This window comes from Populus trichocarpa, chromosome 9 (assembly GCF_000002775.5).
Source record: "Populus trichocarpa isolate Nisqually-1 chromosome 9, P.trichocarpa_v4.1, whole genome shotgun sequence".
NCBI classification, from domain to species: Eukaryota; Viridiplantae; Streptophyta; class Magnoliopsida; order Malpighiales; family Salicaceae; genus Populus; species Populus trichocarpa.
In genome coordinates, this window is record NC_037293.2 from 5683509 (window position 1) to 5817194 (window position 133686).

General features: G+C 34.4%; 19 protein-coding genes, 1 non-coding gene and 1 pseudogene across 38 annotated transcripts; 8 read left to right on the forward strand and 13 right to left on the reverse strand.

The window, feature by feature from the left end:
* Positions 1-5424: 5424 nt before the first annotated feature.
* On the reverse strand, positions 5425-7530 carry LOC7482329 (phospholipase A1-Igamma3, chloroplastic-like). Its single transcript, XM_024608292.2, is given in 3 exon segments — positions 5425-6221; positions 6335-6390; positions 6392-7530. Coding segments are annotated over 3 exon segments (1413 nt in total). The 5' UTR covers positions 7367-7530; the 3' UTR covers positions 5425-5839.
* Positions 7531-13108: 5578 nt separating this feature from the next.
* On the forward strand, positions 13109-19335 carry LOC7482328 (phenylacetaldehyde reductase). The gene is made up of 6 exons (XM_002314043.4): positions 13109-13424; positions 14389-14558; positions 16237-16428; positions 17501-17663; positions 18033-18219; positions 18973-19335. The coding sequence occupies exons 1-6, from the start codon at positions 13304-13306 to the stop codon at positions 19115-19117; spliced, it is 978 nt and encodes a 325-aa protein (XP_002314079.1). The 5' UTR covers positions 13109-13303; the 3' UTR covers positions 19118-19335.
* A 1866-nt stretch (positions 19336-21201) lies between these two features.
* LOC7482327 (NAC transcription factor 25) lies at positions 21202-23145 on the forward strand. Its single transcript, XM_002314042.3, has 3 exons — positions 21202-21715; positions 21895-22178; positions 22283-23145. The coding sequence occupies exons 1-3, from the start codon at positions 21253-21255 to the stop codon at positions 23075-23077; spliced, it is 1542 nt and encodes a 513-aa protein (XP_002314078.1). The 5' UTR covers positions 21202-21252; the 3' UTR covers positions 23078-23145.
* Positions 23146-24594: 1449 nt separating this feature from the next.
* Positions 24595-26364, forward strand: LOC7467373 (NAC transcription factor 32). 2 transcript variants are annotated; one of them, XM_052455631.1, is made up of 4 exons: positions 24595-25022; positions 25236-25519; positions 25628-25766; positions 25852-26064. In XM_052455631.1, the coding sequence occupies exons 1-4, from the start codon at positions 24635-24637 to the stop codon at positions 25914-25916; spliced, it is 876 nt and encodes a 291-aa protein (XP_052311591.1). In that variant the 5' UTR covers positions 24595-24634; the 3' UTR covers positions 25917-26064. The 2 variants fall into 2 exon arrangements, with proteins under 2 accessions (XP_052311591.1, XP_002314077.2); XM_002314041.4 differs by having other exon boundaries at positions 25628-26364.
* A 657-nt stretch (positions 26365-27021) lies between these two features.
* Positions 27022-31236, reverse strand: LOC7482326 (uncharacterized). Of its 2 annotated transcripts, none has more exons than XM_024608442.2 (5): positions 29945-31236; positions 29247-29543; positions 28666-28848; positions 28117-28320; positions 27022-27645 (listed from the first exon to the last, which is right to left on the reverse strand). In XM_024608442.2, exons 1-5 carry the CDS (start codon positions 30404-30406, stop codon positions 27241-27243), a joined length of 1551 nt encoding a protein of 516 aa, XP_024464210.1. In that variant the 5' UTR covers positions 30407-31236; the 3' UTR covers positions 27022-27240. The 2 variants fall into 2 exon arrangements, with proteins under 2 accessions (XP_024464210.1, XP_024464209.1); XM_024608441.2 differs by having other exon boundaries at positions 28666-28851; positions 29945-31234.
* Positions 31237-32974: 1738 nt separating this feature from the next.
* LOC7467372 (photosystem II 5 kDa protein, chloroplastic) lies at positions 32975-33532 on the forward strand. Its single transcript, XM_024608475.2, has one exon. The coding sequence runs from the start codon at positions 33103-33105 to the stop codon at positions 33418-33420; it is 318 nt and encodes a 105-aa protein (XP_024464243.1). The 5' UTR covers positions 32975-33102; the 3' UTR covers positions 33421-33532.
* Positions 33533-33954: 422 nt separating this feature from the next.
* Positions 33955-39230, reverse strand: LOC7467371 (sulfite reductase [ferredoxin], chloroplastic). The gene is made up of 9 exons (XM_002313307.4): positions 38896-39230; positions 37469-38245; positions 37079-37375; positions 36726-36923; positions 35685-35819; positions 35446-35562; positions 35179-35337; positions 34780-35035; positions 33955-34524 (listed from the first exon to the last, which is right to left on the reverse strand). Exons 1-8 carry the CDS (start codon positions 39076-39078, stop codon positions 34829-34831), a joined length of 2073 nt encoding a protein of 690 aa, XP_002313343.4. The 5' UTR covers positions 39079-39230; the 3' UTR covers positions 33955-34524; positions 34780-34828.
* Positions 39231-39868: 638 nt separating this feature from the next.
* Positions 39869-45698, reverse strand: LOC7482325 (calcium-dependent protein kinase 8). Of its 3 annotated transcripts, XR_008060174.1 has the most exons (11): positions 45337-45698; positions 44332-44899; positions 43518-43641; positions 43230-43373; positions 42826-42978; positions 42620-42735; positions 42259-42426; positions 41894-42124; positions 41178-41325; positions 40541-40670; positions 39869-40446 (listed from the first exon to the last, which is right to left on the reverse strand). XR_008060174.1 is itself a non-coding variant. In XM_052455980.1 (10 exons), exons 2-9 carry the CDS (start codon positions 44848-44850, stop codon positions 41179-41181), a joined length of 1602 nt encoding a protein of 533 aa, XP_052311940.1. In that variant the 5' UTR covers positions 44851-44899; positions 45337-45698; the 3' UTR covers positions 39869-40670; position 41178. The 3 variants fall into 3 exon arrangements, 2 of the variants coding, with proteins under 2 accessions (XP_052311940.1, XP_052311939.1); XM_052455980.1 differs by having other exon boundaries at positions 39869-40670; XM_052455979.1 differs by lacking the exons at positions 39869-40446; positions 40541-40670 and adding an exon at positions 40741-41074.
* Positions 45699-48715: 3017 nt separating this feature from the next.
* LOC7467370 (uncharacterized) lies at positions 48716-53921 on the forward strand. The gene is made up of 5 exons (XM_002314039.4): positions 48716-48927; positions 50038-50352; positions 51005-51206; positions 52828-53056; positions 53423-53921. The coding sequence occupies exons 1-5, from the start codon at positions 48826-48828 to the stop codon at positions 53688-53690; spliced, it is 1116 nt and encodes a 371-aa protein (XP_002314075.3). The 5' UTR covers positions 48716-48825; the 3' UTR covers positions 53691-53921.
* Positions 53922-54430: 509 nt separating this feature from the next.
* On the reverse strand, positions 54431-59377 carry LOC7467369 (nuclear transcription factor Y subunit A-1). 9 transcript variants are annotated; one of them, XM_024608338.2, is made up of 7 exons: positions 59164-59376; positions 58938-59026; positions 57950-58205; positions 57377-57483; positions 57154-57222; positions 55850-56014; positions 54431-55285 (listed from the first exon to the last, which is right to left on the reverse strand). In XM_024608338.2, exons 3-7 carry the CDS (start codon positions 58101-58103, stop codon positions 54845-54847), a joined length of 936 nt encoding a protein of 311 aa, XP_024464106.1. In that variant the 5' UTR covers positions 58104-58205; positions 58938-59026; positions 59164-59376; the 3' UTR covers positions 54431-54844. The 9 variants fall into 9 exon arrangements, with proteins under 9 accessions (XP_024464106.1, XP_024464101.1, XP_024464103.1 ...); XM_024608333.2 differs by having other exon boundaries at positions 57950-58213; XM_024608335.2 differs by having other exon boundaries at positions 57950-58213; positions 58913-59026.
* A 14272-nt stretch (positions 59378-73649) lies between these two features.
* LOC7467368 (cyclin-dependent protein kinase inhibitor SMR9) lies at positions 73650-74030 on the reverse strand. Its single transcript, XM_002313304.4, has one exon. The coding sequence runs from the start codon at positions 74028-74030 to the stop codon at positions 73650-73652; it is 381 nt and encodes a 126-aa protein (XP_002313340.3).
* A 4256-nt stretch (positions 74031-78286) lies between these two features.
* On the reverse strand, positions 78287-80562 carry LOC7482324 (uncharacterized). Its single transcript, XM_002313303.4, has 2 exons — positions 80323-80562; positions 78287-79207 (listed from the first exon to the last, which is right to left on the reverse strand). The coding sequence occupies exons 1-2, from the start codon at positions 80334-80336 to the stop codon at positions 78460-78462; spliced, it is 762 nt and encodes a 253-aa protein (XP_002313339.1). The 5' UTR covers positions 80337-80562; the 3' UTR covers positions 78287-78459.
* Positions 80563-81327: 765 nt separating this feature from the next.
* Positions 81328-84379, forward strand: LOC7467367 (chaperonin-like RbcX protein 2, chloroplastic). Its single transcript, XM_002314038.4, has 5 exons — positions 81328-82225; positions 83093-83184; positions 83569-83626; positions 83857-83922; positions 84008-84379. Exons 1-5 carry the CDS (start codon positions 81902-81904, stop codon positions 84128-84130), a joined length of 663 nt encoding a protein of 220 aa, XP_002314074.1. The 5' UTR covers positions 81328-81901; the 3' UTR covers positions 84131-84379.
* Positions 84225-90296, reverse strand: LOC7482323 (uncharacterized). Its single transcript, XM_024608435.2, has 9 exons — positions 89789-90296; positions 88460-89290; positions 87400-87495; positions 87242-87325; positions 86666-86900; positions 86435-86592; positions 85142-85420; positions 84870-85058; positions 84225-84557 (listed from the first exon to the last, which is right to left on the reverse strand). Exons 1-8 carry the CDS (start codon positions 90158-90160, stop codon positions 85002-85004), a joined length of 2112 nt encoding a protein of 703 aa, XP_024464203.2. The 5' UTR covers positions 90161-90296; the 3' UTR covers positions 84225-84557; positions 84870-85001.
* A 2687-nt stretch (positions 90297-92983) lies between these two features.
* On the forward strand, positions 92984-95930 carry LOC7467366 (zinc finger CCCH domain-containing protein 56). Its single transcript, XM_002314037.4, has one exon. The coding sequence runs from the start codon at positions 93424-93426 to the stop codon at positions 95308-95310; it is 1887 nt and encodes a 628-aa protein (XP_002314073.3). The 5' UTR covers positions 92984-93423; the 3' UTR covers positions 95311-95930.
* A 2927-nt stretch (positions 95931-98857) lies between these two features.
* On the reverse strand, positions 98858-101993 carry LOC112328692 (pentatricopeptide repeat-containing protein At4g35130, chloroplastic-like; annotated as a pseudogene).
* A 142-nt stretch (positions 101994-102135) lies between these two features.
* On the reverse strand, positions 102136-108448 carry LOC7467364 (protein DETOXIFICATION 42). Of its 7 annotated transcripts, none has more exons than XM_024609019.2 (15): positions 108169-108448; positions 107146-107292; positions 106603-106724; positions 105933-106142; positions 105636-105826; positions 105360-105495; positions 105123-105219; positions 104925-105025; positions 104558-104721; positions 103662-103733; positions 103465-103581; positions 103268-103363; positions 102799-102920; positions 102507-102623; positions 102136-102421 (listed from the first exon to the last, which is right to left on the reverse strand). In XM_024609019.2, the coding sequence occupies exons 2-14, from the start codon at positions 107220-107222 to the stop codon at positions 102578-102580; spliced, it is 1551 nt and encodes a 516-aa protein (XP_024464787.1). In that variant the 5' UTR covers positions 107223-107292; positions 108169-108448; the 3' UTR covers positions 102136-102421; positions 102507-102577. The 7 variants fall into 7 exon arrangements, with proteins under 7 accessions (XP_024464787.1, XP_024464786.1, XP_024464784.1 ...); XM_024609018.2 differs by having other exon boundaries at positions 107146-107361; XM_024609016.2 differs by having other exon boundaries at positions 107876-108448.
* Positions 108449-110022: 1574 nt separating this feature from the next.
* LOC18102033 (dicarboxylate transporter 1, chloroplastic) lies at positions 110023-115209 on the reverse strand. Its single transcript, XM_006379011.3, has 3 exons — positions 113708-115209; positions 110938-111159; positions 110023-110688 (listed from the first exon to the last, which is right to left on the reverse strand). The coding sequence occupies exons 1-3, from the start codon at positions 114818-114820 to the stop codon at positions 110326-110328; spliced, it is 1698 nt and encodes a 565-aa protein (XP_006379073.3). The 5' UTR covers positions 114821-115209; the 3' UTR covers positions 110023-110325.
* A 1587-nt stretch (positions 115210-116796) lies between these two features.
* TRNAS-GCU (transfer RNA serine (anticodon GCU)) lies at positions 116797-116878 on the forward strand. Its single transcript has one exon. It is a non-coding gene; the product is annotated as a tRNA-Ser (tRNA).
* A 1576-nt stretch (positions 116879-118454) lies between these two features.
* LOC7467362 (transcription factor MYB46) lies at positions 118455-121250 on the reverse strand. The gene is made up of 2 exons (XM_024608290.2): positions 120761-121250; positions 118455-119446 (listed from the first exon to the last, which is right to left on the reverse strand). Exons 1-2 carry the CDS (start codon positions 121039-121041, stop codon positions 118729-118731), a joined length of 999 nt encoding a protein of 332 aa, XP_024464058.1. The 5' UTR covers positions 121042-121250; the 3' UTR covers positions 118455-118728.
* Positions 121251-126105: 4855 nt separating this feature from the next.
* LOC7482322 (nucleolar GTP-binding protein 1) lies at positions 126106-129208 on the reverse strand. The gene is made up of 3 exons (XM_006379012.3): positions 129067-129208; positions 126806-128857; positions 126106-126434 (listed from the first exon to the last, which is right to left on the reverse strand). The coding sequence occupies exon 2, from the start codon at positions 128837-128839 to the stop codon at positions 126815-126817; it is 2025 nt and encodes a 674-aa protein (XP_006379074.3). The 5' UTR covers positions 128840-128857; positions 129067-129208; the 3' UTR covers positions 126106-126434; positions 126806-126814.
* Between the last annotated feature and the right edge of the window lie 4478 nt (positions 129209-133686).

Below are 133686 nucleotides of genomic sequence, written 5' to 3' on the forward strand. Positions count from 1 at the left end.
CTTTTGGCGGGGCTTAACCGAAGGAGAAGACAGGGCTTCGCCACTTTTGACTTGTTAGGGAAGCTTTCTCCCCGGCAAGCAAGTCTCGGATCGATCCCCTTGAAGGGTAAGACCTCTCAAATATTTTAGAAAATACTTCGTAACAAATCTTTCGAACCAAGCAAGAAGGAATGAAGTCAGGGAAAACCCTTTCTTTTCACCAAGCAAGGAGCTGCTAACTCGCAAAGTAGGTATCCTCTGAAGTCAGGTGCTGTTAGATTTTTTTTTTTAATTTAACGTGGGTGTCCGGGCCAGCTTGCGCACACCTCGACTAATCCCACGGATCCTGAAGTTAACGACCATGTAAACCTCCAGTGGCCATCATATGAGCAACCACAGGGTTCGAACCTGAGACCACAGAGGAAGCAAACCTCTTGGTCCCAAGCTCTTACCACTGGGCCACCACCTAGATGGTTTAACATTTGTGGGATCTGCAAAGCATTGCTATTACCTTTGTGAAGTTCTATTTTCCATTTTCTTTAATTTCCTTCTATCTATAATAAAGTTGTCCGCTAATATATTAAGCAATCGTAACAAATAAACTAATTAAATATTGTCCATATACTAACAATGCACTATCGACTGGAGCATTGCTGTTATTTTTCTTTTTCTTCCTTTTTTGGTACCTTAACTTTTGTTTTCATCAATTGAGTCATTTAATTGCAAAGTTAATGGCTAATTGATTTGTATTTGTTGGCTAGGGATAAAATTGAAAGAAAGAGGACCAACATAAAAAAAGGCACTAAAAATAAGTGGTGTGTTTAAAGGTGGTGAAAAAAGTACAATTTCATCCTCTAATTTTAACAATTAGAATTGTTTGGTCACTTGTGTTTTTCTAAATTCATTTTTTGTACAAAAATTTATTTTTAATATTTTCAAGTTCCTGGTTTGTGAAGGGGAGAGTTTCGCTAGATTCCGACGTAAAAAAAAGTCATCGTTTTTGCATATTCTAACCATCAAGTTGGTTTATTTTGGTGTCCACAGGTTCCATTTGAAAAAATTAGTTTGATGATGGTTATTTAAAACCTCAATATTACCTAAAAAACATATCGAAGTCGAGGAATAAAAATCTAACCTGGTTTGATTTCGTGTTTTAGGACCATTTTCGAGGTTTCTTGGGTTGAAAAATTGATTTATAGGTGTTTTGAGGGTTTTTTTAGGTGTTGTTTGGTTAAAATGAGTTTTAAAAAATGAGTTTTTAATGAAAAACGATTTTGTCCTGATTTTCCAGCCACCATAGTCGGATAGAATCTAGGCAGAGAGACAATACATCATTTGAATATTTTTTTTCTTAAATAGGGGTTAGAAAAACAAAAAATTATAAGGCCCGTGCCTGAGTGCTTGGGCTCTTTATTGGTGGCCCAAAAGAGTCGGGCCAACAGGCCCAAGAATCCATGCTCTTTTTAGGGCTTTTTTTTTATTTTTATATTCTTTATTTTGATGTGTAATAAATTTAAAAAAAAAATTATTAGACCCGGTTTGGTATTTAGCTTGGATCAAAATTTTAACAGGTCAATATACAACATCCGAGGCTTTTTTCTTTTTTTGTTGTTTAAGGCAATTTAACCTTTTGTTATCATTATTTTTTTATTCAATTTAAAATAAAAGAAAAAAAGTTTGTTCATTTTTTATCATTTAGTTTTAAAAAATTATGCCAAATTGTGATCATGTTCATAGCCTAGGTTGTAAGTTTTGTCGGTTAATACAAATTGACTAGAGTTGATATAATATATATGAAATGTTTTTTAAATTTCATCTATAATTTTTTGATAATTCTTTAATTAACTTCCAGATTTAATCTAATACGTGAATAATTAAAACCAAATCAAAGCCTAGCCAAGAAGAGAATAATGAAAAGAGATACATTATCTAATATAATGATTGTTTATTACCCGAGTTTTATTTCACACATTAACTTGATTCAATATAATATATCATCTTTTCATTTAACTCTCTTAATTATTTTTATTTAATCATTTGATATTTCATTGTTTCATTTTTTAACTAGGATTAAGTAAGCTTAAAACAACAGTTGTGTGTATGTTTTTTTAATCGGATGGTTATTTAAACGGGGTGATCAATTTGCTTTTGATTTGCTAGATCGAAGAAGTCATATGAATTTTTTTTTATTAACATTTATGGTAGTCCATTAATTTTATTCAATATACTTGTTAATTTTTATCCTTGTTTCAAATATTTTATTGTATACAAACAAAAATAACAGCATCCATAATTTTTTATACAATTATTAGTTTCTTAATTAGTCTACCCACAACGAAGCGTGTGCCTAAAGGCTAATGACTCATGACACCGGATGCTTAATTTCATTATTTTACATCAACCAAGGGAAAGGAAACAGATTAAAAATATTATAAAGGTATTCAAAGCTTGATTAATTTTAGAATTAGACTGGCTGACAAAAGAGAGTTGGAAAGTGTAATAATGATTTTTTTTAAAGTGTTTTTTATTTATAAATATATTAAAATAATATTTTTTATTTTTAAAAATTATTTTTGATATCAATATATAAAATAATAATAAGATTTTAAATAAAAAATTCAATTTTAATAAAACACTGTTTGAGCAACGGCACAAAATAGCTCCTAAATAATTGAAGGTAGTACTGCTGTGCATTTGCCAAGCAGGAAATGACAATACTTGAAGAAAGGCAAGGCATCACAGGAAGAATGATCGTGCTTAAAAAACGAAGAAAGATTTTTAGACATTGATGAAGGCGGGAAAGATCAAGGTAGTTTAAGAGCTAAGTTTATATTTTGGATAATTGATTGATTATTTGATTTGATTAATCTAATTTATTATTATTTTTTTTAGTTTAACGTGGGTGTTCGGGCCAGCTTGCGCGCACCTCGACTAATCCCACGGGCCCTGAAGTTAACGACCATGTAAGCCTCCAGTGGCCATCATATGAGCAACCACAAGGCTCGAACCTGAGATCACAGAGGGAGCAAACCTCTTGGTCCCAAGCTCTTATCACTGGGCCACCACCTAGATGGTTAATCTAATTTATTTTTATTAATTGTAATGGTTGGTGGCTCATGTGTCTGCATTTAACAAGCCAAGGCAACCTGTACTTATAAAAGATAATTTTTTTCATGTATTTAAAGATTCTTTAATGTATAAATAAAAGTAAGTATCTATTTAAGATTAAAAAACCCTTGATATTTTCTTAAAAAACTTGAAGTAAATATGTCATTTTTTATGAAGATTGAGAACACGTATTTTTAAGAATTTAGTAGATTTTTGTAGATTTTTATAATTCAATAGGTTTTTATAATCCATCATCCTTACATCTTGGTAAAGATGATAACTAAAAAGTCATTTTATTTTTATAGCATTAAAACATCCTTTATGTGCTAAATATAAAAAATATTTCTGACTCATTAGAATCTCATGATCCAATATAAAATCTAATAAGATCACTAAAGTTATGTTTGTTTCCCGAAATTCACTTTCCCGGAAATCACTTTCTAAACTTTCGTGTGTTTGTTTATCATTAGAAAAATTGGCAACGGAAAACACTTTCCAGTCAAAGAAAAATTTAGCTTGATTTCCAGGAAAGTGTTTTCCTGGAAAATTTGGGCGGAAAACATTTTCCGGAAGTTGTGAAAAATTTAGAAATGTTATATTATTTGCTGATTATATCAAATTTGGTCCTCAAACTTTTGATTGCTATATATATTTTGTTTTGAATATTTATTTTTCAATTTCATCTCTTAAAATTTAATTTTTATATTAACTTTGGTCCTCATTTTTATAATTGTTATTTGCTTTTCCCTTATTATTTTTTTATTAAAATTTTTTATCTATCAAATTTGGTCATCATTCTTTTGATTGTTACTTATTTTATTTGAAATAATTTATCAAATGTTAATTATTATTATTTTAATTTCTTCATCTTTCATTTTTTTTTTATTTTTTAGATTTGATCTCTATTATTTTGATTATTATTTATTTTATTTGAGATAATTTATGAAATTATATTTTTTTTTCAATTTCATTCTCTTCAACTTTTTAATTTGTAAGATTTGTTCCTCATTATTTTAATAAATTTGAGAAAAATAAAACATTAATAAGTTATTTTTCGGCTCATTTTTCATGACATAACCAAACACTGGAAAGTGTTTTCCAACTTATTTTCCATTACATTACCAAATATCAGAAAATAATTCACTTTCTTGAAATTTATTTTCCAAAAGAAAACTACTTTCCAGCAAACAAACGGGGCCTAAAATTACTTGTATCTGGGCTTAGCGCTTGATTTGAGCCTAAGAGTGATGAGTTCGACAACTCAACAAACTCATATATACATGGACTTGATGCTTGGCTGAGTCTAATAATATTAAATTTGATAGCTTGCTAGACTCGTATATATTTGGGTTCAGCCAAAGATTTATAGGTCTGTCAACGCTTGATGAAACCTAAAATATTAAAGTATTGCCCTGCCTCTAGTTACTAAAAAAAAAAAAAAAAGTATCCAAATAAAAATAAAACATGCCATCAGATATGAATGCAAATACCTAAAATGATTTAAACTTTTGGTTTCATATCAAACCCTACTTTTTCTTGGTGGACTGTACCCATTTGAAATGATTTATGTTTGTTCACATAACTGGTGCCATATGATTTCTCTTTTGACAAACTGGTCTCTTTCTTTCTGTAGTTAGTGGTGAAACATTTATTATTTTTTAAAGTTAATTATAACTTACTACTTCTAGCTTACGAAAACTAATTAATTAGTCCTAGTAATTTTAAAAATTATATATTTAATCCCTTCATTTTTAATTCATTTTTATTTTTTTTTCATATTTGTTTTCAATTTATTTTGTTTTTATAAGAAATAGAAAAGGAAAAAAAAGAGTGGATGATGTAAAAAAACGATAAAAAAGAAAATATTTCAAAAATTTGAATGAGAAATATATTGAAAAATTAGATACTATACAAGGATATTATAGACACAATTAAAAATATAAGAATAAATTAGAAACTTACCCGAGTATATAAGAATATAGATTCAACTATTTATCCTAAAATAATTGCGAAACCTACCGTGTTATGAATACTTCTCCCTTTATCTATTTTTTGCTCTATTGTGCATATTCTAAGAAATATCCATATTTTGGAAAATGTGTACTAGTCTATGTATTTTGAAATAGATTTGCACTCCAATAATTAATTTGAAGATAAGAAAAAAAATTATTTTTTTCATATAGTTAAATGTATATAGATTTAAATATGAGATGGAGGGAGCAGCTGATATGGACTCAACATGTAACATAAATTGTTGATAAACTTGTAATTAACTACTAATGATGTTTTCATCCGGAAAAAAAAAGAGTTTATACCTCATCTTTGTAAAAAGAAAAAAATAATAATAATCATTTCCGACCATTTTCGATTTTTTTTTTATCACCAACGGGCATATTTTCTCAATTTCTTCATGGGGTGATTTATATTAACACATAAAGATTACATTCACTAATATCTCAAAAATCAAAGAAAATGAATTATTACAATATTCACTAAAAGCGCCTAGAGCTGGGATTATTTCGGGCGATATAATACAATAAGATTTAAGGTGATGTGATTTGTCACGCGTGACGCAGAAAAGGCAGCAAAATTTATCCTCGGGTTTTGATCTTGAACCCTGCAAATTAAACACCATGGCCCTTAATGGACCTGATAGGATATTATAGGACATGGATACAGTACTTCATGATAGCACAATAAAATGAAGATGACAAGCAAGCACATTCAATTTAGTCACTATTATCATCAATACTTATAGAGCCTCCATCTGAGAAGAACCAGCGATATTCTTGAGCACTTGTTCAACGTGATGTGCCGTATCTGCTGGATGAGCGTCCGCTCTGGGCCTCTCTGGCAAAACCCACCGGCCGTCAGCATTTCTCACCATCCCTTTGTTCTCATCTTGCCGCCAATACGGTGGCACCCCGTACTCCCTCCTCAAGAAGTCGCAACTTTTGTTAACAAGGGCGATATCCCTTTTTGTCGCCAAGCAAAATCGCTGGCCTTTGCCATGGTAGCCATCCACCAAGTGTAAATGAGCTTCAAGATTATGTGCGCAACCGAGATCTTTAGTAGGCTTTAGAAATGGGCTATGGGTGTGATCCAATGCAAGTTCCACCCCAACATGCGCGTAGCTCCAAGGAAATGACATATTGTCTTCTATGTATTTTTGGAATTGTAATTTCTCATTAGCAATGATCCCTGGCACGGTTGGTACCTTATCATGCACGTTGATCACCCTCAGCACCTTAACCCCGAGCTCATCGCACCGTTCCTTGAATTTAAGATTTCCCACACGAGGACCCGAGAAAGAGTAGACCGTGATAGGAATTCTAGTCCTATACTCTCCATCATCCATGTAATTAAGTCTCATCTCTGCAATATCATAAGCACTTAAAGTAGCCAAAGCTGCCCCGAGGCTGTGCCCCGTGATGGTAATACTAATTTCTTCACCTCTATAGTAATCAAGAAGCCGCTTAATCTCAGCCAAAACTTGTTCGCGAGCTGAGAATGTGCAGTACTTGCAAGAATTCTCTTTCTTGGTATACAAATCATAAAAACCCAACTCAATCTTGATGGATGGATCATTTGTGAAATTGGCCACGCAAAGGATATCTTTGAGATCATAAATCCATTCTAGATATGTGACTGTGCCTCTCCATGCAACGACTATGTCGCGCCTCCCTAGCCGTTTGATCTCTTCTTCATTTGTCGTGACAGCAACGTACCCCATCCAGTTCGCATATGTGCTCCAAACTCTGCTTAGCTTAGATTTTTGAAAGAAATTTGGCAGGTTAATATTTGAGGTTGCATAGAGGTATCTGCTTATTTGGTAATTAACATGGCCTGGCATATCCAACTTTTCAAAGAACTGAGCTCCTCGGTATTTGCATGAGCCACAATACTTAGAGTGAGGATCAAAATCGAAAGAATCGTAGGATGCTTGTGCAAATTCTCCATAACGAATGATTTCTTTGCGGAGATGGGAATTCATTGGGTCCAGTAGTCCTTCCCAGTCATTGCAGCCTTGAATTTCCTTCCAAATTTCGCTAAGAGGCCTCTCGTCTTCTTGATTAACTAGGGTTTCGTTTAGTTGTGGAGTTAAAGCACTTGATACAGATGAGCCTTTGATCTTGAGAGTTGTAGAATTTGGTGAAAAGGGTTTGTTCAGAAGAGAGAGGGATTTAGGTTTGTTGAGGTTGTATCTTGGCAAGAGACCTTTAGAGAGAGGTGGTGGAGTTCTTTTCTGGGTGTTGAAAGCCAAAAGCAGTGAAGCCATGAAAACCTCTTTTTTAATAGAGTTTTTAAGAAAGAGAGGAGGGAATGGAGGAATTTTTGCTTATAAGAGATTAAAAGCAGCACTATAACTATATATGGAAGAACTTGGTGGTGGTGGTTGGGGGTGGTGTGGAGGGATTTGGGCAAGCCAAAGTGCAGCACTAGTTCTGAAACGTGATTTTCTTTCTTCAGGACCCACCCGCTTCATTAATGTAGCTACTAAACGTGTGTTAAATATTGTTTTTCAATTAAAAACCGTATGAAAAAAATATTTTTATTATTTTTAATTTCTAACATCAATATATTAAAATAATAAAAAATATTAAACAATATTAATTCAAAGCTTTTTTTAAAATAAAAAATTTAAAAATACAATTATACTGCAGTACAAAATACCAAACAGTGTCGAAATAAATTTAAAGGTTTAATGGTTGGTGAGAGAAATTTGTTTTATTTATTAATTTTTTCGTTTAAATTTCGGACCAGTATTAAAGAAATTTTATCACGTTGATGTAGAGTATGTTATTAAAATCACAGGGTAAAAAATTAGTTTTGATTAATTATTAATGTATAAATTGATTTAAAAAAATTAATATATAAAAAAATAATTAATGAGAAATAGAAATGAAATAGCAAAAACGATGGGTTGAAAAGTTGATTGGACTTGTGAGATCGAGGCTTTAAATTAGTTTGATAAAGTGAGAGAATATTTACTGTTCGTAATCATTCGTACAATTTATGTTGGCGCGTGTAAGTAAGATTCGTCATTTGATTTTTTTCCATTGATTATTGATTAAATATCCACTGGTTAGTTGCCCCAGCCGGCAACCGTGAGAGCTTTTTTACGCTGTATTTGTTTTCCTGAAAACGCAGAGAAACTGTATTTTTTTAAAAAATATTTATTTTATTTAAAATTAATTTTTTATTTTTATATTATTTTGATATCAAAAATAATTTTTAAAAATAAAAAATATTATTTTAATATATTTCTGAATAAAAAAAATTAAAAAAATAATCAATACCACATTTTCAAATACCCCTCGAGATTGGGGTGTGGTTAAATATAAAAAAACAAAAAATATATACTTTTAGTTTTTAAAAATGATTATATCTATAAAAAAATTTTAATATTGTTTAACAACACCTCAACCCCAAACACACATTAAACTTGATTTCTTGCCATGTTGGATTCCAAACTAAATTGCATTGAGGTTAATTTAATTTGAACCCACTGCTGAGAGGCACATCCAAAACTTAATCATCCCAATTGAAATCCTATTTGACTTTTTAAAAAAAATTCCTAATCGACATTGATTTAATTTTTTTTATAAAAAAAACTAAAATAATATTTTCAATTGACATGAGTTAATTTATCAAAAAAACTTAAATCATGATCTAAACAGGTTTAATAACTTTAATTTTTTAATTAATTATAAAATAATAAAAATAAGCATTCATATAAGAGTTTCGAATAAAATTACAAAAGAGAAAAGTATTTTTCATAATTTTCTTTTCCGATGATTTTTTTTTGACAACAAAACTGCATTTTTATTAGCATCATGGTCCTTTGAATAAAAAGAAAAAGCAATAAAAAAATATTAAAATATAATTTGAACCAAAAAGGAAAAAAAAAAAAAAAACACACACACACACACATACATACATATATATATATATATATATATTTTAAAAACATCTAGTGTTTTTATTCATGCATTTTTTTTTACTACAATATTTTTTTTAATGAAAAGCATTGTTTTTTTAAGGAAAAAACTTAGTATGATTGTGAGAGAAAGCTTTAATTAAAAAACATTATGAATCGATTATTTTTACAAATTTATATGAAAAAAAATGAGAATGATAAATTAGAGAAAAATATAGAACAATTTAAAAATTTTAAAAATAGATATTTTAATTTAATTAAATGTTAATGATAGATTATTTTAAAAATTCTAATTATCTATAAACTAATTGATAATATAATTATAAAAAATCATGATATTCTTTAAAACAACGACACAATATTTTATTAGCAGTATGTTTTTTTAATAAAAATGACATGGCAACTAAAATAAAGGTTTCTCAAAATTATCAATCATTTTAAATGAGAAAATATACATCTCTCTGATTTAAACTCCATTACTTTATTAAGGCATTGATTTATTGTTTCAATAAAAATATTATTTTAATCAAATACACTTTTTAAAAATAAAAACTCATGATCTCAAAAGCAAGTTTCAATAACAAATATTTAAATAATGTATCAATATTCTACACATGATTGAGGAAAAAAAATTAAAATGATAAAAACATGTCAAAATCACGGAACCCAATTCATAAATTTACTAAACAAAAATATACAACCAAAAAAGACTGCAGTTCAAAAAAAAAAAAATTAAACTTCACACGATAAGACTTACCTAGTTGCACTTTGATTTTCACATACTTGCCTTGTTACCCTAAAGTTTGCCTCATCGCACTAGAATTTTCTCTTATAATCATTTTTGTAAAATAATTAGTTTCTAAAATTTATAAAAATATTAATAAAACAAGTATTGATTATATATGTACTAAGCTTAACCCCGCATCAATCCTCCACTACGAGCATTCATTCAAGATGCTTTTTAAACTGACTCTACTGAAACAAAAAAACTTTCATCGACGATTTCATCATTAATGTTATCGTTTGTGCCATTTCATATTTGTGAACATGAAAATCAATTAATTGATGATTTACTATATAAACACGTAATCATTAATTTAATGGTATGTTTGAATTAAACAGAATCTCTACATGCTTAAATTTGACTTTCAATCAGCTATTACTTGTCAAAATATAAGGTCTATGGTAGATGGAATGCTAGATTTATGACCCGTTATCAATTTCATGCTTGTGTTATTAGAATGAGCTTCAAATGTCTCTTCATGATCAGCACCTAAAATCATTATAGGCTTAGGAACACTCCTGCTTGAAAATGTATAGCCGCTTCGTTTTGACCCTAAACTTTTTCTCAGCATCTAAACAATATAACTAAATAATTAAGAATATTCAATTAAATTATCAATCTATGGTTTATGATTTTTTATTTTATTGCATTTATCCATCTAAAAACATTTTTGATAGCACTTCTCTTATACAAAACCCTACCTAAACTTAAAAAAAAATACAAAAAATCAAATACATCGCAAACAAATCATCACCCACAAGCCAAACACACACTTACTATGTATACTTTTTTAGAACAAGGTTTAGAGGTTATGAGCTATAAAAACAATGATATTATTGCATTTGATTTAATAAAGTAAACCAAAAAAGATCTAATTCTTATATACTACAAGATAAGAAAAATAACCACCTTACAATAAGTTTTTATTAAAAAAATACCTTAGACAATGACTAAAAACCCAACCACAAAGAGAAAATAACAAAAGGAAAAGAACTTCATTTACAAAAACTAAAGAGGAAAAAACTTCATTGCATGAGCTTCTAGACCATCCACCACAGAGCTTTCCGAGTTCATGAGTCTTCAGCACCGAGGCTTGTGGCTCAGCGGCAGAGGCAAGGTTTCCTTTCCTCTATCACATGGGTTCGAGCCTCAGCGTGTACGCCTGTCACCCCCGCGGTGTTTTACCTATCTACTGGGCTTGCAGGGTGTTCAGTGGGTCCGGGGATTAGTTGTGGTGCGCGTAAGCTGGCCCGGACACCCCGGGTTACCAAAAAAAAAAAGAAAGTTCATGAGTCTTCACTAATATTGATCATGATCGAACCACTGTGATTAGTCATGTTCCTTTTTGTTAATAATTCAATTGTCAATTATCAATTGGATACTTTATTAATAATGTATCTTGTGCTTATTTTTATATAGACAACTTTTTTTTTTATGTTAATGGTTTGTAAGTCACTTAAAAATCAAAATCATATCTAAAATTTAATAAATAAAATTATCAAGAAATTCATTTTATAGTCTATTTAGATCATAAATTCATTTAAAATAAAAAAATAGAATAAATCCTAACTTCCTTTGAATTGATGATTCTTCAATTTCAAACACAAATAAGTGGTAAAAAACAATTAGAATTGAAGAACAATCTATAACAAAATGATAGGCAACACGTAAGAAGGAGAAAAATGAAAAAAAAAAAGGATAATACATAGCATGTCAACAATAGAGTCCAAAAGCTTAAAAGAAATCAAATCTTAATAAGAGAAAAACCACCGCTTGAAAAAAAGATAACGTTGATGACTATTACTTATGTAGAGAGAGAGAGGATTTAGAGGGAGGAGAAGAAATAGAGGGAGCGCTAGGCATTGCCTCAATATATTTAGGTTTAAAATCATGGATAAAAAAATTTGTTGGTTCTTTCATCGATAATAATCCAAGTTAGCACATCACTGATGGAGTTACCAATGAAAATTTTGATACCATCAATGACTCCATCGATGAATCCATCCATCATTTAAAAAATTTAGAAATCTTTTGAGAACTACCAAATTCACTGTCAAGTTTTCATAAATTGGTATATCCGTCAATGAATCCAATCATTTATATTTTTCAGTAAACTCTTTGTATTTCTTCGATGATTTTATATTCCAATGGTAAAATCATCGAAGAATAAAAATTCCTTAATTCTTCTATGTAATTCTACCATGATATTGTTGTCTGTAAGTGATTGTATCAATATTTAATATCACCAATAGAAAATAGTCCGTCAGAGAATCTATCTGTTGGTTTACACTCTTAAATTCTTTCATAAACTTGTTGTAGTTCTCTAATGATTTTATATTCCGTTGGTGATCATGTCGGTAAATTTATAGTAATTTTTTATTTATTTATTGAATATTATTCCTACCAAACCTAATTCTGCAACAACAACAGGTGCATTCAGAACACATTACAATCAAAATCACATTAATAAACGTTTGATAAAAGTACAAAGTTGAAATACACTATACAATGAGAATAAACATTTAAATTTTATAATGATGTTTAACTTCTAAAATCATTTCAGATCAACTATTTAATTTAAATCCTCATCATCTTCACGTTTATATTCATCATCTTCTTTATTGACATGAAGTTGTTTGATCCTTTCATCTTCATTATCTTCTATATTTCCACTAATATTCAATATCAATATGAACATTAATATTTTATGCGGTATGGAAATTTGAATCTTCTTCTAACTCAATAAATAAAACAACGTGATATGGATCAACTAACTTATTTAGTTGAAATACATTTTCTTTCTCAATTACTTAATCGTTACTATTATGAACAACTTAAAAACAATTTCTAGGTATGATTTTCATAATGATAACCAATCAATTTTATTATATTCATTTCTAAATGACATTGTCTAGCTAATACGAAAAAATCATTGTTGTTGCTAAATTTTTTTTTTTTATTGATTTCATTCAAATTACTATGATGATCTACCCTAATTTCTTTATCGATAGTATAACAATAACATTTGAATAAAAATATTATATTATATTTTTTAAATATTTTTTTTTTTTATGTTTTCAATATATATATAAAAAATAAAACAAATATTAAAAAAAAAACTTAATTTTTTTAAAATACTTTCCAACCATAAAAATAACCACAGAAATAAGTACTCGATAAAATTTGACGAACGCAGAGGGGATCGGCTCCAAAACTAGTAGGGCCCAATCAATGAAAGAGGACAGAGACAGAGGACATGGGCTACAATACACAACACTCACATGTGTTTGTTTTTGCCTTAAGAAACAGTTTGTTTTTAAAAAAGAAATTAATATTTTTATATTTTAAATATTTTTTAATGTATTAATATTTAAAATAAATTTTAAAAAATAAAAAATATATTTTATTATTAAAAAAATACATTAAAAAATAACAACTACTATAATTCCAAAAACTACTTGATAAAAAAATCAAAAAACGAGAGATTGAAAATGAGCAGTGGAGCCGGAAAGATCGTGTGCGTGACTGGAGCTTCGGGTTACATAGCATCATGGCTTGTGAAGCTCCTCCTCTCGCGTGGTTACACTGTCAAGGCCTCTGTTCGTGACCCAAGTCAGAGTCACTCACTCTCACATGCGCTGTTTCTTTCTTGTTTACTGCTATTTTTTTCTTATATATATAAATAGCATATGAATTATGATGTTTTTTAATTGCAAAATTAAGATGAAAGCGATGATGGGTTTTGAGAGACCAGATTATATTATTTTTTTCTTTTCTGTTTTAGGTGATCGAAATTTTTGCAAAGAAAATGGGTCATATTATATATATAAGAGGGTGGATTTTGTTGGAAGTAGAAATTGTTGTTGATTGAGAATTACAGATAGTGATTTGAAAGTTCTTATCGTTCTTAGTAAAGATCAAAATCATGAAGCGATGATGATCATGTATTCTGACATTACCTGAAAACATGAATTGTTTAGCAATGAGAAAAAAATTGCTTCTTATCGATTTCATGTTATGAGAAATTCAAAGGTGATTAAATTGTCGTTGCAAATGTCAGATTGGTTTGGCATTTAAGCCCATGATCTCCCCTCCCTGTTTAGTAATTGTCCAGCAATGTTTTTGGCATGTATCTTTTGTGGATGTTATTTATTTATTTATTTTTATCCAATTTGAACCATCATTCGACATATATTGAATAACTTGTCATGTGATTCCTGAAGTCTCTCATGTTTATTATTCCATCTTGTTTTGTTTTCCCTTAAATACGAACATGCAAATCCATATGCAAAATGCTCATCACTAAAACACAAAGCTTCCTCGTCATACGTTAAATCACACCCAACACTGAAAGTAATCTATTATAGTGTACCTTGGAGAAATTTAAAGCGATTCACTTCTAGTCTGGGCATATACTCCGTTGATCATGACAGAGTGGCCCAGCTTATGTTTTTTTTTTTTCTGTGAAGATGACTTGGGTGAAATAGTGTACTTGTTGTCCATCACAATTGATCTTTACCAAAAATAGCTTGCTATTTCAGTTATTTACTAACTGCTTTCAATTTATATTCTGTAGATGATCCCAAAAAGACAGAACACTTACGTGCACTTAATGGAGCTCAGGAGAGACTTCAGCTGTTCAAAGCAAATTTACTGGAAGAAGGTTCCTTTGATTCTATTGTAGAAGGGTGTGAAGGTGTTTTCCACACTGCATCTCCGTTTTATCATGATGTGAAGGACCCACAGGTTAATACTGCATACTTAATAACCGTCATTTTTCTTATCTACTTAAGACTTTATTATTCACGAGACTCAGGAAAATCTTAAACGGTTCCACAATATAGCATGTACCATCTATCCCCTTTTCTTTTTTTTTAGGTGATGATTCAAGTTTGCTGCGATGTTTTTTTATTTTTTGAGCCTCTAATTTACTGTCACAAGCATTCAATAGTGATATGAAATAGGTTACTTGGTAGCTTCTATATTAAATGAACTTTTCTTCACTGAAACAGAACCCTAATTTGATATGCCAGATTGCAACATCCATTGGCCATATGGAAAGTAATTTAACAATGCATCTGGTTTTCCTTCTAGAAAGCATCAGTACTCCCTGGATTCTACCTAAATGCCAACACTTTGAAATATTTATTATGAACACTGAAATGGCTTTAAAAAAAAAAAATATGGCTCAATATCCCATAGTGTACTTGAATTCAACAATAACAGCAGTACATGGTGGTTTCATATTGATTCACTTTCATGATCAGATTGACATTATGAACAAAATTATTTCTTGCTAATAAGATGCTGTCGCAAGTGCTTATGACAACGAGTAGGATGTTGTTTTATCCAGCACTGAGCAGTACACTTTTTCTTAGGAAGGTATCCAGTAACGAGCATTATACTTTTCGAAATAATCTTAATATTTTGTGGCTCTAATCGAGAATAGGTTTCTTTTAATAGAAGGAAAAAAGTTCAGAATGAGAAGGGGTAAGTAATCTAGATTTTTCACTTTTCAAAGTATATCTTACACAATTGCTTCTAGGTCATTTGTATTGGCATGTGACTTGAAGCTTACTTGGAAAGAGGAAAAAAGGTCTGGCTTATATAAATGCTTATTTTCCTTCTCAAATTCTCAAGGGTTATTTGGCTTATATAAATGCCTGTTTTCCTTCTCCTATTCTTGAACTATGCTATTAGAGTGCAATATGGGAACTTGTTCCTTTTAGCTGAAGTTGATTTAGTGTGTGTTTGGCATTGTGGTAGTTTTTGCAGTTGTAATTTAAAAAAAAGTAGGTTAAAGAAAAATACCTTTTACTTGTGATTTTAAAAAAGTAGGTTTAAACATGTTTAGTTAAAATTGCTAAGAGATGAATTATTGCATGTAAGATAAATGAAAAACACATCTTCATGAATGAAAAAAAAATTATTTTAGCTTCTACAAAATCAAGGTTTGATACGCAATTATGTGCTGGGGCCATTGCAAAAAGCAAAGGCTATTTGGCTAACTAAACGTTTTTTTTCTCTATGGTTGAGTGAAAAGTAGAAGCTACCACAATACCAAACAGTCTTTAGTGTGTATTTGGTAATGTGATGCATGTGCTTTTCAATTAAAAATGCATGAAATTGATGTTCTTTTATATGTTTTTCATTGGTTTTGATATCTTCACATCAAAACCATTTAAAAACACTTTGTAAAGCATGATTTTGATGCTTTCACGGTCCAAACGCATTTTAAAAAGCACTTTCAAATGCACCGAAGCCACATTACCAAAGGGGGCCTTCCTGTTGGCAACAATAACTTCTGTCTTTTGTTCTTAGGTTCAAGACTTTTAGAAAAATTTTGGATATTGAGGTTTGAATTTGTTTGCCTTTTTTATTTGTTTTCTTTAAATGGTTATGATCAATTTCCTTCTCAATTCAGGTAGAATTGCTGGATCCTGCAGTGAAAGGAACACTCAATGTTCTTGGCTCATGTGCAAAACACCCGTCAATCAGACGAGTTGTTTTAACATCTTCTGTTGCTGCAGTTGCTTACAATGGGAAACCTCGAACCCCAGATGTAGTAGTGGATGAAACTTGGTTTTCTGATCCAAACTTGTGCAGAGAATCTAAGGTGTGTACACGCCAATATTTTCTGAATCTTGAGAAAAATTCTCACTTATGAAATTATATTTTTCAAATGTGTCGAGTTGTTTATTCTTCACAGATTTGGAAATGGAAATCAAATCACACAGTTCATTTTGTAACTTTTAATAATTCCATTCTAAGATTTCTGTGTTCTCTGGAATATGGTTTTGCTGATTGAACCAGATGGTGGTGGTACAATTGCTTTGTGAAATTTGTCATTTTATGTTAGGTTTAACTTCTGCTCATGATGTGCCTTTCTTTGTTTTGAAGTTTATTTGGATATTTCTCTAAGAAAGTTGGAGGTTAGCAGAATAGTAAAGTATAATTTGTAGAAATACAGAGAAAATAGCTATGGAAAGATGCAAGGACATAATTTTCTTTCTGCTAGTAATTTGGAGCTTTTGTACTGTATGATACTGCTTCTACACTTCTAGTTAAGCGGCTGAATGAAATTTCATTTTCTCCTACTGTTAGAGAATAATAAAAATCATATCTTGAAATCTCACATAACAACTTATGTTTTGGGTTGAGATGGTTCTGATATGGTATCAGAGCCTTGTTGACCAAGTAGTTACGAGTTCAAATCTTACCGCCCTCATCTAATTAATAGCACAAGGTAGTGTGAGTCTGTGCAAATTTCAAGCCCAGAGATCTTTCACTTGAGGGGGTGTGTTAAAGAATAATATAAATCATATCTTGGAACCTCACTTAATAACTTAAGATTGGGTTGAGTTGGTTTTTTAACACCTATCAAATCATTAATGTAAATATTAAATGAACAAAGAGACCCTATAGCCATCCTTGTGATGTAGTTCTAGAGAATTTTACATTAGTAAGTTATTTTCTCATGACCAATTTGATATTAAATCTCTTTTAAGTTATATTCAATGAGTGGTTTCTCTCATCCTAGGCCATTCCATTAACGCAGTTTTCTAACTGCTGCCTTTTGATGCGTAAGTAACGATAATGAAATGTTTCTACCATGTTCATTCGGCAATGATCTGTGCTAAGATACGCAGTATGTTTTCTCTAATACCTTCGCTCCTGTCTGCTTTTAGGTTTGGTATGTGCTCTCAAAGACTTTGGCCGAGGATGCTGCATGGAAATTTGCAAAAGAAAAGGATATGGACATGGTTGCAATAAATCCAGCAATGGTAATTGGTCCTCTCTTGCAGCCAACACTAAATACAAGTGCTGCGGCAATTTTAAGCCTAATTAAAGGTACTTCTTTATACTAACAAGACTAATCTTTTCATCCTGTATGCAAGCAGTAGCATATATTTCACCTCAACAAGTCACTCTTCGTGAAGAACAAATCAAAAGCAGATAAAATTCTTTAGAGAACTGGCATAAGTGATGTGAATTGCAATTCAAAAGCATTAGTTTTCTGTTTATTTGTTATAATTGTTGCATCTTCCATGCTAACGGAGTTCAATGCTGGCTGGCTATCTGTTAAACTCTTTTTACCAAGTTAAAATACTGTTTTGAAGAGGAGAAACCCGAATATTAGTAGTTGTTACTCTATTAAGGTAGACCATTTTCTTTTCCATAAAGCTTGTAGCTATTTTCTTGGCTCTCTGTTGATTCCAGGAGCACAAACTTTCCCCAATGCATCTTTTGGATGGATAAATGTTAAAGATGTTGCCAATGCACACATTCAAGCATTTGAGCTGTCATCAGCTAGTGGGAGATATTGTTTGGTTGAGAGAGTGGCACACTACTCAGAAGTAGTGAAGATTCTGCATGAGCTTTACCCCGATCTCCAACTCCCAGAAAAGTAAGTCCTTCCCCCCTATAATTTACCTTTTCTATTAGTTGTTTTGTGCTGATGATTTAGGCTCTTAGTCACCTTACTCGTGTTCTTTCCTCTCCTGATTTTACCTTACCGTGTTGACAACATGTACCTTCTTGTCACCTTATTTTGTGTGGTTTTCATGGCATCATACACGTATTTGGTAAGCAAAAAGATTTTAGCAAGGTGGCAGCGTGCCTATCCTTTCTTGTGATGCTTATTACCGAACACATTGGTGTGCCAGTTGAAAAGCACATAAAAGGTTTGTTCACTAGCCTGCATTCTATTGCAAAACATGCATTAAAAACCAGATTACAACACCATGCCAGGATAATAGTGGTTCGCATATCACGTGTTGTGGGATATGAAGGTGGGTGAAGCAAACAAAAATGAAAGAATTGACGACAATCAAAGGATTCTAATCATGTATCTCTTTTGGAAGGTGTTTCATCTTGGAGTATAAATAAACACGATGAGAGTCAAATGGTATAATCATCAGTTCCTTTTGATAATTTCATCATGTTGTAGCTGCTTCTAGTTAATTTGTTTTGTCATTATGGAGTACCAACGATCATTTGTTTTCATTCTAGGCCACTTTTTTTCAGGAACTTGAGTGTTTGAAGATGCTTTATTGAACAGCTTAGATTGTTTCGTCTGTGAGAATTTTCTGTTATCATCTGCAATTTATTTTTATCAAAAAATCTATTCATTCTTTTTTATTGTGAAATCCCTTGGCAGGTGTGCCGATGATAAGCCATATGTACCAATCTATCAAGTTTCCAAGGAAAAAGCAAAAAGCTTGGGTGTTGAATTCATTCCTTTGGAAGCAAGCGTTAAGGAAACAGTTGAAAGCTTGAAGGAGAAAGGATTTGTCAGTTTTTAAGTGTCTTTTGCATGCAAGAATTTTCTTAAATGAATTAAATAAGTAACTGGTGGAGGATATAGTATCCCCCCCCCCCCCCCCCTCAAGAATTTAGAGCTTGATGATGATTACTTGCTTTTCATATGAACTAAATATAAGAAGAGAAGTGGTGACCATACCTCTTTCGGTTCAGCTTAATATGTATTAGCAATAAATGGAGAAGAGAATGTTCCGACCAATCACAACAAGTTTTTTTTTTTAATTTTATTTTTTTATTTTTATTTCTAGCTGATGCTTATGCAAATGTCAACACGTCCAAGACCTTTTCATTTTTAATTCCTCCCATTGTCTTTCTCAACCCTCAAGCTCAACAACATCAAACCCTCAATTGGATTTTTGTCCAAACGATATCAGCATGTTATTAACACAAACTTGAGGAGAGAAATCCACTATTACCCTTCTCACAAAGCTGTTTTCTTTCTTTTTTTAAGGTTTTTTTTTTAATTTATTCTTTAATATTGAGTATGTCTATTCTGATTTTATCATCCAGATAATGAATTTGAAGAGTTAGTTTTAGTTTTTTTATGTTATGTTTTAATTGATTTTTTATTTTCAATTTTTTTATTTAATATTTGATTGATTTGGAATTAATCTTTATATATTGTTTTCCTTTTGCTTTCTATAAAGTTATCAATTTTATTATTTGGATCACGAGTTTGACAAGTTAATCTAGGTTAAATATTTTTTTTTAATTGATTTTTTATTCTCAATTTTATTATTTATTATTTGATTGATTTGGAATTAATCTTCATAATTTTTTTTCCTTTTGCTTTCTATAAAGTTATCAATTTTGTTATTTGGATCATGAGTTTGACAAGTTAATCTAAGTTGAATAATTTTTTTTTTTAAAAAATTCATCTCTCAACAATGAGTTTGCCTATCCGGTTTCATGACCCGAATCGCGAGTTAACTCAGGTTTTTTTTTGTTTTTTTAGTTGATTTTTTTTTTCAATATCATTCTTCAATATTTGATTGGTTTAAAATTAGGCTTTATAATTTTTTTGTTTGCTTTTTATGAGGTTATCCCTGTCTCACTACTTGGATCATGAGTTTGATGGGTTAACTCAGGTCGTTTTTTTATCTTTTTTAATTAATTTTTTTTTTCTATTTCATCTTTCAATATTGGATTGATTGAGAATTATGTTTTATAATTTGTTTCGATTTGTTTTCTATGAGGTTATATCAGTCACTTGACCTGGGTTGCGACTTTGATAGGTTAACCTGAGTTGACTCGAGTTATTTATTTTTTTATTTGTGTTTAATTGATTTTTTTTCAATTTCATCCTTTAATATTGGTTTGATAAAGAATTAGATATTATAATTTGTTTTAATTTGCTTTCTTTGGGGTTTTCTCGGTCTCATGATTTATATTGCGGATTTAGCAGATTAACCCGAATTAACCTGGGTCAATTCAATATGTTTTTATCTCAATATTTTTTTTAAATGTCATCTTAATTTTATTTTAGTGAAATTGTATTTTTTAACAGTATACGAGTTATCTTTAAACTTGTTTATATTAATCAGGTTATATCATATTAACTTCTATACAATTTAAATTTTTTAATTAAAAAATACATTTGTAAAATCTATTTTTTTTTTCTCCAGAAAATTGATTTGGCATGCAACTAGCGCGAGAAATAATATAGTATATACATGGAGGTGTGAAAGACGCAATTTTTGTTTTCTAGCCATGTGGGCCATTTATATCTCCACTTTTGGAAAAAACAAAAACCCTAGTTAATTTGAAAATATTTTAATTTTAATTAGAGGCTATACTTTTTTTTTCTTTAGTAGTTGATTTTAACTTGAATTACATCATACAAAATTCCATACACACACGGTATTTCTCCTAGAACAGAATTTTAAATAGACAAGGAATATAGTAAACAAATTCAGTTAGGATATATATATAAGATAAAATCCATATAAAGATAGGGTTTATCAAGTTGCTAAGATTGCGGAGTATTAATTTTCAAATATATCTCTAATATATATATATATATATATATATATATATAGTTTTGTTTCCCTTTGCAACTACAAAACATAACAAAATCGATTTTAAGAGTTAATATTAACGTCTTAGCTAGAGAATAATGTCGTCTTTAGAAGAAAATTCTTCAGAGAGTCCTACAATGGAGTTTACCGAGGAATCAATGCCGAACGTAGAGCATTCTCTTACCACTCCAATAACACCAAACATCACTTCAAATTCCTCTGTATCACCGCCCCAAATCCTGATCAATTCAACCTCATTGCCTCCTCCACCAGCACCAGTACCAGTACCGCAGCCACCTTCTGCCACTGCTTCACCATCACTAGTACTACAGTCACCTTCTACGTTTACATTAGCAGCAGCAGCACCACCACGACCCAGATTCGCTAATGACCGTGATGACGATCATTATTTCAATAGTTTCCCACCTGGATATAGGTTTTGCCCGCATGATCATGAGCTGGTGATACATTACTTGACCAATAAGGTTAAAGGTTTGCCATTGCCTCGGAACAAAATTGTAGATGTTATTCTCTACCAATACGATCCCGAGTATCTTGCAGGTTTTTGATACAAACCCTTTTCTTGTCTTTTGGTTAAGATTTTTGATACAAACCCTTTTGCTGAGATATTGATGTTGTCATTTCTTTTGATTATTCGTTTTACTTTATTTGTTAACACATAGCATTCGAGTAAACAATACTTGCATGATCATATAAATTTTGTGTTTATTTGTCAACAGATAGATACCAGAAATTTGGGGAAAAAGAATGGTACTTCTTCACCCCTCGGGACAGAAAGTACAAGAATGGAAGTAGACCAAATCGAGCTGCCAATGGTGGATACTGGAAAGCCACTGGAGCTGATAAGAACATCACACATGATGAAGCTGTTGTTGGATATAGAAAGGCACTCGTTTATTATACCGGGAAGGCTCCAAAGGGTGACAAAACCAACTGGATAATGCACGAGTTTAGAGTGAATGAACCAATTCCTCAAGTCAGAAATCATAGAGATGACATGAGGGTACAATATGATTATTCATCAATTTCTCTCCAATTGGTATAACAGCTTTGTTTTAATTCAATTCTTAACATGAGTAGTAACCAAATTTGATTGTTTTGTTGCAGCTGGATGAATGGGTTCTGTGCAGGATTTACAAGAAACAGGAGAAGCGTAATAATGTCAGAAATGAACAAAGGAATGAAGAACGTACTAATGTCATAAATGAACAAAGGAATGAGGAACATTCTTCAGGGTCAATGGATGATATTGAGGAAGATTATCTCCATGATCATAATTCAAATGATCTGGCTGCTATGGGCGCTGACTATGCTGGGGAGATTTACGACATGGGTACTGGTTCTTTAGAGAATGCATTCCCAGTATTTAATGAGTTAAGTCAACAACCGACTGCTCTGAGAGGATACTCAGATGGTATTAACTTTTTTCCAGCTCCTGCTCACCATAGCAGGACGTTGCAAGATACACAGGTCCCCAATTTGGCTGAGACATTTGGAAATCCTGCCCCAGTTTTCCCCGTTGACAACTGGCCATACAGGCAAAGGGGATACCAAGACGAGTTTCTGAATCATACGAACTGGTCTCAGGTTAACATTCCCGGCCAATCTCTTGACCGCTATTCTGTCAAGCCAACTTATCTTCCAGGAAATCCTGCTCCTCTTGTCAACCTTCGTCCCACAAATACTGCTCGTCCTCCTCACGGCCTTCCTTACATGAATACCGCTCCGCCAGCTGGCAGCCTTCCTCCTAGAAATACTGCTCGTCCTACTGGCTGCCTTCCTCCCACAAATACTCCTTTTCTTACCAGGCGCCATCCTCCCACAAATCCTGCAAATAGTCAGCCAACGAAACTGACGGATGTTGATGCCAAACTTCCCAGACGGCCTCCTCAGCACTTATGATAATTAGTGTTCGGAGTTGGGTTTCTAGTGGATTTCAAGAATGACTGTCATCAGCTGTCATATAGACAGCGTATTAGCTTTTCTTTTATAATCGCGTATGTACTAGCTTTGCTTATGGATCTTCTAGGATCTTAGAATTTAGTGAATAGACAATATTCTAGCTAATAGTTAAGATATATATTATATTTGTTTACAGATTTTCTAGTTTTAGAAATTTAGTGACATGGTTTTGGCGCATTGTTAACAAGATCATTACTTTCTATTTTCTCCTTTCTAGTAATTTAGTGGCATGGTTTTGCAGCATCATTTAATATTTCACTATATATTTTGAGTGCTTACCTTCAGGATTAACGGAGAACGTTCTGCGATGATCGTGTTTGCGAGTTAGTGATCTACTTGTGCATGTTCACCGTATGATTATCACAATCAAGTCTTGCATGAAGTTTTGCGATGTTTGTTCTTTAAATGATTATCCCTGCAGTACGTGTAATATATATGTGTTTTGAACTAGAACCCAGGAATACAAGTTTTTCTTGTCCTGTCTTCTTCGAGCTTTGGCTTAATAATATGAATATATTGAGCAATTGTTGGTTCTAGGGTTTATACCATGTGGGTACAGACTCATGTCTTAATACTTGAAATTCAGTATGTGGAAAATATGAGTCCAAAATGATGAGTTGTAAAGCTCACCCGACTCGTATAGAACTCGCATCCGTCTAGTTTTTTATTTGAGCTTGGATATATTATGTGGCTCGATGCTCTTATAAACCAGAGGCCATTGATTTAGACCTCTAAAAACGTTGATGGTCTAACAATTCAAAGCCACCATCTGTATCACAGCATAGCTCACACGAAAAATGTCAAAATGTCAAAATTTGTTTGCTTTAAATAAAAAGAAAATATATATTTTCTATTTTTCTTTGTAAATATAAAATATTTATCAATAGTAAATTCAACTCTATTTCTACTTGAGAAAGAGACTAAAATATTAATATAATTCCTAAAACAAAGGATAATATTAGAAGAGTAAAATTCTAAGAATAGATATTATTATTATTATTATTATTATCACTGGATTATGAGTTTTCTTTTTTATATTTTTTTTAAATAATCCCCAATAACTAACAGAGATCATAAAAATTTCTCGATTAACTTCAAATGTCTTTGAAATTATCAAGAAGAGTTGAATTCAAATCTGATTTCAAATCTCAGATAGAGTAAATTTTAAAATGTTCATTTACGATTTGTTCGTGAGATCGATTTTACTTAAATCTCAGCTTGATTTTTTTTTCATCAAACGAAAAAAAAAATCTTTCCGAAATATATCTTATATATTTTGAAAAGCATAGAGATAGGTATTGAAAAACAAGATAAATTTCATTTAAAAGATAATTACGTATTAGATAGATATTAAAAATAAAGATAAGATTTTAGTAAATTAGTTATAAAAAAACTAAAGATAATTTTATTTAAAAGATTAAATTATTAAGTATGTGTATAGTTAAGATATTAAATTTCAAATATATCTGCAGCTCATATTCTTAACTCTTGAGTCGAATGTCCTGCCAAGGAGACATTGCTTTCGAGTGTCCTACTATGGAGTTTACTGAGGAATCAAAGCCGAACGTACAGGTTTCTGCTACCACTTCAGGGGTTTCAAACAGTCTTTCAGAGCCTTTCAAGCCATCACCAAGCTCACCATCTTCTGTGAATTCTTCACAACCATCACCAAGAATTTCTGGTCATGATCATGTGATAAATCCAGATAATAATGATGATGATGGTGACAGCTATTTCAATAATTTTCCAGCCGGTTATAGGTTTTGCCCTCATAACCATGAGCTGGTTTTGCATTACTTGAAGAATAAGGTCAGTGGGCTGCCATTGCCTAGGAACAGGATTGCTGATGTTTCACTTTATCAACATAATCCCGAGGAGCTTGCAGGTTCTTTTCTTCTAATTTTGATAAGATATTGTTTCATTGAATTTGATATGATTTATGACCATCTTGTTAGTTTCAGATTACAAGTTTTCTTTTTGTTAATTTAGAGTATATAAATGAGATTTCTTTTTAATCAACTTTGTTCTTATAGTTTTATGTATAAGCATTAATGGATTTATGACTACAAATTAAGTTTGTTGTTTTTATCGATGATAGAGCAATTTAAGCACTATGGAGAAAGGGAATGGTATTTTTTTACACCAAGGGACAAGAAGTACAGAAATGGAACTAGGCCGAATCGAGCAGCAGGCGGCGGATACTGGAAAGCCACTGGAGCTGATAAGAAAATCGTACACGATAAGGCTATTGTTGGATATAGGAAGTCACTGGTTTATTATAATGGAAAGGCCCCTAAGGGTGATAAAACCAACTGGATGATGCATGAATTTAGAATGGAAGCTGCAGCTCCTCCAATCAGAAATAACATAAATGACATGAGGGTATATGGATATTCAAAATCCAGCTCTAATTATTAATTGATCAACAGCTAGCATTTGCTTTTAATTCTTTCTTAACATGATTAGTAACCAAGTTTTTTCTTGGTGCAGCTTGATGAATGGGTTTTGTGTAGGATTTACAAGAAAATTCAGAAGCCTGTCAAATATCGAGAGCAATTTTCTTCACAGAAACACCAGCTCCTTATTGGTCCAAATGATCTGGCTGCTATGGATGGTGACCGCAACAGTGGTAATGATTCATGGGAAAATCCATGGCAGCAACAGGCTACTCCTCCTTTAGCTGGATTTGATGACTTATTTTTCTTCTGCAACAGTTATTCTGCAGCCCAGGTCCCATTTTTACCAGAGACTTATGAAGATCCTGTCCCCATGCTTCTGAGTTCCGACTTTTCAAAAGGGTTACCAGAAGAAATATGGAATCCTCCCATCCTTCAATTTGATCTAGCTGAAACATTTAATTTGTATGGTAGCACGGAAGATAATCCTGAGACCATCACTAATCTCCCAGCTGAGAATCTCCGAATCAATCCTTCTCCTGCAAGCACCGGTCGATCTGTCAACATCAGAAACGACTGTTGAGACCAAAGTCCCCAAACTTCCCCAGCAGCTACCTTAGTGTGTTTTACGTTTAGGTAGAATCTCATCAGCCTTTTCTCCTAACTAACATCTGTTCAGGTTTGCTGATGAATTTTCTAGTTTTAGGGATTCAGTGAAGACTCCTTAGAAGCTAGCGATATTTGTGGTGATGGATTTTCAAGTTTTAGGAATTTTATGACATTGTTCACTAATATTTTTCTCTATTTTTCTTATTGGTATGTGTTTCAACATTCAGAAGTATATGAATAAACATGTGGCGCATGATCAGATGTATAATTTAGCTTTGTTCTGTTTGAACCACAGCCAAACCTTTCGTTTTTTTATCTTCCCACACAATTCCATATTATTATGACTCTAAGGGCCCAACATTCTGCAGCAACCATTTAAGCATATATATATTTTGCTTGTTTCCGTTCTCCTCTATATGAACGGGATCATAAGTTTTTGGCAATCAACGTAAGGCCATGCCATGAAGAGGATCTCTTTTGAAGTTGATATAAGAACGGGTATAGAAAACATAAGAACAGGATAGTAGTCCCAACAGAGGGGAAACTCAAAATCTGTTTACAACTGGCTCGCTCTATCCCGGCCTCAGTCTTCTTAACCCGTCTCTATCTAAACGATTTTCCAGTGAGTTACGATTATCTAGTCTATCATGGATCACCTGTTGTGCAAAAATCAATGAGAAGGATTAGTGCATTTGAAATGTTTGATCAGTGATGCATCTCCGTTTCTTTCTTGTAACAGTGTTTAATGCATCTCATGCCACGAATTCTTCACATAGTTTTTTCGACCGATGTTGATGAAACGCTCCTGATTCTTGCTTGTCTTCTTGTCATTTGCAATGGCATCCTAGAGCTATTAGAATCCTGTATTGTCTGTCTCGTTAAAAGCTTCTACTTCTGTTTTTGTTTCACAAGTACACAGGTTGATGCACATTCCGTAAGGTAGAGAACTTGTGTCAAGAGCTAAAAGAACTGCAATGGTAATTCTTGGATCCCCCGCAAACTAAACATGGACTTGTTCTCTAGTGCGACACATTTGAAGTTTGGCTCTCTTACAGTCAATGTATTTAGATGGGGGAAAGGGGGAAATTTGATGAATTTTCAGAATTTGAAGTTTTCCTGCACAGGGTAGTGCAAAGGGAAAACTGCTCTACTATTTTGTCTCGCCAAGGGAGATGAATTTCCAATATCTCTAAAAAGTGACCGTTTTGGAGCATCAAGTCCACCGGCGCAGGCGTGTGGCTTTCTGCTGCCATCACTAAAGGCCTTCTTCTGGCGACAATCATCATTAGTATTACGGTTTTCCTTCAAACGACAAACTAATACTCGCTTCTCAGTCTCATTTGGAGCCTCCAAAGAAATTGATGGTAAGTTTTTAGACCTTGATGTCTCTTTAACTCTTTCCTTCCTCAACCTCTCGAGCTCCTCTTGAAGCACAGCTACCTGATTTTGTAGCTCATTTGCCTTGGCTTCAGAAGAGAGGGCTTTCTGTCTCCATTCTTGCACCTGTAGAAAGCCACATCATTAATTTTGTATAAATGCAAAATGTATTGACAAGCTTAGGATCAAATGTTGCTGTATCAGTCTTTTACCCTTAACTTGAGTGCCTAAAGTCCCATTCTATTCATCCCTCAGACAAATCGATTCATAAGCCATCAGCATTTGCAGATAAAACTAAGGAGGCTATTATTCAAGACTGTCCACGTTTACTTTTTGTAATCCAAAAATTGATAGCTGGAATCTTTCTCAATGTTGGGTGTTGCAGAAATGCGAACTTTGAGGGGGAAAGGTGTTTTCTAATACATTTAGAAATAGTTTTCACTGCCAAAATCATTTCGACATTTTAACTTTCTTGAACTTCATTGAGCTATTTAGTATGTTCCATGGTATTTTGAGTAATACACTTCCACCGGGTAGATTCAATGCCTCGGAGATGAAGAAAGAAATAGATAGACGACATAGAGCTTGGTTTCTTACAGCAGAATTCAGGGATTGAATTTGACAATCAGAATCAAGTGCTCGATCTTCCCAAAAATCTCTAGAAGCCTGCAACTCTTCCATCTCATTCCTGACTTGCCCAAGCATCTCTTGCATTTGGGACCATTGCTCTGTCTCAGCCTGAACTTGCTCTATGACGCTCCGCACTATGATCTTGCAGCACCCAGAGCATGTTTTCTCCTCCTGTAGAAGAACTTTCGTCATCATTCAGGCAACAACGTTACAGCAATTATGGATACCTATTGTATGACATCCATAGAACATTTGATATTAAAATCCTACAAAGCCAATAAGCTGACTAAGTTTTTTCTGGTCATTTAAAAAATTCACTGCACTGTTTAACATATGTTTCACAGACCTCGCTGAAATTGATTAGGACTTAAGGAGTGTCACCAAATCTATACCCTTAAACCACGCTTGGTTTGCTCAACAGTAACTCCAATCATTAAGATGTCCCCTCTTCCTAAAGTCATTTGAATAATTGATGTTTACAGTCAAAACTAACAGATAATAACAGTGGATTTTTACCTTGCATGGTTGTCTTGTTGAAGATGAAGGCTTATCAGGAAATTCTATTATTCTCTTGGAAGAGGAGGCATAATTGGCAGCAGAACTGCTGGCTGTAGAGTGCATTGAACCATACTCATCTTCCATTCTCTCCAACAAGCTTCTATTCGACAATCCCTCCATTTTCCTTCTCAGTATCTCCATCTGCTGCACATTGTTCTCTTCTAGAAATTAGCCATATGCAAAGTTAACTCTGACATAATAATGGAAACTATAGATGTATTTCTTTGCTAAATAAATGGAGAGGACAGTAATTGACATGTAAACCTCTGAAAATCATCGAAAATAATAACAGGCATATATATGCTAATCTGTTTGCTTTAGGAAAAACGTTTAAAAGAAAACCAAAACCACATTGATTACAGTGACAATTCACCTTATAAATGCACTAAAATTGAAATTGTTCGACTTCATAGAAGTGAACTGTTCGTTCAGAAATCTAAAAACTACAAGAACAGTCGGATTCATCTATCTAGTTTTCTTAAAACAAAGAAGATAATGCAACTGAAAAAATTCTTAAGCAAGGAGAGATTAAACATTACATTGCAACTGCGATTTGAAGCAAAAGTCTCATGGACACTGCAGTTTGTTTTTATGGACATGCTTGCTTCCGCCACCTCTTGGATCTCCTTAACGCATTTCTCGTCCGATTCTCCTCCAAAGTTCTTTAGCCCTCTTTGAAGAAGAGATACTTGTCTATCTAAATTACTACACTTTCGACCTTCTAAATCCTTAACCCCTGATCTTCTTTGCAACTTCTCTAGCTTCTCTACCAATTCTTGAATCTCTTCATCCAATACCATGCTCGCATCCTTGCCATCACAAATCCCTTTTCTCCCCTGCAAACAAATCACAAAACTAAATTCAAAAGAAAGAATAAAGAGGTATGGTAAATTTAAAATTAGGATCAAAATCATATCCTTTAGAAAGCTCTGTTTGATTGCAGAGAGGCTATCACAAAACTATACAAACTAGATAGATAGGGCCTAGTTAATAATAATCAAGAACCTGACACGTTAAGAGAGAATAAAAAAGTAGACTGGTAGCTGTGTCAGGCTTGCTTGAGTTGAGCCATGGCTATCTCAAGTCCCATGCCTAAAAAGTAAATTATTTTCTTTTTCTAAAATTTACCAAGAATCAAAATTATGAACTCTCAAGAACCGATCACACATCACTGAAAATGTTAAAACCCAAATGAAAACAGCAACTAAAATTAAGAAAATGTAAGAGAAATACTAACAGAAAGCAGAGTTTCAACAGCAGATCTCAGAATCCTCTCCATTTGAACTCTTCTTCTCTCCATCTTCTTGACAGCAATCTCTCTCTCCATCCGCAACAAATTACACTCTGCCCTCAACATCTCAGCTTGAAACCTCCACTTCTCCTCCTCCATCACCACACTCTCCCTCTCCTCCACTCTCTCCCTCCTCTCCTCCTCAAAGCACTGATAACCCCTGCTACCGCTAGCCATCATAATTGGCACAACCCCTCTTGCAAACCCTCTTTCTTGATCAAACAAAGCCTCTAACTTTCCTTTCTCGTCTCTTTGTGAACTTGGCTTTGTGGCATTGGCCTTTGGCACTTGTGGTTTCCTGCGAGGCCTTCGAGGTAAATGGAGGATTCTTGGAGTTGGTTGGGCTGGTGGGTATTGCCATTTTGGTCTCCTTGTTGTCAATGTTGTTATTGTCGATACTTTATCCATTCAAGAACAACAGCTACTTCAGTTTTTTCTTCCTTTTTTCTTCTTGGTTTTGAGATACACTTTGGTTTCTTGTCAAAGAAAGGAAAAGAGTTTCAAGATCAAGATTTGAACACAGATAGTTCACAACAACTTCATTTTATATTGGTGGATACAGTGTAGGAGAGAGAGTTTGGAGTTTTGAACACAAATTTTTGGCACAAACAACTTTCCTTTTTGATTTGAAAAATTACAGGTTGGTTGTTTGTTTTATTATGTAGGAATTGGCCTGCCGAGAAGCGGGTTCTAGTTGAAGTAACAGTTTGGAGCTACAGAGAGAAGTCAGAGTTCGGACTCTTGTGACAGATTATAGTACTTCTACTAAACTTTAGTTTTTGAAAGTACTTCGATAATAGTTTATGCTTATATTGTTTTTAGAGTGAAATAATAATAATAATAATAATTGAACCCAAAATGTACCATTTTGGATTTGAAAAGAGAGGTTACTTAGAGCAGCCAAGCAAGAGTCCAGTACCCAAAATATACCATCAATTTTGAACCCAAAATTGATGAAAGCTGAGAGAGAGAGAGAGAGAGAGGGAGGAGCGGGAGAAGTTAAGGCTACAGGCGTGCAACCTCGTTATGTGGAAGGAACAGAGATTTCAAATGAAAGCTGTGCTGTGAGTGTTTCTTTCTCATGTGCTGCTGCTGCTGCATAAATTTCGTGTACTTGGACCTTGTTTTCTCATGGAAAACTGAGAAGGATGTGTAGTTACTGTTGCATCAACACTAACCTGAAACAGAAAAAAAAGTTTCTTTCATTTCTTACTGCTTTTGCTCTTCGCTTTTTATTTAGCTAATGGACCAAAAAAAGAGAAACTTTAAGGTCATGGATTGCTGTTTGAATAGCAATGCTCAAAATTCTTTTATTTAGAGATTGAAAGCAGATTAAACGAGTCATTTATATTCTTACCAAACAAAAAAAATATTTAGAACAATAACCATCAAACAGTCTTCTCGCATCAAAGATTTAAAGATATAATTACACATATACTAAAAGTAAATCATCTTTTACAGCATAAATGACACAATTAAAATTTTCTTTAATTTTGTTATTTTAGCGGGTATTGTAGCAGGGATAAGTCTGTAATTTTTTGTTTTTTTTTTTTTAAAAAAAACAAGTTTTTCTTATATTTTTTTTGTAATTTATACTTGATATTTTTATCATTTTACATTATACATATTTATCACCATTTTTTTTATCTTTATTTTTTGTAATATTTTTTTAGTTTTTCTTTTTTTTTCTTTACATTTTTTTTAGAAGAAAAATATTATTTTATTCTTTACACTTGAAATATTTATCACTTTATACTTGGTCTATTTATATCTTTTTTTTGTTCATATCATTATTTTTTTGTAATTTATTTTTAAATTTTTTCTTTTATTTTCTTTACACAAAAAAATTATTATACAAAGATTAAGGAAATGATGTTTCAATCTAGCAATTACAACATTGTCCTATTTTTCTACTATGTTAAAAATGAGCTTGAGATTTTACTTGTTTTTATTAACGAGCATGATCTTTATTATATTTTATTATATATAAACATCGAATTTTTTATTTATTGTTATATTTTTTACTCACTGTCAAAAAATATGTTAATAAAATTCACACATTAATTCATTTGCGTTATAAAAAAATTATCCGACCTGCAGCTAGGCCGGTCAAATAACGTGTTAATATTATTTTATTTATTTATTGATATAGATAGTTCTCAATTATTTAATTAGTTGTTTTATTTATAATTAGAATTTTTTATAAAAAAAACATATTTGAAAAGTACACATATTTATTTTTTAGACCAAAAAAATTCTTCGACACGAAAGGAAGTGTAACTCCGAGTAAAACTACAAAGATTATGAGAGATGGCATATCTTATCTTTAAAAAGAGGAATTTCATAAAGTTGATAGTCTAAAAGATTTCACTCCATTGCTATGCTACTGATAAATGATGCATGCAAATCTTGCGTGCCGCTTCACCGGTTGTGCAAAATCAATGAGTTCATTAAATAACAGGGGAGGTGGCATCACCTTCTCCGAACTCAAAATAAATGAATTTGGATCTGGTTCACGAGCTTACCTAATAAATTGAAGAGAAATAGTAGATGACAAGCATTTTCAAATTTGAGATAATACTATAACAAGTGTGTCGATTTTAAGATTTTTACAATCTACTGTATCATTATTTATTCTTTTCAAATAGATGCCTGGATTCGTAACAATCAATTGAAATTTAAAGATATAACTGTAAATTTGGATGTTGATGGCCCTAGAATCGTAAAAAATAGAAGCCTCGAGAGTTATCCCTGGGAATGAATTGCAGGAATTTACACAAGATTTACTTTTTTCCATGTAAAACCACGTCCATGGAGAACAGAGCATGTTTTGAGCACGAGAATAGCCCTTTGACATCCACTCTTGGCCACAGGATTTCATAACCACAAATTCTGGCAAAGATAAAGCAACACATGGCATTAATCCATTCGTCCAATCATTTTTTGGGGATAAGGAAATGGATGGTTGTCTCCCAACAAGTCCTTGAGCCAGCCATTCACACTCCTAGAACTAATAGCAGTTCAATCCATTCTTTTACGTGCATGTGATTGTCAGACACAAACACTGAGCAACAGAGAGGAAGCAAGAAATTTGCAGAGCAGAGATGGCATCCATAACCATGACAGCCTCATTCCTAACTGGTTCCGCCATGGCCAAACAGCCTTCGACAACCCCACGTAGAGGGCTCATTGTGGCCAAGGCCTCAAGAGCCACAGAGGGAGTCAACGTGGAGATGAAGAACAGAGAAGAGAGCAGCGGTGGGAGGAGGGATTTGATGTTTGCAGCTGCAGCTGCTGCTGCCTACTCCATTGCCAGAGTCGCCATCGCTGATGAAGAACCTCGGCGAGGGACCCCAGAAGCTAAGAAGAAGTATGCTCCTATTTGTGTCACAATGCCAACTGCTCGTATCTGCCGCAACTGAGAATTTGATGTTCTATGTGATGTTCATTGATGTAATGTAAAAGTTGTCCTCGCTTTTATGCTTTTATTGGGGAGCCCTCTTTATTTCAAATCTCATCTTCTATTTCATTGAATCCAATTCTTCGGACCCAATAACCCTGTTTTTCAAGGTAAAACGTAGGATTTACCTCCTATTCTGTTGGAAATGTTAGTGAAGTGTTGGAGTTGGCTTGCAGCACCCACCCTTGCTGATCGAACAGCCCGAGTTTTCATTGAATTTAGACACAGTACTCGTCTTCCCTGGCTTTTGAGCTCACTGGAATGATGTTGAATCCATTACTTACGCTAGCATCTTCCCCAACTCCACACCAAACAACAGTTACACACGATAGGAAAGCAAAACACCTATTTCTCATTCCATATGTGATGAATCATTCGATCTGCTTCCAATATATTTCTGTGTGGCGTCAAATACAGTGGTAATCAATCAGACAATTGCAAACTATGTTGCTAATGCTGTACAATTTTATGGAAAAAATAAGAATACACCCCTTCGTGATTCAAATTAACGAGCAACAAATTAATAACCATGAGGAGTAACCACAAAAATACCTAAGAGACTGCCTTTTGTATTCCCCCTTTCCTTTTGGGAAAAATACATCAATGGCGACACCCTGGAAAGGTGAAATGGGGATTTTAGTAAACATGTACCACCACTAAATAAAAATCTGTTCCAAAATTATCGCAGCAATTTTCAATTTTTTTCTGAAACTGAACTAGTTGCCTTAAGATGCCACCTTTGGAGGTTAAGCTTCAATTTCCAGATGCAGTTTACTATGAACTAAGAAGGAATATGACTACCTAAGAGCCTCAATTGTGCAGGAATTCAACACGCTATCCAGCCGATCCCATTTGAAAAACATGAAAAATGGGAACATCAAAAACTCGAAAATTCCAAATCAGGACCAAGTCAAGTTAGTTGTACATCTGCGAAAAGAATTCAGATGAAAATGCGGAAGCTGCCCATCAAGAATTGCTGGATGACAGAAAAACAGAGGTTTCCCAGGTTGCTTTTGCACTCCATTATCTAGGACCGGTACTGGTTGCATAATTCTTGGATAATAAACTGAAAAGAAAACATATTGATGATTACATGCATGGAAAAGAGATTTTGTTACAGGATAAATAAATGAAAAACACTCAGACAAATCTGGGCTTAATAGGATCCAAGGCCTGGTTCATCAACAATATAAAATAAAGGTCTTGTAAAAACCTGAGCAAGCAAAATTGTGATACAAAAAGATTTGGAAACTTAGCATTACAGCTGTTACCGACCAGCAACGGCACAGAGGGATAGAAAGAGAGATTGTTCCACATTCACCTCAAGCCATTTTGCCAGGTACGAAGATTGCAGAAGATGTGTAGGAAACTCATTCCCCTTTCCCATTTTGCTGGGCAGAAGCATAATTGCGAATAACTTCCATGGCCAGCTGATGAGCAGTCTTATTCTGCAATTTTGCAAGTTCATCCATTTTTTCATATGTATCCTTATCAGTAAAAAGTCTCAGGTTGTATGTGGACCGTGTAGCCACCACACCATCCCATTTCTCAACCCACTCTTGAAGAGTTTCAAATCCCTGATAAATGAGATTGAAGTCAATATCTTTAGACTACTGGAAATTTTCAATAGGATTGGATAAATATTCAACATGAAAAAGCTAACTTTTCCTCAAATGGGTTGAGAGATGATAACTTGCAAGGTAGTAATCTCTATACTCACCACTCGGTTTGTGAAGTCGCCAAATGATTCTTTGGATTGTCTTTTCCTTTTCCAATTATAAAACAGAGGTTCCAAAACCTTTTCAAGGTCATGAATCTTAACCTTGTTCATAAAGGTTCTTGCTAATGAAGTTTGATTGGGTGTTCCCCCAAGCCAAAGCTGTTTAAAAACAACAAAAATGGTTCATTACGTTTTCCTTTAATTCTCATTTGTAATACTGAAACAAAACAAACAAAAAGAAGGACATCAATTCAGTCCTTGGTATACCTGGTAGCTATTAGGGCCATCACCAACAAATCCAAGTTCAGCCATGTATGGTCTGGCACAGCCATTGGGACAGCCAGTTGCCCTTATTACCACAGATTCATTGTATTTGAGACCAACCTGAAATCACAAAAGACTACCAGTAAATAGTCTTAATTTTCATTGCATGCAATTGACAATTCACTACATTCATCTATCAAAAGCTTGGTTCAATTCTGATGAACTCATTTGAATGAACACACCTTCTCGAATACAGCTCTAATACGTTTGAGGATGTCAGGTATTCCCCGTTCAGCTTCGGTTATTGCCAATGGGCACAGTGGTAAAGCTGGACATGCCATTGCAGTCAAATTGAGGGGGTCTACATACTTGGGTTGCTGTGCATGAGCAATATTAATCAAAACCAGAACAATTGAGAAAAATGAAACAAAACCAGCAAGCAAAACAAAGACCTAGCAAACCAAATAAGCACTATAATAACCCCCAGAAATTCATCATTTGCCAACTGAACAGCAGAATCATTCAGACAGTAGTAGAAAGGCATGAAACAAGAAACAGAGATGCTAAGTGGGTCCTTCTGACATACTATACAAGAATGTTAAAGATTTTGAATGTCAATTACCATTGAAAGGTTTACCAGAAAGGTCGACTGTTTGACATGATAAGTGATTACATCCATAACATTAAATACAAATTCTGAAAAGGTGTCCACTAATAAATTAATAACTTGAGTGACTACAAAGACAATCCTTACTGAACCTAATTATTAAATTGATAAAGGCAGCATGAGATTTCAAAAGATGTCCTTTGCTCTGTGGTTTTATCGGAAAAATAGATGACTAACAAGGATAGATGACTAACAGGGAATAAAGATTCAGATCTTGCAATATTGTGGCATTTATAACAGTTTGACTGCACATCACATTTGCAATTGTGTGCTAATGCCATCCAAATCTTAATGGAACCATCTGACAAGACCTACCCAATTACTGCCTTGTATGAAATCCTTTCTTTCATATACGAAACCAGGAAATCAAATCCTTTCTTTAGCTCACAAACAGTTTCATGATTAATCCATTTCCATGATTCACTAGGAACTAAGGAATTCAGTTATACAAATCCTAAAACCAAGTCTCAAGGAACAGGAAAAAAAATGATATATGCCTACTCATATTAATCAATGGACTTAACACTGGGAAAATTTCACAACACTGGGAAAATTTCACAGTTATGGAATACCCGGACAGAAGATAATGTGGACACCAAAAGTGAAAAAACCTTACCAGTAAACCAGCCTGTGCAAGAGCAGTGGTGATTGGGCGCTTCCATGCTTTGCGAATACCACACAAGATGACGTTCTGGTTTGGTGTGAGACGGACATCCAAATTGTACTTTTCTATTATTTCCCTTAATGTCGCCTTCATTTTCCCCCCAATACGACCACTATCAACATGGAGCCCACAAAACAAGCCACCATCACCCTGCCAAGAATTTTCAATCTATCAGTAAGCAGAAGGTAAAATTCAAGAAGCAAATAAGGTACAGATAAGAAAATGTTTGATCCTAAGCAGAATAGCCAAAACATTGTAATGTGGTGAGACAGAACCGAAGTTTACACTTATAAATTAGGGATAACCTGCTCGTGCCATCCCAAGTAACTTTTAAATTCCCACTCAGGCAACTCACGGGAAGGCTCAAATTTCTTCCCATAATATTGCTCCACAACACTTCTAAACTTCTCAATTCCCCAGGAGCTTATCAAATATTTCATTCTACTGTATTTACGATCATCTCTCCTCCCATTTTCTCGTTGAGTGACAACAATAGCTTTCACTGCACATAGAATGTCTTCTTTTGGTACATAACCCAATGGTTCTGCCAACCGAGGAAAAGTGGTCTCTAGCCTATGAGTTCTTCCCATACCACCACCAACCTGCATCACATCAGAAATTGTAAGAAACAAAAAGCTGTGGGCAATTAAGAAGAAAAAAGAGGAATGTTTCAGTATATGTTAATCTAATCTTACAAATAAATTAAACCCCTGAGGTTCACCATCAGCATCAGTAACAACAACCACACCAACGTCATTTGTGAGAAGGTCCACAGAGTTGTCTGTTGGCACAGTGACTGCGATTTTGAACTTCCTAGGCAAGAATTGAGTTCCATAGATGGGCTCTGGTGAATCAGGAAAATTGGTTCCATGAGAATTGTCATTGCGGGCCTTCACTACCTCTGGAGGTTCTGCCGACATTATTTTCTCTCCATCCACCCACATATCATAGTAGAAACCAGACTGGGGAGTTAGAAGTGCAGCAATATTATCAGCGGTTTGCTGTGCAAATTGGTAATCTTTTCTTGCAAATGGAGCAGCAGGGGCCAAAACATTCCTGTTAAGATCACCGCATGCACCAAGAGTTGAACCCATGCTATGGATAATGCTGCTCATCACAGTCTTGAGGTTCTTCTTTAGAACACCGTGGAGCTGAAATGTTTGCCTGGTTGTCAATCGAAGTGTTCCGATTCCAAACTGATCAGCAAGATCATCCATGGTCAAGTACAATTTGTTCGGGACTTTCCCACATGGATTCTTTGTACGAAGCATAAAAGAGTAAGATCTTGCCCCTCGTTCATCTCTGTTATACTGCTGATAGCTCCCATGGAACTTGATTATTTGTGTAGCAGACTCATTAATGTTCGGGGCATCTGTGAGCAACTCCTCATTAAGAGGGTACCTGATAAAATTGCTGTGTTCTTTGATTATCTCAACCTTGCTACGCTTAGTTTCAGTCTCCGGCTTTACTGGCTGCCCACAAAAATTGTGCAAGTTATAAAACATGAAAACTAAACTAGACAAACTCTATCACTAATAATCAACATCGAGGTTATTCTTATCAAGAAATTGCCTTTGCAGGCTAGCCTTACAATTCTTTGTTGTTCCAAAATAAATATAAAATGTTAACATTCATTAACGAACTCAATCTAATTAAGTTAAATCAGAAGCATTTCAATTTCCTAGGTTCTAGACACCTTTCTTATTCTCCCAAATCTACTCAGCACAGCACAGCACATTTAATAAGAAATTCAACAATCATGAAACAATTCTGAGTACACTTTTATTTTTATTTTTTAAAAAAAGTCATATAGAACAGACACCAGATTGAAATAAAAGAAATAATATCACCCTTTACTTTTGACGTTATTTCTTTCCCCTGCATTGAAACAGAGCACGAGATTCAAAAACGCAGCTTTTGATAAAAAATTAAAAAAAAAAATCAATCCAAAAACAAATCAAAACTGATATGCCTGTGCTAATAATTTAATAAGCTTTCTTTCCTCGCATTTCCCTCTTTAGCCTTCCAAAACAGAGAACAAATCCAAACACAAAAGAAAACAACTTCGGAAACTCAAAGCAGGGAGAGAGGAGGGGAGATTGATTGATTGACGTAATCTAACCGTGGAGACAGCTCTGATAAGCGGATTAGGTCTAGCAATTGAAACTGAAAACAAATTGACATGTCTCCTACTCAAACCAACTGAATTCCTACTCCTCAATCCACCATAACTCCCTATCTGAATCTTCTTCCCCTCCTTCAACACTGCACTATGAGCTGCTCCGTACGACGTCGCCGTCGTCATCCTCCTATCTCTCTTATCTCAAACAAAAAACCTAAACCCTGGATAACAAAAAAACAAGTAGCAGAGAAGCAGAGAGATTGATAATTTGTGGAGACTGGTGAGTAGGGAAGATAGATCAAGTTGACAGCGAAAGCCTTGAATTAAAACTGTGAAGGGTTATTTTATTTTGTTTTTCTTGTTTTTTTAACTCTATTTGCTATTTGCTATCGTGCGCTGTCACGTGCGTGACACGAGTGTTTTTTTAACTGGTGACTCTGACGTACCCCCACGAGCTTGTAGTCCACGCTCTGTCAGCTGTGCGGGAATTGCTGTTAAAGGGCCGGGAGGTGTGGTAAGGAGCGCGTGGGAGTGTAAGAGACAGACATGCAGCAAAACCAAAGTTGGATTCTATGGTGCATTGAACGTGGACGGGATTAGGTTGATTTCGTGCTAATAATAAAATATAATATTTTTAATTAAGTATTCTAAAAGAGTTATAATTAAAGAGTAAAATAGTTTGGTGCAGGATGATACTATCATAGTAGCTTGGGGTATATTTGATGCTTGCCTTGATATTAATTGAATAATACCAAATATTAAGAAAACATGACAGCGAAAAACTCTAAAAATAAACACAGATTTGTTGGATTATGATCTTAAAATGGAATTCAATTATAGGTTTCATTAATCCAACGCTTCCCTTAATCATTCAATCCAATAATCTATGTTTATTATTGAATTTTGTTCTTGTCATATTTTTTTTATATTTAGCAATACTTTATAAAATATAAAAATCAAAAGAGAAAAAAGAAGTTCTAAAGCAATGGAAAAATTACCAAACAACACTTATACACGTGTCATCCCATCAACGGTGAAAAGTTATGAATGGGTTGATACATCCAACTCTACCTCACAATTTCTCACGTTAAAGAAGAAGAAGAAGAGCGAGAACCAAGCCACGTGGCAGAGCAACAAGATCTCCCTCGCTTTCATCGAAGAAATGAAAAGAACGTAAAGGTTTTAGTAATTCTTGGATGGAAAAGAGGTTATTCTGGCATTGGATCTTCAAAGCTGGATTTATCATCCATTTACCATAAAATCTCAGGTCAAGCTCGGTCTTCCTTGTTTTGGCTGATGTATCCAGTGGCTCAAGTGAAATCTTGATAACCTGGATTTATCTAGGAGCTCAATGGGTGGGAATCTTGAAATCCTTTCTGCAGTGACTCAGCTGAACGGGGTTGTGTGTTCTTAAGACTTTGTTCTTGATTTGAGTTGGGAAGCTTCACATGTAACGAGCTGGGCAACAACTTTTTGGCATTCAGCACCTTGCTGAGTTTGTAAATCACATGGTGTACGGTTTCCAGATTTATCTCGCGACAATGACAATGCCTGTAAAGTTTCGGGTTAATCAGGACGGGGTGAAGTATAGCCTACATATTCCACAAGAGATTGAGAACCAGGGCAAACAGGGCAGAGCACGAACAGCGATCATAAGGATGTTGACATGGATGCTGATACAAAACCTGTGAACTCGTTCAGGCGTTACTCTTATTCGAGGAAAAGTTTAGGCGATCACAGAGTAAAGAATGCAACATCTTATCCTCCAACTTCTGCTGAAAATAGAAACCATGCTTTGGGCTCAATAAGATTTTGATACCGCCACTACGGAGAGATTAGGCAAAATAAACAAACCAAATCTCAACTTTCTTAGTCCAAATATGATATTCATCCAACAAACACAACCACAAAAACAAAAACAAACAAACAAACAAAAGAAAAGCCAAGAAAAGGAGGACAAAAAGACATCCACGTAATAATCGAAAGTGGTCGTTTCTGACATGAACAGGACATGTAAGCCTAATAGATGATGGCATATTTACAAACACATGTTGCGGTCCATCCTTGCCAACCTTTCTCTACCATTTTGTGTGCCTCTTCTCATGCAACTATCCCCCATGACAAACAAATTCTGAACATATCAAGGACACTACGACTATTCCTACCTATTCAAAAGGCCCTAAGAAATAAAACAAGAAAAAAATAAAGTGAGAACAACTTCAGAGACCAAACAATAATGGCTGGTTTTTTCTCCACTGACTGAGCTTTTGGAGTTGTCTAACCTCAAGTGGCTGCCTGCAATGATCCATCCCTCCTTAAAGTTATGCTCAGATTGTTAAATCTTTCCCGTGAATATTGCCTTGAGGCTTTTCTCCAGTCTGTACCAGCCTTCATCATCGTGGCAAACTCCTCATAACTTATGCGCCCATCCTGCAGGGTCGAATTAAAATGAGGTTATCCTTCCAATTTAGCAACAATCATAGGAAGATAAGAGATGCCACAAAACTCGGAAACATTCCGAGTCTTATACACAATAGTGATATCAAGAGACAAACATCAGTAACCAATTCTGTCATTCTCATTCTATTATCATCCACAGCAGAGAGGGAAAAGCATTCACATCTTAATATGGAGTCAAGCTGAAGGGAGAGACACGTGTGATATGCATATGTTTACACCAAGCAAAGGCAATCAGCCTGAGAAGGTCCAACAGTGAATCATGATTTGAGGAAGATAGACATGGTGAGTATTGATGGTGAGTATTGATAATAAAACAAGCTGCTCTATTGCTCTTAACATGGAAAACTTTCATCGCATCACAATCTTGGTGAAAAATGCATCATAATTTACCAATGGCATTTCCAGGCAACAGAATGAGACGAGCAAACTAACAAGAAGCATACTGCAAACTGACGGCTTCAGGACTGAGAAAGCCCTGAAGGCTCGTTTTTGTAATTAATTTACATCTATATACAATAAATACATAAATAACGCTAACCTTGTCTGTGTCGACATCATGCATAATGGCATTGATAACATCCTCATTATTGGTGTCAACATCATCATTCAAGGATTCTCGCAACTCTTCGATCTCAATGTAACCGCTCTGGTTTCGATCAAAAAATGCAAAAGCTTTATGCAGGTGTTCGTCATTGCCCATTTTTTTAATGTGAACTGAAATTGCAACAAACTCTCCATAATTTAGAGCTCCATCACCATCAACATCAGCCTGTAAAATCCACAGAAAATTCAAGGGGCAAATTTTGCATGAATTTCATTACGATATTCTACTGGTATAACAGACTCTATCCTTTTCCCTCTCAGAAAGGAAATATTTTCTGCCACCAAGGCAAATATGCTTACAGCTTCCATAAGGATTCGAAGATCTGCATCAGCAATATTTTGGCCAAGCTTTTGTAACCCAACCCTAAGCTCCTCAAGGTTAATGCTGCCTCTTTTGCCAGTGTCCATCATATCAAAGGCCTCCTTTATGCCAGCTACTTCCTCCACCGACAAGTGTTCAGCTATCACCTGCAGATGGACAGCTCAAAATGTCACTCCTTTTTATTTTGCAAAGAGGAATAGAGGATGCAGGATTGTTGGGGATGGAGGAATTGTATAGATGTGCACCGCACAGCCATAATTTAGTGAATAATATTAGTTCCCATGGAAAAACTTTTCATCATAATCAAAGCTAAATAGCAAACAAATTAAGAATCATTACCCTCAGGGCTCTTTTCTTGAGCTTATTCATCACAGAAAACTGTTTGAGTCTTGCTCTCACAGTCTCACCGAGTGGGACATTTGGAGCCTTCTTTGCATTTTGTATCCAAGGATGCTCTGCAAACAAAAGGCCAGTATAAATTTGCACATTAACATATAAGCATGCAACTAGATAGCAGACATTGGATTAATAGAAGAAAGAACTACCGAGCACTTGCTGAGCAGTAAGCCTTAGCTTAGGATCAGGATTAAGCATTTTCTTCACAAGATCCTTCGCATTATCAGAAACTCTAGGCCAAGGATCCCTCTTGAAATCAATGAAAGAGCGAATAATTGCCTGCGCTACCCCTTGCTCAGTTTCTGCATGACCAAGAAAATAAATTCTCTGAGAAGACGATTTTAAAAACAAGGAGCAGAAACCGCATGAAGATAACTTTCATGCCCTTTAGGATCATAACAGAAAAAGGGTGAGAATCCACAATGGTTCCATGGGCTAATTAGCTTTCTTTAATAATTTTTTATCCATCTTAAATTAAAGACCATAAAACCATCCAGAAACACTCATTGAACAAACAAGCAAGATAATTAGACAATCAAATAAGGAAAACAACCTGCCCAGAAAGGAGGGACACCACAAAGTAATATATAAAGAATGACTCCAGCACTCCAGACATCAACTTCAGGGCCATAGTTGCGCTTTAGAATCTCTGGAGCCATGTAATAAGGACTTCCAACTATCTCATTAAATCTCTCACCTGTAGAGAAGAAAGGGAATCTTCAGACAGAATAGCAGATATAAGAATGACATAGATCATGGCTGATGCTTAATTTCAAGAAATATTAACAAAATGCCATTTAATATGCTGAGGGAGGCAATTGGCTCAGATACAATGCAATACCAGGTTTGAAGAAGACTGACAATCCAAAATCAATTGCCTTCAACACAGCGGTTTCCTTCTTATTTGCAAATAGGAAGTTCTCTGGTTTGAGATCTCGATGCATGACTCCATGCTTATGGCACATCTACAGAGCAAATGCACGCAAAAGAAAATCCAATTATTTCAAATGACAAAAAGGCCTGAATATGAAGCACCATCAGCCAATAATGGAGAACTTATGAAAATCATTTGAAGTAATTAAACCAAATAACTAAATGATATGATGCTTTCTTGAAACTTCTGTTACTGCAAATACAATGCAGAAATAGAAAATTCCGATTGTAAGTGATCCTGTATTCATAAACATCTAAAAGCTGGCAGGCTAAAACAATAAATTTATAGAAAATGGAAAAAGAAAAGGAAGTAAATAAAGAAACCTAAGAATTTACATATCCTATCAAAATGATTGAAATGCAAATCAAAATGGAAAGACACTGGCTATCCGGGAACTTTAATATTAACTCGTTTGTGGTGAAGTATTGATGAAATCAGCTGGTTTCCATGTTAAGCCATTATCAGCATAAGGAAGCATATCTTAAAATGGGTATTTTAAGCCTAATGAAGAAGAAGGGTAAAAATTAACAACAGTACACACCAAACATCAAACTACCAAGGGATCCACCATCATTTTAATTCAAAAGACTATCAGGAAAATCCTTAGTCCCATCAAGCTCGAGACGGTAGCATCATCTCATACTGAAAATCTATAACAAAGCAATAAACTATACTTGCAACAAACCAACCAAAAGAAATAGGACACAATCAGAACACCAACCTGAACAACTTCCACAATAGTTCGCATAACTGCAGCAGCTGCTCTTTCTGTGTAATGCCCCCTCGCTACAATCCTATCAAACAACTCTCCTCCCTCACACAATTCCATCACAATGTGCACAGCAGTATCATCCTCATAACTAGCCTTTAAGGTCACGATATTTGGATGAGCAGGCAAATGCTTCATTATCTCCACCTCCCTCCTCACGTCATCAATATCCACAGCAGTCCTCAGCTTCTTCTTTGATATGGACTTGCAGGCAAACTTGTCACCAGAGTTTACATCGGTGCACAAATATGTAATACCAAACTCACCACGGCCAAGCTCACGACCCAGATCATAATGCGCTAAAATATCCCTGCCAGTGGGTTCTTTCAGGACCCAAAGCTTATCTACATCTCCGGATCCATTGGTTACAGCATAACTATCACCAAAGAATGGATTTTGCTTCTTCTTTTTACCTTTGACTTTCTTCTCAGAGGCAGAAGCCCCGGAAGGGGTAAAACAGCAATTACCCATGGATCAAGATCTCTATCTCAAACTTTCAACTTTTCCAAAAAATGACGATCTGTAAAGATTTAAAGAATGCCCAGTAAAGCAAAACAAAAGGTTAACGTTTTTATATCCGTCTGCAGCAAACACAAGTAACAAAATCACTGTATAAACATTATTTTGCTTCCAAGAAAAAAAAGTCAATATTTTTTAAGGAATAAAAAACTCCATGAAAGTCTGAACCTTTTGGTACAAATCTTTGAATCTGAATGAAACCCAGAAACAAAATTGAGAACAAATTTATGTTCGACACAGAGAAAAGCAGATTCAGGCAACAAGTATTCACGAAAGACTACCTAATATGGCATACACCAAATTTGGTAATAAAATAAGCAAACACATCTGCATGGCATAGCATAATTACCAGAAGAAATCAAGAAACCACAAAAATCAAGAAAATTTACAGCACAAAATAGTGACATGTTAGATTACAAAAGTGGGAGAAAAAACCACCTTGAAATGCTGTTGGTTTGGAGACTTGAAAGGAGAATCTGAAGAATACCCAGATGAGCTTGAATAGCTAATTAATTAAAAATTAATGCAAGAAAGAAATAATGTGAACAGGAAGACAAAAAGGTTTCAAACGTATGAAGGATGATGAGAGAGACAGAGAGCGAGGAGAGTCAAGAAGCTCTTTTTGTTTTTTTTTTTTCCCCCTTTTTCTTTTTAATCTTGCAGAGACTATCCCTCTATCTAAATTTTTTCTCTCTTTCTCTGTCTTAACGTTGGATTCAACGAAGGCAGAGAAACAGCGACCCCCTTTTGCCTTTTCTTGCTTTTTCTATTACTATTAAAAAAATATGCCAACAAACCTCAGATACCCAGAAAACAAAACACCAACCTAAACTAAAGGCTCTGTTTATATATATATAGTTTGGGTTGTTTTTCTTAAATAATTTCGTTTGGTAATGCGTGATTTTATAAAAATATTTTTTAATTAAAATATCAAAATTATTAAAAAACCTTAAAAAATATACTAATTTAATATCTTAAAAAAAAAACAAATTGAGAAGTGTTTTAAAAAACAGATCAAACACATTACTAATAAATAGAGAGTGGTGTTTTTACAGAGGTTTTTTTTAAAATTCTTGATATCAAAGCATTAAAATTATAAAAAAAAAATATTTAGAAAGCATATTTTTTTAAGCAAAGCTCAAAAACTACTTTAAAAAACATATAAATTACATTTCTAAACAAAAAAAATTTATAAAAAGATATTTTCTGGTTCAACTTTTAATATTAGATAAATAAAACATTCTATAATTCAACTAATTTAGAATATAATGATAATTGTTTAAAATAATTTTTTTATATTTTTATATTATTTTTATGTAAATATTTAAAAAATAAATATTTTATTTTAATATATTTTTAAATAAAATACTTTAAATCATTATCGTGACTATAATCACAAATAATTAAAAAAAAAATAGAGAAAAGGGCACGACTACATAAATCCAGAGCCATGTATTTGTTGTACTTTTAAAGTATGGAGTCTGACCAAATCATATTCAGAATCTGATTATGGGTCAAAATGCTGTAATCTACTTTGGATTTTTGTACATTGTATCAACTTAGGATGTTACTGTTTGTTTCCGAGGCCTGCATTGATAGAGACCTCTTCAAGGTTATTTTTATGATTTCTTTTACTCTTCTAGTTCTGCCACGATCAGTCAATTTCATCATCATGATTCTTTAATGACACTTATTAATTCTTTTATTTGTTTTTTTGTTTTAAAATATTTAAAAAAAATTAAATTTTTTTTATTTTTTACTTTAAATTAATACTTTTTTTATTTTTATATTATTTTGATATACTGATTTCAAAAATAATTTTTAAAAAATAAAAAAATATATTATTTTAATATATTTTTAAATAAAAAACACTTAACCACATTTCATAGCAGGTCATGAAAAGTTGGAAATAGTATTTGTTTTCGTGTTTTAAAAATATATTTAAAAAGAATTTGAATTTATTTTTATTTATTTTTAAAATTTTAAATTATTTTAAAGTATTATTTTTAAAAATAAAAAGATATTACTTCTAAACAAAAAAACAAACATGAAAAAATATCTGCGGTGAGATTAGGTGCAGACGTAGACCCTACATTTTTTGGTGTTGAAGAAATAATGAGAGGCCATTGCTGGAAGCCTCTGTACGAGCAACATTATCCTAACCTAAATGATTTCAATGGACAGCAAGCCACCCCTTCGTCTGTCCCTCTCATGCAATCGGCACAAAATGCCTGTCCGTCTAGCCATTCTTGGACTCTAGCTGTGAAATCCATTTTCAATGAGATTCACAGAGAATAATGCTAATATTGTTGAGAATACAGATTATATACGATCAATTAGCCCTTCTCTTGGTTGGTTCTCCTGTGGGTGACAGAGCTCAGGCACCGAACAGACATGATGCGACGAGAGAAGGCTGCTGCTGCTGCACACTTCCTGACCAGGAGGTGTGCTCAAGAATGGTCCCTGCATGCCTGTTATTCTCACTTTTCAGCTACATGCCGAGCGATTTCTTGACCCTTTTCCTTTTTCATGGACCCCTTGATCATGCAAGACTTTCCAGGCTAGTTAGAACCAGTGAAATAATATGCATGGATAATAAACAGAGTAATCAGAGCCCAACATTCTGGTCAGTAGATGCCGACAAAATATAAAAATAAAATACTATGGCTTTTGACCACACTCAAAAGCCTAAAGATGTGTGCAGTAAAGCAGCTGGGATAGACTTGGTTCAGATTTAAATCAGCTAATACATAAACATAGACCTTAATTTCTTCTCGGAATTAAGGACACCGTTGAGATTAGTAGTAAAGTATTCATCAAATGTAATTGACAAATGATATTTATTCTATCAGTGATTGCAAATAATGTAACATGCTGCAGGGATTCACATTATCTTCTTGTTAATTAGCAGCCGTGTGCAAATCCATCCTTTAGCTGAAAATACACCAAGCTATATATCCAGACCACCATGTATATCTTCAATCATAATTAATTTCCAGTTCATGATCATTAACTGATCCAGAGCCTCAAAGCTACTCCTTTGGAAATCCTTGGAGGGGTTCTTGTAGTCTTAAAATCTCCGAACACAGACCTTATTGATTGATTCGTTGACAAGATGCTTTGAGGTTTGAAGTTTGAACCGAACACTATAGATTTGTGTTAGATACTGTGCATCCACAATATTGAAAAGGAACATAAAATCAAAACTATAGTGCCCTGGAATTCAGTGTTTGCAATTTAGACTAACCTGCAGCTAGTTTTCCTCTATAACGCAAGTGAATGCTGGTATCTCTGATTTACTGGGATTTATCCATCAATGGTTATCTTTTCAGGAGGACAGTTTTCCATGACAGATTCAACACACACACACACAAATATCTATTCAACACACACACACACACACAAATATCCATGATGGACAAGATTTTTTACATAGAAATATACGTATTTCAAGTAAAAAACATCTACTTTCAATCTGATAGATAAGATTTTATTTATAGAAGGGAATTTAAGTTTGATTCTAAATTTGTGAACACAAACCAAACAACCGATGCTCATAATCTTAATTATGGAGGTCAAATATAGGACGATAAAAAAAAGTAACGGGGGAGGGGTAAGGCACCTGATGATGATGCCTGTTCCAACTTCCAAAAGAATAAAAATCTAGCATTGCTTTGCCTGTGCAATTTCATTAATTTAACAAGCAGGAAAAAGAAAATTAAAAAAAAAATTGTCGGGTGGTTCCAAACTTCATTGATTGGTCAGCGCTAGAAATATCAAGTCACTAGCAAAAGAAACCTATCGTGCCCATAAATGGAAAAGGAGTGAAAATACTTTTTTATTACAAATGAAAAACAACTATGACAGTGCCAAAATAAATATGAACACGCAAACAAAACTCAAAACGTAAAACACACACACACAAAGATGAAGAAATCAGGAGGGGCAGCAGACAAGAAAAGGGTTCGAAGATCATCAGGGGCCGTGACTAATGCCTCCAGAGATCTGAACTCTGATACCCCTCCTAGGGTTTGTCCTCTCCTTCTCTCTGATCTAGGGTTTTCCTCTGTTTTCTTTTTTAAAAAATAAAGTCATTATCTTTATGTTACGACTCGTGTAATTGAAAACATTATTGCAATTGTAGAATTTTCCTGTGCTTGATTAAAGACGTATGTCAAAAATGTGACCTTCTTTTATACCCATTTGTGTTAAGGAAATCCGAATAACGTGTTCTGTTGTTATGCGGGACCTGAAAGATGCGAACTTTGGTAAGGGTCTGATTTGCATCAAGTTCGATCTTTATGCTTTTTTTCCGTTCCTGGAAACCCATGTCAAGAAACGCAATTTATGGTCTTTAGACTGTCATTTTCGTTAGCAAAACAAATGGAAGTTACATTGTTACTCTTGTGAGAAAACAGCCCAATGTACAAATTCTCAGTTACTGGTAGTGTCTTCCTTGGTATTCACTTGATGATTATAAATTATATCTAGAGAAAAAGGATGCAACTTGCAAGTAATGGTATTTCTGGGATACTCTTAACTGTATATTTTGTTGTTCCTTGATTATTGGTTTTTTTGGTATGAATTCTATATGTTTTTAAACAAACAAATAGGAAGGAATCCGGCATTGGTGTTAGCGATCGTTGTGTGAATTCATAAAAAAAATAATTTTATCAGTAGGAACTTTATCGATTTGAGATGAAATGAACGATGTTTGTATCTTTGTCCATTGTTATACTACTTTTATAGGAATTTCCATGTTGTGCTGTACTCTTATGGTCCTGTGCCTTGTGAGTGTTTAGTGGCTGTCGAGTCCTTGCAAAATTCTGGTCTTGTGTTAAAAGGTGTAGCTTGCTTGTTAAAACTGCCAAGAATTGTTTTAACTAGGAATTTGCTTTTAATGTACGTCAGCCTTATAAATCGTGTGAAAAAGGTTGCATGTATTCTTACTTGTACATTTTTAGTCCATGTAACTAGTAATGGTGGTTTATACTTGTAAGTTATTGCTTGACATTCATCCATATCTGGTGAATGGTTGATGTGGTTAACTTTGGTCTGGTCATTTTTATGCATAATGATGGTTTCAACTTCATTCCTTCTCTAATGTTCACTGACTTGTATGATTGTTTCTCTCTTCAGAAACAAGCTGCAAAAAAGGATGTGTTTCAGTTGTTTGCTGAGAAGGTGAGAGATCACAAGGATTTGGTATCTCGTTGGGCTGTCTTACAGGAGACCCGTGTTGAATATTTTAGAGGAAAGGATTTTGTAAGCTTTCTGAAAAATCATTCAGAGGTTAAAGATATATTAGAGTCAAATAATAATTTAGAGGTTGAAGAAATTGCCAATACTTTATTAAGCAAGAACCTCTTAGTGCGTTGTGATCGTGTGGTGAAAACTGTTCGTCCCGGGAAGAAAAAGTTGTCTACCTGGCCAGCACATTTAGAGATCTTTCCAGTAAGTTGTTTCATTTTGCACTTGGATGTTTAGCACGAACTTAATTGATCTTTCAATCAATTGTCTAAGCTATTGATTTTTTGACTTCACTGTGCAAATTGTTAAGCATCATGCATTTAATATATCCTTGTTTATTATGAAAAGTTAATTTAAACGACTATTTTCTCTGTGATTAGGGTAATTGATTTCTTAGAGATTGGGACTTGTGCATGTTGAGGCTTAGTGGTTAAAAGAATGGATTCTCATGGTCATCTATTACTCTCTTTCACATTTAATAAGTCTGCCATGTCAGTGGTATTTTTCCCCTTGCATTCTTCTAAGAATGGCTGTACTTTGCCCCGATACATACTGTATCCTTTTATCATGTAGGTCAGAATGTTATGTACTTTCAATTGTCAAACTTGACCTTCATATCCTTTTTAATAGTGGGAAAATTTTGAGTTGTTGGGATCAATATGGTGAGTCGCAAGGTTGTTAATGAGAAGAATAGGGAAATTTGTGTTGCATAGACACATTCACCCTTTAATAATGTCTCTGTCCATGTCAGTTTTGTGCTTTTTGTCTCTTTTTTTTTTGTAGTCAAAGAAATTAAGAGTTTTATTTTGTGTTGCTTCTCAAGCTCGAGTTATTAACATTATGTTGTCCTTTGTAGGATCAAGTATTTTCAGAAAATGATGCCTTTTTTGCATGGGCGTTTGTAAAACGGAGGCCATTATGGCAAACACTTCTCTCACTTTCCTGGCCCGTGTTGACTCTTGCAATTTGCATGTTTCCTGTATACCCACATCGGTGCAAGCTATTAATCCTCTACTCTTGTGCTGGACTTCTTTTGCTTATTCTCTCACTTCTTTCATGTAAGTACTCCAGGGCTCATTTTTTGTTGCTTCATATTTTTTTCTACTGTATAATTCTTCCTGCACCTCAATGCTGCTTATCAAACCCTAGTTTAGAGTTCTAAATCAGTATCATCGCACATGTGGAGCAACATTTGACCAAATTTTTATGATTAAAAATCTAGATTTCTGTTTCAAGCTTATTAATATTTTCATATTTGAAAGTTGGAAACTTCCACTTATGTCGAACTCCAAAAGGTGTTTATTTGTCATTTTGGTTTCTTGGCTTGTTTCTACCTCAAACTTCCTTTGTGAGAGAAATAATTGTTCTGAATGTGTAACTAGAGAAATAATGTAATCAAACCCAGAGAAACTTGCTAGGTAGGGGTGTAAATTCATACATTTACATTCTTATTAATTTGTTCAAGTAATCAGTATCTGGAGTTATTGAAGAGAGAGATCCCTTTGTGTGCTAGTTTCAGGACACATGGGGGTACTCTTATTTTTGCGTTTCAGTAGATACTTTTAGAAATATGGTTTCCTAGTACTCAATGATTATGAAAAACCCATTATCCTAATGTTCTTGTAATTGCTATTTTTTTCTTTCCTTTTTTATTTTTTTGGCAAAAAACAACCTTATAACATTTAGATTTTAGGATTGGTGGAGGATATGATTTCCACAGATGGATTTTTTACCATGTTAACGAATATAACAGCTGATGGTGATGTTACCGAGGCCATCATCTGAGTATTTATTAAGTACATCTTTCTGTTGATTAATCTCCTCTCTTATAGTCTATGCACTGTTTGCCTTTTGTTCTTTCTCTACTCTTTGAAGTTGAAACTTCTGTAGTTATACCTAGCCACAATGGGCATGCTGTGTTAGTGATGGTCTGAATGGCGTCTTTTTTCGTAAAGCTCCTGTTTTGTGGTATGACCAAATTGTTTTTGTGAGGCATAAAAGGCATCATTACCTTTTGATATCTGAATGTATGGTTTGGATGCTTTTTCTATGAACCTCGGGCTGAGCTTTTGTTTTTTAGTGGAAGTTGGGGCTTCTGTGGTGACTCGGAGATCAGGAGTGTTTTCTCTTGATGTCAGTGTTGCAGATCATTGCAGAACATTCCCTAGCAAAACTCATCATGAAATTTCCATTATTATCAAATTTGCTTCAGTAGTCTTAAATGATGTTCATCCATATCAATCATCTTTTCAAGATCCAGGGTAATTTGGTTGCTCAAGTCAGCTGTGATATGTTTGATTTAATGCTCTTTAACTGGTATGTGAGAAACCACTGGAATGATTCTTTCTCACTGAGCTCTGAGATGAAAGAAAACAATTTCCACCTAAATTTTCTTTACTTGATTTAGCATTCTGGTGCTGCTCTATCTAATGAGCAGATCACTCGCTGGTTATAACCTGGTTTCTTCTAAATTTTCTAGAGTCCCAAGTTCTTTGCGTGGTTGGTTTTGCATTCTTTATATTAGTCTTATGAGTGCCACATCATGGTTCATATTTTTGCATTATTCTCATTTTTTTTTGTGTGTAGAATATTGTCATTTTAGTTGACAGTGATAACTATTACTAAATTATTGCTTCAACTGCTTCTAGGGGTCATTGAGGTTATCTGTTTATTTTGTAGTGAGAGCCACAGTATTTGGTGTTCTATACCTCATTCTTGGAAAGCGTGTTTGGTTTTTCCCTAACATCCTTGCTGAAGAAGCTACTCTGGGAGAATTATTCCGTTTCTGGCCGAATAAGGATGAGGAGGAGAGGCCCAAGTGGACAACTAGACTTTTCTATGCATTAGTAGCTGTGCTTGTCATATTACTGCTGAGGCACCATGCCCCTGATGAAGCTGCTAGAGCAAGGTGAGTACACCTGTTGTGAAATTTAGCAGACTGAAAAGGTTGCCTTTCCCACTTTGCACAAAACATGATAACTTAAGGAACCAAGATGATTATGGAAAATTTGAATTATGCTGAACTTATTTTACATGTCTGTTTCACTCGTTTCAAAACTGAGACCCAGAGTCAATGTCTTTTTTGAACTATACAGTTACCCTCTTGCTTTTGTGGGTGTAATGCATGTGATTCTTTTGTGGTTGTAATATGATTTCACTTAGTGTCCTCAATCAGGAACTTTTTTATAGCATTCACATAAAAAATTGCCACGATGAACCCCTCTTAAATCTTTATTTATATGCTCGAGTCTAAAGTGCAATTTTTGCCCTGCAGGTATCAGAAGCGGATGTCCAACATAATTGATGAAGTTCTTGAGTGGTCTCCAAGTTTGGCGCTGTCTGGAATGATGGAGAAGCAGCCAACTGTGGTCAATACCACGGAACCCAGCAATTTCACAGATTCCGGTAAAACAGACTCGGAGAAGGAACCTCCAGCAGATGATGAAGGTGGAGAAACCATCTTAGAACAACATGAGGATGAGGAAACAGAGAACATAGAGGACACTGATCAACATCAGCATCAGCATCAAGATCATATATGACAGCAGATCGTGTCATACCAAAGCAGAAGACAGATACACTACCTTCTTTGGGTTTCATCTTAAATTTTGAGTGTAAAACTGTGTAATCAAACAGCGAAATAAAGCAGTTTTTAATTTGTGCCATCATTAATAGTGAGAGAATAGATTATAATACTGAGTTTAGGGAATTTATGTAATGTAATGAAGAGCCATTTAACTATATTTATCGTATTGGCTATATGCTTTTATACATTCTCCAAAGGTGCTTTCAGACATGTTACGTTAAACTCGTGCCATTTCGAAGATTTTTTTTCTGTATTTTGATCTTCGTATTGGGATGGTCGTTAAGGCCTAAGGGGACTCTGCATTGGATTTACGATCCTTCTTTTTTCACCTCCCAATGGTTGAGTACGCAAGTGGTGTTTTTACCCCCACTTATCGCCCTTCAATACCTCTTTTAACTTCCAGCACTATCATCATAGTTCATCCGAGTCTGTGCTAACCTCCCTCTCTCTCTCTGCATTCATTGCTGGGCTCCCTTTTGCATTTCCCAAAGACGAAGACGGATTAATCTATCTGCACAGAATTAACAGGTGGTCATTTATGACGTGTAAATAAATACCATGCCAACCGAATACTTCCTCTCCAAGACGAAGGGATCTCTTGTGTTAGTTCATGCTTTTGGGCCCAGACAGGGACTTCAACTGACTATCCCTAAAGGAGGTTTAGACCTCTGATTGTGGTTGTACAAGTTACGCGCATTGTAAAATCAAACCAGTGCCACATCGAATTGCAAGTGAAAAGAAATCGTCAAACAAGACAGTCTATACGTTAAACAAGAGTGCTGATAGGCTAAAATCTAACCAGAGACTACTTCTACTTGAGTTTCCTTGACAGTTCTATGTACACAGGAAAAAGGAGAGGGGGAGAGAGAGAGAGAGAGAGAGAATAATGATGCACGCGAAGCGTTGGCAGACAAAAGAAGCCAACCACGGATTCATCATCTCCTTCACTCTGTTCAAGCCACAAGCAAGAAAAAGAAAAAGCCAAGAATGATTTGCCGCCTGGCAATATATATTGCCAAGTGCGTGGTTGCCTGATAAGAGAGAGGATTCAAGTTTCGCTACTTGCGTGAATTGGACCCTCCACCTTGGCATCCACTTAACATGCTGGGTTCACTGTGGGCCAAAAAACCTTCGTTTGGCCTGGTTCCCCAGTTGCTGGCCTGGACAGTCTTCGTCCTCATTTTCACCTGAACGGTCTCCATCCTCATTGTCACCCAGGTAAGAGCCATATGCAGAGGATTGCAAGCCACTGTGTTTTTGATAGTGGCCACCTCTATTTACATAGTCATGAGCTTCAAAAGTGTCATGCACTTGGGACTCTCTTGCTTCCTTTTGACCTTCAGAGGAATTCCAAGTTTCAACAGAGTCAGAGGGCAAGAGTTCAGAACCTGATGAACTCCGTGACTGAGATGCATGGACCGGACCAGAACCATTGAGCTTGCCTTCGGATGTGTTCTTTGAAGCATCATCACCAGTTTTCTTCGCAAAACGTCCTCCAGAACTCCTTTCCCTTCTCATAGCATGCCGGTGCCGAGATTCATGAAGATATGGCTGAAGAATATAAGAGGGAGAGGGAGAGGGAGAATATCACTAGTTTGACAACATGTTAAATATTTCAGACAAGGCAGGAGCTAGCAACTATCTCAATCTATCACCCATAAAACATTTATAAAACATTGTGCCAGGATTTCCATGGGGGATTATGTACTAAAAAAGGAGAAAAATCTCATCCACCTAGAAAGAAGTACCCTTGCATGGTCATTACCGATTTAAGGAGACTAAGTGCAACAAATTAGATTTTTACAGTTCTTGGTCAACTGTAAAAGAACTCGAAGCCTCCTCAGAACAATTCTTAAGAACTACAATGATCGGTGGAATATAATCATGGTGCCTAACTTGACATTACTAAAGTGAGAGGTTTAACATGGAACTTGTTAACTAAATGATACAAACTGCAAGCTTAATAATTACATTGAAGCGATAAACAAGAGGAAGTTAATTAGTACATCTGGCATTATGTGTGCAATAAAAAATATTAGCATATCATCTAACAGCAAAAGACAATCAGAGGAAAGAAATGAGACAGAATATCCCAACTTGGCTGTTTGAATTTACCTTTCTAGCTTTTATCAGCTTCTTGTCAACCTCTGCTTTTGCACGTTGTTCTCTTCGCCTAATAATCCCTGGGTATTGTTTGGCATTTACAAAAACAGGATCCTGAGCCACCTCAAGGGGCAAAAGCATTCTGGCATGTGGCATTCCAACAAATTGCGGATAACCCTGACCATTGAATGATTATATCTATTCCATTAAAAGTCTATAACATTCCATGTTTTGAACACACGAAACAAATTAATTAAGCAAATACACACACACACACACACACACACAGAACTCTGATTTCTGTTTGCAGCAAGTGATGAGCATATTGGTAAATATCCCAACAGATTGCTAGTGAATCTGACTTCCTCCTTACTTACTGCATGCAGATAATAAGCATGTCATAATTACAGTTTATTAAGGTCTCACTCCTGTAATTATCTAGAATCAGGTGACAAGTTTGCTTCTTCTTTTTTTCCTTTTCTTTGTTAGAACATCAAACGTGTGCCACTAACAAAATTTTGTCAATTGGGCAAAAATGTCAATACATCCTCACATACTTCCCCAACCAAGAAAGAAAGTACATTTACAACTTCCCAGAGAAAAGCAGTCCCAGTGGAATAAGTTATCCTTCCATGAGTTTCATGAATTGGAGGTCTGCAAAAGCATCCCTTTTTCTTTTAAATAATGGTAAAAGACAGACCACTGGAATAGGTCTAGACATGTTGAAGTATTCCCCGTTCGTTAATTTGTTGACAAAATGAAAAATAAAATAGGACAGGACAGGACATGACAGGCCACAGCCTCCGAATTAAAAGAGCTAAAATTTAAGAGACATTGGAAAAAATGAGTGCATTGCTAAACTTGACCCTTTGAACTCTCGAGAACATGCAAAGTGCACCATGAAAGAATCTTTTGGCTTTCATTTTTTGCATTTCCCACACAAATAGAACTCTCATCTCTCCTTTTCATCTAAATAATTCAAGAGTTAGAAATAAAAACTTATTTTTCTGACCAGGACATGGTTACTCTAGAACAATCCAATAGACCATATCTTCCAAAACCCACAGAATGGAGATACCAAACTTTAATTTAGCTAAATGAATTCAGAATTCTTTCACCAATGGAAAGTTTAAGGTGTAAGATCTCTTGGTGATTTTGACTTGCGAAAAAAAACTACCATTTTTCCAAGGACCTATGAATTTTGTCTTGGGAGTAATGAATAAACAGAGAATATCACATATAAATCCACAGGTAATTCCTCGAAGTATCAATATATGACTGCAAGAATACGGGAAGGAAGTGTTAAGCTTACATACCAAAGGCTGATGTCCATAAGCCATCATTCCACTATAATAAGCATCCTGGTATGGGTTTGATGCACATGCCTGCAGAAGAAATGCCAGAAAATAGAAATCTCTTCCAATGGCATGTTAAGATGGATTCTATAAATATATAGTGTCTACGGTCTACATATGAATCAATCAGCACAACAAGCTTGGAAGACAAGATATTTTGTGGATGGAAGGAATGAGAACTTACAATAGAGTGACTAACAAGCTCAAACTGTGGAGATTGTGAGAGGCCATTGTGCATTGTAGTCATACTAGAGACAAGACCCTGAAGATTTTGCAAATGTCCATGATTCCCTAATAAGCATTAATGGAAAAAAAAAATGCCTAATTAGCACTGAACCAGTATGCTGTGTCTTTCCTTGTGAACAAGGAGCTGTGCATTGACAGAACAAGGCCAAATGGATACATTTGCGCTCACAAAGAAGTATTACTCTTCATCCAAAATGTGATACACGGGGCCTATGCTACATATGTTTAAGTCAAATTTAGCATTGATAGAAATTAGATAGCACCTATATAGTTGATTTACAGACATGGAGAACAGCTGGTTTTCATCTACCATGTTGAAAGAAGCACAATTTAAAAAAAAATGATGTCAAAATTTGTAAATCTAAAGTGATAAAAGCTAGCCACAGAGGCATGGAAAAAAAAATGAGTTGAGAAATGTCAGAACGAAGCAATTACTAAAACATTAAGCATAGAGTTTATGCAATAGCAAATAGTCCTAATGCACTTTGTGCAAGAAAGTAGTTAGCAGCACCTAATTGGGATGATGCAGTGGCTTGGGAATCTTTGGTAGCATCAGCATCCTCCTCATTCAGTCTACCACTCGACAGAGACTGATCATCATTTGATTCAGAACCATTATGTCCTTCTGAGTTGGATGCATTTCCACCGGTCATGGCAGGAGGCATGGAGCTATAACCTATATTGCGCCACCAAGGTTCAGAGTGAACTGTATATTCTTGAATGTCACTCGGATCGGGTTCTGGCACATTAGTTTTTTCAGGCTTTGACTGCATACCTTCAAAAGGTTATTTTATTAGTTCTCGCTTTCCTAACCAGGCACAGGAAGAATGTAATGGTAGCAGGTGAGATTCATAGAGTAAACGTGCTACGTGAAACAAAACTTGAAAAAAAAAAGGCATATTACAAGCAGATATGACAGAGATCCTCAAGAAGAGAAGAGTGGAGGATAGATACTTTGCAGATGGTCATTCTACGCGGTAAAACATTCACTGTCTACCTAAAAGCACGAATAGAGAAAATAAAGAAGAAATTTTCCTTGCCTTAAAAAAGAAGCCATAAAATATCAGACTCTATTTCAATACTAAACTTCTGGATGAAGCAGGACCAATAACATAGACATGAAGAGCTTTCGTCATCAAACTCAAAACACAGAATGATCTGGCAGATTTACTTCATGCTCAAGCCACAAATTAATATTATTAATTAAAGATTCACCCGTCAAAAGTGATAAAACCACAGCACCACGAGGGAAAAAACAATAGACTGATAAGGTGGTGGATTTATTAGTTGGTATTTCAATATATCAATTGAGTTAAACACATTTTCCATACACTTAATAAAAAATGTTTAAATACTGATAAAACCAAGTTTCTTCCCTCTCATCAAAAATCAATTAGCTTAATCAAAACCTCTACCTGGCCAAAAAGTGTTTCAATATTAACCTAAAAAGTGTACAAACTTTTAGTTCTAGTACATTTCTCAAGGATAATAACCCGCACCGGTATCTATCTCAATTTCTCTGCCGTTGAACCAAGAACCCCAAACTTTCTTAGCAACCAAACAAGAAGAAACCCGGATAAAGATTTTCCTAAAAAAAACAAATCAAGCAAATGGAATTCAAGAGAGAAAATCAGTTAAATTCGAGAAACGAACCGTGCAACTAACTAACTGTACAATTAATAAAAAAAAAAAAGTCTAAAATAAGCAAGTGATAAAGATACTCACCGGTGTAGAGAGAGATAAAACAGAACCCTAGATTTTGGGGGTTTTAATATACTCGGGATAGAGGGAGAAATAGAGTCTATTGCTGTTGCAGCAGAAGTGGTATATAACTATACTTCTTCTAGAAGAATAAAACTCAAAGAAGGGAGAAGGGGGTTTTTTTCTCTTTATTTCTTTTTTTTTCCCCCAACTCTCTGTTTTTTTTTTTTCAAGAGACGATAGCTCAGCTGGCCCTGGATGGGTCATGATATGCTCACCCTGCTTCTTTCCACGTTGCCTCTTTTTCTGGGACACCTGCCCCGACCTTTCTCCTGCCAACTTCTTTCTCCGTTTTTTCAGTTTTTTTGTCTCTTTCTTCTTCCCATGAACTCTCTTTTTTTATGAATTTGTTTTTTATATGCAATCATTTTTTTATTTTTTTATTTTTTTGGTCATGCTCGTTTTCTGTTTTCAGGTAGACTTTTGTACGTGGTTAATGGTGGCTAGGTATTGCCACTAGTCCTGGAATGTGTGTTAGATATAAATTATTTTGAACGGAGAAAAAAAATGTAACGCAATTAGGTTTTTTTTAAAAAAATAATGCTCGTTTTTGTTTTCAAGTGGATTTTTTTTGTGCTAGGTGTGTACTTGTGTTTTATATAAAAAGTGATGTTCATTTGTCAGATGTAATTTTAAAAAATAAAAAAACTCACAACTTGAATCAGATAGCCAATCAAGTTAGATAGGTTGATTTTATTTTAATTAGTTAATACAAGATGATAAAACAATAATCAAAATAATCAAATTTTTTTTTCAAAATAAAACAAATAATATAGTTCAATTCTCAACTCATTACATACGAAACAATGTAATTGAGTAAAAAAAACATCAACTTAAGTTAACATGACAGATCTATAACTCGGGTAATGAGGGGTTAGCCAACCATGTTATCTCACCAAACTCATGATCGAGGTTATGCGATTGGGATAACCTGATATAAAAGAAAACCAAGAAAATCATAAAGCCTTTAAAAAAAAAAACAATGTCAAATGGTGAAAGCATATAAAAATAAGTAAAAAATAATAATAATGTCAACCCGCGTTAATTTTTTTAAACTCGTGACTCGGGTCATTAGACTAGAAGCATTGTATTTGGGAAAAACACGAAGTCCAATTACCAACCAATTGAATGTTCGGGGATGAAATTGAAAATAAAATTTTAATTACATAAAGAATCCAAAATCAAAAAATATACAACAATGAAAGGAATGAAAATCAAAATTGACATACAAAATAAAATGTTATTTTTTATTGAAAGTTCAATTCAAAAAGAAAAATCAATTTAACAAAACGATAAAAAAATAAAAAAAATAAGGATAAAAATTGAAATAGAAAAACAAAACCATTTTTTTTATATTATAGAGTGAAATTGAAAAGAAGAATAAATTTAACAGAAGAACCTATAAAACAATTAAAAGAATAAGGATTAAATTGAAAAAACAAATACATCACGAATTGGGACCGAAGGATGCAATTGAAAACAACTCAAAATTTTACAAACAAAATCAGGAGAAAAAAATTAGAAAATTAATAAAATAAGGACCAAAGTGGAAATCCTTATAAATTAGAAGATAACTATAAAAATTTGCATGGCTAGCGCAAGTTTTGGGGGAGGAGATAGAAAAGGGGGGAAAGAAAGTGTAGCCAATAGTGACATTTCAAAAGGAAAAGGACGGAGTGGCGCTTCCAATGACACGACTGAAGAGGGGTTTTCGAAGCAAGAAAAAGCCCACGAGTTGCTTGGAAGGCACCAGAGCATCCACATGTTGTTTTGTACATTGCACGTGTCAACCGCTATTTTATTTTTATTGTTGTTTATATTACTCAAATACTGAATTGTTACATAACTGACATAATAATAATAACAACAACAAAAATTATTGTGAAAATACAAAAAAAAAAACCCTCAAACATCAATTTTAATATATTTTCTTTTAATAACATTTTGGTCATTTCACTATGCTTTTGAAATGCAAAAAAAACTTATTTTTCCCGGTCAATTTAATAATGACTAATGATCATTGTAAAAATACTTCAATCCCACTCAATAATCAATTTTAAGATTTTTTTGGTGTGAAGAGCAAAGCCGCCATTACACATTGAATAGTGTTGTAGTTAACTCAATGTGACCTAGTCAACTTAATACGTTTAAAGTCAATCCGAATAACTAGAAAAAAAATAGTTTGACTTTTAAAAAAAATCACCATAACATCTTCTTTTTTTTTGTAATATTGAAACGATATTATATTGAATTGTGACTTAACCCACTAAATCTACGACCTGGATCTTGGACTCCATTGGATTTAATAAAAAATTTCTTTTAATTATTTTTTACTTAATTGTATGATAACAAAAACAAACACTCATAAAAAGGGCACTAATAAAATATTAGGATGTTTATTTGAGATTGCAACAATCTCATATTAAGCAAACTAAAACAAATAGTGAAAATCAAATAAAAATCAATAAAATATTTAAAGAGAAAATTAGAAGGAAAAAAATCAATAAAAACCCAACATTGGAAGAATAAATTGAAAAAAAAAACAAATTTTAAAAAAAGTAGCCCGATTATATGGGCTTAGGTGACCTAACACACCGGGTTTAAATAAAGCATAGATGTGCAGGCCTGGAGCAGGCCCATTATCCCTGCCCATCTGTATTTTTTTTCTTTTTTTAAGGTTCTTATTTGTCTGCCTTCACTATTTTTGAAAAGAAAAAAAAAGCAATTCGTCGCATGTTATGACAGACGACTCTTCACCTACTACTGCCCATAATCCATCTAATTATATTGGCAAAACAAATAGGGGTGACCTTAAAATTTCATTTTTTTCAACTTATTTTCACCTAAAAAAACCATGATACCCTATTTAAACCACCAAACCCCACCAAAATCACTAAAAAAAAAGAGAAATCAAATGAATCCAAAAATCCAAACCAAACCTGATTTGCCATTGCTGCAAATTTTAGAGGGAAAAACTACATCAAATGAACTCCTTTTGAGAAGATGAGTCTACTGACACAAAGATTTTCTTTATTGGTGATCAAATTATGGACAACCGATAACCTTTACTCTTCTCGTCGTATATTATCTGGCAAGTTTGTCTCTTTTTTTTTCTCTGATTCAGGGATTGTAAAATAAATCAAATAAACTTGTAAATCAAAATCAAAATTAAAATTGACACAAATTCTAGAGTGACAAAATATTTTTTTGTGCTTTATATGAGTTCTCTTTCTTTAAATATTTTGTTTCCAATACAATTTCAAACTTAATTTTATCTAATTAAGTAATAAAAAAATCCAGTAAAAAACAAACGATAAAAAATAAACAATAAAGAGTGGATATTTTAAAAATAAAAAGAGAAAAATTATTGTTCACATGAATACGGAAGCTCCGTGACAAAAACCAATTGTTTTTTATTTTTTTTAACATAGACAAAGTAACAAGGATTGATATTATTAATACTGTTGTGAATACTATTAATATTTTGTCTGATAGTGTCATTAGATTTGGTGATGACTATAATTATATAATAATGACTATAAGTATATAATAATTAATGACTATAACTGTAGTACCATTAATTTTTTTTTGTCTGGCTTTTCAATATTTTTTTCTCAAGATTCCTTAATTTCCAAACTATCACGGCCTGCGTTTCTTTTTCCTTCACGACCCGAAATTATATTTATGCCTGCCTTTATCTTAAAGGAGAGTGAAACAAACTTACAGGTAAAATCCTTGCTATATTTTAATTGATGAATAAAATAGTTTTGTGATAAAACGATTAAAGCCTGCAAAGACAAGATGGAAAATCAATGTTTTTATCACTATAGTCCACCTCATATGTCTAGTTTAGATGGTTAATTAATATTTTTCATGTTATAGTCCATCGATATCCTTCGGTTTAGCTGCGTGCTGAATCTAAGTACATATGAGCTTGGCGAGCTACCAAATCTAATATCCCTGGAGCATCTACAAGCTAAGCCTAAATAGACGTGGGTTTGACGAGCTGACAGACCCATTATTCTTAGGTCCAACTGAACGCCGAGTCCAAGTGTATATGAGTCTGACGAGTTGCTATACCTAACATTATTAAGTTCAGCTACACACCGAGTTCAAGTACATAAGGGTCTGACAAGGTGCTAGATCTAACATATTTAGGTTCAACTAGATGTTGAGGCCAAATACATGCGGGTCTGGTTCAGACCCAATATTCCTGGGTCCAGCTATGCGTTAAACACAGACAGACGTAGGGCTGGTTCAGACTCACTGTCCCTGAGTTCATCTACGTGCTGAGCCTAGACAGACATGAGTCTAGCAAGTTATCATACCCGACGCCCGTGGACTTGGTATCGTGCCAAGTCCAAATGGATATGAGTCTAACAACCATTATACGCCTATGAGACTTCATTTGTTTATTTTCATGACTTTTAACATAAAATGTCAATGTTATGAATAATTATCTCTCTACACCTCTAGATGTATAAAAGTATTTTAAGGGCCTATCATATCTCCATTGATATTAATATTGTGTAATAGATATTTATCCCTCGTTAATATAGTATAAGAGATTTTTGTCTCTCATTGAATGTTGTGTGGCGGATATTTATATCTTACTAATGCTAACATGAGGAAATGACTCTCCAACCACACCTTACCAGCAACATAATTGGGTTCAATTATTATAAATACCTCATGAACCATCCAAATACAAAGTTAATAATTTGTATTCTCTATATATTCATATTTTAATTCTCAAAATATTTATCATAAAAAAACAAGAAGAAACACTATTGTTCTTGAAATTTAAAGGTCATTCTTTTATTTATTGCAATATTTTACTAAAAATCATTAACTTTATTATTTAAAGATCCCTAAACTCCGCCGGAAAAAAATGTTTTGTAGGTGTTAAACCTTTTATCACTAACCATCTACTTCATGAGTTGTGGAGAATATAATATTAACGTGAATATGTGATTATTTATTATTCAAATACTAAAAAATCTCATTTATTTGTGTAATGGATTTTGAAACATTACGAGTTATCATCGAATATTCATATTTAATGACGGACTTAAGATTTGATTTTAAATAAACTTGATCTTGATAACAGAAAAACTAATACAAAAATATTCTATTTACTAAGACTATAAAAATAATGTCAACCTTTTAAGTTAGATATCAAAACAATTAGATGATATGTGCTGAGAGATTACATGCCATATTAACAAATTTATATAATTTTTATTCATTCTATGAATATTATTTAAGTGTAATTTATTACGAGTAAGGAGATAATATTCAGAAAATTTAGTTGACAAAATAACATTAATTTAATAAATTTTAAATTTTAAATTTAATAATACATGAATAATTGAGTCTAATATACCATAAATCAATTGAAATTATAAGCATATATAAAATAAATATTTTACGAAAAAAATTAAATTTTCAAAATTTAAATTTAAATAAAATAAAAAACTCCCTATTGTGGGACAAGTATAATCCAAGTACCTAACACCTCAGTTTTCTTTTCTTTTCTATTTTTAACTCGACACTAATAGATATTTTTGGAATTCAAAGGTTATCCAGGGGTTTGAAAACCGGTGATAACAGGTTCCCAGCCGGTAAGTGGAGAGCATGTCGGTAGCGATTTGTCAGGTTATGAGGCTTGCCAAGCAAAATAATAAAAAAAGACTTCAAAGTCACACTTGACACGCACTTGACGGGCATGTTACAAGAAACCCGTGGCCCAAACTGTGGGGGCCACAATAGTAGGACTAGGACGGACGATGATCAGCCACGTGGCATTTGACTTTTTAACACCTATACCGAAAACAGATTGATTAATAAACCACTCTCAAGGAAATTAATTAATAATAATTAATTAATTGATTGTAGTTACTAGGTTGGCACCTAAGCCCCATTAAGAAAATCAAGTTCACTGCTAGCCAAGGCAACATGCGAGTGTCGCTGATGGGTGAGGCTATATACCTCACAGCCAATGAAAAATATGTCGTAACAATGAGTTTGCTCCCTAATTTCAAATTTGTTAAAATGATGGTCATTTAAGATTTATATAGTCATTAATTTTATGATCTATGAAATTAGTCAAGGTGCACGCAAGCTGTCCCGGACACCCACGTTAATCCGATATATATATATATATCGTTAATTTTAGAATATATAGAATTAATCGAGATATGTGTAAGTTGATTCAAAAATCTATATTAATAAAAGAAATATAAGTGGACAAAAACAAATGCAGGCATGTTTGGCTTTGCTATGTCTATATATATAATTAATTACTTATATGTGTACCCTGAGTTCATTTTCAAAACATATCTTTAATCATTAAAATCTGGAAGAAAAAGAAATTTTTTTGATTAAAAATCTTGTATTTCCTTTCTATTTTGACAAAGAACATACATATTTTATCCATAACATGATCTTGTAAATAAGAACTTGTCATGGTGTGAAAAATTTTAAACAAAAACAAAAAAAATCATGTCTTGATAATTTTGATACAATTATTATATATGAAAATAAAAGAATAATTAATTTAGAAAAAAATATAAAACTTTCACTATAAAAAAATAATAAAATAAATATTTCATTCTAAATGAATATTCATGAGCAATTTATCTTAAAAAAATACTTCTTATATAATCGATTAGTCATGAGTAATTGCTAGTATTATTATATAAAGATCTAGTTTTATATGAAAAGCACGGAATCATCATGTGATTTCTAAGATATTATTATAATTATTTTATTAATTGAGAATTTTATTTTAAAATATAAAGCAATTAAACAATTAAAAAAAAACCAAGAGAATTAAGCCTTGATATGCGCCTTAAAGGACAGACCATGCTCGTCTAGGCTTGGAATATCAGGGCCTAGGTTTATATAGGTTTTGAAGGCTAGGGTCGCTAGCCTAGCTTAGAAAAAAAAAAAAAAACGCACCGGACAAGACAGACGATGATGTTTCCTTTATTAAAACAATTTCCAGCCACATATTTTTATGAGTAGAACTTCAATTATTCTATTTATTTTTATATTTTAAAAATATTTTTTATTATTTCAAATTAATATATTTTAATATTTTTAAATTATTTTATTATACGCTATATTAAAAATAATTTTTTAAAATAAAAAAATATTATTTTAATACATTTTTAAATAAAAAATATTTTAAAATAAAACCACAACCTCATTTCCAAACATAAAATAAAATTAAATCAGATCAAATCAAATCAAATCACAATATCTTTTAAATTTCAATATATTTTCCGAGCATCATTTAAGGTACAAATCATCTTTGCATCTTCATGATAAAATCTAGCTAAACCAAAATCAGTATTTATTATGATCAAAATATGGATAACCAAATTTTTTCTTGCTTTTTGGTGCGTTTCTCTCTTCTTTCCCAACCACTAGCGACTTAGATGCCAAGGAAATAAAGTTTCACAGAAAAAATATAAAATTTGAAAACTACAAGGCACATAAAACCTACCGCTCAAACAGTATAATGAACTGTGTATGAACAGTTCTAGTGAATAGTAAAAAATTGTCTTTTTCTAGTCTTTATTTTAGTTTTTAATTTAATAACATAACAGAAACTGAGATACGTATTATATAATTATGATTTTTAATGCATTAAAATACGTATTAAAATTTTAATGCATTTAATATAATAATAATAATTATTTTTCAAAATACTTTTTGTTTAAAAATATATTAAAATAATATATTTTTTATTTTTTAAAATTAAAATATCAACGTATTAAAATAAATTATTTCAGCATAAAAACAAAGACAGTGACCAAATACGGTGGTGACTGGTGAGGAATAGGCTAACGAAAGCTTGACCGAGTCAAACTGTCGATACTAGTCAAGCTCATAATGACTTTTAAAAAACCTCACTGGCTGGCTTCACAGAAAACGCCAAAACGGCAAAGTCTTCGTCAATTAATTACATCAAAGAGATGGAAGTGAACTTTGCTATTCCACACCCATCCCTTTCCGTCCTGTACGTGTTCACATAAAGTTTCCACCATCCAATATGTTTTTTTTTTTTTTTAAATAACGACGGTCTAAAAATACATGAGCATTTCAATTTTGAATAATTTTTTTGATAAAATAAAATAAATAGAATCAATAAATTTATTTGGATTAATATTTTTCTCTCTTGTTTTTTTTTTTTTTTGAATTACAGAGCTATCAACTTATCATCATGAATATTGATCACCAGTTTCAATTTAAAAGGCCCCTAATTTGGTCCAGGCAGAGCTTTCCTATTCCAAGAATCTGGACCAGAAAAACAGGGCCATAGTTAGTTTCTTAGGCCTTCCACAAGCTCAGTCTGAAATCTGGTCCAGCCTTACTTCCCCGAGGCAGGAAAATCTTGCCCCTCCCTCCTGAGTCGACCTTCCACCAAAGGGTTTTTTTTTTTTTTTTGAGTACAGGCGAGGCCAAAAAGAAGAAGAAAAAAGCACCTCATAGATCCAAATTCGAATATTTTTGCAAATGAACTTTAGAGTTTGTGATTCTGCATCTATACATGCATGTCGTTTCTGTGTAAAGGAGGAAAAAAGAGATCCTGGCTAGTTTATGCCTTTGATCTTTAATTCTTGTGCAGTAAGAGATTATAAAACATTAGCTATATAATTCCAGCATATTATTATAATCTTTTTCTTTCCTTTCCTGTAATTATAGTAGTTAATCCATAAAAATATTATCTTTTATGGTCACATAACAACTTATAGACCGGTAAAAACTACTCGCCGCCAGCCATGGATTTTACTGGTTTTAAGCCTGTTTGATACTGTGATAGTGATTATTTTTTAAAATATTTTTTTATTTGAAAATACATTGAAATAATATATATTTTTATTTTTTAAAATTTATTTTTGATATTTACACATCAAAACAATATAAAAACACATAAAGAATTAATTTGAAGCAAATAAATAAATTTATTTTAAAAAAAAATATTTTTAAAACACGAAAAAGAAACAATCTCTCTAAATTGAACACAATACCACCTTTAATATTTGATAAATCTCTTAATGTAACGATTTCAAGCAAAGCATTGGATTCCTCTTGGATAATTTCTTTAACTTATTAAGTTTGAATCTTAAAATTAATATTCAAAATTAAGAAGTTATTATTCTAAATAAATATACCATATTGATATTAAAAATGTATTCTTAAAATTATACAAAAGAGAGAATGTAGAATGTATTGATGTGTAGATTAATTTGCAATACTCTATACCGTAAAAAAAATCTATCCTTCTAGATTAATATTCTCTTCATTGATCTCTTACAAAATTTGTTAATGACGTGTTAGTTTTATCTATCTACCCCTATTTGCATGCTTTATTTTTGTATATCATCAAGACGGTATTATACTCGCTAATATTAATATTCACTAGAGATTTTTCTAGTCATTAATTTTAAAATTTATAGAAATTAATTAAAATACGTGTAAGCTGATTTAGACACCCCGTAAATAAAAAAAATAAAATTAAATAAAGCTAACGTTCTTAATCATTAAAATCAAAAGATTTGATCATAATATGTAGTTTAAATATAAATATCTCAGACCTTCGGGGTCCACCAAACTATGAGACGCCATTAGATTGTTCTAAAGGTGTCCTGGAACACGCTAATAAAGTATTTAATTTTTTTTTAAAAGAAGAAAAATATAATTCTTATTAGTTACGCGTGAATTGTCGGCTATTAGATAAACCCAATTGATGATAATGGGCTTTAGGTTCATGAATATCTGCTGCTATTCAGCGATGGATGTTAGGGTTGGTTTTGGAGCATATAGGTATATTGATTTTTAAAATGTTTTTTTTAATGTATTAAAATATATATTTTTATTTTTAAAAATTTATTTTTGATATCAACAAATAAAAAACAATAAAAAATATACAAAAATTAATTTAAAATTAAAAAAACTTTTTAAAAAACAGTTGAATCACAATGCGAAACAGAATCTCGTGCAATAAAAGGGGAAGCAAAAACTATCAATGGAAGTGCCTATTATCATTTTCATCGTGGAAGAGGGAGGAAACCTCGGATCCTAGAAAACATGTAACAATGCAAAAATAGGGACGTGATTGTGATTGATGATTTTTGGCTGTGTTTTAAATTGTGTTAATGATTGTTTTTTTTATTTAAAAATATATCAAAATGATATTTTTTGAATTTATTTTTTTATATCAGTCCATCAAGACAATTTAAAATTATAAAAAAATAATTCAAAAAAATTTAAAAATACTATTTAAATGCAAAAACAAACAAACAGAGTAGCAGCGACACCCACGTTTGAAAACAATTCCTTAACTCTGATACTAATAAAGAGAGTAAAAGTGATATAAGTGGAGTTAAGAAGGAACACCTCCAGTCCAATCCAGTCCAGCTTTAGGAGATAGACAAGCACGTCAATCCATCTCTTAACAGTATGGCTCATTCAGTCAATCCATTTTGTCACTCCTCATTCCAATGTCGTCGACATCTTCTCTTTTTATCTTGCAATTATTTCAATTATAGCTTCTACGTAAAGGGATTGATCAGATGATAGCCAATCATATTAATTATCAATTCAAAAACTTCATTAAATTGCCATCCAAAAATTTTAAACATAATTTATTATATTTTCTAACCTTTTTTTTTAAAACAAAGATCTTTTAAATTTAAAACTTATATATACTTGTCAATATCTAATGTTTAATTTAATTAGATAGGATGAACGATGAGATTCGTGACAACTTGATAATTTAAAAGTTTAATCTAGAGGTAAAACTTTAAAAATAATTTTATAATATTCTATAATAAATAAGATACATTTTTTTTTTTTTTAGTTTAGGTTCAAACCTTCAAATTAATATAGAGAGGATTTATTGATAATTTTTTTTTTTTAAAATGCCAATTGATAATGAGAGGTTTTATCTTTAAAATTGTTCGAAAAGTGATTTTGATATAGGATATTTTTCAATTATGATGTGAGCAATTATAAGATGATCGATCCCTTGTAACGATCCGTATTTATCTTAAATGTGGATTTTTACCTTGTTAATCTTTTATATTATAAGAATAAATTATATGAAGTATAATGGGATATTTACTGGAGCAATTGATTTTTTTTTGTTAGATAAAGAGTGTTTTACATTAATTCATACATTAACAAAGACCAAATCTACTTTATAGGAAATTTTATTAAAAATTTAAATATCTCCAGTATTATCCGACATTAAATTAATATCCATCCTAGTTTCGATCGCAAAATAAATATATAGCGATTAATTTTTCCATCACAATTAGCACCCTTTTCTCCTCTTCTTGTGGCGATGGCTCTCCAGGTTGCTGGGGTATTAATTAATTATTGACAATTAAGAGATCATATGATGCTTCCTTAGGCTCTCCTTCCAAGCAAAGATGTAAATTCTCCCCAATAATTGTGCCCATCAAATGATTGAGCATTGGTCAATCATGTAGACATTCAAGGGGAAAAATGGTGGAGCTCTATCTCAAAAAAAAAAAAAAAAAAAAGAGTGAGGATTTATGATCCGTTGATAAGACTGTATTTACCTTTGTTCTTGCATGGTACACTAATCCTTGCCACAGGGGGGGATTAACCTCAAGGACAACCTTCTTAACGAATTAATTTGTTAATTAAATCAACTCTCGAAGATGAGATTAATGCGAGGGACATTAATCCAGCCATAAAACCATGCATGAAGAAGGAGATGTGTGCTTGCTACAACGTGTACTAGCTACGTTCATAAATATCCGGCGCCGGTGCAGATGGTCAAAGTTAATCCAGAGAGACCAGTACTATCATGTTCGGAAGAATTAATATATAGAAATATGCCCATGAATCCTGACTCGAACATGGAAGAATATGGAGGTATCATCATGCCTGCCGAACAAAGAAGGGACCACGGTAATGTGGAAAGGGTTTCTCAAAGTGAAAGGGAACCTATCATTTAAAGAAGAGGTGGGCTTCTAATGAATGCAAACCGTCCTTCACATATTCCTTCTGGCTATTGTTTATCCTCAAAAGCTCCAACATCTGCTCATACTCAATGCGAAAGCTTTGCCCACCAGCCTCTTTTCTAAGTCCTCGCATCATCATCATGCCATGGATCTAAGGCAAGTGATCATACCCATCACGCCTTCTCCAGTCCTATCCATGGAGCATGCACTGGTACTTTGAAAAGAAAAACAGGAAGAAATATTTACATATACTCTGGAACAAAAGGTTAATCTTGGCTATGACTTTGAAACCGATCGACATATCATCAACATACATGAAAAGATCTCGACAGAACTGTTTAGTTAATGATGTAATGGCAGGAAATCCTCACTAATATCTGAAAATAACAATAAAATAAACGAGAATCTTGTTACTTGCTTCTAAAGACTTGCAATTAATTAATATGAAAACAGATAGAGAATTAGATTGTTTACAGATGAAGTCTGCTAGACCAGCAAGATGATGACAACTTGGCCCAGCCAACCCTTACCTCATATTTATCCTTTAAACTGGCTTCCTGGTTATCTTTTGGTACAAAAATTGAGTATACAATAAGTTCACAACACCAAAAAGAACTCTTCGGATACCTTTGTAATTGAACTCTGAACCGAATCTCAGCTAAAAAAATTCCCTGCAAGTGAGAAATGATTTCCCTGTAATTCTATGAATATTCGTTAGTTGTTAGAGTATGATATATCTATGATTACAAGTTTAACAGAGAAGACGATTGATGGTGTTGTAATTCATGAACGGAATAAAAATGATGAAAGGAAACCATTGAAGTTTCATAGAGCCATGATAAATGCAGCTGCCCAAATCAATTTTTATATGGAATAAAAAAGTTGACCAAGGAAAAAACAGAGAGAAATTAATTTCTTGAGATCCTCTCTACGATGACAATTATCACAACCACCCGCACGAGCCTATTTCATTGGATTCTCTTATGGATGCTGTGCTCAGCTCAGCTCAGCTGTGACACACAGACACCCTACAATCTGACAACACGATCCCACCCTTATGATAACATGAAAGGAAAAGAAACAACACCCTTCAATCACTTTTGCGTTCCCATTAGGTAATTTATGGGATGTTTGGTACAGTATCAATTATTGTTGTTTAAAGTGAATTTTATTTATAAATATATTAAAACAAATTTTTTAGTTTTTACAAATTAAATTTTTGGCATTAATATATCAAAAATTTAATTTGAAATAAAAAAATAAAAAAAATTAAACTTTTTTAAAATCGCTTTCAAAATGCAAAAACAAACAAGTTCTAAAAATATGGTCGTGTTAGGTATCGTGGTGCGTTTCTTCTTATTTAGTAATGCATCTGAAACGGTGATTTTTAAGATTTTTTTTTTATATTTTGTATTGTTTTGGTAATGTAAAAAATAAAAAATATCTTTTTAATATATTTTTTTTTATATATAATGTATTTTCAATACAAGTATACTTATGTTTTCGCTGCTTCCCCTAACTAAAAAAAGTTACCTTGTTGTTGCGATCCCAAAGAGAATTTTCACTGCAAATAGCAGCCCAACCCTATATGTGATCAAGCCCTAAGGTAGTTACTTTTGTGAGAGTCTTTTCTAGACCCCAGAAGGGTGAAGGTTGTTGCTTCACTTCAGAGTTCAGAAGGAGGTGTATCGACGATTAAGTATTTGGTGGACCCTGAAGTATATTAAAACTGTGCAGCCATTAATTAATGGAGTTTTTCCAGTAATTACATGAGACAATCAGTAGTGGTCAATGTAATTAGTGGAGTGTTAGGGGAACCCACAGCGACAAACAACAACGACAATAAAGAGTGCTTGGGAACCATAAATATTCAACTACTGAAGTGGTAGAACGGACTTCTTTTCAAGTTTTTCTGTACAACCAGCTGATTGATTGACGGATGAACCGTTGATCTGTTAGCAGTGATCATTGCTTACCACCAGCGAGAAAAAAATAATAATTAAGAAGATGGAGATCGGGGCTTTGAAGATAAAGCAGGTGGCATGTTCTTACATTCCCAAGTTGACTAAACCAGTAAAAAGCTGATAATTCCACACTAAAATCACACTCAGAACCTTAATCAAGCCATTACATCGCACTCTCCAAGCTTCTAAAGTCAGCAACACACCTAAGAAAAACTGAAGAGACAGTAAAGACTAAATTTAGTTGGACAACCCCAGCTAAATTTAGCGTATTAGTATACCCTACTGATACAAAACCCAAGCTAAAATTAGCAAGCAAACAAGATGAAGGTAAAGCTAATTGACAAACTATCACACTATACTTCAACCATAAAATTGAAAAGAACAGGCTATCTGTGACTAAATGAAAGTAATAAACACTAGGGATCACCTCTTAAAATTATTCAAATGATCTCTTGATCATACGATATGAACAAACTTTTCAGACTCGAAGTGCATAGAAGAAGAAGAGCTCTAAATCTGGAGGAGCAAAGAAAGCAATTGGTCTCCTCTGCAAAGAGCAAATCGATATCATCCTTTGCTTCCTCGGCGCTGGTGGGCATGTTTGAATCTCTGGTATCCGAAATCTCTCAGCTTTTGGAGTAGAGCATGCACTCGTGGAGATATCAACACCCTCGACATCTAAGCCATCGATCCTTGAACAGTCATCGCAGCTCGTGGAAGAGTTAGAAGGAAAATCCTGATCAATTGTTGATGCCCCTTTAATGCTCTTCGGCTTCACAGCCGCTCTTTTGTACTGGGTTTTTCTCGTTGTTCTTGTTCTTGTTCTTGCTCTTGCTCTTTTTCTACCAGTCGGAGCCATATTTGAGTGGAGAAGAGGAACTGTGGTGTCTACGATCTAGATGTGCGTGGCAAACTGATAGGGATATATATGTGGTTGAAGTACAAAGACAGATCGATATACTAAAACTGGCAAGAATAGAACTAAGAAAAACTTTACTTGCCCGTTATAGGTGAAAGCCCTGGACACAAAATATGAGTGCTAGAAAATTAACCTATTCAAGTGGTGGCACTTTAAAGCAAACTAAATTTGACTGAAAAGTGATAAAAAGCCGAGTGCATTACCATCTCTTTTGAAACAACCTTTTCAAGATCACGACAACTACTGCTACTTCTACAGGATTCATAAAAACCCCACCTAGATACGGAGATGACTACTACTGCCTTGCTCAATCCTTCAAAACCCAAATGGCGATTTAGATTTCTCAACCTAGTTTCAATGATCAGACAAGCCTAGAACAGGTACCGCTTCAACTCTTGGAAAGATATGAATATCTAAACTTATTCAAACTGTAATTAATGAAAAGAAAAACACTAACCTTTACGCAATGAAACGCCAGGGACTTACTCTATGTTGAGAAACCTAGCCACAAAAGGAAAAATAGTAGCTCAATATTGAGCGTGTAAGACTAATTAAAAGCACATGTCAAAACCCTAGAGAGACTGCAGGGAGAGGACGAGCGAGGGAGCGAGGGGTTTAAAACCCTTTGAAGCAATCAAGGATTTATATTCTCTCTGCAAGTGTGATTAGGGTTCGGTCATCCTGCCCGTTGCCCGAGTTTTGAGATTGAGGGAGTGTACTAATTTCAAAATCTCACGGGTCTAGGGATTTGGGCAGGCTTGCCCATCACCCCAAACACTTGGCAGGTGATTAAGATCTGTTTTAAATTTAATTTTTTTTTTTATCACAAAAGGATATTTAATTTCTTTTTTAAAAAACTTTAGTGTTAAGACTTAAATATTATACTCTATAGTTTTGATATAATCTTTTACGTGTAAGATTGATTTTTATTTTTATTTTTTAGGGGGGCAAGATCGGTACTGATTTAAGGACTCCTTCCTTTTGCAAGACTTTGGAATATGTACATTTATGATAAACCCAAGAAAATTCAATAAGATTTCATCGTTTACAAGCCATTTAATGTGTAGCATATTTTATACATATTTTAATGTAGTGCTTCTATGCAATAATTGCTTGCATCCCAATAAAAAAAATAATTGGTTTTTCTATTTATTATTTCTCTGGTCTTAGGCGATGTCAGGCTTGCGTAGTCACATTTCAAATACAAAAAGGAGCTTCTACGTTCACATTCATAATTAAATAGTTTGACAGACTCTCCAGCCTTCAATTGTTGAATTTTTTTTGGCATCCTAGGTTTGCACAACTACAGGAACATCAAGGGCAGGACTGCTTACGTCGCAGTGGTTGACATTACTTATTAAAAAATTTTAATTTTTTTTGAATTAATATGTTTTTGATAATTTTAGATTATTTTAATGTGTTTATGTGAAAAATATTTTTTAAAAATAAAAAAAATATTATTTTAATTTATTTTAAATTAAAAAATAAATGTTACTATACTTCCAAACACCTCTAAGTATGGAGGAGTTAATGTCAATCCTGAGTTTAGTTTATTTACATACACTTTACCTACTCCTACTGTATACCTCTCAGCTTCAATAAATTTTTAACATTATCGACGATGCAACCATTGGGCGTGACAGCTCTAGCATAACAAGACCTTAATTAAAAGGGTGTTTGAAATTACGGTTAAAATATTATTTATTTAAAATTTGATTTTTTTATTTAAAATTATTATTTTAATGTTTTTGAATCATTTTAATTTGCTGTTATAAAAAATAAATTTTAAAAAATAAAAAAATTATACAAAAAATACTTTTTAAAAAAAACTATAACATAAAAACAAATTAGTCAATGGCCCGGGTTAGACCTTTTTTATATCCACTGATTCTCTCTTTTTTTGGCGCCTTGCTTTAAAAACATTTTCAGACCGTCTTCAGGGGATCCTAAAAGAGGGTTTCCATTTTCGAAACTTCATGCCATTATTGTTTATTGAACCAAACAATTTACCATTTTTTTTTTTGTTGGTACTAGAACGAAACAAATTATGCTTGAACTTATCTTAAATCTCTGTTTGTATATACAGATGCACGAACACAACTAGTTATTTAATAGAACCCTATGTCAGTCTGCATGTTATTGTTTCTGCTTTCTGTCCTGATTACTAGCCGACGGCACATGAATACAAAACGCAGAATCAGGCTGAATAATATGGCCAGTGGTAAGAGCTTGGGATCAAGAGGTTTGCTCTTTCTGTGGTCTCAGGTTCGAGTCCTGTGGTTACTCATATGATGGTCATTGGAGGCTTACATGGTCGTTAACTTCAGGACCCGTGAGATTAGTCGAGGTACGCGCAAGCTGGCCCGGACACCCACGTTAAACTAAAAAATATAGCAGTGAAATGGACAAGCAGAATTGTGCTTCTCAATGTAATTGTAGAAAATAGTCCTGGCAGTGAAAATACAAGTTTTCTCATGAGAAATAGGACAGTGAGAATCTGATGAAAACAAGGACAATCGACTAGCTAAATTCTCATAATTATCCATCATTAGCTCCCAACAATCACAGCTCTGTAGCTAGATATGATTCTCACCTCCAATTCCTAAGGTTTTTTAATAACCAGCGTCTTAGTTTCGTACTGTTCTAAAGGATCTGAAGACTCAATTCTATCAACATTCAAGTTATGGACAGATCGATTAAACAAGGGGGAGAAGATACGAATCATGGAGCTCATGCATTAGTTTAAAACAAGTGAGTGCTTGGTTTTATATTGAGATTGAACCCTGAAAATATGAAACTGGCTCTAGTAGTTTCCTAGACGCTAAGAATATGATGAAAATGGCCAGGACAGGGAGCTTGTTTCCACATATCTGCCATCTTCTCTGCATAGCATTCTCGCCTGGTTGCCCAAGCTTCAATACACGAATCTTTTGGAGCTTCATTGTCAGGGACATCACTCGGTTTAGCATCAAGAAAGTACCCTTTTAGATTAGAGATCCAAACCTTGCTTAATTTGTCCTTCATATCCTCTCAAAAGCAGCTAAGATTATTGCCGCGAATCGCTCAGCCAAAAGTGGTGCCTCTGTGTTTGTGCATATACATTTTATTCTCTCCAGTTCTTCGCTCACACGAGTCAAAAGGGTTCGTGCTAAAATCTAATCAGGGGGCTCACAATTAAATGAAAGTAACTGATGTAAGTTCGTACAGTTGGAAGAAAAAAAATTTAGAGTGCTGTCACAGAACAAAAGAAGTATATCTCGATCCTAGGAGGTCCAGGCAGTCCAAAGTAGTCGGTATTATGCGTGTAGAAATTCCGGGTCATTTTGAAAACACAAACCAACGTCATAAAATACGTGAGAAATTGTTATAACGTAGCAGGCACAAAAATCCATGTCTTTAGATATAATATTTATAATTTTTATCCCTAAAATATTCCTGTATAAAACTTATAATTTCAAAATTATCTAATTAAAACATATAAAAATAATAATAATTATTATTATCATTGTTTTAAAACTCAACCCAAGACAAGATCTAAGTCACGAGTCAACCTGAGTTACCGGATCGTCATGTCATGTCAATCCAAGTTTTATACCTAGAATTATTACATTATTATCAATTTCAAAATTCAATATGAAAATTAAATATTAATACATATTAAAAGTAAAATAGATATTTTTATATTTTATTTTGTTTTGTTTACATTAACCAAACAAAACAAGATATAAATATAATTATTTTGTCATGCAAATACAATTTTGTTAAAGAGATTGTAACAAGAAACACATAAATTAATTAAGACATGCAACAATGATGACAGTAAAAGCAACAGAAGAATTCTCCAGTGACGATGATATGTGTCTTAAGCAACAGATGAATTCTCCAGTGACGATGATATGTGTCTTTCTTCACCACTATAAGTCAGGCAATAAGAAAAAAGGAATTTTGTTCCAAGAATCACGGCACTGAAATGCGTATATGTATAATGGAATTGATATAGCCATCTTCGAACAAATTCCATAATCTGCACAGTTTTGGGAATTGCCAGTCACATTTGGGAAGAATAGGCATCAGTCCTTCAAAATAGCACCTCTAGTTTCCTAGTAATCCTCCTTTAAAGTTTAAACTAGTCTTCAAAGGTGATATCAAAAACTTTTATAAACCAATGAAGTTACATGCTAGACCAATGAACAAAATTAGAATAACAATCTGACTAGATATGCATAGATTCATAAGTGGAATCCTAAACAGCTCAAAACAACAAACTTACGAGGGAAAAACTAGTAAAGCAAAATTTCAAACAACAAGACAAGGTTAAAGCTTTCTAGTACAAAATACCAGATATAAGCAAACGTACAATAAGAACAGGTCATCGGCCTCTTGAAACTGCTTCATCCGACTCCTCCACTGATGAGGGAAACAGCTCTATATAACGACTCCCAAGAGTCATCCTATCCTTGGCCATCGCTGCTTTAGAATCTTCAGCATTTGCAAACTCCACAAAGGCTTCCCCTGTTGGCCTACCCTCTGAATTCATTGTAATATGGATCGAATCCTCTGATAAAACAAAATCTTTGAAGAATTCCATTATGTCGTCCTTGCTAGCTGAAAATGGCAGTCCCCTCAATCGTAATACTCCTGTATGTTCAGCTGAGTCCTTTCCCTCGTCATACGATTTAGCCCTAGGGATATTTCGTCGTGGTGAGCCACGAGATTCTGACACTTCATTCGCTATTGTCTTGTAATAATCCTGCCTCTTACTTCGGAAAACCTCAACATATCTCCTGCCCATGTTCTGCCTGTTCTTTTGAAGTGCAAAATCAACTTGAAGAGGATACCCCAAAACACAAAAAGCTTCACCACTGAACTTGCCACCCTTGTGAACAAAAAGAACATCAACTATGTCCAGACCATGGAAGAACTCAGCCACGTCAGTTTCTGTGCAATCAAAAGGAAGACCACGGAGGCGGACAACAGGGAAATGAGGTGGCTGGCTCGCATATCCATTGGGAGGTGCATTGTACATAAAACTTGAACCAGGGGAGTTCGCATAGAATGAAGGACCCTTGTCAGCTATTCGCTGACGTTTTGCACCCATTTCACGTCCATCAGGATATCTGCTTCAATTTAAAAATCATCAAAGCGGCAGATCACATGAGATGTTCCTCAATACTTTATGCACAGAATTATGCAAAACCAAGTATTAACTGCATTCACGAATATAACCACAAATTTATACTTTTGTTCTTTAAAGGTTGGTATTCTTTTATCAATTAAGAAAAAATAAAAACAAAAATTCTAAGGCGGGACATAAAATCAGCACCCCAGAACCTTGAATCAACACAAGAATTCCATAGAAACTACCATTGATAACTACATGGCATGATAAAAATGTATACAATATAGTCAGCAAAAAAAATTGATCTATAAGCACACATAGAATATCATTCACTTTACTGCCAGAGGAATATCTTCTTCTTCTTCTTCTTCTTGTTTCACCAAGGAAGCTATAGGGATAACGCCTACACATTAATGTATCTTGAACGGGAAGAAAGATGTGATTGTCATGTATCGTATTTGATTCATCATTTAATCAAGGAGGGCTTGGTCATCCCCCGTGTGTACGTTGAGATTCTTTTGCATAAACCTCTTGTTATCCCCCCACCCCCTCTGCCTTCTTTTAGTTACTTAAGGCAGGTAAAAATCTCGTGGCTGGTTTGTGGCACCATAACAGACTGTAGGTGCCCTGCAGGTGTTCTGTCAAGTTGAGCTAAGTCATATTCTTTCCTCATTCCAATGAAGCGTATCAGTGGAATGGCAATGAGCCATCCAATCATATATACAGACTCAATAGTTTCTGAAAAAGTTTCTAAAATTAGAGATTAACATGAAAACCTTAACACAAATATTGCGCATAGCTACAGTTACTGCTCCCTAAATGGTTGCTTTTCTAAGAGCTCACTATCAAATTAAACAAACAAGAACAAAGTATAACCAGATAAGATGAACAAAGCAACAAAACAAGAAACATCAACATGGGTTCTTGATATAAATAAAGAATTAACAGCAATTTAAGCAGACAATTTAAGAATTAATGGCATAAAGAAAGGAATTAACAAAAACCAAATACAAGAATCAACTAGCGAAGCAGATAAAAAGAAGGAGATCGTGTATAAGAGAGTTTGGATTAAAGAGGAAAAAAAGGAATTAACTGGGAGAATCAGGCACGTACCCTCGATAGAACATCTCCTTTTCGATTCTTTGGAATAAGTGTTTTGCTCGCCTGCAGGTGTGAGGTTGCTTCTTTGTTTGGGTTGCCTTTTTTTCCTCTTTGCTGGAAACTGAAACTGTCTTGCCCCCGATAGGAGTTTTTTTTTGTGGTCTTCTAGGGCAACTGACGCTGGCATGACGGTGGTTGCCAATATCACACGGTTAACGACGTCGTTTTGTCTGCAGATACTGCACGCTTTTGCTTTTTTACAAAATTATGATTTTTGTTAATATTTTGTTCTTCAATTTAATTTATTTTGATTCTGATAAACAGAATTGCATGAGATTTATCTACAATAAAGGAATATATATATATATATATTAAGTGTTCTGAAAAAAAGATTTAATTAAGAAACCAAATTATTTAATGGTAAAATTGATAAAAAAAAAATAGTTTAGGTGAAAGATTGGTATTAATTTAATAGCTGACATGGAAAAAAAAAAAGAGGCTAAAAGTATATGTAAAATTAATGGTTCTTACAAGGGGTGAGAAAAAAACCGAAAAACCGGAAAAAAAATAACCGAAAAAACCGAACCGTGAAAAAAAACCAATTAAATTTTTTAAAAAACTAACCGGTTTGGTTCGGTTTTATAATTCTAAAACCAAAAAAACGAACCGAAAAAAAATCAGAACAAATCAGAAAAAACCGAGCCAAACCGAAAAAACCAAGCCAAATCAATTTGAACTGGTTTTGTCCTAAAAAATCAAACCGAACTAATTAGTTTGAACCGGTATCGGCTTGATTTTTTTTCAAATCAATTTAATTATATTTTTAATAAAAATCAAACCAAACAAAAAATAATCACCCCTAATTCTCCCCAAATATTTTCTTATACACGGATACCTAAAATTCAAACAAGAATCGTTCTTTATCAAGAATCTTGAGAGAATCCAAATTCTAATCTCATTTATTTAAAATAAAAATAAAAAGGAAGCATTTGTGGCGCTCATATACGTGACAAAATCCAAATGGAATCTCATTTGTGAGCGTCCATATCCTCCTTTTCTCCCGCTGGTCTCCATTTCCAGCGATTCGCTTCCACATGTTTAACCATGCAAAGCCCTTTTTTTTTTTTTGAATTCAACACGTTCATGTACACCAAGAAAGAATCACAAGATTCCTCCCAAATTAGAGGAAAAAAACTGTCCAGGTACTTTGGTTAGACTCTAGAAATCAAGAAAGGATGCTTTGATTTTGATGTGTAGTCCCGTGCTTGGAGAATTTTGGACCTCAAGATTTTCTCTGGTTAAGACTTGTCTAAAGCAACCACCTTTTACATTCCTCACTCTTTCCTTGCTCCAATATACTTCACTTTCTTCAAGCACCCTCCTAATTCTCTTTCACCTCATGAATCCTTGACTACAATCGTGTAACTCCCATTTTATTGGATACCATCTGCACTTTCTTGACTTCTGTTATTGGGTATCTTTTATTTTATTGAAAAACACCCAAAAAAAATCAAGTTCATCCATTATTTTGATTAGGGTATTGATATATTCTTTCTGAAGGGTCTTTTAAGCTGAGATTTGGTGGAGAGACATGGTGGGAGCTTTATCCGTGGTGGACCCACACACCAGTCCATGTTTGTGCCTGGATGCGCTGCCTACAACTAATATTGGTCTTAAGAGTAGTGGAGACTTGGTTTTGCAGAGGAGTTCAATGAAGAGAAAGCAGTTAACAAGGCCAGGATCATTGGAGTTGGGGAGTTCTTTTGTGGACTCATGGCATGATTGGAGGCTCTCATCGAAAGCTATTTCAGGAATTGTTAGTAAGAGCTCAAGGAAACAGAGAAAGGATCGGGGACTAGTGGTTGTGAACGAGTTGGGAGGGCAATATGAGGATAGTTTTGAGGATGTTAAAATGGTAAGTTGTTATTGTTCTTTGATGCAATTATTAGCTCCATATTAGCATTTCCCCCCTATTAAGGCCCGTGGATGACGAGATCCAGATATCAACAATCATGAATTCATGTGGATGTTCCGAATATGCTTCTGTTACATTGTCTTAAAGCCTCCTGGTGAAAAAAATTCATCAGTTAAATTTGGAGACCATGGTTACATAAATTATCAGCTAACCATCGCGTCATAAACGTTTTCCTATTGCTAGTAGTTGCTATGACACGAATCATAAAGCTATACTCTTGGCTATTAACTGTTTTTTTTTCCTAATTCATTTTAATTTATGGGAAGTTGGAAGATGATAACTAGATCACCAGAAAATAGAGAAACAGCAGGATACAACTTGTAGAGATCATGTTGGCTTCCAAATTGTGGTTTTTGAAATTAACAGATCAATCTTGTGGTCCTTCTGTACTCTACAAATCATTAAATCTCCCATATCAACCATAGGTGTACACTGATGCATTTTCCATGAAGTATATTACTTATCTGAATTCCTTCTTTGATTCGCTTCTGGAAGTATGAGATGTATATGTACAGTTACTGTCGCATTGTTTGATGTAAATTTTAACTATTGGTGATGGTAATACAAGAAATAACGAAGGTATATACAAATGTGGTTCCTAGATACCTCGTATACCTTTAATCAATCCAAGTTGTTTCTTTGGAACAGAACATCTACATATACTGTAATTTGTTGTTTTTGTTTTCTTCATAGTAAAAGTTATCTGGCCATGAATTTCAAGATAATTAACGATTTTTAGCAAATCTGTATTTATGGCGGTGCTTTATAATTTTCTTTTTATGCTGATCAAGATGGTCCTTCCTGCAGCAATTAATCAACTATTTCACATACAAAGCAGTAAGGACTGTACTTAACCAGCTCTACGAGATGAACCCAACACAATATACATGGCTTTACAAGTAAGTGGAGTCTTCCTTTGGCCAAAACTATTGCTTCTCCTTGTAACTTTCTTATTTTCTTCTTCTTTGTTTTCCTTTCTTTTTCTGTGATTATCCCATTCCAGCCAACAACTTTTCGCATGATTGTTCATGTTTAAGTGGAACGGATGTGAGTTAGACAACCTTTAAGTTAAGCATTTCGTGTCATCAGGTAGCACCTGAATTTTCTAACTACAGATGCAAGTGATGCAGGTTGTCTGTTGACATTAAACTTAAAGCAAGATGAATGCGTGACAACATAAACATTTTCTTTAAGTGCATGGTGGATTATCTATCGAGTATTCCAAGTAGCGATTGTTGCATTCCTATTTCCTTCTGAGTTTGCTTATTTTCATATTCTGGCAGTTTTGTTGCACAAAATAAGCCTGGAGATGGCAAGCGTTTCATTCGCTCTCTTGGGAAGGTAGTCTTCATAAGCCTTCATGTGTTCCTTGATTACTTCGAAACTTCTTGAATAGTTTTTTCCAAATTTCGATTCAAAATACTTGTGTTTTCTCTCAGTTTTTCCCAGCAAACAAGTGTAACTTTGTCATGGTCATTTAAACGAATAAGATGTGTTAGTGAGGATAGATAGAGAGAAATAGCATGCTAATCACAACAACATTTGAAGGGATCCATCTTTTCTACTGACAGGAGAAGCAGGACCTTGCTGAAAGAGTGATGGTCACACGCCTTCACTTGTATGGGAAATGGGTTAAGGTAACAACAGCTGCCTTTGCTCTAAAATGTAAATCAAGCACAGAAATGTCTTAACAAAAGGTAGTTCCTTGTTATCATGATGTAGAAATGTGATCACGCTGAGATATATAAAGAAATCTCTGATGAGAACTTGGAGTTGATGCGTGAACGGCTCATGGAGACTGTGAAATGGCCATCAGATGATACAAACACGGAGAAGATTGGCTGAAGAAGGGATGCAAGCTTATTTTTCATTCTTCTTTTCTGTCCGCTGTAATGTTTGTCAGCGTAGGTATATCTTTCGTTCAATGGAAACTAGCGCCTTAACACAGCATCATCATTCTTATTATTCAGCAGCCAAAATGTTTATACACTATCCTTTCTGTGCAAGGTTTGAAACTAAACATGTTGCAGCAGAAGTATCATGTAATTGTAACAATTCTAAGAATCAGAAACCTGATACAATTTCTCCGTGGAACTATAGATGTCATGTGGTTTAATCAAGACGTTGATACGAATGCTACAACAAGGATCACTGAATACATACAAAAAATTAATACATAATGTAGGCACCATGGAAGGAGATCTGCTGCACCGCCAGCAAATCAATGACCACACTGCTCTAACTGGGAAAACTGGAAGCAATGTGATTACACCTACAAAAGAAAACACGGAACTTAAGAGGGAAATATGGCTCGGATGAACGGCAATGACCATCTCCAAATGGAAACACCAAGAGAAATTAACTAATATGAAGCATGACAGCTCAAGGTTGATGCTAGTGTCTTCACCAACTAAATGAAAATGTGAATGGAGGAAAAATACAGTATGCATATCCAAGCCAATATGATAATATATTAATCGAGTAATTGATCCCAGTCCAGCTAATTTGCTGGAAGTTTTAACTGTAATTTAAATCAGAGTCCAAACCAAATTTTTAACAGTGTACTTGTGTAAAAACGACAAACCTTTGCTGAAGCATAAAATGTTTCACCCTTCCAAAGAATTGATGGGCATATCTTACAAAACAAGGTCAAGACCAAAAGACATTCTGCATTTATCTCTTCTCTTCGAGCTAGGTTCAAGGGATGTACTGATGATCATGCGAGGCCATCGCCAAAAGTCATAGACTGAGTGATCACTGTTCTTACACGAAGCTGTAAAATATAGCACCAGAATATTATCAAAACAATTTAAATGAGTAAAAGGACGATCCAAACCCAAGTGCAAGTTTAGAGACCTTCACATCAAGGCAGGAATCATGAACCATGTTCCTTATTTGAGATATTATGCCAGCATTCTTAAGTTGTACAAGCCGACCAAATGCACCTGGACAAGAAGGGAAAGTGAGATTTACTATAACCCAGAGAGCAGCTGTGCGTAACCGGCTATCACTGCTCTGCAAGAACTTGATCACGAAAGATTGGGCTCCATTATCTGCTTGTGCAAGAAGTTGCCGCATAACTGCTTCCTTATGAAACTCATTTCCACTTGCCACATTGCCAAGAAGATACATTCCCTGCATGATAAAAATTTTAATTATATATTAATGGTATATAAATAATATACCATCAATTTTCCAGAGTCACCTTTCCCAATGCTCTTCATCATTTGAAAAAGTAGACAGATAAAAGGTAGAGACCAAATTAAATCATCAAACACGGAGTTGGTAGGCAGTGTCAGAAGTTTCTTGCTAATATCAAAACTTCTTCTAGAAACTCATTTTTTCGCTCTTGAGCTCTCACTTTCATTTTGGTATCATGCTCCTGCCCCCATTTTATTCAGCTTAATAAATGGCATCTTTACTTGCATATCCACAATCAATTTTCACATGGACATGCAAAAAGTTCTTCATCTGGATGAGATTTGCCCCCATCCCAGAGTTCACACATTAATACCCACAGACCATAAAAGACAGTTACCAACTATCATAAAGATCGATAATTAACCTACTTATAATGTTTGATAACTAATGTACCATGGTGTCTCCGAGATTTCTTTCTAATATTAGGAAAGGCATATATTCATGAGGCCATGTTTTTATTAATGATGTCAAGACTTTCTTATAAATAACAAATTCCACGTAGAATGCAAGTTGCTTGTCCCTGCATGTTCATCATCCTTCAACAATACACTAGCTTGTATTGTTTAATTTCTAAATATGCATGTCTATATTTTCAATGTGAAACTTGCAATTTCCAAACTTGTCAGCCTCTACCTTCAATGAAAAATTCTTGATGTGCCTTAGAATATGAAACAACCATGATAAATAGGCTTCCTCAACAAACAGAGCAAGAAAATCAATGGTTTTAAAATGTGATTGTCCTAAGAGAAGTTTCTTTCCATAATGAATGCTAAAGATATGGAGAGAGAACCTCTATTTAACATCAAGTGACAGTTTTATTTTCTGATAAATCAGATGCAGTGATGACATTTTAAAAAGAACAAGAAGAAACCTTTGGAATGAACGAGTATAATGATACAATAACAGTTTCCGAAAACATCTCAGGGAAAAGTATAAGAGACTTCTAACCTGTATTCCAACTTCGTCTGAAACGTTGTGTAATTGCCTTCCAACAGCATCTAATAGAATACCATCTTCGGCAAACACATACTCAATGGACTTTATACATCCATCAACAAGATTCCGAACAAGGGCCAAAGCTTGCTCTTGAACACAAGGCTCAGGGTCTGCAGTACAAATTCAAATGTCATACTGGATCATGCTTGAATGTACTAAAACACCAGAAACTATAATCATTACCACATATAAGGCTTGCTAACAAGGAACCAGTGAGCTCTAAAAAAATCCCTTCTTTACATCTATCATCTGCCAGAAACATCATATTCTTCAAAGCCCATAATGCATTAAACCTTACAGTTGAGTCCATTGATTTTGTTAGCTGAACCAGCTGTTTTATGCCTCCACATTGTATAAATGTAGATTTACGAGTCGTAAAATCAACCACTATGTTACTAATAGCACCAAGTGCAGCGACCTGAAAAACAGTGTGTTAAGGGGATTTTAATGCAATGTTGTAGGCGACAAATTCATTAGCATTGATAAGCTTATATCATCAAAATACAGTGAATAAGAATAGTACTTATCCATCTTATTTTTTAGGATGGCATTCAACTGATTATTATTTGTAATCTCAGTAAATGTATAGCTCATATTTTGGTTGAAAGCTAAAGTACAGGCTTTGTATAGCAGGCTGTCAAAATGGATTCACAACTTTAATGGAAGGACTCTAGATCATAACCCACCCCTTTTTATGGTACAGGTAATGCATTTAAGAATTTACAATGACTAATGCTCGCAGAAAAAAAAAACATATACCTGGACAGACACTGAAGGGTCATCTAAAAGCCGGATGAGGGAAATAACAAGCATTTCATTCATGAAGTAACCTGTGCACAAGTTCTGAATGACATATTATCAGCAAAAAGTAAACATTCAGCTTTACAAATAATGAATTTAGCATTCATATTGCATACCTTGATTGAGCGAGTGACACTTCTTAAGCAAATACATGCAGATGTGCGCACATTGGCACAATCATGAGTCAGAGCATCGATCACTTGGTTCAAAGCCTGTGAAATTATGAGAATATCAGAAGTTGCAAATTGGGAATGGTAGAATAATCACATGCAACTTCTTTTTTTAATGCAATCCTCATGTCTGATTTTGCTAATCTGCCTGTCAAGTCATTATTATACATTTAAGCCTTTATAAGATGAGGGGGGGTACAAATAAATCCAATAGACCAGCTACGCCCAATGACACAGACAGGATATTTGATCATGTAAGCCAGAGGTGATGAGCATCCTATTGAACTGGTACTATAAAGCACAACGTACAGAGATAAGTGATAGAAATTTTAGATGGCAGTGTTTACTTCTATTAAATCGCTCATGTGACCTGTAAATGAAAGGGAATGCAAGTACATATTACTGAGAGTTTTGCATCAAACATGGACACTGAAGAATGTATCCTAGCTTTCACAAGGCCAGAAAAAGAAGGTACAAGTATCCCATAATTCATTGGGAGGTGAGAGGATAGCGTTTAAAAAGATGAGAGAAATCTTCTCCGAACAGTGAATTGATATGGCATAATGTAAATTAATCAGTGATATGATTGCTTAACTTTCAACATCAATGAAGTTTAACTAGGTTTGAGAAAAGGCTTAAGGAGACAAAAGTTCAAATAAATGAGCAATTCAAAGATGCCTATACATTTACTAGTAATAAATAAATCAACTGTTGTAACTAAACAAAATTAATAAACAATTTTCTGTCGAGTTTGTATAGGTCATTCCTGTTGCTTTTCCACCAATTTTACAAATTCTACATCAATTGACATACTTTAGGACCGTCTTTAAGCAAAGGAAAGACAGGAAGAACATAGTGACATCCAAGTAAACACAGTTGGAGAAGTTGAAACTTTGAGAAACAAACTATTTTGTTCTCAAGACACGTGCATGAAACAAATACACCACTACAGGCAAGCTAAAAAGAATAAAGCGCACAAATTAAAAGGTTTTACAAGATACTACACCTTCAATGACAGGAATGTCAATCTGCAGCTCTCCAACTTTGAGCATAGATCAGCCAATGCAAGCAATATGCCTTGGAGGCGCTTGGGATGTACTTGACCTTTTTGCAATTGGTTACAAAACTTATTTATAGCGCTGTCCTCAAAAGCTAATTTCTGTAAATCCTCCTTTCCTGCAACTAGACTAGAAAAAACAAAGGGAGCTTCATCTCCTACTTGGCCAGGATCATCAAGAAGCTCAAGTAAGAGATATACTAATTTGGCTTTGATTCCTATATCTTGCAGATAGTTAGGAGAAGCATTTCTTATAACAATCAGGCACATGCATGCAAGCAACCTTGTCCGGGCATATCTATCCTTTGTTAATTCAATTATAGAGCTTAAAGCACTTCCACTTTCTGGTCCCACAAACTTCGAGACAGATTCAGGATTGTTCTTGAGAACTGTGCCCAGTGACTCTAAACTAGAGTCTCTCTGACTTAAAGAGCCTTCAACAGCTCTTTCATTTTCAAGTCCCACGAATTTAGAGATGACTTCAGGATTGTTCTTAAAGACTGCAGCCAGGGACTCTAAAGTAGCATTTTTCTGACTTAGAGAACCTTCAAGGAGGCTAATTAACTTCTTTAGAACCCCGGCATCACATAATGCCCTCTGCTCTGCACTTGTCTCGCAAGAATGAGTAATGATACTTGCACCAAGTCCAGTAACATTTTCACACTCGCTATTAATTAAAGAAATGAGGAATTCCATGTTTTTCTCTTGAACAAACTCATACTTTGGAGCCAATTTCGACTGATAAATCATTCTAAGTGAACGAGCACTTGCATCCACCACCTGAAGATCAAACAACCCCATTTACCTTACAACCAAAAAAAAGTTTCCCGAAAAATATCAAATTAACCATGCATAAACAATCGCAGATGGATGAAGTATATTACAATGAAAAAAATTTGTTCACATAAGTAACTGCAAAAAAGAAAAGTAGATACAAACATTTCTATTCGGAAATATAAATTACGACCTCCTTAAGTAAGCAGAAAAAAACTACATTGATTCTAACCACTCCTTTTCATCTTTCTGAAATCAAGCACAACTTTATGAAAATTAAGATTAACCATTACTATAAAGAAATTCCAAGCACAGACTCTATCGATGCAGTGATTCCATGAAATTGTAGCATTATTATAAAGAAATTTATACACAAAAAAAACAATATTTAGCACCAAATAAGTAGTTTAGGTTTGGTTTAATTTCATTTCTAACAAAATAAGATCTCCAATCAATAAATCTGAAGGCTTGCAACAAAAAAAAAAGAAAAAAAAACACAATTACTTTCTCAGCAGGATTGAAGAGGAGCCGAATTAGGTGAGGAAAAGAGCCGGCGTCGAGGACGGCTCGAACGCCGGCATCGAAGCCGCAAGCGAAGCTTCCAAGAACCGCAGCTGACTGGACAATAACGTTGCTGATGCTGACGTCAGCATCGGCTAATTGGGAATCAGCTTCGGTGGCGTAGGAGGAGAGGATAGAGGCGACAGCTGGAACGGCGCCGAGTTTGAGGAAAGAGAGCTTCTTGGTGCGATTACCAATTATCTGGTTTTTTATTTCTCTAAGCGCCTTGAGCTTTGTTTCCGGGTCGGGTGAGTCCAGACGAGTGAGGAGGTCCACGGGCCCGTGGATCGGGATGGTAGTGTTGGCGGTTGGCATGGCGGTGATCGGCTCCGGTGGCGGTGGTGGAATTGAGATGGCATAAGAGCGAGGTCCACGAGGGGGACCGGAATTAGAGCGGAAGCTTTTTAGAAAGAGAGACTCCGTATCCTGTGTGAGAATTTTTGAAATATTATTATTATTTATATCTATAATATTCGTATTCTTATTCTCTAGCCCGTGTTTGGTATTCGGATCTAATAGTGTTTTTAAAACTTTTTGAATTTTTAAAAAATTTAAATTATTTTTTTATTTTTTTATATTATTTTGATATAATGATTAAAAATAAAATTTTAAAAAATATATATTATATTAATGTATATCCAAATTAAAAATATTTTAAAAAGTAACTTTCTCTATACTATAAAACATCCTTGCCTATGCTTTGTCATGGAATAAACTATTTTTTATGTAAAAAATAATGTTTGGAAGTTGATAAAAAATAAAAAGATATATATAAAAAATTGGTTATGATAAACTTGTAATCGTACTAATTAAAGCTAAACCAACTCGAAATATCCCATCAAACTCACAGTTAAAATCATATAATTAAAATAGCTTTTAAAAAAAATTATAAAGTCTTTAAAAAAAATTATGTTAGCTGTAATTTTTTTAGAAAAAGAAAAAAAAATAAAATAAAAGTCCCACTAGCACCAAACTGAACTATTATTGATGACATGTATTACATCAATATACAGAAAAACATGACAATACTTTCAACAAAAAGATAAAAGGATCTTTTTGAACACCAAAAGATCCCACTTTCTTTTTTATTTACTCATAGACAAAATTGTCTTTAAACTAACTTTATAATTATAAAAAGAATGATTGTGAAAAAAATAAAAACACCCCTTAACCTCATGCTTTATTTTTTTTTACTTCAAGGGTATTATTGTTTATATTTAGCAAATATTAAATTCCCCATTGACTTAAATTATAATGACTGAAAAACCATTGTAAACATCCAAAAAAAGTCACTCGATATTGGGTTTAATTTTTTTATTTCAAATAATATTCTGGTCATTTTACTATACAATCAAGATAATAAAAAACTTATTTTTTATTTTATTTGAAAATAAAAAATAAAATATGTCAAAAAACTTCAATATTCTTAAAAACTAGTGTTAAATTTTTTTATGAAAAAGAAAAAAAAAATACAATATCTAACTAGTGATTTCTTAATGCCTATTAGCTGTTTTTAAGTTGGTTGCTTCTGAAAGTTTATCTGCTCTTATCCTGAATACAAATCTCTTTAATACATCATTCTTCATGTATTTCGATCCTGGAAATGCTTCGAGAAAAATCTAAATTTCATTTGATTAATTAAAAAAATAAATTCAATAAATATGTGAATTCTTTCAAGTTTAGTTTTTCTGATAAGTTATTAGATTTTAATTTCTCATGTATTTATATTAATTTTTCAATTAGAAAGAAAATATTTATATAAAAGGATGTATTAAAAAATAACTTAAAATGAAATCGCAGGTTGTACACAAGGGAATAAAAAGGGAAAGAAAAATATAGCGAAAATCTAAAATATAATAGCAAGTAGAAGCATTAAACTAATTTCCTTTACTATTACCAATTTACCACTGTTGTCATATTAAGGTTTATGGGTTAGTAAATAGTGATTTAAGCTACAAAAAGAATAAATAATTTATTGTAAGAATAAATTTAGTGCTGCTTTTCAAAATCTGATGGGGGTGTTGGTAACTATTAGACTTTAGCACTGCTGTCCTTTTAACTCCGTTAAAATTTAACTCGTTAGGTTTTGGATTTGATTTTTAAAATTTTCCGGTTCAAGTTCTATAAATTTTAAAGTCATTAAAAACTTATATGGTCAATAATTTCAAGATTAGTAGAATTATTCGAGGTGTGCAAAAGCTGACTAAGATACTATGTTAATCAAAAAAATTAATTAATTAATTAATATTATTATAGTGCAAGTTATTTTCTCTTCATAATCCAAATTAAAACTTTTTTTATTTGGATTATTTTCTCTTCATAATTTAAATTATTATTATTTTTAATATTTAAATGTTACGATATTAAAAAGAATTTTTTAAAAATAAAATTTTTATTATTTTAATAAAAATATACTTTTAAAAATAATTATTACTATACATACTTGAGCGTGTTTGAGAGTGTGGTTGCGGTTATTTTTCAAAGTGCTTTTTACTCAAAAAAAATATATCAATAATAATTTTTTATTTTTTAAATATTTTTTTGAGATCAGTACATCAATATAATAAAAAAACATATTAATTTAAAGTAAAAAAAAATTAAATTTTTTTTAAAAGGTAAATTTTCCTTGAAAAAACTAGTTCCGAGGATTTCATTCCAGGCAATGCATAGGCCTGAAGGTGATAAATTAGACTTTACCCTACATAAAAATAAATATTCACATAACACATCCGATGTATTTTTTTTGTTAAGACTTGAAGATATTTTTATAATAAATATTTACGCAGTAAGCTTATTTGCATAAGATTTTATTTACAAGATATCTTCAAATTACAAAAGCTGGACCTCAAATTTGACTCCAACACACCCTTTGACCCACCAAAACGGCAAAGCTCCACCCCCACAACCTCCTTCCTATGTAATCTCATTTTTAATTTTCAAAAAATCGTTATACTCTCTCTACTTTCCCTCCCTCCAGTCCCTTGAGCTCCTTCCTTCAACATACTTGCCTTTTTATTTCTTCTGGGTTTTGCCCGTTCTTGGCAATTATATTCGCTTCTTGGAATTAATTTGAAAAAAGATAATGAGATTCCCTTCCAAAATTATATATATATATTTCCCTCATGAGATTATACGTCTTAGAATCTAGAAAATTGTTTCCTGTTCATCTTTTCGCCGGTTTCTGCTATGTGAGGCATTTCTTTAAATAAAAATTCTTTCTTTTCCGATTCTTGAAAGGATTTGTATTACTATTCAACAGAAGAATTTAGGACAGTTCTTTATTAGTTCGATGCTAATTTAAAGATTAATCACAGAAAGTTTTTATGTTGGAATCCGGAACAGATTCCTTTTCTTTTCTTGTACGGATATTTTGCCTTCTTTTCATATATATATATATATATAGACACACACACACATACATGACACACCATACCATGCAAGTCCTCCTATCCCTCTCGCTCAATTTTTTCTCTCATACAATTCTCCCCCCGCATTCAATTTTGAGTTTCTTGTATAGTTGGATTTTGGTTTGTTAAATTATGTGTGAAGGGCCTAATCAGTCGAAATAATCGCAGTCTATGGCTCCATTGTCTCCCATGGAAAGCATTTCTTTTACTAAAGATATGAGCAACTGGATTGACACCGAAGATTCTTTTTCCTCGTTGCTTGAGTTTGCGGCGGATAACAATGTTGAGGGTTTCAAGCGATCAGTGTTTGATGAATCCGAGATTAAGGAGGTTGGCCTATGGTACGGTCGCCTGGGGGCATCGAGGAAGATGGTTCTCGAGCAGAGAACCCCTTTGATGATCGCTGCTAAATATGGCAGTGCTGATGTTTTGAAGCTACTACTTTCTCTACCTGAGGTAGATGTAAATTTCTGTTGTGGCCCTGATAAGAGCACTGCTCTTCATTGTGCTGCTTCGGGTGGATCTGTTAATGCCACCAATGTTGTCAAGTTGCTATTACTTGCAGGTGCTGATTCTAATGCCACTGATGCCAATAGATGTCGCCCAATTGATGTTGTTGTTGCTCCCTCAAAATTTCCTGACCTGAAAGGTGCACTTGAAGAGCTGTTGAACAATGGTTCTGTCTGTCAATGGGATACGATGCCAGTTTCAAGTCCTAGTTGGAGACCTAGTTCACCTTCTCTGTCATCATCAACTGATGAAGGTTCCTTGTCCTCCCCCGCGGGTTCTATTTTATCGCCAGTTACCTGTAAGCCTAATGATGTACACGTTTCTCCTGCTAAAAAAGAATACCCCGTTGATCCAACTATTCCTGATATAAAGAACTGTGTTTATGCTAGCGATGAGTTTAGGATGTTCTCCTTTAAGATCCGACCTTGCTGCCGGGCCTACGCCCATGACTGGACTGGGTGTCCTTTTGTTCATCCCGGTGAGAATGCAAGGAGAAGAGACCCGAGGAAGTTCCATTACAGTTGTATGCCATGTCCAGATCACAAGAAGGGGACATGTAGGCGAGGGGATTTGTGTGAATACGCTCATGGGATTTTCGAGTGCTGGTTACACCCTAGCCAATACAAGACTCGACTTTGCAAGGAAGGAAGAAGTTGCATGCGTCGGGTGTGTTTCTTTGCTCACGCACCTGATGAACAGAGACCCCTCAATATGTCTACTGGAGCTGCAGTCTCATCCTCTAAAGTAGATGCTATGGATTTTACTGCAGCCTCGAACTTGTCGCCTAGCTCATTTTCTCCCACATCACCTTCTACGTTCGCTGCACTAAAGTATCTTTCCAGCAACAATTCACACTCATTGGTGCCTTGGCCTCGGCAAACTATCCCAAATTTTCATAGCAGTCTTCAAGCAAGCTGTCTGAGAAGTTCTCTCAATGCAAGAGACATTTCATCCGAGGATCTTACTGGCTTATGGGATTTTGGATTCCAGCAACGACGTCCGCCCCTAAACGAGCCATCCCCTCTCTCTCAGCCACTTTACAATGGTTCCTCTACCAATCTTTTTTCTTCTTCAAACACCCTGAATCACTCAAATCTAGACAAGATTTTCTCTGAAAATGTCTCATCTCCTCATCACACTGACCAATTGGGTGGTGGTGGTGCATTTGTTTTCTCTCCCACATATTCTTCAGCAGCTCTTAATCAACTGCAGCAGCAGCAAAGCATAATATATCCAATGCAGGGGGTCTCTCCTTACATCAATGATCATGTGTCCTCTTTAGGCTTTCAGCTGTCTGCTCATGTTCAGCGAGAGAAGATGCTACAACAATTACAAAGCAGTCTACTCTCACAGAAACTTGGTTCTAAAGCATCATATGACCTTGGATTCAATGGTACAAATTCACGGTCAATATGGGAATCTGACGACAGGAATGTAGATAGGTTTGTTCAAGCAGATGAAATGGGTCGGATACACACACCATGTTCAATCAAGCACGACGGAGAGGAGCCTGATGTGTCATGGGTTCATCAAGTGTTGAAGGACTAGCCATCTGAGATGAACGAGACAACTGATATTCCAGTCTCAGGTACCCTTGATGGCTCTACTTCAAATCCTCACATTGAATCCAGTGATCACGCGGCTTTGCGAGCCTGGCTGCAGCTTGATCATACTGTTATACATATATAGTTATAGCTGGATTTTAGATTTATTACATAAGAGTCAAGTAAGGTAGCCGTAACGGTACGAGCTTAAAGGTGGACAAAGTTCAGAGAAGAAATTCTCCATCCATCCATTAATTTTGTTTCTGAAATTATTACACAGGAATTCGTGAGGGTTAAATTCTTGCAGGGGTATTTTCTGCAAAGGTCCCCAGCTCCACTTCGATTCGTCTGAAAACTTTCATTTTTTCAGGTCCATATTTCCCACTGAATTATTTTGTTTGGAGTACATAGGTTATGTGTTTCTTTTCTTCTTCGTCTTTTTTTTTTTTGGCAGGGATGAAGCAATGACCTTGTGTTGCTCTCTCATTTTACATAATTTATCTGTCCTTGTTACTGTCATCTGAGGTTGATATGTACTGAAATACAACACAATTTGAGGATGTAATAAACTGTATTTATATTAGTTAATCAATAACAATTCTTCAAACTTTTTGGTTTTTTTAATTCTTTGGTTCCTTGTGCATCAACTCTTCTTCTCCTTTTGTTTATGCTCCACCAGAATCTATCATGAGGTGGATCCAACCGAGACGGTGGATTTGGGACAGATTGGATTGGAAAGCTGAATGGTATTTTATTTTTATCCTTTCCATCTGGATTACAGGATGAGATTAGAGGATGATAAAATTCTTATCCCACAAGACTAAGATGTGATGTGGAGCCTACTTTTCTTAATGGGGAACGATAAGGTATCTATCATGTACCGTCCACGATGACTTTTGTTGATCAGTCTTTGTTGGATTGGAGATTTCTGGAACTTTGATGTTACTTGTGGGGCAACTTGGATTGATCTTGATGGGTTGCCTAATGCTGCTGCTGCTAAGCTGTAAGGTTAACCAGATCTTGTTAGAGAGGGGCGGTGGTCATTATAGTTAGGGCTAGTATCCGGTATATGGATCCATGGATTTCTAAACAAGAGGAGTTTGAGCTGAATAATCAACTTACATTATTCAGGAAACAGTCTTAATTCTTTGTCCTCATCATCCAACAAATTCTTTGTTTTGGGTGGCCGGTTGATGGGTTTCCTTTTCTCTTTCTATTCCTTCATGATTTTCTTTTCAACATTTTCTTGATCAACCATGCCTAACCGCAACCCTTTTCCCCCAGTTGTTCAATTGTTAGATGATCAGTAAGCTTGACATGTTAGTGGTGGAAAAGGGTGTTCTGAAAGTGTTTTAGGTTTGCGTTCCGTGTTAACACCATGTTTGGAACAGATTCTAAAATTTATATCATTTAGTTCAATTCATTGACAGAATTTAGGGATTTTATATGTTCCGAAAAGAAATTTGATGTCAGAGAGTTGGAATAATGTTACTATGTGACATCTAGAAATTGGAGAATCTATGAAATTCGCCGATTCTGTGTTAACAAATGGCTTTTCTGCAGGATTAGACTTAAATTCTAGACTTTGGGGTATGGTAGTTGGGCCAAATAAAATTGAATGAACGGATTTAATATCAAAGGGATGAAAATAGTCTAATTGTCATTTACGTCAATGAGCAAAGAAAGCGTAAGCAATTCTAGATGTGATTGTTCTGAACCGCTAATTTAAAAGTAATTAGTTGATTGGTTCCTATGAGAAATCATAAAACTGTTAAAAATGAGGTATTAGAAAGAGATTTTAGAAATCTAAAGCCCAATGATTAGAGTAGTAATTCCATTGTCTACGTCAAAGAAAAATAAATTCTTAAAATTTCTCTAAAAATTTAAATGCGATATAATTGTTTATATCATTTTCTATATCATTGACACTGAAAAACATAAAATAACTAATGTTTGAAAAATGAGTTTTTAAGATTTTAATTAAAGTTTATTTTTTAATTTACAAGTTGAAAAGAAAAAATATATATGTTTTGACTCATAAAATATATTTGAAAGAAAAGATTTATAAAATTATAGTTTTTGTGTGAATCGACAAATCAATTCATACAACTAGCTCGACCAACTAATAAATCGAGCTACAAGATTGGCAGTAAGGCTACATGTTAAGTTGTGACGCTTAAAAAACACAACATGTTTAGATGTTGCTATTTTGAAATGCAATAACTATATTTCCATACTTAAAAATAATAACATATAGAAAATGTAATGTGAATGTATGAAAATGTGTTATTTCACCAAATTCTTTTCAAATTATGTTATTCTATTAAATTTTTTAATTTATTGTGCCAATTTTAAAAATAATCCACGATTGGTTTCATTTGAATATCAAGAAAGGATGAATGAAACGCCCCGTGTTTGAGAGTGTGATTGTGGTTGTTTTTTAAAGTGCTTTTCACTCGAAAATCCATCAAAATAATATTTTTTTTTAAAAAAAAAAAATTATTTTTGACATCAGCACATCAAAATAATCTGAAAACACTAAAAAAATATTAATTTGAAGCAAAAAAAAAAATTAAATTTTTTCAAAAACATTTTTAAAACATAAAAATATAAAATACAATACCAAGAAGAGATAGTAATTATAAAGACCAATCATCCTTTGATTGCTACAAGGAAAAGTAAGGCATCTTAAAAGATGCAATGCAACCATGATTTTCCCGGATGACGTGTATTCAAAAATGCCCACTCACGCGATGTGGTGGGGCACTTTTAAAAATCTATTTTTATTTAATTTTACAGTAAAATTTCAATAATCTCATTTTCAACTTTATAGCATGTTCAAATTAGTCTAAAAGCTCAAAATTAAATCAAAACAAATTTCTTGAATTTTAATATACTTATTTTCAGCATCATTAAATACTCAAATCATCTTTATAAGATTTTTCTCTTTAAAATGAATATATTTAAATCAAGATTGACTTTTATTTCATGGATAGATCGTGGATGATCAAAAAAATTATCATCTAGGTGGTGGCCCAATGATAAAAGCTTGAGACCAAGAGGTTTGTTCTCTCTGTGGTCTCAGATTCGAGCCTTGTGGTTACTCATATGATGGCCACTGGAGGCTTACATGGTCGTTAACTTTAGGGCCCGTGGGATTAGTCGAGGTACGCGCAAGCTGGTCCGGACACCCACGTTAAACTAAAAAAAAAAAAAATTCTCTCTTCTCCTTTCAATAACTCTCTCTCCCTCTATTTCCTCTCTCAAGTTTTAAAAACTCAAACACAAGGAAAGAAAGTGAAGTGTAAATATATTTAAAAGAAATATTATTTTAATATATTTTTAATTAAAAAACACCTCATCAAATTGACAAACATGCAAGGAAGAAAACGTAACTCCTTCACCATCGTACCAATCCCTTTGAGTTTACATTTGAAAAGAACTAATGACTAAAAGAGGTTCACCATTACAAAAGCTGTTATAGTTTTATCACTAAAGAAATTATAGAATATGAAACTATACTATGGTGAGTTACTTGTCAGAACACAACAGCCACAAATTATTACAAGTTGGACGAAGTTTTCATAAAACAATTGCCTAATCAAAGCTTTACATTCTATGAAAGCTTAATGCCAAACCGACCAATGTCATTTCAATCAAATTATACGAATATAATTATCATGATGTCAATCACGAGAAAAAGTTCTCTTAACAACAGAAAATCCAAATCAAACTTCTACATAAACTATTAATCATTTCAAAAATCTGACTGGATGACAAATTTAATGTACTGATTAGATCATGACACATGAGTGTATGCTTCATCTTCATGATAATATTATCATTATGCTTGAAGAAGAGGGACTTGAGAAGAAATGAGAACTTGCATGTTCTTTCTATGTGTAGAAGTTAACGTACGAGATCAGAAACAAGCAAGCTTGCAATTGTCCAATGAGAAGGAAAACGTGTGGAGAATTCCAAGCAAATATGAAGAAGGAAACGTTGATTAGATGATCCAAAGAGCAGTGAAGCATATCACTATTTATGTTTACACTCCCCTCTGTATTTGCTGGGTAATGGAATTTAAAGCTAAAACTAAATGAAAGAAAATCATGCATCTTTCTTGCAAGATGCTTGTTATTTGTGTAAGGGTTAGGCAAATTATCAACCCCTGATATTCTATAGACATGCCTTGGAGGGCAATGAAGAGTTTGTGTTTCGCAGATCATTAAGGGATAAGCACAAGCTTCACACATTAAAACTTGATCCTTTAATCCCGATATTTAACCTGGGAAATGAACTAGTGGATAGATTCCAATAATGGGTAAACTATCAGAAAGCAATTTTCCATATCCATGACATGCATGTGATTAATTTGGCATTAATCAGTAAAGCACTCAAAGTAAAAAGGTCACAGAAGATTGCTAAAAAATCATGCACGAAATTAATAAATCATAAAGAATGTTAAGATATATGTACAACAGAAACTGTGCGTGTACCTGTGATGTCCCTGCTAGAGTATATGCACTTAAGTTGTGACTTAATACTTGTGACTTCGTGGATTGATTCTTGATCTCTTTCCAAATGCACCAGGTTTATGGCATCTTAACCACGACCATGTGTTCCATAGCTAGTCATCATGGCATTCCAAGAGATGATGTTTCTCTTTGGTAAGCTTTTAAAGATCTTTCAGCAGTTAGCATGCTACCACATCTTGTGTGCATTGTATAGTCATGCAATCATCGGCCTTAAGGCAGATTGGTGAGGTCGGTATATGTTGAGAGAATATTTATGATTATGATCAAGCTAGGTTCCACCTCTGAACCCATACGGTTGAAAAAGGACAAAGCTTCAATGGTTTGGTTGATTTTAATGTAACTGGCAACCATAGCATTCCACGAGATCAAATCTCTAGGGAGACAGGCCTCAAAAAAACTTCTAGCTTTCAACTAATCACCAAAATTCATGTTCATATCAGTGAGTGGGTGTCCAAGGATAGATTTATCTCAAATCCATGCTTCACCAATAGCTAGAAGAGATATCTTTGTATGGGAGTTCGGTTTGAATTGAGCTGCTTGCATGATTTGAAATAATTAGCCTCTCCCCTCAAGTTGTCACGGGCCAGTGCCAAGATCAAAGTGTTTTATAAGATGACATCTACATCAGTACTCATCTCACCGAAAACCTTCTGTGCAGCTTCAACACAATTCAGATCTGTGTACATGCTCAAAAATGCATTTTCAACAGAAACATCCATTCTCATTTCACTCTTGAACGAGTGAGCATGCAAGCTTCTACCCCTTTTCAGGCCATCATCTAACTCTCGACACAAAGACAGCAAAGCAACGATGGTTCTTTCATCCAGGCTTATTTCTTCTTGCATTCTTTTAAAAACATCAATAGCTTCATAGAATCCATATTCAATATATGCACAAATCATAGAATTCCACAAGACAGCATCACGAACTGTGGTGATATCAAATAACTTGCGTGCTAATACTGAACTCCGAATCTCATCATACATGTTAAGCAATGCATTTACTATGAACAAATCATTATTATAGCTAAACTTGATAGCCATTTGATTTATTTGCATCCCCAATTCGAGATATCCAAGTTCTGCATATGCTGAATCACAACCATTACTGTAACCAAATCAATCTTAGCCCCATCCTCGAGCATCCGAACAAAAAGCTCCAAAGCTTTCACCAAATCCCCTGAAGCAAAATATCCGGTAATCATTGCATTCCAACTCATTTCGCTTATCATAACCATCAAATCAAACACAAGACTCGAAACTCTCACTTCAAGATTCAAATAGAATCCAACCAAAGCAGTACCCACGTGAGGAAGCATATCAAAATATCCATTCCTCAAACAATACCCACGTATCTCCTTTACTAACCTCAATTCCAACACCCCTTCACACGCCAGAAGCAGTGCAACCAAAGTACGTGAAGTTAGTTCAAACCCAGATCTCATTGCACTCCACAAAACCAATACTCAGTGAGTCATTTTATCAAACAATCAGTTAGCTTCTTCAAGAAAACCACATTTACAACAAAAATCAACAAGAGCTGTCCCAACTCGAACATCTTCTATCAAATTAGCACCCTCAATACCAGAACGTATCTTTTTGCCTCTCTCAACAGCATTTAGCCTCGTGCAAACCTTGAAAATGAGAGGCAGGGTGGTGTATCTTGTGCAATGCCAAGAGATTCCATTTGGGTATACTTAGAAAGAATGACATGGTCATTTTTGAGCTTGGCATGGCTTTTCATGATTGCATTCCAGTTCCTTTTACGGTCTGTTTTGATGTTGGTTTGTTCGGGTATAAGAGAGGGGTCTTCACTTTGAGTTTTTAAAGAGAGAACGTCCGTTATTGAGGTGGTTTACTTCTGGCGGGTAAAAGAGGAAGATAACGGATATCGTGCTTTGAATGGGTCGTTACTGACCGTTAATTGTTCTGTTGCCTTTCAAGTCATCAACACATTCATGACCAGTCGTTCAAACATAAAAGCCACTGTGGTTTAACAAGAAAGAAATTCATGCAACATGCTAGCTCCTACTATCACTCTCAATTTGGCTGCTTGCCTTATCTCCTAAACAGCGTGAAATTTAGAAACTTAAAAATGCTATTGCGTAATGGCTATTCCTTGATCTTTTCTTCTTCTTTTTTTGCCAACATTCGTCTATATATATAGTTGGGAAACTTCAATAAGGAACTTTTTTTTACTTGTAATCTGACAGTTTACCATCTTCAAAGTACTTTGCCTTCTGATATCCTCAGATGGTTGTTTGGTTGCATATCTTCTTTGCGTACAGGATATTTTTAAAATTGATATCATATCATCGCTTGAGTAAAAATTAAAATTCATCCTATCTACTTTACAGAGGATGAAAGGAATATAACAAGGTCTTACACGTCATGCCATTTAACCTGAAACAACCAACCAAAGAAGGCAGGGAAATTTCTTGTAGAATCAAAATGTTTTGCATGTGACTATGGTGACTGATTAAGTTGCAGGTTCTTAATATGGCTGCAACGCTATTAGTTCAAAGAATAGACAAGCTGCTACAAATTCACGAGGAAGTTCCAGGGTCCTGTTCCTATCCTGCAAATTCAGAAGCTCAAAGATTAGAATGTTATCAAGAGGTGTTAACTCTGCTTCTTAAAACACAAATCATAAAGAAAATAACCTGACAGAATCACAGTTTGACAGGTTCTTAATATGGCTGCAACGCTATTAGTTCAACGAATAGACAAGCTGCTACAAATTCCTGAGGAAGTTCCAAGGTCCTGTTCCTGTTCCTATCCTGCAAATTCAGAAGCTCAAAGATTAGAATGTTATCAAGAGTTGTTAACTCTGTTTCTTAAAACTCTGTTTTCAAGAGTTGATAATGATTTTAACTTCGGTCTTTCAACTTACACAAATAGAATGGCACAGGAAAAACAGCAGGAAAATGTTGGTAATAAATTAATAGTAATTACCTCCAAAAGCCAGCTAATGCACGAAGACTCATGTATATTGTCAGAGCAACCCAGATTCCAATGAACTTGTGACTAGAGGAGAGGAGAAACAAACATGGGATGCTAACAATGGCCACCATCATCTGGATAAGAATATGTCAAATTGTCAATGCTAATTTCTCAGCCAAGAAAGTAATGCCAACAGTGGCAACCAGAAGTTTTATGCTTTTGTTTGATTTCTGTGCGTGCTCCCCCTTCATTTTTTTTTTCCACTTTTAATTACATTTTAGAATAATAATATTCTCCTAATGTATAAAGTCAGATGGATTATTTCCACCCGATTAGTCCAGCATAGGGAACAGGAGAAAGCACGACCCAATGACCCAGTTCTTACTTCCAAAAAAATCTCACGAAGAGGGCAAGTGATTTCATAGTTGATTAAAAGAACCCCAAGTAAATCTTAATTGTACATAAGAGAACAGAGACTTTCCATAGAGTAGGCGGAGTATGCGAAATCAGATGCTCCAAAGTTGACACCGTCAAAAACAAATGCCAAGGCATTAATGGGTTGAGTACCTGCAACAAACTGATATGGAGGAAAATTTATTAACTAACTCCAGGATTATCTGGGGTTGAGCAGAGTGGAAGTAGTAATTTTCTCTTTTTTGTTGCAGAAAATGGAGATACCGGAATGCCTATACTAATCATGTGGAGGACATCAGCATCACTTGTGAATAATCTTGCTCCAAATCTCAATCCAAGTCCAAGGACAGCAGCAAGCATCAACCCCAAAAGTAATCCCAACTGCAGGCAACATCCATCACAGATTTAGAGAAAAGTTGACTATCATAGATACTTAAGAAGTAATTTCATTTATGCCGCACCTGCAATACTCGAGTTGCAGTAGCTGTTGCCTTTTCATAGTCCTTTTTGGCAAATGCACTTGCAAGTATTGCCTGGGATTAAAAGATGGAAAAAAAATAATAATAAAGAATGTACCATGCACTATGGCAACAATCATTTCTAATGCTATTTCGCAGCTAAAGACACAAATAGCCTAACAATTGTAAATAAACCAAAAAAGAAACATTTTGGGGTCAACATAAAATGCAACTTTTTGGGAAGGATCATGTAGTTGATTCCGATCTCATTTGAAATACTGAATGAAAGTTAGGGACTAGACAGTACGCAAATGCTGTGAGAAAGCAAATTGAATGCATTTGGGAGATTTTGGAACACTGTCTCTGCTCTTTATTCACTCTAAAAATCTTGAATTTTTTATAAAGCAAACTAAACTACAGTGATTTTACTAATTGTCCCTTTTGCAGGTTCTTATGGCATTGGCATGTTAGCAAGCAATTAGTGTCCAAGCAAATAGTAGAACATGTTGGAGTTCAATATCAACTAGGATTTAGGTTAAAAGGATTTAGAGTTTGTAAGAGTTCTAATTTTGTTAAAACTCTACAATATTAAAATTATTATCTATTAGAATTTTATCATTGTTAGGAGTTAGCTAGTTGATTACTTTTCATCTTAGCTAGATAAGGATAAAAGTTTTAGTCTAAGTAGGACTTGTAAGGCTATATATAGCCACCTTAAACATTCAAAATTATAAATAAAAAAGCATATGAAAATAATAAAGTGAAAGTGTTAGCTGCTGTGTTTTTCTTAGAGAAAAAATAAAGTGAGTTTTGTTCTACAGAACATCTCTGAGAAGACAAGAGTGAATATTATCACACTAGTAGTTGAAGTCAATGAAGAAGCAAAACCATTTTCTAACCTGCCCTGCAACAGCCAATCCATCAGCAAGAAGAGATGTGGCCAACCAAACCTGCAAGCAGACCTGAAATGCTGCCATTGATGTTGATCCTTGTCGCGCAGCTAATGATGCAGAAAGAGTAACACAGAATGTCACAGCAACTACCCTCATCAATAATAAAAGTCCTGGAGGTCGAGTACAAAATACAAAAGATGTCAAAACATTTTGATTAAAACACAAACCAAATTCATGATATTTGTATTTTGATGCACATAGTAAAGAAACTTTGGGCCACAGATTATGTCAAAGGTATTCATGTTAGAAATGAGTTGAATGAATTACTTTCCATCTGTTTAAGCTATAAGTATAACAGTCACATGCTACTCACCATTTCTAAGAAATTGACCCAGCCGCAGGTGTTTGATACTAGGAGGTAAGAGATCAACTTGTTTCATCAATCTCCACAAGAGTATAACTGAAATCAGGTATCTGTAATCACCATACATATATAAAGATAAGTTGGAAGCTACAAGATAAAGTTACTCTAAGATTTCTGTATTTTGCTTGAAGAGTAAATTTAACTTACTGGGATAATACGTGGGCGATGGCTGCACCCCTGACACCCAGGCCAAAAACAAACATAAATATAGGGTCTAATATGATGTTTGTTACATCTCCAGCCACTATAAAATTGGATTAGATAAAAATAGGTATTAGAATGAGGTTATATAAACAAATTAAAAAAAAAAATCTGACTTCTCTCATCAAAAAAAAAAAAAAAATCACATGATAACTGAAACTAATTAAATTCCATTAGGTGTACCAGTGGCATATAAAGGAGTTTTTGTGTCCTTGAATCCACGGAATACCCCTTGCATGGCTAAGGAAAGGAGAACTGCAGGAGCACCAAGCGATCTTAAAGTCAGGTACTGTTGTGCAGGGCCCAGCATAGGGGAATCCTGTAAAAGCAAAAAATAATTCTGTTATTGATCTGCTCAAAGTAATAGATCCTGACATTTAGAAGAAGAAGACCGATTAGACAAGAAAGATGTTAGTGGAGAGTGCTGAGATCTCATGCTTGCACAGCAGAAGTGCTTACAGAACCAACTCCCATGAAGTTTAATAGTGGTTTTGCTCCAGATATGAGGAATGTAGCTTGGATAAGGCCTAGAATTGCCCCAATAACCAATGCAGATGAGGCTGATGGGATGCACCTTCTCTCATTCTCAATCTTATCAATTCCAAAGCTGCTAACAGGTGATTTTGCCTTGCATGGACCTTCTGCAGAATCTGATAGAATATGTTGAAACAAAAAAATATTGAGAACTTGTATAAACTCAAATATTTGGTCTTTAATAAGCACAAACTGAAAAGAGCAGGACATGGGATACAGTACAATTTTGCGGTATCAACTCTTTGTTTTCACTGTTCACAGTAGAACCTGTTTCCAAGGATTCACTATCTTCTTCTTCAGGGCTGACTCTTCCTATAGCATCTTCTTCCGCAACAAAAGAAGTTGTGACACTGACAAGAGGGAATATTGCAATTCTTGATACTTGATTAAATAGAGCAATAGAAACTCCAACAGCAGCAAGTTCTACTGGACCTGAATGATTATGAGAAACAAGAGGTAAGTGCTATCATCCAAAAGAAAAAAAACAAAGTCAAAATATAAACTTTCTCAAGATGGAAGAATAGGTAGAGAGAACATAATCTGGTTTTACAACCAAAAGCATGCAAACTTGTTTACATTCATAAATATCAGCCAACATAACATGCTGCATTCTCAAGTATGAATCACATTTTTATCGAAAGCTAGTTTACCATTCCACATGGAAAAAAGCGATCGCTTGAGCTTGTCACATGTCCAAGAATATGGAGGTATGGACTAATCATGCAGCCAAGACATGCAAATATTTAATAGGCAACTGATAAGCTATGAAATTTATTCATGGTGTCTATATAGCACACTCCAGAAAGAATCACTTCAATTTGAGAACAGATTAGAAAAAAAAAAAAAAAAAAAAAAAAAAAAAAAAAGACACTTGCATGATCAGAAGGAATACCTATTTGGCCGATAAATGCTGTGTCAACCAGAGAGGCTATTGGGTCGGCTGTAAAAGCCAAAGCCGCAGGAAATGCTATTTGTGCTATTTCTAACCCAAGTTCATCCAATTTAAGAACATATCTGCCCATAATATAGGAGAATAATATAAATTATTTAAAAATCTCTTAAGAGAAGGAGGTAAAGGGTCATATGACAACTTAAAATTCCAATGATGCGAAGGAAAATGAAAAAACTAAGCATTGATTTTATCAAGGACTCCAAATCGAGCATTTGCTAGAATATCCATCTGATGGTTTTTGAAGGAAAAAGAAAAGGGGCAGCCTGCTGAATGAAGATGGTATTTTGCAAGGAAGCATAAATGAGCCAACTCGACTGCACCAGCAAAACGGTGGAAAATACAAATCTTTTTGTCAAAGCATTTACACGCCAACTCTTTGATTAAAGATAGTTTTGGTTTCATAATGGCATCACTGAAACAGTACAGTACATATTAAAGATAGTTTTGGTTTCAATTTTTTAAAACTGAAACAACAATATATACCTGACATCCTTAAAGAAAATGCAAATAGGAGTTCTCTTCGCGTCCATCGGTGGATATGAATCATCTTCATCAGCCATCGATGGGAAACTCAAATCACTAAATTGCCTTTCAGAAGAAGTTGCTAAACTGTGGGTTACAACTTAGAATCTGTACAAAGGAAGCAGATTAAGCAAGTGTTGTCATGAGGAAGTATATCTCGCAAATTGAGCCCCAAACCTGCAGATTCTATCATTTAGTTCATGTTGATTAATTGCTTGGCAAATGACAGCCCATAACATTAAATCAACCCACCATATTCAGTAGTGCCAAGTGGAAGCAAGGATTCACTAGGAAATTAAAGCAGACAACTGGACTGCAGTGGACAATTAAGAACAGAACACTATAGAAATGAAAAACAACAACCACTGAAAGAAACAAGTGCAACTTTGAAATTTGGATTTAATTTATATTCTTCTAAATCAGGTATCAAATATCAAAATCAAAATTGAATTTTCCACTTCGCTCATACGAACTGTATAGCCTGGAAGCCTTAGAAGCCGTGAAGTTTCCTATAGGTCAGACTTTAATGAGCACGGAAACCTCATAATCAAACCATCAAAACCATGCTTCAATTTCATAGTCAAAAGGAAGGAAACGTCACTGAGCTTTCCTAGGTAAGCAAAGAAATATGGATACATCAGACATCATACATGTGTTACTTGAAGACATTTAAGCTTCGAAACCTCCTCACCTTAAAAACCAAACCATCCACGAATTCAAAGCTTAAAAGAAAAGAAGGCAGCGAAACTCAATATCTCAGCAAGAAATTCAAAAAGAATGGAGACCCTCTAGGCCAAAGTGATGGATTGCATTTTCCAAAACCTAACTCGGAGCTCTTAAATTCTAACGCCAAGTCAAGTCCTGGAAGAGGGTCTTCGTGTCTCACTATGATGAAGAATTTTCGAACATAGAATAATTTGGCACTGGTCCCGTGTGATGTTCCCACATGGAAACCTCAGAAAACCATGAAAATAAGAGACTCACCAGCCTCAACCTCTAGAACAAAAACAGCACTGTCTTTCGTTATCATTGACACTAGGAACTAGAAAAGCAAGCGTTTCAACCTCAGCCTCAAAACCAAGTGCATGTATTGAGAGAGAGAGAGCTTTTCGTGGTCACGAAAGAGCCCAATTAATATTATTAGTAGTCGCATACTAGGAGAGGGCCCTCCATTGAATGAAAAGCAGCAGGTTTTGAAGTGGAACAGACTAGAGAGCATGTGTCAGACTTAGTATCAGATTCAAGAACAAGAAAACATTTTAGCTTTGCGTTAAATTCTCCACTGTATGCATAGGAATGGCTACCAAATGTCCAAGCGACGTGAGTGCCGTGGAAAATTAGATTCTCTTTTAGATGAAGGTCGGGCATCGCATTTTATAAAATTTTAAATATTTATAAAAAAAATTTATTTTTTAAATTGTTTTAATATGATGATATTAAAAATAATTTTTAAAAAATAAAAAATATATTATTTTAATATATTTTTAAATAAAAAATATTTTAAAAAATAAACGCAATCATACTCCCAAATACACATGAAGCGGTAGTAATTTTTAAAAATATATATTACAATATTATTTTTTATTTTTAAAATTTAGAATATCAAAAATAATTTTAAAATATTAAAAAAATAATTTGAAACAAAAAAATAATTTAAAATGTTAGACCGCACTACTAGACACTCAAAACTCATGGAATGCATTTCACAATGATAATTGAATAAACAAAAAGTTCATCTATCTAGAGCTCGTTTAATATTGTGGTAGCAATTGCTTTTTAAAATAATTTTTATTTAGAAATGCATTGAAGTAATATTTTTTTAAATTTTAAAAAATTATTTTTAATATCAATATATTATAATTATCTAAAAACATAAAAAATAATTAATTTAAAGCAAGTAAAAAAACAAAAAAAATTATTTTTTTCAATAACACTTTTAAAATATGCTCTTAATTATATTAGACTTGGGACTTCCTAATGTGCTATTACCAATACTTACCAATACCACACAAATTTGTCTAAGTATTCTATTATAGCTTGTATTTTCTGTTTTTATTATATTTATTTAATCTACTTCAAAATAATAACCTAACACTACCTCGATGATCGCATATTTTTTTTTTATGACGCTGGAAAATTAATCCAGCATTATAACCCCACGCAAGTGGCTAATAAAGAAGATATCCTCACTGTTTAACCTTTATATTGTGATTGGCTAGTGGGGATCTAAGGTATACCACTCTTATCTCAAGAAAAAACGATGAGTCATATTTCTTTTCGCTTTTCCTTTCCTTTTAATTTTAGTAGATTGGAGTTTCCATGGCCAAGTACACACACACACATTTAAAAGAGATTCATGCCTAAAAGAATATGCCCTTTGCTTAGGGGCATCAAATCAGCTGCTTTATGACGTCAGAATTGCTTATGGGCCGGCCCAAATGCTTCGATCCACATGGGATGACACCTGTACCACTGAGAAAGGAGAATCTCAACTCGCCTGGAATCAGCAAATGGGAATATCAAATATGATACTTTGATCTGGTGATGGAACAACGGTCAGCAACCAGACATGTTGAGCAATTGACGATTTAAACATTGTACGGGAAATCCCAATAAATTACCAGAATACATCTGAATCTGTCCAAGTCATGGACATCAACGGAACGCGATTATGAAAAAACCAATACCTCCTCAGGGAACAACGTTGTAATGGATTCAACACCTCCGCGGAAATCACGAATCTTAATGTAAATTCCCAGCCACTTGACGAAATATAAAAGAAGGTAAATTTCCAAGAAAAAGGGTATGTCCTCATGCCACCAAGAAACTATAGCGACAGAAAAAAGACTTTCAGGCGTCAGATTTTTCTATGTAATGAATTGCAGCAGTTGCTACGCCGTGCCAAAATTCCTGGTACAAGTTCTAATTTCTGCTCTAATAAGACCATGCGTATACCACCTTTCTAACCGAGGTCTCTACCAAGGCCACCGAAAGATTATTTCCAAGGAAAAGAATTAGAAACAAAAATCAACAACCTCTCTCATCAGACAATAAATCAAGATGTGAAAATATCATCTGACGGTGAATAAGAACCGGGGATATTGCTAAATCTTGGGTCATCGGATTTCCATGATCACCCCTCTACCACAAGCCAATGAACTTCCACCAAACCCCTCCAACCCCAAGCCAGATAATTATGTTGACAACAGATATGAGGAACCCATAGCCCCACCATTTGGCCAGAGGTACATAGTTGGCACCATAGAAAACAGGTGCAGATCCGATTCCATAGTGTGTAAGGCCGCCCATGAGGTTGGAAAAGAAGGCGAGCACCATGGCTCCAAATAATGGAGGAGTACCTAGAGCACTGGCAACAGACAGGAATGCTGTAAACATGGCACCGATGTGAGCTGCTCCACTGGCAAAGAAGTAGTGGGAGTAGAAGTAGAGAAGAACCAAAATTCCAAAAGATAGCTGCCACGATAAACCGAGTCCACCAACAAACTGTAAAAAATGCAAATAGTTAACAGCAAGCACTCCATGGTCCATACTTAATTCTAATGCTATGTTGAAATTCACAAGTTCACGTTTGCATTCATCTTGCTGAGAAGTTTGTTCCTTAAAATCCTTTTTTTTCCTCCTGTGCATGTCAACATGCAAGAGGGCCACTGAAGTATATAATAAATATAAGCACTCACTGATAATTGGAAACAACCATGCACAATGAGAAACCAGTAAGAGAGAAACACAAACCTTAACTACAGTTTGGCTGAACCAGGAGATGAGACCATATTTGTTAAGATACCCAGCCATGGCAATGAGGGCAGCAAACCATGTCAAGGTATCCCAGGCAACTGCTTCAGCTAAGCACTCCTTCCATGTCACTACGCCAGTGACAAGAAGGACAGACAATCCAAGAATAGCAGCAGTAACAGCATCCACATTCAGCATCCCACCAAAAATCCAGAGTCCCACCTAAATTGAGAAGAAATAAAGAAATCCTTCACTATTGGAGACAGCGCGCAGAATCAATAAACATGCAAAGCAGTACGTAGAATTCATGACAGCACAAACACATAAAATACATCCACTAAATTATGAACATGGTACCCAAAAAAAGAAGCTCTGTAGTATATTATTCAAAGAAGTGGTTAGCATAAAGAAAAAGGGAAAAAAAATGTATTTCACATGATATAGTGCTCGCTCAGCTGTCAAAGTTTTGTTGTGAGAATTCATCACATTTGAATGAAAACACCCGGGCAACAAATTTACGGGTATTACTTTTGAAAGCAAAGTACTAGCTTTGCATCAACCATGATCTGATGATCATGCAACGGACAACAGTATATACATCAGCTACTGGCACGTTAATAATCCAATTGACTATACGACATCACAAATCTCTCAAATCAGCCTAATGGACTCCGTCTTTGAAAAGCCATATGTCCAAAACATATAATCAACACAGGCCCTCAGAGAAAAAAACAAAAACTGGGTATGGTCTGAAAATCTTCAAATTTCCATCTAATATCAGTAATGAGAGCACATTTACAACATAAGAAACAGATGAAATCCAAGGTCCCAACCTAGTTACTCTAACTACTCCCCAAGTGTCCTGGAAATCTACTGTTTCCAACTCTGACCATATATAGGAGCTTTCTTCAACAATTGGAATTATTGTGCAAACCAACTGTTCAACTACCACCAAAGAGTATTGATACATGGAGAATAAAGTCTGCCAAGATGATATTCCTTTCAAAGAAGCTTGATGGGATGTTGGCTGACAAGTCAAGTAAATTTATCTTGCACCAAAGATTCCAACCTCAAAATAAAGCAAACACTCCTTCAATAGAAGCTTGAGTGAGGTCACGAGAAAGCACCAAGAGAATTCCCCTAAACCTTGAATAAGCTGCAAAGTTGATAAATTTAAAAGTTCCTAACTACATTAACTTCCCCCATGCTCATCTCTGAAAACACATGTAACATCCTCAATACCTTACAAAAGAGCCTGGTGCCTAAACTGTTGCTACTTCAGTGTCCAAGAACAGAGTTCCTTTTGATTAAACTTACTATTCTACATAAGAACTCCGTGAAGCACAAAACTTCTCCAGTCCTTAAAAAGACACTAGTGTCCTAACACTGGCAAAGAAAATTAACGTACCAAAACATTCAATAGATCCAAATCATTCCTCTATACCTTGACCATATTCCATGAACCACTGCCAAAGGTCATCACAAGTTTAGCTGTGTGGAAGGATCCTCTCAAAGTGCACATGAGCACAAAAGACCCATTATGGACGGACACTTAATGACTATTATCATGCCAATACATAATTAATATATTCTCCAAAATGACTGATAAAAATACCACTCAGCTAACACTCTTTGAAAAAAGCAGAGAATGCTTACTGCTGACATACTAGTTTCTACCTATACAACGTCCACAGAACTAGTAGCATCACTACATTTAAACCAAGAAACAAATTGAACTGTGCCTTCGCATCAACAGAAGTTGGATTATGCTTACAGTGGAAAATGAGCTCACACACAACACCATTAGAAGCAGAGCCTATTCCATTTAACATTATCAAGCAGAGCCTAAACCAATTATCATATTTGTTCCAAACAGAAAATAAAATTAAGATGGCAGATTTAAAAACAAAATTAAAGCAGATTTGAACACAAAAGGAAAACTATACTGTGAGAAGCAAGGTGCAGGTGCCAGCCACAGTAATCTCATTTTCAAATATAGCAACCCAGCTAAACTCTTAATTTCAAATTCCATACTCAAAAAAATGCAAATATGCCTCTAAGAGAAACTCAATCGTGGAAAAATCACCTAAGTTCTAAGAAAAGATCAAGCTACTGCTAAGAAAATCTCCCTGGGCCATGAATTGGCTGCCAAGTTGTGCAGATTTATGACTCCAGATCACAGACATTCCTTCCTCCTTCACAATAAACACATCTAAAATCCCCAACCATCTGTTATCTTCGAAACCCTTTGCATATATGAGAACCCAAACCAGAATTGATTTGTTACTTTAGCAGCTATGAACAGATTTCCTTCCAAGACACAAAAATAACTTTTCAAAAAGTAAATTAGCAGGGCTAGACTAATACTGCGTAAGAATTCATCATCAATAATGCAAAGACCAAATATAACTAAACAATTCTCCAGTCTCTAACAAAACATCATTCAACTAAACATTCAAGCATACAAGCAAAATTTTCCAATGACCCAAATGCCATGTAATGTAGCTTAAACAATTCTCCAAAATGTCCAAAAAACACCACTCAGCTAACAATAAATGACAGCAAAGAAGAATTATCGCTAACTAACAGCTGATGGTCATACCTAAACAAAATACAACCAGCTATTCCTATCGAAACCGAGAAACAGAGTAAAGGGAGCATCAGCATCAGCAAATTAAATTTGCGTAAGCATGTAGTAGACACCATTGCACCAAATTAAGCAGGATGCAATAAGCAAAATACAGATATAAAACAGAAACGCAAACTATACCGTGAGAAACAGAGTGCCAGCCATAATAATTTCATTAGTAGACATGGGTCCCATCTTCTCCAACTTCTCCCTAGCCAATTTAGGTGCATCAGGACTAGTCTTGACAGTTGGCGGATAAATGAAATACAAAATCAACGGAACAACAATCAACGAAACCAATCCAGGCACAATCGCAGCCTTGGCCCAATCCGTCCACCCAATTGTTTGTTTAATCGTATTTAATGTCAAAGTAGCACTCAGAGGATTCGCAGCCATAGCTGTCAAAAACATGGAAGACGAAATCACTGATGTTTGGAAACAAGTTAACATTAACCACGAACCAAGCTTATGCTCCGTCCCATCACCCGCATTACTACCACAAGCAACACAGAGTGACTTCACTAGCGGCAAAAATATCCCTCCTGCTCGTGCAGAAACAGAAGGAATCGCCGGCGCTAGTAAAGCTTCACTAAAAACAAGACTGTAACCTAACCCTAACGAAGAAGATCCAAACAGAGACACAAATTGATACGCAATTCGGTTACCAAGTCCGGTTTTGATAAATCCACGCGCGAAGAAGAAAGCGAGTGCAATTAACCAAGGGATTGGATCACCGAATGCGGAAAACGCGGCGGAGAAAGTGAGGGTTTTTGTTAGAACTGAAGCGCCTAAACCCATCAAAGCTACCGCTCCAAGCGGTAAAGGTTGCGTGATGATTCCGACTATTGTAGCAAGAAAAATTGCGAGCAGCTGCCATGCTGGTTTCGTAACTCCCGCGGGAACAGGAACGAACCAGAGAATGACACCTGTCGCGATGGATGCTAGTAAAGGTTTCATGGCTGCTCCTTGCCATGGCGGTGAGGCAGGTGTAATTGATGTTGGTGCGGGTGACGGTGATGCTGCAGATGCTGATGCTTTTACTGAGAAGTTAGAGATTTTCCGGGTGGATGTTGTAATTTTAGATTTGGAGAATCTTGGGAGTAAGGGAGAGACAGTAGAGAGTTTTGGGAGATTTGGACGGAAAGAGAGGGGATGTGGTGCGGTGGATCTCAGGTGTGAGAGAGAGCGGGATTTGAGACAAGGGAGGGAGTTGTTGAAGGAAAGAGAAGATGATGTCAGAGCAAACGACGCCATTTTGGGGTATGGCGTTCGAGGAGGGGGGGGGGTTTGGGTTTTCAGTCTTCACTTCTGTTCTGTACACTGCACAGTGGTTTTGAAGGGAAGGAAAAGGAAGTTTTGAGAGATGATTGATTGGCGTTGTTTTATATGGGAAGTAAGGAGGGGAGGATCTGAGCTGTTGGTTTTTGATCAAACGGTGGATACGATGGATGGAATATACGGGCTTTGTTTTTCTTTCTTTCTTTTTGCCAGTGGGGTGAGCTTCGTTAGTTTCGCCCTGGAGTTGAAGTGTCCGTCTAAGATCTTCCGATTCACCGGCCCATGTTGTCTTTATTTGTGGCAAGGCTAGTTGCTAGCATGCGCCGGTGGAATTGAGGGCACCTTGTTAACGTGGCAGATTGTGAGTGGATTGGGTTTCTGAAGGAACGTGGCCTTTTTGGTAATTGTGTACCGTGAAGTGACTGTGCAGTACACGTGGTTGACTATAATTGGTTGAGAAGGCTTCAGGTCAGCAATAGTGGCTTATAACCAATATTTCCACCTTGAATTGAAAGGGATTGAATGGCCAAGAAGCTTGGAAAAACAGAGGCCAGACAATCTAGGGAGATGAAAAGACGAGAGTAGGCCTGGGGTTATGGTGACCACAGAAATACTCGTGCAAAGATTGTAAATAAGGCGAGTTGGATCTAGCGCAGCAGCAGGCAGTGAGAACAGACGAAAGAGAAACAGCATGAGGACGGTGGTGGAGGGAGAGCTGAGGACACATGCATGCCAGCAAGTGTGTCAAGTGATGTTGCCTTGATGAGGTTGAAAGGTGGAGGGTTGATGTCAATGTGTGACATAAAATTCTGATTTGTTTTTGGCTGAACAATTAACTTGAGTTAAATTATGCTCTACAATGAATTAATGATAATTTTTTTAAGATATAAAAAATATATTAAGTAACTTGAGTCTGACAGTCAAGCCACACTCAAAATAATCATGGTTCTTGCTGCAAAAACAAATCTAGTAGCATTGGATCTGATAACCAAGAAGTCTAAAAGTTGTTGGGTCTAATTGGGCAGCCTGACCCAACGCTTCTTTCCTTCTCTTCTATCAGCAGAACTTTTGGAAAGTCGCCTTACAATCTTTTCTCTAGTAAAATCTCATATAACTCTCTAACTTTCTTCACTAGAGAATAAAAAACTAAATCGCATCCCTGCGTCCTGAAATATAAACAAAACAGTGATAATTATCCAAAGATTCTTAATAAATATAATAAAAGGCTAGAACATTAAACATTTTATCGAGTACGCGGTTGACTACTAGAGCCCCTGGAGTGAAGAAGGAGGCACCAAACACGGTAGAAATATCTCGAAGAGACCGGGGATCTTTTTTAGCCTAAACTAAGGGCACTAATTCCCAGTGCTATAACAAAAACTGTTTTTAATGTGCAAATGAAAGCCCTCACAACACGAATAATATTATTATATAATCGTTATTTTTTAATAAATATATTAAGATAATGTTCTTTAACATTGATTTTTTTATGTTATCATATTAAAATATTATTTAGATCCGATATGTTTATGAAATCCATATTATCTTAAACTTAACCGACGGTGAAGATCAAATTCTTTGTATATGCAACGCTTTTTGATGTAATTGCATGTCTTATTTGGAATTGAAACATTCTTACTTTATAAGCTCTAATGCACCGGACCAAGTTAAAAAAGATGGTCGTTAATTTCAGGGCCCGTGAGATTAGTCGAGGTGCGCGCAAGCTGGCCCGGACAACCACGTTAAATTAAAAAAAAAAGAATAGTACTTGAGCATTAATGAAATTATCACTATTATTTCATAGGAGAAAATAAAACCATCACGAAGCATGGATAACTAAAAAAGAAGAAGAAGAAGAAAGAGAGGTGAGAATATCCTAAAATTAATAAAAGTTAAGAGGCTTATCCAAATTTAATATATATAATTAATGTCGCTCTCCAATGGACACAGAAGTCGCTTTGGCCGAGTGGTTAAGGCGTGTGCCTGCTAAATACATGGGGTTTCCCCGCGAGAGTTCGAATCTCTCAGGCGACGGTCTGTTTTATCCTGTTTTTATTGAACTGACACCACACCACATCGGCACATCACCTCCCTGTTTAGGGGCAGTTTTGGAACGGTGTTTTCTCTTTTATATATTTTTATATCATTTTAATTTCTTGATATAAAATATTTGAAAAAATAACTAATATTATCCTCCCAAATACCTTTTTAATTTTATCACGTTAGCAACGAGCTCTTAACCAAAATTATTATGAGCTAACAGAGAGGTAGCCCATTCCCAACCCAATAAGTCAGCATTGCATGTCCTACCCACTTCCAGAATCAAACTCCTTTTGGTTAATTGATTGAGTCCAGCACTTTATCGATCCGCGGATTTGCATGTCCGCCGAACTTTAAATTAAAAGTTTTTTTATTTTTATGTTTCAGAAATATTTCTTATTTTCTCAAGTCGGATTTATTTCTTGATGAGAAACATGCCATATCACAAGAACACAACAGTTTAATCAATTTGCAAGTATATATACATATAAATGTATGTATTTATATATATACCAGAGCCACATGCACACGACAAACGCCATTAATCCATTGAAAAGTTGGGTGTCGGAGGCTAACTAGCTAGCTATAATCATGTTGGATCAGGGGGGAAAAAAACACCTGACCTCATTGACAAGAAAAAAATACACAACCATTTGCCCAGTGGGCTAAAAAGTCGTCATTTGCAGCCAACAGAGCCTTCCAATTCCCAGATCAAATGATAGCATTAAAATTCATGCACAGGTTAGTTCTGCAATGTTAAGAATATACGTATTAATTCTAAGAGATAAATGATGAGTGAGAAGAAGCAGTACTGATCTCTTTATATATGATCATGTCGGCATTCAACATGAAATGGAGCGACTGATCTCTTGATCTTAGTATACGTGTGTATATATAAATGTATAGGACTATATATATGTATATAAATTCTTCATCTAGCTGCTGCTGCTACCTTTGCTTTATATTCAAGTCTCTCGCGCGCGCGAGCTAGGTTTTGCGTCACCATAGCTTTTTTATTCTTTTGACTCCAGAAAAATATAAGAGCTGATGTTCGCATTGCTTTATCCTTGGGCATCATTAATTGGCTATGGGAAAGGTAGAGTTATAATTACTCTTGGAAGCAAACCCTATATGGGGTGACTCACCAGTAAAATAGTCATATGTAGAATGAAAGCAAGCTGACTTGATATGCTAATGTGATTATTATGGCTCTAAGTGGACATCTCATCTAATTGATTAAACTTCATTAGAAGAAACCATCATCTTCTCCACACAAAAAAAACATTTGGAGGCACAGAATATATATAAAAAAATCTCCATGTATTTGTCAATTTATGGCACCAACCTACTTAATATCCCACTAGCTAACAACAACTTCCACTCCTGGACTTTTTAGTTGTGTACATCTCACGATTTAGTTAAGTTAAACTAGGTCTAGCTAGGTTCATGCACGTACGCACGCACCAACTAATCTCTCTTGGTCCCTGTCCACAAAGTTAACATACTTTTATATATATATATATAAGTAATATGATCTGTTCTCAAGTACAATGTTTCGGTGCTCGAGAGGTAATTAATGGCGATCGAAATTGCAATAATATCATAAGGTACATAAATTTACGTACAAGAAATGTTTGGTCACTAATTAATGTATAACTCTCCTGACCTTTATTCCATGCTTCCTGTACCTCATCGGAACTATACATGAAATTGCTAAGTTTCTTGACGAAAAAGGATAGATCAATACAAGGGTTGAGTGATAACAGTATTTGAAGGGTGAATATGTGGCAAGGCCGATCTAAACTTGAAAAATTATGTGTATTGGGAAACCATTTATTCAACGATCATTGGAAATCAAGGAATGGAAAGGCCGAAACATCTTTCATCAACTCTTCCAAGTCCCACTCCCCCACTTTTAACTCTTCTGATCCGTGCCATAAGTTCCCCATCTGATCAGCAGCTATGCTATCTGTCTTGTTATTACTAGTGATGTTGCAGTTTTTGTGGTAAAGACTATTCACAGGACTACTATATGAGTACTTGTCAGTGTTGTTATCCTGTATATTCTGGGTTTTTGCATTTTCCTCCATGCAGCTTACACTCTCTAAAGGAGGAATCTCAACATTAATACCTTCAAAGATCCCTTCCCCATAAAAACCATGATCACCACTGTTAAGGACTCCAACTTGAGCCATGCATGGTGGTGCGGTAATGGATTCGTACCCACTTGCACCGCCATACATGTTTAGGCCATGATCATAATCAAGCATAGGTAGTAATGGATCCATCATGGTATTTAGAATCATTGCTTTCATGGAGGTTGCTAACGATGACGAAGATGACATTGAAGGATCCATGTTCATGGAGAAAATGCCTTGTTCTTGCATGGTCGACATCAACCCTCCCATGACATCTTTGCTAGGCTCCGAGGAGGAATCACTTGTGTTTGGTGATGCGTTGGATGACTGCAGATTCTTTAATCTCTTCTTTATTGTTGAATTCCAAAAATTCTTGATTTCATTGTCCGTTCTTCCTGGCAAGCGAGCCGCAATTTGAGACCACCTTTGAAAGGGAAAGAAATTACATAATCAATAATTTAGTTTCAAACAAAGTTCAAAGGAGTCTTAATATTCTATTCTTAGACTCGTGCATGATCTGCATGGATCGAAGATTTATACTACTTCAAGAATGCCGATGTCATTTTCTCTACTTACTTACAGTTAGCTACACCTGCCCTTGTAATTCCAAGGACTAAAATATTGCTGTACATTTTTAATGTTTATACGAATTAATTAATGCATGGATGGCTTGGATGCTTGAATCCTAAGACAAGAATATTGATATATAGGTGCCGTGTCTTCAACTCTAAAGACAAATAAAGACCAATAACTTGGATGCTTGAATACTAAAACAAGAACAGTACTGTTATATGTATAGGTGGGGTGCCTTCAACTCCAAAGACAAACAAAGACCGTCAGATAAGTGTCTTTATCAGCTTGTATACATGTCTTCCATGGATAACAAGGCATTTGGCTAGCTGGCTGGGCTCTCCTCGTGTTATGATCTAATCAGCAGAGATGACTAATCCGAGTCTGTACTGTCAGACTTTCAAAATATGACAGCTAATTGTCCACCATAACTTGTGAAATGAGAGAGCAAAAAAAAAAAAACTCTGGTTATTGTACATGAATTTTCTCGATTGATTTGATTGCGTTTGTTAACTTTGCCTTTCGAAATAATAGAGGCAAGAGCGTGGAACTTGACTTAGTGGGGAGAAATAACCAAGATATATATTTCTCCATAATTAATTTGCAGCAGTTCTCTACTATATTCTTATCTATTAAGTATTAATTAAAGGTTGCAAAGACAAGGTATATATCTAAAAGTATTCAAACCGTTAAAAAATATTTTGACTCGATATCTCGAAAATAATTTTATACTCTCTGAAAGAACTTGCCTTTGTTCTCCTAGACAAAAGAATATAATCTTGCTCATCAGCCTCCTTGCATCGTATATATTATTGATGGTATACAATATATATTTTTCTTTTCTTAGGTGTGTCATATGGCATTAGTAACAGTTGTTTATCAAATTATTTTTTTCATCTCTGTTCATGTATATATTAGCAACAGCTTGAAAAAACTCCAATATCCCCTCATCAGTACTGTAGAAAGTAGTGAGCTTGAAAACTCTCCTGAAAAACTGCTTTGTACACCCACCCACTAAAATCAAGTTAATGTATTATTTGAACCCTTGTTGCTGAATTCAAAAAAGCAGTATACTAATAATTAACAATAGTTAACTGATGAGAAGTTAAGGGCAAAAGGTCGATATTCAGCAAGTGAATAGAGTTAGCAAGGGATAGTAAGAACATACCTATTGCCGAGAAGGGAATGCAAATGGATGATCATCTCTTCTTCTTGGGGTGAAAATGCACCTCTCTTGAGATCAGGCCTCAAGTAATTAATCCAACGAAGCCGGCAACTCTTGCCGCATCGCTGCAAACCAGCATTCCTTGCCACATCACTCCAGCAACCTTGTCCATTGTTTAGCATGTAGTTCATGAGCTTGTCATCTTCCTCTGGTGACCACAAGCCCTTTCTGAACTTGTTAATATTATTAACGTTGTTCTTCCCAGAGGCCTCTGGCTTCCTCATTCTGAGAGCCTTTGGATCCTGTCACTAGAAAGGTGATCTATATCTCTTCCCAACTGGTTTGATGTCGATTAGTTAAGACTTTATAGAGTGGCAGATTATAAGAAAGAGAAAGAGGAGGCTTGGTAGAGTGGGCTTGATGATCATGATTTTGATGATGGTTGTGGGGTATTGCTTAGAATATAGGAAAGAAAGAGAGAGAGGGGAGTTGGTTGATGAGTCTGAGCAGTAAAACGGTTTGGAGAGGGACGGCTAGAAAATGAGAGAGATGGGTGGTCGTCTTGTCTTTGACTCCATGATCTTGTCCTTTTCCATTTCATTTTTCTTCACTCTAAGGTAATCATCATACATTTTGCCATAGAGAGGCCGCTGAAGCTAGCTCGTCAGAACACCCACGGAAGGGCAAAAAAAAAAAAAAAAAAAAGGAGTTTGTTTCATAACTAAGCCAAGATATTTGCTTCCACTTCACATAATCTTCCAACCTCTCTCTCCATGTCCAGCATCCACACGTGTAATTGAAGATAGTGAATTAGATAATAGAGAATATATAATTCTCCAAAAACACATGGAAAATGTTCAATGGACCACATAATTGGTGATTAATAATTTGGCAATGGATGCACAAGTTGAGGCCTCAATTCATAATAATAAAAGCATCCAAGAGTAGAAAAGACTCCATCCTTCCAAATACAAATCTTTCATTATTTTCATGTGAGAAATTAAGTTGAGGAAAGAAGAGAGATGGCGTTTTCAATCACCCTCTTTTAATATCTTGTTATTTAACAGTTTTTTTTTAATGTCATTTCTAGAATTGCATATGAAACCCGCAGAGCATTTTTTCCATCTGGGAAACACTGTGAAAGTGGTTAGCTACCTACCCCTGACCTGTGATTTAGGACTTTTCTTTCTGCTGTGTAGCTTATTCCTGTGTCTTGTAGCTAGAGAAAATCAAACCAGTTTCCTTAACTATCCAGTTTTCCAAAATTCATATTTTTATCAGCAACTAACAATTTAGTAAATCACGTTAAAAGAGAAGGGGAAATTAAGTAGTTCTCCATTAGAGATCAACCATGCATCCACACCAAGGCTGTACGAGTACTGATCAGCTACAGCTCTTGAGATGTTGCCTGAATTAATTCCATGTGTGGAGTTCTCTAATCCCTTTAATTCCTTGTGATATAAGCAAGCGAGGTTCTTTTCCTTGAACTAATTTTAGTTTTCCATTGACATATTCAATCACAGTACTTGCAAGAGATGAATTAATTAATGATGTGAAATAAAGATGAAAGAAATGGTGAAACAAACAATTGACTTTTTTCCTGACCTTTTTCTAATTAGACCAAACAAAATCACTTCGCTTCTGTACGTTTTATCGCCAACCAACAAAGAGAAGTACGTCTGCTTTCATCTAAGAATTTAAGCCAAGCAGACATGACATTTAAACCTATACTAGGCTGGGAATTCAGAGTTATCTTAGAAATACCGAGGGCAGTCGACAGCAAATTAAATGGGGTAGGTTTCTCTACTTACATTCCGGGCTTAAGAAAATCATCTTCTAGAATGCGAGGAAATTATACATGCTTGAATCACCTCTCATCTGCCAAACTCACCCCATATACAGTCCAGAATTGATATTCTAGAACGCAGCTGTGATCATATCAATATTACAGCAAATCATTTCTCTTTTTCTATAGAAATACCTGTGCATGGTAGTTCAAGTTATAATGGGAAAAAATCCAACACTTTTCAACACTGGAACTGGCAAGGCATAAAGGCCAGATATATAGATGTTAAGCATTATTGGTGGACACCACAAGAGATTGTCCAAACCCAGACGTTAACCAACAAATAGAACACGTACAAGTAGACCCCAAAGGCTCAAACGAGCAAGGATTGGAGTTGAGAAAACTGAATAATGTGATGACAGGTGTGCCATACATACATGATCCTGTACTTTGTTCATCCTCAATCCTGTGCCTGATTTTTCTTTTTCATTGTTTTACCAATCACTCCCAGATTCCAAAAAGGTTAAAGGAAGGTCATAAAGTTGAAAAGTCAGTCCAGAAAAGGTTAAAAAAGAAGTACCTGTGAGGGCCAAACATCAATTAAGTGGGGAAGATGATAGGGATTCTACAATCACATTAAGTACTTGTTGAACTTTCATGTGTGGAAACTTATGATTTGTGGGGGTGTAGGTTGAAGATCCATAATATATGGTGACCTCACCATTTTGATCCATGAAGTTAAAGCACATCATATTGTATTGACTTCAAATAATCTCATGATTACAGTATTTCTGTTGAAGAGAGATTATACCTTTTACAGAATGGCCTGTCTCCATACTGAACCAAAAATACAAGTAGCTAGGTGGTCATATATAAAATCCAGCCATTAGGGCAACAAAAAAAATCTTTTTAAAGTTTATTTTTGTTGCAGTATATATCACTGTGATATCTAAAGTAAAGCCAGATCATAAATAATGAAGGAAGAAAAGTTCCAGGGAAATATTGGACGGCACTCCATTGTCCCAACTTCTTCTATGCTTTCTCTTTACTGTTCTCCAAAGCTTTGTCTCTATACCTGTTATGGTTTCTCGTAATGATCGAGCGAATATGCCTTTGAGTTAATGAGACTGGCCCAATGAGGATGGTCTTAATTCCAGGTCACAAAAGCAAATTAAGATGGAGAATTAATCGAGGAAGATTCCCAGCAGGACTAGGATATATATTTGATCATTTGAGTTAAAAACAACAAAAAAGAAATCCATGGAAAAAGCAGAGATCATATATATTGGTAGGGTAGTATGCTAAATGAATGAGAAATATGCTTCTTCTTCTCCTCCTCCTTTTAGACCACTTTCAGTTTGAATAGGAAGGACAGAACATGATCCCAATATATTGATCTTTCACAGCATCAACAATAGACAGCCAAGAGAATATTTAAAGGAAATAAGGCTTTACAACTTCTTTATAGCTAATCAATTTATTGTCCGCAGTAGAGCTTAACAAGAATGGTTCAATTTATTGTAAAGATAAAGTTTTTATAATAAAAGTACTTTAAAATAATTATAAGATTTATTTTGCCTTCCTAAATGTATTGACCTCTACACAATATATTCTTCTATTTGTAAAATTAAATAATTTTTCTTATAAACTAAGGTATAAAATATAATTATAACTAATATGCAAGTATTTGTCTAATAACATGTCCACTAAAATAACTCGTATGATTATTTATATGAAGAAATCACTTATGTATATGAAAAAACTCTTATAAAAATTATATAAGTAATCTTTAGATTTGAAATTACTAAATTAATTATCTTATAGATAAAAAATGTTATATTTTGATTTTGATTATATATTGCCTTAATCAAGAATAAATATTGAATATAACATAGAGTATACGAAGATGTTGGAGTGATATTCATCTAGAAAAATTATTCTACCTAATCTTAAATAATATTGATTATGAAATTCTTGAACAAGATGAAATAAAATCTGAAAAGAGTTTTAAATTTTATTTAAAGAATCAATAACTATAGTGTTGAGAACAAACATAAATTGACAGAGTAAATACACTCTATACTCCAATGTTTAAATCGAAACGTTCTTGATGAAAAGATAATAATTACTTTGAAATGATTATTAAACTATTAATAAGTCAAATCACGTACGACTTTCGTAATATTTAAAGAATCAAGACATATTGTTAAACGGTGCATTCAATTTTTAAATATAAATCAATTTATTCTTCAATTGATAATAAATTAAATTGTTTAATTTATTTAATTCTATTTTATTTAGAATTATGAATTATATTTGGATCAACATCTTAAAACCCTAATGAATCACAATCACAAGAATAAAAATCATTAATAATAAAAGATTAACTAAAAACTAGAAATACTATTAGTTTATATATATATATAAGGGTCAGTATCACCATTATATATATATAAAAAAAAGGTGCATAAGAGAACAAAATAACCACAATAATTGTAGCAATATAAAGTTATATGCACATTAAAGTATATCTTAGCCAAACACCAAGTCATTGTCAAATAATATCAATGACAGAATGTTGGTCGAAAACAATACTTTATTAATTTTTGTATATTTTTTGGATTAGAAAGGAGGATCAGTTGGTGACTTTGCAATTAGTTTACAAACAAATGTAGAAGCTGAAAACTAAGGTGCATATAACTAATTAAAAATAAGAAGATGCTAGCAAAAGCATGTTTATGCTGCTGAAGTGAAGAGCAGCAACGTGCTCTCTCCTTAGGTTTCAAAACTTAATTAATAGTGTGGACTGCCTTCATAAATATTGATAATCCCAGCTTGGTGTTTGCCTGCAACTCCAGTTCTGGCACTGATGCTAGCTGATCATATATCAGCTTTCCTAGGAAAGGTAAATGATGTTTCACCAGGTTCTAATTGAATATAACCCTACATAGGAAAAATTGCCTGAAATTTTATTGTTCGAAGGAAAACTAAGCTAACTCTAATTAACTAGAGGTGCCTGGGGCATCAGCTGAAGGTCCTCGTGGAAATCAAGCTTAGACAAAAAGAAAGAAACACAAATAGAAAAGGTCTAAGATCATAACAAGAACTTACATTTTGACAGGAAAGCCAAGCGCAGGAGCATTTTTCGGTGAGTAACAGACAGCTCAACAAGTCATCTGGCCCAGTAGTGCCTTCAATTTCTTAGGAATCTGGGGCACAAGATTGACCAAACTTTGCTGGGAGCATCAATTTGAATATATCTTTGATCCAGATTCAAGAGAACATCCTAAATTAGAGATGCGCTGTCTTCTCTATACATCTTGTCTCAACTCCAGGGAGTTTAATTTGGGGCAATAAACTTTAAGAATCCCACAAGGAATGACATAACCAAGCAACTCGGGTAAATTGGCAAAACAAACCTGCAACCGCTGTGGTATGTGGAGGCACTTTTATCGATTTCACGATGAAGAAAACAAAGGAAGAAATGGTAAAAAATGGCCAAACTCGAAATGGTAAACTCCAATCCTAATCAAGTAAAAGCCCACATGAAATGAAAAGGCACTTGCGACAAAATTAAATATATAAAGAGGAACATATCTCCATGTGAACAGTGGGCAAGAGCAAAAGGTAAGCAGTGAAATTGAAGAAGCTGGCAAAATTCACAGAGAGAGGAGCAGAACCTAGCAGCAACGGAGCTCACCCGAACAAATCTCAAATATCCTCTGTATACAAATTATAGAAAAGCAATCGAAGAAAATACATTATCCAGTGAGGTTCAGAACCTAGCAGCAAACGTATAATTAAATCTCTCTCAAAATTGCCTTGAACAGCAAGCACTGAAGCACGCCACATGGTTCAGTATACTCAGTAGCAAAAATCAACCAACAATCCCTGCAAGAACAAAAGGCACATCACCAGCATTAATTATTTTAGATGTGCTCTTTTTACCAGGATCATTAGGACAACATATTATGAATATGCAATTGGAAAACACAATGAAAAGTGGGATGATAACAATACTTTGACCGAGACTGGAAAAGATTCATAACAATACTTTGACTGATACTGGAAAAGATTCAATTGTTTGTTGGGGGGACTGATTCCCTCTCATAAAACTTCTGTTCTGTCTTGCAATTTACATCATACTAAGAGGTCTAATCTAGAAGTTCCATTCACATAAAAAAGACCCCAACAACAAAGTACTATAAATTAAAGAAAAACACAATCAGGGAAACTGTCCAAAGCAACACTTGCAATATTACCTTGAGTATTTAACGCCTTTCAGTTTTTCCAATAGAACGTTTCCCAGAAAACAAATGCTTTGGTTTGAGTGTAGGAATAACTCTATCTGCCTCTCCACGTCTAGCATCCTTGTTCCTCTTTTTAGCAGAGTTCTTGAAAAGCTTAAGGGCCTTGTTTTTTTGAACCGAGTCCTTGAAGCCCTCTCCTGGAACAACCTCACCTGGAGGCCGTGACCTCGACCTAGAGCGAGATGTAGATCTCAGACGCAGCTTCTTATTTGGCTGGTCCACATCCATAGCATCACCACCATCATGTTCCCTGTCAGTTGACCTCTCTCTTTTGCGGCCCTTCCTCGAGAGTGACCTCTCACGAAGACGAGTAATTGCTTTCGAAGGATCCACTCCCATAGCTGACAGCTGCCTCCCCATCCTTTTTGTCGTAAACTTCCTGTCCTTGTCAAATTTTCTAGGTACAGTGGGCCGGCTCTCTGCAGTGCTTTTCTTCATTCTATGCTCTTGAATGAGCAAGCTTTTCTTTTTCCTGATCTCAGACAATGCTTCTTTCTCTTCCGGGGTTAATTCCTCACCATCCAGCTCAAAATCTTCATCTCCCTCCTCTGCCTGTCGGATACCTTCTTCACTTTCCAACTCTTCAAGCCTTTGCAAAATATCAGGATCAATGAAGTCATACACATTGTGACCATCAAGAATTTCTGGGAGTACATCTTCTTTCCATTCATCATTGGCTAAGATGTAATTCTTCTTCAAACTGGCAGAGTATACACCAGCACCACCATTCTCATCCTCCAAATCCTTTTCTGTTTTTCTTTTCTCCTTCTCCGCTGCCTCCTTCGCTTTAGCTTCCAAAACTGCTTGAGGTATACAAGGTGGCCTTTCCCTTTGATCACGTGGCTTTGGCATTGCAACATGGAACCGATTCAAGCAGTCATTTATTTTTTTGGATTTCATCTTCAATTCCACTCGCTGATTCAACAATCTCTCGCAAGCAGCATTCTTCACAGCAATCACCCCATCCTCAGTCAAGGTACTCATGGTCAGAAGAACATCAGCGTCATTGGTAGCTTCACCTCCTTGAGCAACTAGAGTCTTCATAGCTTCTGATTTCATCTCCATGACCAACTTCATGTCTTCCTCAGAAATCCCGTCAAGTGGTTGCAGGTCAGTCTTGTTGCAGACGATGGTCAACGGTTTGTTCATAAACAAAGACTTAATGCTATGAAATAAAGCAGCCTGTTGAGCAATGCTATAGCCACATGACCCAGAGACATCCAAGAAGAATAACACAGCAGCTCGAAGATGTGCCAGAGCTGTGATGCTGCACATCTCAATAATGTTACGATCCTCAAAAGGCCGATCCAAAATCCCCGGTGTATCTATCACTTGGTACCTCAGATACTTGTAATCTGTGTGACCTACAAAGAGTGACTTGGTAGTGAATGCATAAGGTTGAACATCCACATCTGCCCTGGTGATCTTGTTGATGAAAGAGCTCTTCCCAACGTTAGGATACCCACAAATCAAGACTGTCCGGGTATTTGGATCTATTGAAGGTAGCCTTGCCATATGCTGTCTGATTTGCTCCAAGTAAGCTAAACTCGGGCCAATCCTCTTAATAACAGTGCACATTCGGCCAAGCGCAGCAACCTTCAAAGACTTGCACCGATACAACGAATCACCATACTTCAACAACTTGACATAATCTTTAGCAATCTTGCTAATAAGATTCCTGGCAGTATTAATCTGACCAAGGGCAAGCTTGTAATGATCCTTATTGTATAGCACATGAAGGAGGTCGCCATAAAACGGGTGGATACCATCAAGACGAGGGAACTCATCAATGATTGTCGAAAGCTTCTCATGGAAATTCGACTGAGTATACTTCACCTTCCGCATGTAAAACTGCCGGAGCCGAGAAATAGCATAACCCTTATGGACAACAGTCGGTGTTTGCCTTTGGGTCCGAGAAAGGATGATATCAATAAAATCCTTCCCTTTAGGGACCACTGTAATCTTCTTAAAATTATACTGCACCATCTTTGTACTCTTTCTATTCTGTAAGACAGATGCACATATTCAAATATAAATGGGATTTGGTAGCAATTTTCTTGATGAAAAACATATAAAAAACCCCAAAAATTAATCCATGGAAAGAACTAAAAACAAGCAAAAAAAATTAAACGAATGAAAACAGTTGCAAAGTAAAAAGAATCTAACAAGAGCAGAAAATAAATGTTTCGAGAAGAGAAGAGAAGCTGACTCACCTTGCCGGGAGCAAGAGAGGAAGAAGAAGGGAGCGCCGCAAGCAGGAGGCCCTCTCTCTCTAGGGTTTAAGAGAGAAAGAAAGGAAGTGAGGAATAACAGAGAAGCGGCTTACGTAATATAGGGTTGTCTTTCAACTAAAATATCGGTAGTAATTTAGAAGACATGTCGTCTACCCTTCTCCCTGAGAGCATCTCCACCCAGAAAGCTAAATTGAAGAACTAAATTAACAAAATAGCTTTTTAAATAATATAAATATAACTTTTTTGATTATATACATTACAATAGTAAAATATTATTTAGAAAAACTATTTATATTTTAATATATTTCATGTTAAATTAATTTTAATATAATTATATAACTAATTTAGATATTTTATATATAATATAATTATGATGTTATTAATTATATAATTAATATGAGTAATTTATAAAAGTAATATAAAATTAATGAAATAATATGAAAGTTAAAAGATATAATTTAAAATTAAACTTAAAATTTATTTATATGAATATTTTTAATTTTAAGTTTTATATGTTACTGTTAAAAATTTAATTTTTTAAAAGTAAATTTAAATTCAAACTTTGAAAAAACCGCCAATATTTTAAATTTTGATTTTGATTTTTTTAAAAAAAAATTAATGCTTTGAAAAAATAAACGCCACCATTTTAAATTTTAAAATTTCAAATTTTGAAAAAATAACCGCCAACATTTTAAATTTTAAAATTTCACTTTTTAAAAAAATAACTGTCAACATTCTAAGATTTTAAAATTTGAAAAAATAATCCATTTATAAATATTCTCATATACCTTAATATTTTTTCTCATCATTCCAGTTTTTTCTCTCCAATCAAAAACATATTTCATTAAAATTCATCATGAATCATTCTAATTTTAATTTTTATGATGCTTTTGATTTTGATGATGACACTCCTATGTTCGCTTTTCAAGTTGCTACCGTTGTAGTTGTTGGAGAAGAATCGAATAATCAAGGGCGGAGAACAGGGTATCGTGACTCTATTCCTGGTCACAATATTGTCAATCGTAATAGAAAGGAAGGTGAGTTAAGGTTATATAATGATTATTTTGCAGAAAATCCTAAATTCACTGAAAGTCAATTTCGAAGAAGATTTAGGATGAGTCGTCGTCTTTTTCTTCGGATCGCAAATGCAGTGGAAGCTCATAATCCATATTTCAAACAAAGGACAGATGCTCTTGGTGTTCTTGGTTTATCTTGCCTTCAAAAGGTAACTGCAGCTCACAGAATACTTGCATATGGTATTCCTGCAGATCTTACTGATGAATATCTTCGAATTGGAGAAACCATTGCGATAGAAAGTCTTAGAGCTTTCGTCAAGCAATCGTAGAAGTTTTTGGTGATTGGTATCTAAGGGCACCAAACGAGGCCGATATTTGTCGATTATTATTAATTGGAGAGCAGCGTGGATTTTCAGGGATGTTAGGGAGCATTGACTGTATGCATTGGAAATGGGAGAAATGTCCAATTGCATGGCATATTGGCATGAGATGTATATTGGTCATTGTCGTAAACCAACTATAATTCTAGAGGCGGTGGCTTCACAAGATCTTTGGATATGGCATGCCTTTTTTGGAATGCCTGGATCATTAAATGATATTAATGTTCTTGATCGGTCACCTATCTTCGCTGCACTTGTTGAAGGTCGTACTGCTCCTGTCAATTATAAAATTAATGGGCATGAATATACAATGTGATACTATTTAGCAGATGAGATTTATCATAATTGATCAACATTTGTTAAGACAATCCCAGGACCATTAGGAGCAAAGAGAAAATATTTTGCAAGCAAACAAGAGTCTGCAAGAAAAGATATGGAGCGGGCATTTGGGGTGCTCCAATCTCGTTTTGCAATTGTACGTGGACCTGTTCGATACTGGGATGAAGAAACGCTTGCATATATTATGAAAGCTTACATAATAATGCATAATATGATTATTGAGGATGAATGAGCAATGAACCTTGGATTTGACCATGAACATGAAGTCAATTCCTTTATATCAGTGTCACATGGTGAAATACTAGAATTACATGATTTTCTTCAAACTCATAATTGAATTAGGGATAGAGCAACTAGCTCTCAACTACAAGAAGATTTGATTGAACATTTGTGGGAACAATATGGCAACGAGTAGAATCTTTAGATTTGAACTTCTTATGTTATTATAATTTTCAAGTTTTTAATGTTTTTTTTTTTTCATTATGGTTGTTATCTTTTAAGTTAATTAATCCTACTTATTATTGTTAAGTGTTAGGGGAACTTCAAAAAAGTATTATGAATTGATATTAATTTCATAACAATATATTTAAAATAACCAAGAATTTTCTACATATTTAATTAAAAATACATTACATTACAATAAATCAATCAAAGTTAATTAAAAATTAAAACCCCTTTTTTGCATAATTTCTAACTTTCTATTTTGAAAATACGCTGCAGAAATTGGATCCAAATTAGAAATATCCATTTTTATAATTTGTTCTTCTTTCTCAATCCTGTCCAATTCTTGTTTCTCTTGACTTTGTTGAATCATCATGGCTTGTTGCTCTAACATAATTTTTCTGTCTTGTTTCTTCTGATCCTCAATTTCAACTAGAGTATCCCTGAATTGTTGTAAGAGATTCGTTACATTTACCTCCCCAACTTTATCTTTTCCTTGTCTACGTTTAAGTTGTTCCTTTGCAGCCTTCTGACCGATTGGTCTATCTTGATAAATCAATGGTTCACTATCTTCTCCTAAACTAACAGAATCAGGGGTAGATGGAGTTGATGAAGTCGGACTTGCATTGACATGACTTTTTTGTTTCTTGTTTGACCTTTGATGTTAACTTGCACGCTCAAATTGTCATTTGGGTTCTTTTCTTAAGATAACCCAACAATGTTCTAGTTGAAATCGTTTGCCAACACAAGAAGCATACATTTGCCGAGCATCATTAATCTGGTAAAAAAATAAATAAATTAAATAATGTTAAAATATGTGTTAAACAATTTAACATAGAAATGAATATTAAAATTACCCTTGATTGATTCTTCGGTCATTCCATTTTGCTGACGATTTTCAATTTGAGTAACAAATCCAACAAATTTACCGACTTCTCTATTTATTTCTTGCCATCTACTTGAGATGCTTATTTGGGAATGATTATTCAAGTTTCCTCCATTCTCTACAAAGTAAGCATGTACGCGAGCCCAAAACTGTTTTGTTTGTTGTTCAACTCCTGTAATTGGATCCTTGCTTGTATTTAGTCATGCAAAGACAAGTAAACAATCTTCCTCTGGTGAGAAATTTTTACTTCTTTATGATTTTTTGGCCAAATGGACATTTAATTCGAGTATGTTAAGTCATCAATTAATTGATTAGAATCACTTAGTTGAGAGAGAATATCTTCTGACTCACTTATAAGAAAGTTGGTAAAAGAGCTTGGAAAATTTGAATCCATCTACATTAAAAAAAAAACTCAAGTTAAAACCTTATAAGAGAGTGTAAAAGAAGCTCACATTCAATGTCTAGCAATTTTGTAGTTTCCATACATGTGAATTAATAATAAGCATTGCATCCTACATGTTCTAACATAACAATTTGACCATTTTTTGGAATTAAAAGAGAATTGATATACTGGTTTAATTGCATTTTCAACAAGACAAAATATAATTGATCTCAAATTAAAACAGACAATCAAAAATAAATTTTAAATATGTCACTCTATCTTTTTATCAATATCAACTACCATTATTAATTCCTCTTAATTTTATCAAAGATAACAACATAAATAAAAATTGTCTTCCTTAACCCATATTAAAAACATAAAATAATAAAGAAATAAAAATCATCACAAATATTAAATTAACAACAAAAGGTCTAAAAAATCAAGAGATATAAAAGAGAAAATACAAAAAGCTTTTAAACAAACATACCTTTTAATTTCAGCTAATTAACACAACCGATGTTATTAATTAACCGGAGAATAATTGATTCTTGTTTTTCTAAATTTGAGAGAAGGGTGATGCACAATACAAAATTTTAAAATCTACAAGTTCTTTCCTCCTCCATTTAAAGAAAATTTCTCCTGCGTTTAAAGACAAAAAAAAGAGTTGTTGGCCAACGACTATAAAAATAGTTGTTGGCCAACGACTATAAAAATAGTCGTTGGCCAACAATTATTTGTTTTGGCTATTTCTACAGGGAAATGTAGAAATGGCTGGCCAGTTAACAAATAGCCAAAATAGCTATTTGTTTGGGTGTTGCGTTGGAGTGAAGAAATGAATTTATAACCGTTGCCCAACAGTTATTTGTTTTGGCTATTTCTACAGGGAAATGTAAAAATGGCTGGCCAGTGAACATATAGCCAAAATAGCTATTTGTTTGGGTGCTGCGTTGGAGTGAAGAAATGAAAAGGTAAAAGCTAAAAGTACACTTTTTAACATTTGACTCTTCATTTGGCTCATGCGTTGGAGATGTTCTTACCTCTTTATCTCATAATAGAAAAACCTCAGACAGCAAGGCATGTTTGACATTAAAGTCTACTCTTATGGCAGACATGTCATCTACCCTTCTCTCTTGCCTACTTTGAAATTGAAGTTGA

Coding starts and splice junctions, on each gene's coding strand:
- LOC7467367 (XM_002314038.4), top strand. CDS start 81,902: ATGGTGGGAGCTTTATCCGTGGTGGACCCACACACCAGTCCATGTTTG. Junction 83,185..83,568: donor CAATATACATGGCTTTACAA/GTAAGTGGAGTC, acceptor ATATTCTGGCAG/TTTTGTTGCACAAAATAAGC. Junction 83,627..83,856: donor TCATTCGCTCTCTTGGGAAG/GTAGTCTTCATA, acceptor TTCTACTGACAG/GAGAAGCAGGACCTTGCTGA.
- LOC7482326 (XM_024608441.2), bottom strand. CDS start 30,406: ATGGATAAAGTATCGACAATAACAACATTGACAACAAGGAGACCAAAA. Junction 28,321..28,665: donor CAACAAGACAACCATGCAAG/GTAAAAATCCAC, acceptor GTTCTTCTACAG/GAGGAGAAAACATGCTCTGG. Junction 27,646..28,116: donor TTCAATCCCTGAATTCTGCT/GTAAGAAACCAA, acceptor GGCTTTCTACAG/GTGCAAGAATGGAGACAGAA.
- LOC7467364 (XM_024609019.2), bottom strand. CDS start 107,222: ATGGCTGATGAAGATGATTCATATCCACCGATGGACGCGAAGAGAACT. Junction 103,734..104,557: donor GATTGGCTGTTGCAGGGCAG/GTTAGAAAATGG, acceptor TTTTAATCCCAG/GCAATACTTGCAAGTGCATT. Junction 103,364..103,464: donor TGATTAGTATAGGCATTCCG/GTATCTCCATTT, acceptor CCTCCATATCAG/TTTGTTGCAGGTACTCAACC.
- LOC7467370 (XM_002314039.4), top strand. CDS start 48,826: ATGAAGAAATCAGGAGGGGCAGCAGACAAGAAAAGGGTTCGAAGATCA. Junction 48,928..50,037: donor ACTCTGATACCCCTCCTAGG/GTTTGTCCTCTC, acceptor TTCTCTCTTCAG/AAACAAGCTGCAAAAAAGGA. Junction 50,353..51,004: donor CACATTTAGAGATCTTTCCA/GTAAGTTGTTTC, acceptor TGTCCTTTGTAG/GATCAAGTATTTTCAGAAAA.
- LOC18102033 (XM_006379011.3), bottom strand. CDS start 114,820: ATGGCGTCGTTTGCTCTGACATCATCTTCTCTTTCCTTCAACAACTCC. Junction 111,160..113,707: donor CTGGCACTCTGTTTCTCACG/GTATAGTTTGCG, acceptor TTCTCAATTTAG/GTGGGACTCTGGATTTTTGG. Junction 110,689..110,937: donor TCAGCCAAACTGTAGTTAAG/GTTTGTGTTTCT, acceptor CATTTTTTACAG/TTTGTTGGTGGACTCGGTTT.
- LOC7482322 (XM_006379012.3), bottom strand. CDS start 128,839: ATGGTGCAGTATAATTTTAAGAAGATTACAGTGGTCCCTAAAGGGAAG.
- LOC7482327 (XM_002314042.3), top strand. CDS start 21,253: ATGTCGTCTTTAGAAGAAAATTCTTCAGAGAGTCCTACAATGGAGTTT. Junction 21,716..21,894: donor CGATCCCGAGTATCTTGCAG/GTTTTTGATACA, acceptor ATTTGTCAACAG/ATAGATACCAGAAATTTGGG. Junction 22,179..22,282: donor ATCATAGAGATGACATGAGG/GTACAATATGAT, acceptor GTTTTGTTGCAG/CTGGATGAATGGGTTCTGTG.
- LOC7467368 (XM_002313304.4), bottom strand. CDS start 74,030: ATGGCTCCGACTGGTAGAAAAAGAGCAAGAGCAAGAACAAGAACAAGA.
- LOC7482328 (XM_002314043.4), top strand. CDS start 13,304: ATGAGCAGTGGAGCCGGAAAGATCGTGTGCGTGACTGGAGCTTCGGGT. Junction 14,559..16,236: donor ATGATGTGAAGGACCCACAG/GTTAATACTGCA, acceptor TTCTCAATTCAG/GTAGAATTGCTGGATCCTGC. Junction 18,220..18,972: donor GATCTCCAACTCCCAGAAAA/GTAAGTCCTTCC, acceptor ATCCCTTGGCAG/GTGTGCCGATGATAAGCCAT.
- LOC7482325 (XM_052455980.1), bottom strand. CDS start 44,850: ATGGGTAATTGCTGTTTTACCCCTTCCGGGGCTTCTGCCTCTGAGAAG. Junction 43,642..44,331: donor CTATTGTGGAAGTTGTTCAG/GTTGGTGTTCTG, acceptor TTTGCTCTGTAG/ATGTGCCATAAGCATGGAGT. Junction 42,979..43,229: donor TGTCCCTCCTTTCTGGGCAG/GTTGTTTTCCTT, acceptor TTGGTCATGCAG/AAACTGAGCAAGGGGTAGCG.
- LOC7467372 (XM_024608475.2), top strand. CDS start 33,103: ATGGCATCCATAACCATGACAGCCTCATTCCTAACTGGTTCCGCCATG.
- LOC7467369 (XM_024608337.2), bottom strand. CDS start 58,211: ATGCAGTCAAAGCCTGAAAAAACTAATGTGCCAGAACCCGATCCGAGT. Junction 57,484..57,949: donor CACTGCATCATCCCAATTAG/GTGCTGCTAACT, acceptor AATGCTTATTAG/GGAATCATGGACATTTGCAA. Junction 57,223..57,376: donor AGCTTGTTAGTCACTCTATT/GTAAGTTCTCAT, acceptor TTTCTTCTGCAG/GCATGTGCATCAAACCCATA.
- LOC7467366 (XM_002314037.4), top strand. CDS start 93,424: ATGGCTCCATTGTCTCCCATGGAAAGCATTTCTTTTACTAAAGATATG.
- LOC7482323 (XM_024608435.2), bottom strand. CDS start 90,160: ATGCCAACCGCCAACACTACCATCCCGATCCACGGGCCCGTGGACCTC. Junction 87,496..88,459: donor TGACATTCCTGTCATTGAAG/GTGTAGTATCTT, acceptor ATAATTTCACAG/GCTTTGAACCAAGTGATCGA. Junction 85,421..86,434: donor CAGACGAAGTTGGAATACAG/GTTAGAAGTCTC, acceptor TTTATCATGCAG/GGAATGTATCTTCTTGGCAA.
- LOC7467373 (XM_002314041.4), top strand. CDS start 24,635: ATGTCCTGCCAAGGAGACATTGCTTTCGAGTGTCCTACTATGGAGTTT. Junction 25,023..25,235: donor TAATCCCGAGGAGCTTGCAG/GTTCTTTTCTTC, acceptor TATCGATGATAG/AGCAATTTAAGCACTATGGA. Junction 25,520..25,627: donor ATAACATAAATGACATGAGG/GTATATGGATAT, acceptor TTCTTGGTGCAG/CTTGATGAATGGGTTTTGTG.
- LOC7467362 (XM_024608290.2), bottom strand. CDS start 121,041: ATGAGGAAGCCAGAGGCCTCTGGGAAGAACAACGTTAATAATATTAAC. Junction 119,447..120,760: donor CATTCCCTTCTCGGCAATAG/GTATGTTCTTAC, acceptor TCCCTTTCAAAG/GTGGTCTCAAATTGCGGCTC.
- LOC7467371 (XM_002313307.4), bottom strand. CDS start 39,078: ATGACGACGGCGACGTCGTACGGAGCAGCTCATAGTGCAGTGTTGAAG. Junction 37,376..37,468: donor CTCAGGGGTTTAATTTATTT/GTAAGATTAGAT, acceptor GATGTGATGCAG/GTTGGTGGTGGTATGGGAAG. Junction 35,820..36,725: donor TTGCACAGGCTGGTTTACTG/GTAAGGTTTTTT, acceptor GCTCATGCACAG/CAACCCAAGTATGTAGACCC.